The 144,179-nt window shown below is 30.0% G+C and overlaps 10 protein-coding genes across 13 annotated transcripts; 7 read left to right on the top strand and 3 right to left on the bottom strand.

The window, feature by feature from the left end:
* Window positions 1–19,436: 19,436 nt before the first annotated feature.
* LOC118038199 (uncharacterized) lies at window positions 19,437–31,056 on the top strand. 3 transcript variants are annotated; one of them, XM_035044521.2, is made up of 22 exons: window positions 19,439–19,713; window positions 20,048–20,327; window positions 21,103–21,159; window positions 22,014–22,041; window positions 22,119–22,241; window positions 22,434–22,545; window positions 22,675–22,712; window positions 22,901–22,954; window positions 23,754–23,822; window positions 23,957–24,073; window positions 24,185–24,253; window positions 26,121–26,200; window positions 26,505–26,630; window positions 26,705–26,801; window positions 26,904–26,981; window positions 27,398–27,490; window positions 27,575–27,742; window positions 28,140–28,270; window positions 28,371–28,497; window positions 29,284–29,408; window positions 29,520–29,702; window positions 30,727–31,056. In XM_035044521.2, exons 2-22 carry the CDS (start codon window positions 20,233–20,235, stop codon window positions 30,764–30,766), a joined length of 2,010 nt encoding a protein of 669 aa, XP_034900412.1. In that variant the 5' UTR covers window positions 19,439–19,713; window positions 20,048–20,232; the 3' UTR covers window positions 30,767–31,056. The 3 variants fall into 3 exon arrangements, with proteins under 3 accessions (XP_034900411.1, XP_034900410.1, XP_034900412.1); XM_035044520.2 differs by having other exon boundaries at window positions 19,437–19,713; window positions 26,705–26,981; window positions 28,374–28,497; XM_035044519.2 differs by having other exon boundaries at window positions 19,438–19,713; window positions 26,705–26,981.
* Window positions 31,057–51,624: 20,568 nt separating this feature from the next.
* LOC118038215 (putative F-box protein At3g10430) lies at window positions 51,625–53,550 on the top strand. Its single transcript, XM_035044537.1, has 4 exons — window positions 51,625–52,464; window positions 52,675–52,751; window positions 53,254–53,321; window positions 53,405–53,550. The coding sequence occupies exons 1-4, from the start codon at window positions 51,625–51,627 to the stop codon at window positions 53,548–53,550; spliced, it is 1,131 nt and encodes a 376-aa protein (XP_034900428.1).
* An 11,160-nt stretch (window positions 53,551–64,710) lies between these two features.
* LOC118038201 (uncharacterized protein At4g28440) lies at window positions 64,711–66,790 on the bottom strand. Its single transcript, XM_035044522.2, has 2 exons — window positions 66,386–66,790; window positions 64,711–65,073 (listed from the first exon to the last, which is right to left on the bottom strand). Exons 1-2 carry the CDS (start codon window positions 66,654–66,656, stop codon window positions 64,883–64,885), a joined length of 462 nt encoding a protein of 153 aa, XP_034900413.1. The 5' UTR covers window positions 66,657–66,790; the 3' UTR covers window positions 64,711–64,882.
* A 10,177-nt stretch (window positions 66,791–76,967) lies between these two features.
* On the top strand, window positions 76,968–79,888 carry LOC118038202 (protein CUP-SHAPED COTYLEDON 2). Its single transcript, XM_035044523.2, has 3 exons — window positions 76,968–77,805; window positions 77,898–78,181; window positions 79,117–79,888. The coding sequence occupies exons 1-3, from the start codon at window positions 77,625–77,627 to the stop codon at window positions 79,621–79,623; spliced, it is 972 nt and encodes a 323-aa protein (XP_034900414.1). The 5' UTR covers window positions 76,968–77,624; the 3' UTR covers window positions 79,624–79,888.
* Window positions 79,889–92,173: 12,285 nt separating this feature from the next.
* On the top strand, window positions 92,174–99,883 carry LOC118038203 (uncharacterized). Its single transcript, XM_035044525.2, has 17 exons — window positions 92,174–92,370; window positions 92,451–92,514; window positions 92,641–92,749; window positions 92,879–92,941; window positions 93,022–93,122; window positions 93,609–93,675; window positions 93,775–93,846; window positions 94,028–94,189; window positions 95,615–95,688; window positions 95,802–95,902; window positions 96,147–96,257; window positions 96,849–96,946; window positions 97,866–98,006; window positions 98,279–98,326; window positions 98,687–98,801; window positions 99,264–99,364; window positions 99,459–99,883. Exons 1-17 carry the CDS (start codon window positions 92,295–92,297, stop codon window positions 99,546–99,548), a joined length of 1,593 nt encoding a protein of 530 aa, XP_034900416.1. The 5' UTR covers window positions 92,174–92,294; the 3' UTR covers window positions 99,549–99,883.
* A 4,389-nt stretch (window positions 99,884–104,272) lies between these two features.
* On the top strand, window positions 104,273–107,216 carry LOC118038204 (small ribosomal subunit protein bS20c). Its single transcript, XM_035044526.2, has 3 exons — window positions 104,273–104,490; window positions 104,716–104,885; window positions 106,663–107,216. The coding sequence occupies exons 1-3, from the start codon at window positions 104,349–104,351 to the stop codon at window positions 106,897–106,899; spliced, it is 549 nt and encodes a 182-aa protein (XP_034900417.1). The 5' UTR covers window positions 104,273–104,348; the 3' UTR covers window positions 106,900–107,216.
* A 5,083-nt stretch (window positions 107,217–112,299) lies between these two features.
* On the top strand, window positions 112,300–114,496 carry LOC140955389 (uncharacterized). 2 transcript variants are annotated; one of them, XM_073408087.1, is made up of 4 exons: window positions 112,300–112,571; window positions 113,017–113,108; window positions 113,772–113,876; window positions 114,038–114,496. In XM_073408087.1, the coding sequence occupies exons 1-4, from the start codon at window positions 112,421–112,423 to the stop codon at window positions 114,257–114,259; spliced, it is 570 nt and encodes a 189-aa protein (XP_073264188.1). In that variant the 5' UTR covers window positions 112,300–112,420; the 3' UTR covers window positions 114,260–114,496. The 2 variants fall into 2 exon arrangements, with proteins under 2 accessions (XP_073264188.1, XP_073264192.1); XM_073408091.1 differs by lacking the exon at window positions 113,772–113,876.
* A 775-nt stretch (window positions 114,497–115,271) lies between these two features.
* Window positions 115,272–116,456, top strand: LOC118038216 (F-box protein At3g07870). The gene has a single exon (XM_035044538.2). The coding sequence runs from the start codon at window positions 115,272–115,274 to the stop codon at window positions 116,454–116,456; it is 1,185 nt and encodes a 394-aa protein (XP_034900429.1).
* A 1,620-nt stretch (window positions 116,457–118,076) lies between these two features.
* Window positions 118,077–120,159, bottom strand: LOC118038205 (PRA1 family protein H). Its single transcript, XM_035044527.2, has 4 exons — window positions 119,647–120,159; window positions 118,971–119,107; window positions 118,414–118,485; window positions 118,077–118,261 (listed from the first exon to the last, which is right to left on the bottom strand). The coding sequence occupies exons 1-4, from the start codon at window positions 120,069–120,071 to the stop codon at window positions 118,197–118,199; spliced, it is 699 nt and encodes a 232-aa protein (XP_034900418.1). The 5' UTR covers window positions 120,072–120,159; the 3' UTR covers window positions 118,077–118,196.
* Window positions 120,160–128,818: 8,659 nt separating this feature from the next.
* LOC118038206 (uncharacterized) lies at window positions 128,819–129,972 on the bottom strand. Its single transcript, XM_035044528.2, has one exon. The coding sequence runs from the start codon at window positions 129,893–129,895 to the stop codon at window positions 129,056–129,058; it is 840 nt and encodes a 279-aa protein (XP_034900419.1). The 5' UTR covers window positions 129,896–129,972; the 3' UTR covers window positions 128,819–129,055.
* Window positions 129,973–144,179: the final 14,207 nt, after the last annotated feature.

Below are 144,179 nucleotides of genomic sequence, written 5' to 3'. Positions count from 1 at the left end.
TGCAACCCATGTACAAACGTCCCAATGAATGTGTTACCGTTCTTTTTTTTCTTCCTTTTTTCAAATTTGAATTATATGGGCCATTTAGCTCTCTTTTCCAAAGAAATTTGTTCTGTACGACGCCGCTATTCATAATCTGTGATCCACGTGTCTAGAAAGATTAGTCAACAAGCTCGTGTATTATATGATCTCAATATCGACAAATTAAACTAATTACTGATTACATATTAAACACGTTACAATTACGAGCTGGAAAATTAAGAGTGTCCCTCTCGTCAACCCTATACAGATCTCCAAGGTCCATGCTGATGTTTTCAAAAGCTAGCCTGTAGATCTGTTGACGTTTAATGTGATATATAGAACGAACTAGGAGCACGACCAAGCATACTTTTTCCTTCTTTTGATAAACATAGAAACATTTGAATAGATACAAAGGACATGTGAAACACAAGTACAGGACACGAGGAGCAAAACAGCATTCAAAAAACGACCAAGAACATTAGATTTTTTGCCATGCATGGAGTAGCTATGATTATTCATTTAATTTCAACCCTTACTTTTTTATTATTATTATTATTATTATTATTTTATTGATAGCGTGCGGTGCTGAAAATATATATTTGCATGCTATTAGAATTGCCAACATATATCACGTTGAATAAATCAATCTTTACATATTTTCTTCTCGTCGATTGCGTGTTGTGCTGAAAATATAACTATACAAGAGTAATATATAGTTAAGAATGCTCATGTACAGTTTCAGAACCTAATAATTGGTGCTTCTCTAGTTGATTATGCTTACTCATCAATGAAGTCTTCCCGCAGTGCATGAGGTGTCCATAGCACATTATTATACACAGTACCATCCATGAAAATATTGCAGCAAACGGGAGAAACAAATGCTAAATTCATGCATGATGTTTTTCGTACTCCTATATATGTAATATCATTTTTATTTTATTTTAATGGTAAGGTTATCTTCAATCATATCAATTCTTGTACACTAAGAACACTACGAGCACTTGTAAACTAGACTAACTTTCCATATATATATATATATATATATATATATATATATAGAGAGAGAGAGAGAGAGAGAGAGAGAGAGAGAGGACTATACTTTAGAAGCGTTACGAAAAAGGGATTTCATTTCTTGTCATTTGACTAGGATATCTACAGGAGTCATCCTTGGAATTAATTACGTGAAAGGAACTCAAGTAAAACTTCGTTGCCAAGTATCCATGGGAATCGAAAGGTGGCTTGAACCTAGCCACAAGCTGTACGTGATGACTTTAAAGTCACCATTAAGGACCAAAATGACTGAAACAGCAAGCTTTTTGTCCCAAGAACCCACCTGCAGCTGTGTTGTGTGGTTCTCCAAATAGATTTTGGTATTTAATTAGTAAAAATCTTAACGATTAACTTCTATCGAAAACCAAAAATACCTTCCAGCAAAATTAATTAATTTTTCTAACCCACATTCACATATATGCTGTTAATTACTCATTCACTAACTAAATAATTTTGGAAATTAAATTCTAATTTTTGAACTACATTATGATATATTGAATTCCAATCCACGATAATACTATTAAGATAATGATCGGTTATTATTATGAAATTGAAAAAAAATAAAAACAATAAAAAATAAAAAGACAAGACATAAAAGAAGATAAAAATAAAATTATGCTTGGTAGTGATATATAAGAAATAGTAACTATCTCATTATTATGTTTAATCATTGTTGACAAAATAGAATAAAATATAAAAAAGTTTACTTTATTCTTAATATATATTATTGACAAACTTATATATTTTTTAAATAATTAGATATTATTATTATTTTAATTTTTATTTATATTAAGCGTTAAAATTAATATATAATACTATAATAATTCTAATTATAAAACTTGGACTACCTTGAAGGGTTTGACCACGAGTTGGTTTATATTATACGGAGACACATTCCATTTGTTTAATTTTTTTGTTTTAAGTGTATATAAATTTATTCTAAAATTATCTAGATAGATTTATTTTTATATTTTTATCTTTGTTTTTATTTCTATTTCTTTAATTAAATATATTTTTTTATTTTTTTTATTTTAAAATAGTAATCAAACACCAACTAGTCAAGAGAACCACAATATAGACTAGGATGGCGACCTAATACTTTTTTTACCACATTTATCTAGCCTAATTAGAACATTTTCTTCGTAGGGAAATAGGGAAATTCGGCGGGGTAATAGTTTATCAAAAGAAAATAAAAATTCCGTGGCATAACAATTTACAAAAACTGCCTTATAATGGTTTACGTGTAACAATTAACTAGGGATTTTATGGGTTAGATTTACAAACAGAAACGGTACAAGAAATTGTCTAGACAGGTAGCCTAATTTAAAACAATCATAATTCTTTATCTTTAATTTTTTTTAATGCAGATATCTTCATATTTTTTTAAAAGGTAAAATTAATTATATTCAGGGTTTTGGTTGCCTTTTCAATAAATACGTTTCTTGAGAATTAAACTTATATTCTCATCCTCATAATAATATAACAATGTCTTAATTGCTAGACGAAAACTTCATTGCTAATGATAATTGTTTATTACATTGTTGAATCAGTTCTAATTTTACAGGTGAATTCTTGATGCTAAGCTTTTATTCACGCACGAAGCTTGTTTATTGCTTAGATTTGCCAAATTTCACTCTGAAAGCTTTTATAATTGCCTTCAAAGTTTTAGACCTTATTTCTAATATTTGTTTTTTTGTTAATTTTGGATTTTAATTTTATTATTTTTTCAGACCAGGTGTTTCCTAGTTATTGCCGGCCGGATCGATGTTTAATGTATTTAAACCTTTCTTTTAAGATTCTATAAGACTTTGGCTAATTAAAATTATAGACTTTTACAACTTCAATTATTTTTTAAAACTCAAAATCATAATAGCTTTCTCAGGATCAATTGTAATGTTAGGCAATTGTCTTTTCATATATATAAAAAGAAAATCAAAGAGAGCACTTTTCGTCCAATCACGGGTGCCTAATTATTATAAGAGAAGTCAAAATGTATAATCCAATTGTCTATTGCTAGACGTTTTACGTGCCAAAAAATATAATAATTCTTCATAAATACTGTAAAAATTCATTCCCCCATTTCAATCTAGACATCTGAGGGAGCTAGATTGACCAGAGAGGGCTACCATTCTAGATTAGCATGTTTGTTTTTATGAAAAATTTTAAATTTCTTTTTAATTTAAATTAATTTTTTTTTAATTTTTTTAGATCATTTCAATATGAATATATCAAAAATAATTTTTTTAAAAATATATATTTTATTTTGATATATTTTCAAATAAAAATCACTTTAAAAAAAAACAACCCTTACTTTATTTTCAGATACATCATAACCCTTTCCAGGCTTGAATAGTACAATAGCTCTATTAAAAATATATGACAGGAAGGGCTACCATTCTAAATTAGCATGTTTGTCTCTTTTTAAAAGAAAATTAATTTTTTTTATTTTTTAAACTATTTTTAATATGTTGATATTAAAAATAATTTTTTAAAAAATATATATTATTTTGATATATTTTTAAATAAAAATCATTTTATAAAATAATTATTACTGCATTCTTATACAAACTTTACCCTTTCCATGCTTGAACAGTAAAGATATTTTGAATGACAAACATCTTCCAGCTAGTGGTAGAAACTGACAGATGGTGCATTTAAAATAATTGTTGAGACGATTGACAACCCTATTATTCATCAAAGGGCACCAACTAAATCTTGACAAAGCACACAAGGAAATCAGATCTTGCAGATTTCTTGGTCAGCACATACAAAGACGCAATCTACCATATCAAATAATGCTATTTTAAAATAATAATATATACGAGCAATGTCATTGTTGCAGCCATTTGTGCTGCCTTTCGAGTTTTCTTTTTTTTTTAAAAAAAAAAAAAAAAAAAACAAGAAGAAGAAGGCTAACGACAATTGGAATTTGAGATCCCTTCTCCAAGGGAATTGTGCGGATGAAATTATAAAATAACTTTTGTCCTCTTGTTCATGAGGTGGGAGAAATTAATTAACAAAAAAATTCTTGAACACATGCACGAAGATATGATTAAATAGTTCGTGTTTGTTTTTGTATTTTAAAAATATTTTTTTAAAAAATATATTTATTTTATTTTTTCTTTAATTTAAATTGATTTTTTTTAATATTTTTAAATTATTTTGATGCACTGATGTCAAAAATAATTTTTTAAAAATAAAAAAAATATTATTTTAACATATCTTCTAGTAAAAATCATTTTGAAAAGCAACCACACTTAAACATAGTATCAAAAATTATTATAGAAATCCATTCCTTTATCCTTGAGGGACCATTACAAATAAATATTAATCTATTTATTTTCTTGTTTTAAAAATATTTTTAAAAAAATTAATATTATACACTCAAAATTATTTTTTTAAGTCCCCACTTGTTTTAAAAGAAAAGAGAAACGGGTGGGTGCTTTCTCATTGCTGCATCTGAAAACTCATGAATAGTGATCGTCACGTGGTGCTGATGCCATTACTTGTGGACATGATGTCGTTTAAAGAATCTGGACGCATCTGTAAATAAACAAGTTAATTTAGATAGCGTATTAAACGAGTTGGGACAGAGGAGATCTTCCTGTTTTGAACGATACAGATTTACTTTAAAATATATCATATTTATATTTTATTTCTACATCTGACTGGTCTATTCAACCAATTATATTTATATATGTATTTTTTTTATATTCTAAAACAATAACTGGATGCAACCTTAATTAATTATACCCCAACAACATTGCAAGTTGCGTGCAAATTCTACATCATTTTTTATTTTTCTTAATCCATTTGTTTTAAAATATAAAGGCATTTGGTAATACTATCCTAAAAATCATTCATAAGAGGTCATCACAAAGTTATGAAAATGGATGGAGATTTAGAAGAGAAATTCTATCTCCAGATATAGTCAAAGGTCAATAGGTTTTTTTTTTTTTTTTTTAATTATCTTTTAGTATTGAATTTATTATGAATTGGTTTTTTTATTTTTTATCATATAATAAAATAAAATAAAAATAATTCAATGGAGTGAAGCTCATAACCCAATCAGAAGTTTAACATGTTGACTTGGGTAAACCTAGCTTGTTTCTTTTGTTTTTTTTTTCTTTTGATTTTTTTCTTTAAATCTATCCAGTTGACAAAGTCATGTCGGAACAACTCCTATATGATTTAATTTAAAACTTGAGTTAAGTAAAGAGTTGAGTCGAGATTTGTCAAGGTTAAATTTATATACCGAGTTTAATAAAAATGTCAAAAAATTTATGATTGTCTAAATAACAATTTTTTTATCCAAGCCAAGCATGGTCAATAAACTATTATATTAAAAAAAATATACTAAAACTAATCAAAATTTTATATGGACCTCTCATATTCAATGTAGATTCACATGATAAAAATACTATTTTGCCCTTGTATACACAAGTCTTATAACTTGGTGTGATGGGTAAAATAGTATTTTTTCATGTGATTAAATTATCAATTCAAAGTTTATAGGGGTATCTAGGTCATTTTAATAGGGAGTTTTTAGGTGTTGAAAAATTATAGCGGTATTATTTTTCTTTACAAATGTTTCAAATAAAATCACTTATAAATTCATTACCATGATAATTACTTATATTTATAATAATTTTTTTTTATTTTCTACTTTCTTTGAAAACGTTTACAAATTCATAAATAATTTCATCTTTTGATTTTAAAAATAAAACCTATATATATATATATATATATAAACATATATATTATCACTTAAGCTTTTATTTCTAGTTGGTCAAAATAGATCTATGTGTAGCAAGTCTAAAGGTCTTTAGGTAGAACTATGATTTTTGGTTTTAAAAGATGTTTTCACTTGTTTACCCATTTGACAAGCATAACATAACCTTTCATTTTTAAAAGCAATATGAAGAAGACCTTTAACAAGTTCATTTTTGATAAGTTTAAAAAGCACATTCATTGTTATATGAATTAGTATTTTATGCCAAAGAAAACTATCATTAATGCTAGCAACAAAACAACTTTTTATCCTCATGCATGCATCAATCTTTATCTTATAAATATTTCCTTTTTTATTTCCAACAAATATAACTTTTTTTTAAGGATTAATCAACATGCATGGTCAAAAACAATAATATAGCCTTTATCACATAAAGAATGACATGCATAAACCTAATGGCCAATGGCTATACAATAATTGTATGTATGGTTTGGGTTATATGATTGCTTGACTTTAACAAAGTAATTTTTCAAATACTTTTGGTTCTTTTATTGAAAAGACATCTTTGACAAGCAAGTATGGCTTTCAAAATCTTAGAACCTTGCGTGGATTTAGCTAGTGTAGTGTTTAGCTTATCAATCTTTTCTTTTAAAACTTTGTTTTCCTGTTTAAGTTGGTTCATCTTGTTGCATGCTTTCTTTTCTAAAATATCATTCTTAAAAAGCAAACATGCATGACTCATTTTCAAAGAACTATATTTAGATCCTAACATTTTATATTCATCATATAATATTCTAAAAGCATCATGTTCCTTTTCTTCTTTCTTTGAAAGTTTTAGAATTGTCTTGTTATTAATGCAATATCCTTCTCAACTTCATCATCATATTCAACATAATGCACAGTTTTGAATGCCAATTTTTTCTTTGGCTTATCTTCTAGTTCTTGCTCTTTTATGGTTATCTCATGTGTCATCAATGATTCGATGAGTTCATCCAATGAAAGTTTGGTGATATCCTTAACTTCTCAGATCGCCGTCACTTTTGCATCCCAAGTCTTCAGCAAGGACCTAAAATCTTTACTCACGATATCAGCATTAACATTGGAATTTTTCTTGGGAGGGAGGGTTGAATTTAAAGACAGGAAAATGAAGTGAAAAAAAAAAGTGAAATAGGTGGCAATTTTAAAATTTGTATTAAAAGTTTATTTTCATCCCTCATCTTTTTTTGCTCTCAGGTAATAGGTCCTTTTAATTTTTTAAAAATTCAATTTTGAAATCAAACTTCATTTTCCTCATTTTCAGTCATTTTTTAGTGGGAGGAGAAAGAGGGACTCACAAGATTCTAATGTAGAAAGATAAAGTTGTTGTTAGCGACGATTCTAACCATTAAAATGATTGATTTTTTTTCCTAAATAGTTCTACATGTTAACAAGAGTTCAAACTAGGTGTTTTTTTTTTTTTTTTTGAAAGTGACCAAAAAAACATATCTGAGTTCGAGAAGATTTTTTATTCTGGGTTGATTTCAGGTTTTAAAGTGTTTTCTATATTTTTAGGCTATTTATTGGTTTAACAAGGTTTCTAGGGTACTTTCTAGGTGTTTTGGGTCAAAATGTGTTGAAAATGAGTTTTTGAATAAAAAAACATGAACCCTGTTTTTTGCCACCATTGTGGCTGGAATTTAGGAATCCAAACGACGTGTCTTCTATTTTTTTTCATAAGAAATTAGAGCAGATGACATCTCTGACCTTGAAGGCCCATACGTGGGCCATTTCTTGATGGGCCAAGCGTTTGGCTTAGCTTACCAGGCTCAGTAGTGCCTAACATCATTCTTTTTTTTTTCTTTGATTTTTTTAATGAATTCCTTTTTTATATGTCTTTTTTCTTTGAGTTTATATTTTAATTAATACCCATTTTTTATGATTGTTTTTGCTTATTTAGCATTTTTTTTAAAATCATGATAATCTTTTAATTATATTGGTTGTATTTAATTTGTGAGGAGGTTGGTATGATTCATTTATAATTGTTTTTTTTTATATATATTTTATATAGATTTAAACTTTTTTCAAAAACTAAAAATGTTTTATTTTTTATAATATTTTTAATATGTATAGCCTTGCATAATATATTTTTTTCCCTTTTATTTTATTCATTAAATTTAATGTGTGTGTCTATTTATGTTACAAATTGATTTTAATAAAACAAACTTATTTAACACAACCAAGTAAATAATCTGTGAAGTAATGTTAAATATCTTGATCTATATTTGTCTTTTAATTTTTCCAGTTTTATTTTTATTTATCGTCAATTTCTTTTTCTATTGAAATGTCTTGACCTTATGACTTAGGATACATAATAAACATGTAATATGAACATATCTCATGTCCAAGTCATGAGTTTCATGTGTTAGCTCAACTTTACTTGGGGCAATATTTTTTTTATTTGTTGTTGTTCCCTTATTTTTATAGTGTTATTAAATTAATCAAGATTTAACTTGATTATTGAGTTTCTCTTACTCTTTTAAAAACTTAATCGTCTCCTAAAAGTTTTTTTTAGTTATATGTTTTTTAGTTTGGCTCGCTGCATTGTGTGGGCTTTCAATCTAGTTATTAGCTATAATTTGAAGGTTCCTTGAGAAAACTTACATATTGTATATATGGATAGCCATATAAAAGGATGACAACTAGTTTTTATGTATTAATTCTTTGATTGTCTCTCTTTTTTATCCTTTTGTTGTTTTTGAGATGGACTTAAACTCTCATATTATTTGATTCCCTCTTTTTCCTTAATCATTATTAAACTCTCTGTTTTTTTTTTTTTGTTTTTTCAAAAATGTATTTGAAAAATAAAGGGTAAAAAATGGGCTATGACAAGTGCATGGAGTATACGTGTAGCCTTCTCTACACGTGGGTAATCTGTTAGTGCATAAAGGTTAATCATCACTAATATACAATCTTAGTTATAGTAATTTTTTTTTGGTTGACACTGGAAGCTACTGAAAGTCTTTTTTGAACCCTAATGCACTAATTTACTCTAAATAATTTGTAATGTGTTATTGATTTTTATATATGTTATATGATTGTCAAAGTGTTATGGATCTGTATCGTGGTATTGCGACCTTGTGGGTATGAACATCCCTAGGATTTATGAAATCAATACACTAAAATGGTGTTTGGAGGTTTGGATTTTTTTTGTTTATTTGAGGTGTAATGGTTTTGTATCTGTACAAAATTTTTATACATATATGATTGTATTTGTGGTGGTGTGTAAGTTGTGATCTATTTTAAAAGCCTAACTTGGGTTTAAAGGACTTATTTTTAGCTTGTATCATTGGATGTTGACTATCAAGTATTTAAATTGGCAAATATACTTATTTTATTCATTATATGTTTTGTTAGTTATGGTGTGTGAGTTATTACTTATTTTGAGAACTCAAACCAGGATTAAAGGACTCGATCTTCGCTTCTATTCTTGGATGTTGACAATCAAGAATTAAAGAGTACATATTTATGTCATTTATTATGTGATTTTTATGTTTATTTTTATATTTGTTGTATAAGTTATCATTTATCTTGAGAACTTAACCTAGGATTAAAAGACTCATTTCTCGACTTCTATTCTTAGATGTTGACTATAGGGTATTTGAATTGGCAAATACAAGTCTATAATCATGTTGATATGTACTATTTATTTTTATTGAAAATATCTTCCTTATTATTTGTGAGAAAGTTGGGTTGGATCGACATGATTCTATATAGGCCTATTAAGAATGAGTAGTGTCTTTTGAGCTCATTTTAATCCATATAATCCTCCTAGGTTCAATGTTCATCAATAACTCAACATCCTAGTAGGTCAAACTCCTAACTATTTTCGTAATGATGATTAGGTTGTTCTTTAGCTTAAATTCAAAACTACTGTCTTAGTTTAAACTTTATAACAAAAACATGTTTGTTTAGGCAATCTCGAGCATGATGAACACCTTTTTTTTTATCCTTAGCTTCACCGAGTTGTCCCCTGTAACAATATTTTTTTTTTTAAAAAAAATATTCCTATATTTTTTTAAATCAATATTCTAGTACAAACTCTATAACAAGTAAAAATCCACAGATAAAATCACCACATCTATATAAAATTAAATAATTGTATATAAAATCAACACATTAAACCTCTTCCAACTCGTCTTCTTAACTGTAATGTGGGAGAGTGATTCTGTTTTATTGCATCTTAAAAAATAAATCTCCAAAAGCTTCATATTCTTAAGGTTGCCACACAATAACGCATACCTAAATACTTTAAATAAAATCACAATACATATAAAAAAACTCAATACATGTTACAAATTATTCAAATAAATAAAAACTTGTTTAAGATGCAAAAATGACCTTAGAGAGCGAAAGGAAGTAGGACTAACAATGGTGGCTCATGGTTTACATGTGTTAAAGAGTGGACATGTATGTGACACGCGGTTAAACTCGTTGGTGAAAAAAGGGAGGTGTGTGATCTTTTAAATATGGTGTGCCTCCCTTTTCTCTTCCTTCCTACATAAATAGTGTAGTTTATCATTGCTCAAGGTAGGAGATTAAACCCTTACAAGTTTTGGCTAGAGGTGTTGTGTTATTATCGCGGGCAGGAGAGAATAAATGGTTTTTATGGTTTTGATCAACATAGGCTAGAGATGACAATAAGTGATGAAATTGGCTTGGTATAGAGGTTTAGAAATTTCAATAAGGAAGGCTGGTTGCTATGTTAAACAACAAAAGCAAATTGGAGAGAGATCGATAGAGAAAAGGTTAGGTTTTCCAGTCCCTTTTCCTTTCCTTTCCTTTTTTCTTTTCTTTTCTCCTTTTTCGGGTCATTTTTTTTTCTTGGTGAATCTTACTCTCTCAATGTTTCTATCTAGGCTCCTATTTTTTTACCTTTTCAGTCTCCTGGTCAATTTTTCTCTTGTAGTTTTTCTCTTTGTAATCACTTTTTTTATTCTTTCCTCCACTTATAGTTTATTTATAACTCATTTATGTGATTTTTTCATCCCCTTTTATCTTTAAATGTTTTTTTTTTATCTCTTTATCATATTGTTTTCTTTATCCACTTGTCTTTTTATCTTTTTATACCACAATTGGTTCAAGAGGGGCCTAAACATTCATATTTTTCAATTCTTTCCTTTTTTGCTTATCATTTCACTTATTAGTATTACTTTTCATTTTTAATTTTCAATTTTTAACATTTCTCTTTTTTTAAAAAAACATGATTGAAGAATGAGGGGTCAAAATGAGTTATGACAATTATTCACTTTTTACAATACTTATGGGACAAAGATATTGAAAATTTTATTTTTTCTTTAAATCTATATAGTAATTTTGTAAAAAGAAATTAACATCATAAAATGTTTTTTTCCTTTAAAAATAAAGTAAATGAAGAAAAACAATCTTGTTAATAAGTGACTACCCTCATTGAAATAAAGCAAAACAAACAAATAGCCTTATTAAAAGGCGCCAACCCTCAATAAAACAAAACAAATAAATAATCTTATTAAGAAGTAGTTATCCTTAAAGAAAAATATAGCAATCAAACTCTTATTGAAAGTTGACTACCCTTAAAATAAACTAAAACAAACCAATAACTTTATCAAAAAAAAAAAAAAAGTCTTATCGAAAGATGGCTACCTTTATAACAAAACAAAATAGTCTCATTGAAAGATAACTACCTTTAAACCAATATAAATAAAGTAAAACAATCTCTTTGAGAGAGGACTACATTTAAATTAATGTGAAACCCTATCTTGATTATAGAATTTAATTTGACATATATGGCTATGAGATTTGACCAAAGATATCCTAATTACATACCATGCTTGAACTTGTTATCTTCCATTTTCTTGATATTGTCTTATATGCAGCAATTTATTCTAATTTTATCATTAAATGATATTTTCCAAAGCTGAGGGAAAACATAAATTATATATTTTGAAAGTTCAATCTTTCTTTTTTTATGTCATTATATCTTCGAAGATCTTTGACTTTGAAGGTGTCTTTAAATTTGGTCACTTCATACTTGAATTATGTGAGTGACATAAATGGCTTTTAAGATTACTGTCATTTTTTAATATATGTTCTTTTTTTAACCATTGAATATGCATAGCTAGGTCATTATCTTAGTGGGTGTTTGGTATTGTGGCTACGGGTGAGGTTCACCCGCAGCCACAATTTTTTCTGTTTGGTAATCTTTGCACCATAGTTTTTCAATGGTGGACCCCATCATTAACTGTGGTGCAACCACAGGTCTCAAGAAGCAGCTCTCGGCTGCTTCTTGAAATGGAAAAATGGATGAACAGTGGAGCATGGCTCCACTGTTCATCCATTTTTTTCTAAACAGTGGAGCCATGCTCCACTGTTCACATGAACAGTGGAGCATGGCTCCCTGTTAGAAGACGTTTTCTTCTAACAGTGGAGCATGGCTCCACTGTCACCATTTTTTTTTTTTAAATAAGTATAAAAATTTTATTTATTTATTTATTTTTAAAAAATCAGTGAGCAAAGTTTATTTTTTCCTCCAAAAAACCAGTTCAGTTAATCGTAAACAATATATATATATATTTTTAAAAAAATTAGTTTAAGATGAATTAAATTTATTCGTACTGTAATCTCAATTTTATTTATAATAATATTTTATCTAATTTTATTGCACGCTCAAAAAATCATGAAAACTGTAGTTGTCGAATAACTTTTATACGTAATGAAATTGTAATTTTTTTAAAAAAATTGTGTTTTACTCGAAAAACTAGTATTTAATATTATTTAATAACACTACATAAATTAGAAATATATCGCATGATGACATAGTATTTATGGAATTTGATCGCAATTCCAATAATAAATATATCACAATTTTTATTATTTAATAACACTACATAAATTAAAAAATCAGTTTTTGTTGTTGCGCGCTTAAGAAACCATGAAAAATATAGTCTTTATTTGATAGATTTCGTATGTAATAACATTACATATAGTTTAATGAAATAATAAAAAATATTTGATATTAATATTATTTATTTCATGATGTAATAACAGTAGTTAAATCTACAATATTTAAATTAAAAATCATTAATATTAGTATATATATATATATATATATATATATTAATTATTTTATAACCTCAATTTGAAAAGCATTTTTTTAACCAAACACATTAAACTACTTTTTGTCCAACCTCAATTTCAACCACAGTTTTAACCAAACACCTATTTTTCCAACCCAACCTCAACTAAAAGTACTTTTTATAAAAGTACTTTTTTAAAACCACAACCACAACAGCAACCGCAATACCAAACACACCCTTAACTTGGCCTATAAGGATATTATCATTGTCATGAAGAAGTTATTACCTTTACCACTCTTAATTTATTATTGTGTTTTTCCAATCATAATTTGTCTATTGCCATTACTATGGATTCTTTAAAATAGAATTGCCCTCCAGCTAATCTAATTATGTTCATTTTTTCTGGTGGTCATCATAAGGCACATATGCATCATCATCATCATCATTTTTACCAAGAACTTTGCAAAATCAATCAATATATTTTTTTATTCTAAAACATTTTTTCCTTCTTGTTTTAATGAAATTATCTTTTGTGTTTTAGGATCAAACCATAAATTTTAATGATTGTGCTCATGTAAGTCCAATTAATGAAATGAAATAATTGAGATGCAAATTTAAAAGATTTTCATTACAAGAAAATTTAGATTTCTTTGGTCAAAATCACAAAACATGTCATTCAAGTGTTATGGTGTAATTTTTGGTGTTTTTGTCGTTATATGATGAAATGGGTATTGGTTGGGATTGTGAAGAAAATGTCATGAATGAGTATTTGACAAATAAATGACTATTTTAGAAAGAAAAAGGCTGGATTCTAAAATGAGAGTTTTGACTTGTAAAAATGGAAGGCATTTTACTTCACATTGTTTTAAATTCCTATTCATTGATGAAAAACCATGACTAATTGTAATAATAAAATGATATCTTGCACACAAATAGGTCATGATTTTTTTTGAAAAAAAATTCTTCTTTCTAGAGGTTAAATACTTATCAATATAAACAAATTAATTTTATTTATCAATTTTTTTTAAAAAAAACATGTAATGTAGGTTGAGGTTTATAGTTATAAAAACAAAGGAAATACATAAGTTTTAAGAGGTATTTAAGGATATAAAGAAATAACATCACATATTTATATATGGATACCGATAAGCTTTTCACTTTGATTTTGACATTTGAATGATCGATCTCACTACAATCTCAATTCTTCAAGTCTTATCTTGTGTTTTTTCATTGAAATTTTACCTTTAATTATGGAATTTCCATCACTATTAAGAACACTTTAGAGCAAGGTTGTCAATTCCGTTTCGATAAGTGTTTCGTTTTTTTAATTGAAATGGAATGTTTCAGTTTCGGAGTGTTTCGACGTGCCGTTTCGGGATTGTATTGTTTATATATATATATATATTATATATCAACAAAACATAATTCAAATTCAAAATAAATTAATTATAAATTATGCAATACAAACACAATGCCAAACAAATATAATTTCAAAATTTAAAATATTTTTAAATAGTTAAGATTAAATAGATCTTTAACTTAAAGTAATTCAACATAAATAAAATATCAAAATATTATGAAAGTAAAATATTTTAAATATAAAGTTAGGTCAACGTTATCAAGTGGTTAATGGAATCTAAAGCATTTGTTTTTTTTTGCTCAAATTCCTACAAAGTATAAACATGAAAAAAAAATCATGAATATAAACTATATATATATATATATATATATATATATATATATTAGTGATAAATCTAGTTTTAAAAAATTAATGTTATTATTAATGAAAATAGTAATAATAATTTTCAATATTATTATTAATATCATTGCTATTGAAAATAATAATAAAAAAAAGCTTTTTATAATCGGGTGGTTTAATTAATAAAATTGAGCAATATTTAATTTGATTCAATGGCTTTTCAAGAGCGGAACGGAACATGTGGAACGAAACCGGAACGTTTCGGGAAGAATTTAGCCGAAAAATTCAGAACGGGCCGAGATTTAAAATGAGATGAAATTTGTTCCGTTTTTTGAATTGGTATGGAATGTTTCGGCCATTCCAGACAGAACGAAACGAAATTGACAACCTTGCTTTAGAGAGCTTTTTACTTCTTCTTCTTTTATCATTTCCATTTCACTTGTTTCTCATTCCTTTTCTCTGAACACTTTTATCCCTTTTATATTTTTTATATTTAGAGAATTTCATTGATTATCTAAAAACTTGCAAACATGCCTTCAATGTGAGGTTTGATCTTAGTTTGAGTAATTATCCAATAAATATTTAAGGCTTAAAGGAAACAAAAAAAGGATTTATTTTTGTTTATAAATGAGATGTTAAAGATTACATTTCTTTATCTGAAACCCAAATCTGTTCATGTTGATGTATCTTAGCTTTATTCCAAAATCATTATCGATCAAGGAAACCACAAGGTTAACCATAAAAAAGGTGGTGAGATTATGACCTAAATATGAAATATTTATCATCATTTAAGTCATCAAATAATTTTATTCTATTTTAGACATTATTTTAATCAATATTTCCCGCTTTAAGGTTTGTTGGAAGTGAAGAAAAGAATTTTATGTTTAAAAAGAGGGGTTATCAAGACTTTACCTTTTAAAAGTTTATTAGGAAAGGATAACATATTTTGAGATTCAAAGGGAGAAAAAAGTTGGACTCTAGATTTTAATATTTTTTTAATATTTATTGGATTGGAAAAGGAGATTTTAGGATTAAAAAAAAAAAATTTCCCCTAGCATTTGTATGCCATGTCTTAGAATTTGACTGATTTGAAAAATATTTGAATGAACTTGCCTTTATATTGAACCAATCATCGATGAAAATGCCACAAAGTTATAAACATTTCTTGATTTCAAAACAACGAAGAAACAATAACAAATAACATGCTTTGTTACAGGTTTAATTAAACACACTGAAAGATTTTAGATAACTTCTAAATACAAACCAAACTATCTTTCCTTAAAGAGAGGATTAAAAAAAAAAGAATGAAAGAAAGAGTTTCTAATAAATTAAAATATCATCAATTAGTATAATTAAGTGAAATGATTAAGCATCATTATAAAATAAATAGTTTACTAATAAATAAGCACTAGATAATTGCAAACGCTACACTATGGGTTGAATTAATTTTTTTTAAACATAAAAATTATCTAGGTGTTGTTAGTGTGTTTTTAGTAGAAGAGAAAAATAAAACTATACAAGAACTAACTTGATGTGACTTAGTAGACACGACGAGTCCAAAGATAACCTGGATGGCCGATAAAAATGTAGTTTAACTAAAAACAATCAAGACAACATTGTTTTTTCAAGTATTGAAACGATAACATATTATATCAACTCAAATCAACTGAGTTTAACTTGTCAAATTTGCTTTCCAGGTTATGAAACCATGGTAGCCCTATAGAAAATAAATAAATAAAAAATAATTCAACTCAATTCTCAATTAACCCAATGTTGAATGGTAAAATTAAAAATAAAATTCAACTAAAAAAAATAAATTGAGTCAACCCAGGTTAACCTTCCAAACTTGGGTTATGAGACTGAGATAACCCTATAAAAAGCAAATTGAAATAAATTATGAAGCTTAATTCTCAATCAACCCAATGTTAAAGGATGAAAATTACAAAAAAAAAAAAAAAAAACACAAAAAACCACCAAAGTCAACTAAACAAACTCATGACTTAACCCGCGAGACCAAAATAACCTCATTAAATGTAAACTAAAACAAATTATGAAGCCTAACTCACAGTCAATCCAGTACAAATGGATGAGATTGAAAATAATCAACTAAAAAAAAACAAGTCAACTAGCTTAACCTCCGACCTGAGTTATAAGACTGTGATAACTCTATAGCAAAAAAAAAAAAAAAAAGCAAATTATGAAGCTTAACTCCCAATCAACCCACTATTGAAGGGTTAAATTGCAAATAAAATCAAATAAAAAAGGACATAAACAATGACTCGAGTCAGCCTAGGTTAACCTATCAAACCTAGGTGTGGAGACCGAGATAACTCCATTAAAAAGAAATAAAAATAATTATAAAGTCCAATTCTCAATCAATCTAATATTTAAAGATAAAATTTTAAAAAAAAACCGAGTTAACCTGGCTAACCCGCAATACTCGCAACTTGGATCATGAGATCATGATAATCTCATAGAAAGATAATAAAAAAACTAATTATTATTATGAAGTCTAATTCTCATTCAACCCAATGTTGAAAGATAAAGTTGAGAAAAAAAAATGTAAAAAACAAGAAAAAAAACTTGAGTCAAAATGGCTAACTTGTAATACTTGCAATCCAAGTTATGTGACCAAGATAACTCAGTAGAAAGAAAATTAAAATAAATTATGAAATATAATACCCAATACACTTAATGTTAGAAAATGAAATTGAAAAAATAAACATAAGTTAAAAGCTAAGAAAAAAAAGTTCTCAAATTTTTATTTTTATTTTTATTTTTAAGGACTAAAATGCGATTTGCCTTGGCATTTTACAATTCACACTCCTACTATGAAATGCCAAGGAGTTTTAGTATATTACTAGATTGGTGACCCACATTGCTTCATAAACCAGTCAAAGATTTTTGAGCACACAAAAGAGATTCTTAAACAACTACAATATTTATAAAAAAGTAAGAAAAACCTTATACTAACAACCTAATTTAAACTATAAGCAACGATAGCAGATGAATTGTAAAAAATCAATTTTTAACAAAAACCAATTAAAAAAAATAAGCTACTGATATTATATTCAGAAGGAAAATAAAAGAAAAAGATCGTTAGCAACCCATTGTCAAAGCTTGCTGAGATGGTTCAAACCTGACCAAAAATTCTAGATGACAAATAAGAAGATGTTGTGGTGGTCACTAGAGCAACGCCTCATGAAAGCAAATCGAACAACAAAAATGAAGTGAGCTTTCACCTATATTCAATAAATTAATTCTATTTAATTCAAGAATAAAATTTCCTTTAAAAAATAAACTTAACAAGGAATAACAAATAAAAAGACATGAGGTAACTCAATTAAATAAAAAATAAAATAAAAACAAGGTCATAAAAAAGCATGAAAAAACAGAGCTCAATTTCCAATTAAATAAATAATGAACAATGAGATAAAAAAAAACATTAGATTAAAAAAGTAATTAAAAACTAAAGCAATCCTAGGCAAACCTCATGAAGGTAGGTTAATCTCAAAGTTTGTAACCCGTGAAATCTTAGAAACAACCTTAACTAAGCTCAAATCCAAACCAATTAAATATCAAAAAATTAAATCATGTGAAAAAATATAGCTCTTGAAAATTTTGCAAAGCAAAAGAAAAAAGACAATTAAAAGAATGAGAATGAAATCTACCAAGAGAAAAATTATGAAGGATGGGAACGAAAAAAAATTACTCTAAAAATTATCTTAGACTACAAAAAATAGCAATAAGAAAATGAGAATCAATTTTGGCAAAGAAAAAAAAAATTAAATGAGGATGAAATTGAAAAAAATAATCTAATCTAATCTAATTAATTTTTTTTAAAAAAAATTACAACAAAACAAGGACTAATTAAAAAAGAAATAAAAGTATAGGGCTTGACTAGAAAAATTGGGTGGTAGGGCGCAAATATCAAGAAAAAGAGAGGAAAGAAAGAAGAAGAAGAAAAAAAAGAAATGATTGTCTATAACAAACCAAACCTCCAATTGGTGCACATGCTATATATTCAGGGAGAAGACATGATGACATAATTAAAACCACCTCGTAATGGTCTTTTTGACCACTAAATTCAGTTACATAAGCTGTATGAAAACTATAAAGCGGCTGATCGATTGATAGTTGTGCAACACTCATCATTTTTTTTTTAAACTCTTTTTTAATTATTAAAATACTTAAATGACCATACCTCAACCAATCAATTACAAAAAAGGAGCAAAATGACACAAATACCCTTTAACCTAAGAGTTAAATTATTTGACATAAAGAACACCAAGGTCTTTTTACTGTGCAACAATATTGAAAATAATAAAAAGGTCCTTCCTTTGCTCGTTAGATTTTTTTTATTTTACGGGTAAAAAAGTTATTTTTTTGTATATTTTTAATTGAAAAATACAAAACTAATCCCGAGTAGAAGTTCAAAAATTAATTTCTTTTAAGGGTAGTGTTGTAAAGTTACTGTACAATCCACACACAAAAATATATATCTTGCCCCCAATCAAAATTGTTCCAATGCAAAGACTAATTTACCCTTAAACACATGACAGAGGTTTTTTTAAGGCCAAGGAGAAAACACTGTTTCTATCTAGAAGGAACCGTGCCTGAGTGAATAATGTTTTCTCCATCTTTTTTTAATAATATAGTAATAATAAAACACTGTTAGAAAAAAGAGAGAGAAGGAAACCTTTTTTTTTATCCAACTCAAAACGACAGTCGTTCAAGCGCTTCAGATCCTATACAGTACGGACACGAGTTCATTATTAGATAAAATTAATTTACTCTAAAAACAACAATTATTGCTAAAAAAAATAAAAAATTAACACAAATTATTAGCGGAGTAAAAATCAGAAACCTCAGTTAAATCAAGAAAAAATACCTTCATTTCTCTCGATCCCTTCTTTTCTTTGCATCTCTTCTCAAAAGCCTCCCTTCAACGAGGCCCATACGAGAGAGACCTTGGCGCACACAAGAGAGAGGCCGGCCCCAAGTAATTGAATTTTTTTTCTTCATTTTTTTTCAAAATCTTGAAAGAGACTCACACAAGAGAAAAAAAGATCTACAATTGCCTCCAAGTTCAGTTCTTGTCTCGGTTAATCAACAAAAAGGTAACAAATTTGTCAATTTTGATTAAAACCCAATTTGGAGGCTACCTGTTTGCTGTTATTTCGCTATCATTTATAGAATTTTGCTGTTGCCAAATTTCTTTTGTTGGGATGTCATTTTAGAAAAATATCTCGCCTAGTTGTTCACTCTCTTACACCTAACGGAGAAGAAATAAAGAGAAACAAATCACGTGTTACTTTGAATTTCTTTATATGGGTTTTGCTTTGAGTGTAAATTTAGCTTTATTGCATTGTTGAAAGAATTTACTTTTTGGGTTTTTTTTAGATCTTCAATTGTGATAGATTTGTGATGGGTTTGTTATGAATTGTGTTGCAGAGTTGGCTTTTGAGGCTAAGATATGGATTTATAGAGACCCTGTTGAGGGAATTTGATTTTGGAGTGGAGAATTGGAAGTGGGCTTTTTGTTGTTTCAGAGAATGTGGGTGCTGTGGACGTGTTTGTTTTAATTTTGTGTGCTCAAGTGGCTGTAAAGGAAGAGGTTTTTGTTTGATTGCATAGAAATGGCTGATGCAGCTGGGTTAATGGAGGCCGCTGGGGCTAGATTTAGTTCGTTGGAGTTGATTGGGAGAGGATCGTTTGGCGATGTTTATAAAGCGTATGTGTTCATTTCTTGTTTATGTTCTGCAGCAATCACATTGCTATTCTCTTGCTTGTAATAGTTTGAAACTCTATACATTTCTTAGGAAGCCTTGTTAGAAATTTGTACAATATCACTGTAGATTTCATGGGAACATAAGTTGCCAGTACTGCACTTGTGTAACCACATTGGAGCATTAAGGTGGTGGACATCCATTACACCAGGGAAATTCTAGCTCATACCCTGCCATAGTTGAAATCACCTATGAGAATGAAACAAAAAGATGCATAACACACAAAACTCCCAAAATGATTAAGTTATTTTCATGCATGGTTTCTCACAATGAGACAAACTAAGCTATCATCTATGCAAAATGGAAACATAGAAATTAGGATGATAAATTGAAATCTTCCGTGCTTGCCAACTAGAGGAACACGGGATTCTTCGCATCAAGGTATCATGGAATAATATGATCTGTAGAAGAAATTTAATTCCACTTGTTAAGTCATGTCATTCAGATTAGCAGAATTAGTGAAGAATTTTGTAATAAATTTGCACTTTGTGAGGGTCGTTTTGAACATGTTCCACCTTAAGTATGCTTAGTTATGTCATTGAAATTCCTTTACATGCTTAAAGCATTGCAGTATCAGAAGCTAATACACATTATTGTACTTAAAATACTATTGATATTGCATGCTATTTTTATTTCCAAAATGAAGCTTTACCATCACAATAACTATCTGAAGAGTGTACATGCTGTACTTGTTGCCGCTGATGCCTTTCTAATATGCAGGTTTGACAAGGAGCTTAACAAAGAAGTTGCTATCAAAGTTATTGATTTGGAAGAATCGTAAGCACTCAACATTAGTTATTTTGCCTTTTGTATTATGCTCTCTGCTATCAAAATTAGAGGATTAATTGTATCTGATCTTCAGTCTGTCCCAGGGGTGTCTCTCTGTGTACAAGTGAATATTTTCCTGGCCAGAGAGAAACTGAAAGGCACCCCGGTTTTCCATTCTTCCCTGATTCACAATTGTTCTATTACTTTACTGAAGAGATTTATGTGGACGGGCTTCATAAATTCCTCTCAAAGTAAATTGTAGGCGTTAAAGCAGCTGAACCACTTCACTGTGTTAGAAAACATAGACAATGGGGTTGTTTTTGAAAGTATATCCTAGGTGCAAATAGGTGTTATCCTATGGGCACTTAACCATGTGCTGATATTTTATTGGAGACATAACTTTATGCCACTGTTGCTGATATTGATGGTTGGGGAAACAATTGCAACAGTGATATCTAGTGAAATTAAATGTTTCTTTTTTCAGTTTCCCACTTATAATGAAAGGAGATTAGTATTAGAAAAATATTTACAATCAGCAAAAAAAAAAAAAAAAAAAAAAAAAAAAAAAAAGGAAAAGAAAAGAAAAGAAAAAAATACCAAGATGTTTGGGAAACAACAATGGAAACATGTTCTGATATCTGTACTTTCTGACTTCATCTATGATATGTCTTGCCTTATGGTAAAATGCATGTTAGGGGAGATTACTTATTATATGGCCTCTTGGCTCTTATTGAACTAGAAGCTTTTTGTATTGCAAACAGACTGCAATTTTTTTCTCCAAAAACATTTTAGCATGCTAGCTTTATAAACAGTATAATGTGGTTCTCTATTTCCTAAATATTGCTTGGTTTTTTCTTCTGCAGTGAGGATGAAATTGAAGACATTCAAAAGGTATTACCTCTTAATCAGGGTTATCCATTTATTATATGTGATGATTTTGTTCCTCATGTATCTAATTTTTTTGCTAGGAAATTTCTGTTTTGCGACAATGCCGATCTCCATACATCACGGAGTACTATGGATCCTATCTTCACCAGACGAAACTATGGATAATTATGGAGTACATGGCTGGTGGATCTGTTGCTGACCTAGTAGGTTACTTCACTTGTTTCGTTTCTTTGTTACATGAAATTAGTAATTTTGTCTGCGAAAGATTCCTAATAATGGTTATTTGCAATGTTGATGCAGTAATTGTCAATTATTGTTTATTTATAATTGAACCAGATAATTTTCTAGATAATGATTATTCTCTGAAAAGCTAATACATGTTTTTATTTCTGCAGCTGCAGTCAGGTCCTCCACTGGATGAAATGTCAATTGCTTGTATTTTACGGGACTTGCTGCATGCTATTGAATATTTACATAATGAAGGAAAAATTCACAGAGATATTAAAGGTTTTGCAAATTTATTTATTTATTTTTAATTTTCTTTTAATTTCTGTCCTTCCTGTTATTTTTTTTTTTTACCTCAATGCTTGCTTGAATTGCTTGCCCACTGACGTCCTGCCAACTAAATTTTGGCAGCTGCAAACATATTGTTGAGCGAGAATGGTGATGTTAAGGTATTTCCTTTTGTCTTGAATAGGCTTACAAGGCCATAGGCTTATAAGGCCCCCTTGATTATCTGTAGAGTGGTGAATTAGAAGATATGTAAATGTAGTAGGTTTACCATTTTTTTTTTATTTGAGAAAGTGGTGGATTTATGTGCTCACTTTTAGTATTCCAAGTTACTATGGTGACCTTGTGACAGGTTGCAGATTTTGGCGTTTCTGCACAGTTAACCGGAACAATATCGAGGAGAAAGGTACTACAATTTATTCAGCTAAGCTTTGTTCTACAACCAGTAAAGAGTGTATCACATAGTGGAATATGCCTTGTGGATTTTTTGTTTATCATTTATTGTTAGGTCTACTGTTTTAGGACCTATTCCTTGCTAAACTTGTATTATGACATTTGCTTTTTTTGTTTGTTAAACTATTATGAAGGAGTAGCAGATAATTGCTACAGCAAAATAGCAGATCAGCAGAAACTAATGTGGGAACTCATAGAAAATGATATTAGATCATAATTCAATTGTTAAATTAAAATAATTGAAATCTTTGTTCAATTCATTGAAAACTAAAAATAAAGAAAATAATTGAATGAATTCTGTAATTGAAAAAAAAAAAAAAATTTATTGCATTTTGTAGTGGCCTTTTATTTTGGACGAAGGGAGTAACTATTTAGTAGATGGAGACATCACCATTATTTCCTGTTTGAATGAGTGGTGTGGCTCCCCTTCCAATTATTATTCCTAGTTGGCTTATCTGCACTGGCCATTTTGGGCCACAGGCCCCCCTGTTTACTGTCCTTTTGTTTTCCAAGTTTTGTAATTCAAATAGGTAGCATTTGTTGGATTACTGGAATTCATCTTCATTAGATAGTTTTTGTCATCTAACCATTTCTTTCTTCTGATTTGCAATTCAAGTTGGTAGCATTCTTTGGATGACTAGAACCCATCATCTTCTGATAATTATCATTTAAAAATTTCTTACTTTGTTCTGGCATTCAATTTTGAGTGAAAAATCTGTTCAGCAATATGCTAATTTGGTTAACAAATACAGACTTTTGTAGGAACACCATTCTGGATGGCTCCAGAGGTGATTCAGAATTCTGAAGGATATAATGTGAAGGTATCTTTAAAACAGTTCTTAGCTTCTCTTTTGGTTTTTCTGATTTGTTTTGCTAGAGCTGTACATCACTCCTCTCTCCCTCCCTCCATATCAACGTTTGAGTGTGGTCATGCTAAAGCCCTTGCTTGATGCAGGCAGATATTTGGTCTCTAGGGATAACTGCTATTGAGATGGCAAAAGGGGAACCTCCACTTGCTGATCTTCATCCTATGAGGGTTCTCTTTATCATACCTCGAGAAAATCCACCACAGGTTCTCTCTGCATTCTTTAATGTCAAACTGATTAGTGTCTTTACAATTGTAGAATGATGAAATATGTATTTAACATGTGGAAGTACTATTCAACATTTGTTTCTTGTGCAGCTGGATGAACACTTTTCTCGTCCTATGAAGGAGTTTGTCTCGTTCTGTTTAAAGAAAGTTCCTGCCGAGGCTAGTATTTATTTCCTCTGTATTATTTATTTCCTGTTTCCTTGTGAGTATTGGAGATATGATGGGTTTCCTATGAATTGGGTGTTCTTGAGTAATTGCAAGTGGACGAATCAATTTAGAGCTTGGTTAAACAAGTCCAACTTTTCAATGAAATTTCATGACATGCTTGTTGCTTCAAGTTCCCTTATAATGATACGACCATGCATGCATGCTCGCACTCCCAAACACACACATTGAGAGAGGGTGCAACATGTTCTCTTTGAACTGTCAAAGATTGATCTGTACGAACAAATAAGAAAATATAGAGCCATTTATTTCTTCCCTGTTTGTGTGTTTCTTTGCCAGAGGTGCCCCATTTATAAATTAGAAAAAGCTTTATCAGCGTAGCATGTCAGATGGTATAAACAAATGTAGTAACAATATGATAATGATAAATAAACATATCCCTGCACCCTTGCAGAACCTCTGATACTAGTCCCCATATCCATTGTCTTGAAAATATGAAAAGTTGGAGTTTGGATTTGAACTTGATTTGGATTATTATACTGAGTTCATCTAGTGTTGTTCTTAAGAACGAGATCTGCTATGTGGCTTTTGTTTTTCTTTCTATTAGTGGATGTTGAATGAATGTGAAAAGCAAAACTGGTGATGTGCTCAAATTGATTAGCAAGAGCTGCAAAATTTACAACTGAATATCATACCCCTCAGTGTCCACTTATTACATGAGGTGCTGGGGGGGGGGGTTAAATCAAGGGGAGGAGACTAGGGACTCTTCTGTGAATCTAGGATGTTTCCTCAAATACTTGTCACAAAAAAATGAATATTGCCGATATAGTGTTCTCAATTCAGTTAGTTGAGTTTTCAAATCCAATTGTTTGCTGTGATTCTCTATGTTGTTTTGTTGGAGTTTGTTGTTTTTTGAGTGGAGATCCTTTGTTCCACTCAGTAATTTGTTTGAGTGAATTATCTCACCTTCCATCAGAATTTATGCCCCTTGCTGACAAAAAAAGGAGCTTGTGAGAACACTAAATCAAATTGACTCTACCCTTGCTGTAATATGAAGTTTAGGGGCTGTTTGAAAACAGAGCAATACTCCAATTTTCTAGAAAAACCAGAGTTAGAAAACTGAAACTTCCTTTTCAATATAATATTTTTTCATTTAATTTTTTTTTCAGTTTTCCAAATTTGTATTGAGTTTGAAAACAGTTTAGAGGTCCTCCATGGTTTTCCTTCATAATTTTTTCCACTTTTTTTCAAATGAAGAAAAAACATGAACAATGCAATTTTTTTCATTTATATAAAAGCACTGTTTTGCCATATAAAATATAAAAATTATTTTCTTTTCATATTTTTCATATTTATTTGTGCCATAAATTTATTTTTTTATTAAAAATCTAATATAAAGTTTGCATTGGGTTAACAATATAACTTTTTTATGATAATTTTTAATTTGAATGAAAACAAATTAATATTTTATAATTATATTATCATGAATATGAAATATTAAGATGACTATTATAAATTATGGTTTTGATTTTTTATGAAAAATAGTTGTAATCTTAATGTATTTCTTATTTTTTTTTGTGGAAAAATTCCCTTTTGTTCTCAGCAAATGATCGTGTTTTTCAATTTTTCATTGGAAAAGAAAAACTGGAAAATAAAAAGAAAACTGGAAATGGAAAAAGAAAATAATTTTCTATTAGTGAACGAACCCTTATTTTCTCTTGCCGTTTTCTTTTATTTATCAATGTTTCTGAATGTTCTGATACTTGTTAGTTGAAATGGGTGCTGTGTATTTAATATCTATGTTGTTGGCTTAACCATTGTTTGATTTTTACCTTTCAATTTTCCATGTATTAAATTTCAGAGGCCAACTGCTAAGGAACTTCTGAGGCATCGGTTTATTAGAAATGCTAGAAAGAGCCCAAGGCTTTTGGAAAGAATAAGGTGCGATATTTTGCTTTTGTCCATTGCCTTAGGATGCTGCATTCCCACTAAAACAAATATGGTTGCTGAAGCTTTTTTCTTTTTACCTTCCTTTTCTCCTCTCTCTATTTTGTTTTATTTCCTTATGTCAGTATTAAGGATACAAGGTATCATAAGGTAGCTTGAAATGTGCTTAATTTTGTCTCGGGCATTATTTCCTGTAACAGTTCCTGGCGTGTATTTTTGTTAAACAAAATGCGAAACTGGATGCATCTTTGTTACATAAGCAAGCACAATATTTACAATCTTGTTGTCATCTTGATAGAGAGCGTCCAATGTACCAGATAAAGGATGCAGAAACCCCCAGGAATGGTCCTATAGGAATAGGGGAAGGTTTTGATACTGTGAAGGTTGTAAGAGACTTGAGGGCTGATGGAACTGTTCGAGCCAGGTGAATTTCATTTTTTTATTGTTTGTTGTCTGCAAATGTGTTATCTTATTCCAATGGACTGGTTTAATTTGCAGCGGTCAGGGAAAGCCCTTCAAAAATGCTGGATGGGACTTCAGCATTGGTGGATCACAGACTACAGGAACCATTAGAAGTGCTGCAAGACCACCTCAGGTTAGAGAAAAGAAAACAGATATTTCATACAATAAGGATACCCAAAGAAGAGCTTCAGAGAGTGGTAATCATTTGTTGTCTGCATCTGGAAATGCACTTCAGGAATCACTGGAATTATCCTATGGTAAAGATGCTAGGGATCCATATCATGATGATCATCAGGATAATTCCTATGATGATGTAAGTGCTCTCTTTTGAATTATGCATTATATCAAGAATGAAAACTTCACCTGTGTTGTGGGCTAAGAATAGAGGCCAAGATAGTTTTCTAAAAAACAAAAAAAACAAAAAAAAAGAAGTGATGAAACCAGCTGTACTAAATATTTAGATGTTAGCGGCTGCCATCAACATGATTGGTAAAAGTTACATGCCTAAGCACAAGCAATGGCCTTCTCCTGGAATGTTTCCAACAGCGACTCACGCTAGAATTTTACAGAAGTAAATGTCTACATGTTATCCAGTTTTTTTCGAACCTGCTGCTGACTGGTTAGAAATTCAATAGTGTGCTTAATTGATCGGAAATTATAGCAGAAACTGAATAAGCTGGAACTCTCTAGACCAAACTCTTAATATTGGCTGAAGTACTCAATTTCCAGGATGATTTGTCCGTGAGTGGATCAGGAACTGTTGTCATACGGACTCCTAAAGGATATCAGTCATCTGCCTTGTTTCGAGATCAAAACAATGCGGTATGACTTTTGTATTAAGTTGTGCAATACATATTGCTTTCCCTGTGCAACCCATTTATTTTATCAGATTTTTATGTTGTGTAGTCTAGCAGCACATCGACTACTTTTGTAGATGTTTCTACCAGTGGAACAGTTGTTTTCCGTGGCCAACATGATGAATCTGACTCTCCTCGGACTCATAAATCCAGATTAGGAATGCAAGAGAGAACTTCAAGTTCCTCACTGGAGGACAGTGCTCTAAATCTTGCCGAGGTTACTTCTGTGTTTTATTGTTACGTGCTAATTTCACTAGGCAGCTTGTAAATATGGCCATTAATCATCAGATCCTTTTGAATCAGTCTTGAATTGTTATTTAGTGCTTCTCAACTGTACTCATTCCTGAAGCAATGTTAGAACTTGCATTCCATCTTGCTTGTATTTTTTATTGTTTTATTTTCTCATCTAAAGTTGGATTGTCTGCCCCAACCAAACCTGAAGATTTGGTCTCTGGATCTTCCTAAAGCTTTTGCTCAAATCATGTTTTTACCATTTTTGTCAGATTCCTGACCTTTCCTCCTTTTGACAGTTTCATGTTTATAAGGAGATTCTGATCTGGAACCTTTCAGTGTGCTTATGTTGAGAAGATTCTTTGATTGTTGTGTGTATGCAGGCAAGGGCCGCGTTTCAAGGAGGGTTGAGGAAAGGAAATGCTAGGGAAAGGCTTGTACCAAGCAATAATAATAGATATGGGCTGGAGAACAGAAGAAGAGAGCAATTGACAAACAGCTCTGATTCTTCCAGGTACATTATACTTAAACATGTGGATAATCATTTTGCCTGCACAAAAAAGAAAAAAAGAAAGTTTTTTACAAATTTCATAAGGGCAACACTTCTACCTCAGAAGTTCTCGTGAATACTTCGATGCACCAAAAGCTTTTCCAAAATCACAGCAAGCCAGCTATGTTGAAGAAAGTGCAAGAATAGCATCAGCATCCTTGTCAGTTTTGCTTATCCCATCCTTAAAAGAGGTGAGTAGCCAAATGATGCTGTGTATCAGTTTTCAGATTTGCATGACAGAGGTATTGTAGTGTTGTTATTTCATAAATTATAATCTAATTTCCAAGGTGACAAGTCAGTTATGAAGTTCCTTTCTGTCAACAAAATGAATTTTGGCAATAGAGCAGGTGGATGTAGTATTTCTCATCAATTCACATCTCTTTAGCTTCTGACAAACCATTGCAAAGATTGGTACTAGCTATGCAGCAAATTTGGCCCATCAGATCATTTATTATATGCGCCTAGGGTTATATGAAACATGGAATATTTTGGTTTGCTTTTCTTCAACTAATTTTCTATGACGAAATTGATCAGGTTGCTTTACAAGTTAGTTCATAAGCTTATCAAGAAATAAAAGAAGTCGGTTCATAAAATGATTTTGGGCTACTAAATCTTTAGATCGCTGTAGTCAACTGCATTTAATAATGAAATATTTACCTTGTTATTTCCCATGTTTACTAGACTTGTGCTATCGTTTCTTTTCTTTTCTTTTTCTCTTGTTCATTTATGCCTTTTAGAAATTGTGGAAATATGCTGTGTTTTTCTTTTCTTTTTGTCGCATTGGAGTGCTATTGCACACAATTTCTTGTATTTTCTAGTGATTAAAAATTGTGAGCGTGTTAGGTCCCTGCCAACAGTTTAGGTATCTTTGATTTAAGTTCTATGCGCAATCTGATGGCTCCACATGTTCTTTTCAAGTTTGTGTCAATTTCATCTTCACCTGTTTCATTTCTAATAGCTTGATATGTATGATATAGGCTGTTGCTGATGATTCAGAAAGAGCACTTTTTCAAGGAGTCACAAATTCGCTTGTAAATATGGAGCGGGTAAAGCCTGGATCTTGTGATATCTTTGTCAGAAGTTTGCTTCAGCAGTTGGCAAGGTTCAAAATTCTCACATTAACTGTCTAAGAAAATTAGGTTAAAGTGATAGTATTTGCCAACATAGTGGCAATTGTTAGTTCAAATTACTGAAGTAAAAGCGGTTTCTGCAGTTCGAAAGAATCTTCACTGAGAGATCTGCAGGAGCTTGAAGCTCGCCTATTAAGCAAGGACAAGACAACCCCTGAAGAAACACAAAATGGAAATACAGATGCTGATAGCAGGAAAAAGCAACCGACCAAGGAATTTAATTCAAATGCGAATTTAAGTCCTCTTGCGAGATTTCTGCTCTCAAGGTTGGTTTAAGTGATTTTTGTACCATTAATGAATTTTTTACTATTTGAAAATAGGGAAATCTTGCATCTGACTTGAGTATCTTTGGCTATTAAATACTTAGTTATTAAACCCGGCCCGGGCTGGGTTCCGGGTTTCATGAGTCAACCCAAAAAAATTAAGAAAAAATCCATGTAAATATAAGTTATACATGTAAATAGTGAAGTTTAAAAGAATATTTTAAAAAGATATTATGTTATGCTTTTAAGTTGAAATATTTAAATCAAAAAAGTTTTTTATCTCATATTAAAAAATAACATTTTTCTTGGGAACATAGAGTATATATATACTAATGGATTTCAAATTTCATATTGAAAAAATAAACATACTATATATATATGAACAAGTTTCAAATCTCACATTGAAAAGATATTATGTTATTATTTTCAGTTGAATTATTTAAACTAAATTTTTTTATCCCACAATGAAAAAATATAATTTTTTTATTGGGAACATAGAGTATATATACGAAATGGTTTCAAATTCCATATTAAAAAATTAATTTTTTTTCTTGGGAACATAGAGTATATATATATACTAAAGGGCTTTAAATTATATATTGAAAAAATAAAATATTTTTCTAATATTTATATAGTGAACTTTAAAGTGTTAATAACCAACTAAAAAAATATAAAAAAAGAGGGGTATAGGAGAAAAATCATATTTGAAAGAGAAAAAAAAAACAAGACACTGGGTCTTGTCCGGGTTCGCCCGAGTCATGGGGCAACCCGCTAGTCGACTGGGTTTTGCCAGGTTGTTGCCCTGACTGGTTTTTTATTTGTTCTTTTACGGTTTATATTGAAAATATAAAATATTTTTCTAATATTTACGGGTTCGACTGGGTTGACCAGGATTAAAGTTTTTGATCTTTTTTATGTATTTCTAAATAGTAAATAATGATTTTTCTGATTCTTTTTATTTGTTCTCATATAGTAGTGCTTTTTATGGATACGGTATTAAAGATTTTGATCCTTTTTTCTCATGCAGATGGCAAGGCCAAGTTTCACGAGATGTCAATCCAACTTGAAGAGCTTGGAGGGAGGCTGAGTACATCTTCTATCTTTTTGTAGTGTGGTACCTGTTTATGCATTCTTTCAGATTTGATGTACATATCATTGTAAGAAACTGTGCATCTATAATATTTCTATTATGATCATTTGCCCTTTTCATGGTCTATTAATCGTAGCAGCAGAATTGGTGTATAATTAGGGTGAGTTTTGCTTTTGCTATATTAATTAATCAGTGTAATTTTAGAAACCTTAGTTGTATTTATCATCATACTCTAGTCTAAATTTTGTCCCAAATGTTTGAATCAAAGTTTTAGTGTCGTTCCAATTCCATTTAGCATGCTTCGGTTGGCCGGATATTGCATACCTTGCCTTCTCTCGAAATCAATATTTGCAGATTCATCTTTACGTGAATCTGTTCTTCAAAGGGAATGATCCTGGATTGCTCAAATACTCAAAAGGATACAAGAAAACAACCAATACACATCAACAGGTAGTATTGTTAAATTCTGGAAACAACTTCTGTGTAACAGGATTGATTTTGTCGAATATTGGAATGCCTTACCCGTATCATATAATGTTCATCAACACATTTCTTCAGACCTTACAAGAAACAGTGGATATTTATAGTGAAAATGACGTGATTTTGTTTCTAGTATCTTCTGGTTCTAAAGTACATTTTTTGCTCATATTCCGAGTTACAATCATGGAATCCCTCGTGATCAGATGCCTGTATTTCTGAATGCAGAAGCAATGACAAATGAAATTATTATTATGTGCTTCACATTTCCTTGAGAATAGATATTTGGTTCCGGTAAACAACTTGAGCTCATTCAGAAGAATCATATACTTGTATTGATTAAGATGGGAATTGGCTTAGGCTTTGTTCTTTGAGAGGGTTTAGCTTTAGGTATTGACAAATTCAATATAGACAAAACAGGCCATTCATTTTGTGAAAGCATTTTATTCCCAATGCGCTGGCTTAGCTTGCTCTTGGCTCTTTGACCGATCTGCTTAAAGAAACAAATATTTTGAAATGCAGAAATAAACAGGCTGATTTGCTACAGCTTGCTTTTCATTGATGGAGCTGAATACCGATTAATTCTCAGGTGTCCGCAGTCGAAATGGCGGTCCTAACCAGTCAGGCTACTTATCCAGCATCAAGAGATCACCTGCTATGGAATGGATAGTTTGAGTGAGGCATGTTCTTTAAAAGAAAACATATCCAAGGACTGACTGGCTGCGAGTTTTACTTGAGGATATTGTTGATGTAATCTGACTTGTAGTCATCTTCTCTATTGACCTTGAATAACAAGAAGTAAAAAAAGAAGAGAGAAGCAAATTCAAGCCACTGGAAGAACTATTCAGGGGAAAATTTCTGTATTATCCCAAATTATAACCTGCAACTAGATGGGATGGATTATTCGAAGGATAAAGTCCTCTTGACTTGCTGTTGGTACCCTTCAACCATGGACAGAAGGACAATCTAATAGCATTTACTAAACTTTTTTAGAGCTAGATGGAAACAGGTTTGCCCTTAATAACTCAGAATTTACAATCTAACATCCTCTGTTTGTATCCATCCTCTCAACTAAACTTCTACTGTACATAATTGTAAAACCCATGCAGGAGTTAATTTGACGCAAGATCTGGATCACAAGTTAGAAAAGTCGATTTGTATTAAGCCTGCAAATTTTTTTCTTTTAAAATGAAGAAAACAATGTTATTTTTACCAAAATAATCTTTTTTTTAATTAAAAAAAAATCAAAAAGCTAAAATATCGTTTTCTGATCGGGTCAGGTTTGGATAATTAGATCAATTAGGGTTTTTGATAGGGTGAACTATCTTTTTTTCTTCAACTAAAATCATTCAACGCCTCTGATCAATCTATCGATTAGTCCAAATTTCATTACTATGCTACTGTCATGATATTATCACAAAAAAAAAAAACCCAATTAACAGCTACAAACATGAATTGATAAATTGATTAGTTTTCTCTACAAAAAATGAAAATAAAAAGGCTACAACACTAAAGAAATCTCCAAGTGCGGCTTCCTTGGATGTCATCAGCCAGCTCTCCTTTTGAGGAAAAAGAAGAAGCAATAACGCTCCATTTGCATGTAATGTAGGATTTGCTTCTAGCAGCATTCGTGAAAATGAAGCTGATCAATTGGTAAGGCTGGAATCCGAGACTCCATGTCCTATCAACACCATCAGGAGTGAAGGGTTCATCCAGAGTTGGTGTAGCCTGAAGCCAATAAGAGCTAGCCTCTACTGCATGAGTTGCTGGAACCACATCTGCCTCGTCATAGCCACCGCTCAAATCTAGCAGCCGGAGAATCTCTCGATGAAAATCATCACCCCCTGTAGCGGCTGCTGTCTAAAAATTCACAAAAATCAATAAATTAGACAAGCAAAATTTTTTTATTTAGTTTATAATCATGCCAACATATAATAACATCATGATAATCATTCATTCATTATAAAAAGCTATTATGTATACTAAACAAATATATAAATTTGTAAAAAATATTTAGTATAAGATTTTGTTGTTGTCAAAGAGTAATCATAGTCTTTAAAGCTTTATTGCTCTTTACTTGATGCAAATATATAAACTAGTGCGTACGGGTATTTAGTTTATCATAACAAGAGTATACAAAACATAAAAAATTGTTCAAGATAATTCTAAAATCCATACAATTTTAAATCTATAAACATGCAAAATAAAATTCAAGACAAACAAGCTTTTCAACATAAATATAATAAAAAGAATACTAACATTCGTACTAAACATATATTCAAACTTGTAATATACATAAGATCAAAGTCCTAGTATACATAATAATAATAAAAATAATAATGCTTAAATTAAAATAAAAAAAGGTATTTACTTGTTGAAACACTTTAAAAATATGAAACTTTTGTTATTGTCAAAGATAAATCCATTGTCCTTAAAACTTTATTACTCCTTATTTATTCATCTAGGAAGTTTACAATATACCTTCCAAGATTCTAATACCACCACCTTACTTTATATGCACTTTTAAATATGGTGTTTGAACAAAAAAAAAAAAAAAAAACTTAAATATCTCTCAACAAAATATGAACTTAAACTCTAGATTTAAGAGAAAACAATCAAAGCATAAAAGAGAATAAAAACACAAAAAATAAGGTGAGAAAGAGAGTGAAAAAAATAAAAAATATTCAAATTAGAAACTCTTCCTTAGTCCCTAATTTTAGAAACTAAAATGTTAAAGAATTAATAAAAATTAATTCTCACTATATTCAATCTTTGATTAGCCATAATAAATTAATAATTAAATCTAGAAAAACTAAGGGTTCTTTTAGATTAATTTTTAATTCACCCATAATTTATTTAAATCTTATTATTTAAACATATTTTCAATGTTTTTCACCACAAACCATAAAAGGTGATCCTCACTACTGAAGTAGTACTTGCTAAACCATAAAAGGTGATCCTCACTACTGAAGTAGTACTTGCTGAAGCAACATTAATTCACACAATTAAATCTTGAGTAGAAGACATGATATATATATATATAGCCGATAATATTTATAAATAAATATTCCAGCTCCACAACAAGCAAGTAATAAAAAAACTTGTAATAAAACAATTTAATTAATAAAAATATTTAAATTATGCAAGATAAAATCAATAGTTATTCTCTTTCTTGGATTACTAAGTTGAGCCCTATTTTGTTCACCATGATTATCACTATTTCACATGCAAACTGTATTGTAAAAAATATTATCATTTGAATAATATTTTCACTAAGTATATTCTCATGAAAGATTAGAGAGGTCACAAACAGTCCTGTTTAAAAACTAATTTCTTTAGATAAAAATTCATTGATTGTATCTATTCACTGTATTAATTATTTGTATATGTGAACAATAACATATATGAGAATAGTAACGATCATAGAATTGCTGAAGTGTGAAAAATAATTTTAGAACATAAATTATAACAAAAAAAAAAAAGATATACAACAACCTCATACAACTTAAAAGAAGAAAAATGGGAGAAATTATAACAAACCAAAAGGTTATACATTAAAGCATATAGAATTAAAATCAAATCTATATGTGAGAATATAGCAAATTCAAGAAAGTTAAATTATAACTTAAGTTTTGAACATGTTAAAATCCTTTTTCAAAATTAATTATTATTATTATTATTATTATTATTATTATTCCCACAAGCTAAACTAAACAAAGTCAAATATAAAAAATTAAAGTCTTAAGATTGTTGTTAGAATATGTTGTATGACATTAGACTATTGAGCAAAAAATATTTAGTTTATTATAATAAGAGCATTCAAAGCACAAAAGATTGTTTAACATAAGTCTAGAGTGCATTTAATTTTAAATCTATAAATATACAAAATAAAATTTAAGAGAAATATGCTTTCAATATAAATATAATAAAAAGAATACTAGCATGCATCTAAGCATATATTCAAACTTGCAATGTATATAAGATCAAAGTTCTAGCATGCGTACTAATAATAAAAATAACAATGCTTAAATCAGAACAAACAAGGGTACTTGTTGAAATACTTTAAATGCATGAAACTTTTTTTATTGTCTAAGAGGAATCCTTTGTTTTTAAGGCTTTATTGCTCATCACTTGTACAATTAGAATTTTTGTAATAAACCTTCCAAGATTCTAATAATACCACCTTAGTTTAGATGCACTTCTAAATAAGGTCTTTGAACGAAAATATGAACCTAAGCTCTAGATTTGAGAGAAAAAAAACCAAAGCATAAAGAGAATGAAAACACTAAAAATGAGGTGAAGCAGAGTGAAATTTTTTTAAAAATTCAAGTTAGAAACTCTTTCTTCACCCCTTTTTTTTAGTGAGTTTTGGAAGCTAAAATGTTAAAGAATGAATAAGAATCAATTCCTACCATTATCAACCTTTGATTAACCACCATAAATCAAGAATCAAATCTAGGAAAACTAAGAGTTTTTTTAGATTAATTTCTCATTCACCCATAATTTTTTAAAATTATATTGATTAAACAAATTTCCAACAACTTCTTATTTAGGTGCACTCTTAAATAAGGTACAATGAACTCAAATGAACAACACTCAATATCTTTGCATAAAGACTGAACCTAAGCTTTAGAGTAGAAAGAAAAAATGGAAGAACAAGTCTTTAGAAAAACTAACAAGAAAGAGGGGTGAGAACTCAAGAGAATTTTTAATCCCTTTCCACTCATCCAATACACCTATTTATAGGACATGAAAATCAAAACATTAATACTCATAATTCATGAATCTTTGTAATTCATGGATGCTTTATTAATTATGATGAATATTCATAGTTCATGGATTACTCATAATTCATGAATGTTTAAAGTTCATGAATTATTCATAGTTTATGAATTACTCTTAATAACATTTATTCTTATCACATAATTTATGTATTGGTTCATGTATTTAAACATTTTAGGGACTAAAAATAAATTACTGATCAAACATGACTTAATAGAAAATGTATTTTTCATTAATCAAATCTAAACCCAAACTTATAAGCCTACAAGATCATAGCTTAATCCATCAAAATTATTTTGGGTTTGAAATTTTTGTTATCCAAAGGTTCGTTGAGAACAATCTCTCATTCACCTTTAATTAAATTTTAAAATATGTTAATATTTCATGTTAAAGTACTTATGTTAGATCACAAAATCCAACATGGTATGAGTGGACCTCACATATAATTTAGTCTTAAAAAGGCTCATTACATGTTTTATAAAACCAGTCCCAATAATAACAACATCCATATCATTGTCAATTGGTTGCAAGTTCTCTGTAGAATTTAACATTGGAACAATTGGTGTTGCAACATTGATAATGGATGAAATATATGATTCAACAACCATCAAATCATTTTTGAAGTTCTGCAAAGTTGGTGATTCATAATAAAAAAGACTTTAAATTATCATATTGCAACCCATTATCAAAGAGTATTGGTTCAAGCTTTAAGTGTTATTGATGGTTTTCCACTTAAAAAACACTTTTTAATACCTTATTGCAACCCATGATTTGTTATTGATCATCTTCTTCAACATTGGGCCTTTGAAGTATGGTGTTTGTTGTTAAATTAAAAGTAGGGCCCGTTTACTGTTAGAGTTAAAACTTTTTTAAAAAATATTCTTTAACAAAATTCTTTTAAAATGGAACATGAACATAATTAAATCAAATTATAGAAAAATGAGAGATTAATTTAAAAAACCTCTGGTTGAAATTTTTTGTAAAACACAAAAAACTTTAACAAAAAGTACAAGATTTTTTTATAGTTTATATGGTGAAAAGTTGAAGAGCGATAAATAAGCCTAAATAAAGTGGGATTTGAGTTTAATCCATACCCATGCTGTTAGCACAAGCAAGACCTTTAATCCTAGCTTGGGTTTAGACTTAGGCTTAGGTTTGTTATAAAATAATTTTTTGGATTATAAACAATTATTTTTTCTAACCTATTTTGGGCTTGGGCTTGTGATGCAAACCTCGTAATCACGCAACCCATAATTAAGATTGAAATCCAATCCTGAAAAGCCAAAAGAGGTTTGAAATGAGTGTGACACAATATAAACCTATCTCAAGGCATCAATATTATTCGAATGAAGTCGAATGATGCTACGAATCCAGTTGATTTTTGATAAGTCAAATTCAGTTTGTTAAAGAACAAAAAAAATACAAGAATCTCTCTCGCTTGTTAAACTAAAAAGTTTAGAAGTGTTATTATCAAAAAAAATTTGAAACTTAAGCTTACGAGGTTTAAGTACTTCTGAAAAATTAACCTTAATTGATATATCCTTGTGGGCTGAATTGACCCCCTTACAAATTGACCCAAAACCTATACTAATAAGCTCAAACCTTGATCCAAACAGGTCTTGGATCCTAGTTGAAAACATAGTATTAGTTAGACTCAAACAAGCTTTGGTTAATAGTTGAAATAATAAAAATAAAACTCATATGTTAATTCTCTATGCTGCTATAAGAAGAGAAGAAGAAAAGAAAATAATACAAGTGTGACATAAGGTTTATTTATAGCCTATAATGCTACCTAATTATCCTATAAATCAATCTGTCATTAAATACCACTAGCTTTTCTTTCCTCATGTAGTTAGGATGAATAAGGAATCCTTGTAAGAAAAGAATTTTGGAACATTAATGAATCCTTGTCACATTTGAAAATTATGTTGCAACCCATTAAAGATCCTTGTAGAACTAGAAAATTTTCAATACAAGCTGTCAAATCTTTATAGAAAAAGGATCCTTGCGAAATTAAAAGTTCACAAGTCAAAAGAAAGTAAATAACAAAATCCATACAACTTGTTTTGACCTATATTACAAGTCCTTCCCAAACATCAATTTACCTGACATTTCACCCTAACATAAAAACATATCTTTAGAATCTTCTGGTAAAGTTTCAGTTGATACAACGGTCTAATTTGAAGTTATGCTCAATAGTGCAAAACAATACAATATGAAATTTAATGCCAAAATCCAAATATGATCTTGCTTGGATCATATCATTCCCTGTCTCTTCAATATGATTCATCCTTAAATCACTAATAGGTTTAATGGACAATTCCTTAGCCTTTTATTGAAGTCTTTAGAGTTCTCTTCATTCACACACTTGCCTCCGACAACATTATATGAAAATAATAGCTTATAATAATTTCAAATAAGAATGTCTTGCCATCAACTTGCATATATTTTTTTGAATGATAACCATAGTTTTCCTCATTTTTTTATCTTTTTGGTGCTGAACAGATGCTCTTCATTTTTCACGTTCTTTATTAGTTTCCTTATAAATTTGCAAGTCGTTCATCCTTGTGCTCTTTATCTAACCTTATAGAAGCATTATGATCATAAATATTTGAAACTTATAACCTCTATTTCTCTTCCTTACTCATATTAAATCTCCTCCGATCAGCCCCACTATTTTTTTGCTTCATCGAATCCATATCATCTTTCAACTCCTTTATCACCCTAGCTAGCAGCTCAAGTTGTTTGGTGAAAGCTTGCATCTGAAAGGTGTTATCCACTTTCAGTGTCGCGGAGTCGTTATTTTTAGACATCTATGAATCTGTAAAAATTGATTAATGCCAAGAAAAATATATCCTTACTATCATCTTTCACACAATTCAAGGCTTTTCACTAAGTTTTTCTCACTACGCCTTTTACCTTTTGGCTCACCTTTTTGCAGTTCTTTCAAAATTGAATTAATGAACTAAAGCCAATGGCTTTTGCAATGCAATCCAATTATAAATATAGACTTAAGAATCAATAAATATACTAAAAACAAACAAAACAAAACTACGATTATGATTTCACAAGTACCAATGTACATTCGTAAGCCCAAAAAACTCAGGCTATAAATATACCTTATATCAGACCTGTTTTGTTTTCTTCTTCTCTTCTCACAATAGCATAAGGAATGAACTTATGAATTTTATTTTTATTATTTTAGTTATAACTCAATTATCTCAGAAATCAATCTGTTATTAAATATCACTAGCCTTTTTTTCCTTGTGTACCTAGGATGAATAAGGAATTCTTATAATAAAAGGATTATAGAACATTAATGAATCCTTGCTACACTTGGAATGTAAACCCCAGGAAAAATAAATAAATAGTAATATAATAGAGATTATGGTGTAATGAAATAAAATATTAAATGAAAAGAAAAAAACAATATGAAGATTAAAAAAAAAAAGAGTTTTTGGCTGAAAATGTAAATTTTTTTCGGTAGAAAAAAACAGTTTAGCCATTTTGAGAAACAACTAGACTGATCTACATAAATCAGTCAGACCATTTTGACTACTATCATTGGTATGACCTAACAGGTGCAATAAAAGAGAAAACAATAATTTCACCTTTTCTTCCTTTCTTTCATCTTGTAAGGCTAGAGATTAAGGTTTCAAAGTGAAAAGAGATGGTTTTGAGAGGGAAAACACATCCATACTAGAAATTAATAAATATCATAGAGAGAAAGAGGGGGGGATTGAGTACGAGAAAGAAGGTGAAGAAAGACGAGGAAAAAAAGGAGGAACGCAGAAAGTTTTGATTCGTTGAGATTCGAAGACTAGATTATTATTCGATAAGAAGTTTGTATGAAATGAATCACAATTGAAGTTGAATTTAGGAAATTTAGGGGAAGTGCAAATTGACCACAAATTGAGTTAGATTAAGTTGTGTTAAGTGATGAAATTGGTTGAAATAATGAAGAAAATCATGAGGTTCTTAAAGGGCTAATGACTGATCAATGAGGGACTAAATTTTATGTAATAGAATTGTGCTTAGTTAAGTGATATTGTGATAGATTAATGTATAATTTTATGAAGGAAATGGTTTTAAATGAGTTTATTTAAGTTACATAGATTGATTTAAATGTTTACATTGTTAAAAATTTGGAAATTGAGGGAGGATATTGAACCTAAAGATGAATGTTATTGTGAATGTATTTGACTTCTCATGAAAGGGAAGAGTTAATGGAAAGAATTTTAAAATAAATCACAGTATAATAAGAAGTTAAGGTGTCAACTAAGGTTGTCAAAAATGTTTTTTTAACACGACACGAAATATAAAATATAAACTTGGATCGTAAACTCGAATTCTAAAATCATAAAATCATAAATAAAATATTTTAATTAGTATATATTGGCAATTTTAATCAAATAATAAATAATAATAAAACACAACTAAAATAAAAAGTAAAATAAATTCATTATTCCTACGAAACAGAGAGAGTTTAGTTGCTGCATTAAGAACATTATCATAGCTTGCTACAAAAAATTTAGTATTCCTACAAAAGTAAATATCAGTTGTGGTGGAGATTTTTAAGAAATCACCATAGCTTATTCATATCATCATAGCTCAAACAAGCCCACATGGAACACCATGGAAGATAACATCAGAGTCATTTGCTCAAAATAAAAGCCTTTTGAGACTCCATGAAATCTGAAAATGAAGATTTACTGTTCACATGAACTGAAAATGTGCCATTTAATTGCTTCCTTTTCAAATTGTTACTACTATTATTTCAACTCCCAAGACAACAACTCCCATTAGCCCCAAACAAAAGGATTGAAATAACATACTCTAAAGAATGGTTAGATGGAGTTGGCTGAGATTTTTAAGAAATCACCATAGCTTATTCATTATGTAGATTATATGAAAAAGGAAATTATCAAAGCTTGCTAGATTTGAATCATGGAACTGCAGAGCTTGGAAATCAACCTAGAAACTCAAAAGTTAAAACCATTAACTAATCAACCAAGAAAGGTCGGATGAGTTAAACCTAAAAATTCAAATGAATTGAAAACTAAAATTAACCTAGAAAATAAAGATGAAGGAATGGTGAGATTCAAAAGTCAATTTAGCAATAGATCTAGTAGAATAACTAGTACTAAAATGAAAGCAATTATAGGAACAAGGAAAATTAAGGGCAGAGTAAACTTGCTGGAGAAAGAAATTGGCAAGAATGGTGTTGATCGATCATTGTAGAGAAAAAGAAGCAAAAACTTGTACACGAGGAAGAGGAGTAAATATTACATTATTACTTGAGAGTACTGATCCTTATTTCATAAAGGGAGTCAATTAATTTTTTTGCTTTTCTCAGACTCATAAACTCGGTCTGAGTTTACTAAGTTTGACCGAGTTTACTAGTTTTCGAGTTTATATATATATATATATATATATATATATATATATATATATATATTGATATTGATATAATTTTACTCAACTCATGATTTTGACAACCTTGGTGTCAACCAAAGAAAGAATCAATAAATAAAAATCAATGCAAATACGATATTGTTTGTGTGATATAATGCATGTATGAACATGATCATACAATATGAAATTGTTATTGAGTTTTGTTAGAACTTCTTGTGTGTGTAAGGAGAATGGGTAAGAGTTAGTGAATTTTTAATATTCCATTGTTTGCTTTCTAAATAGATGGTACATACTTTTTTAAATACTTTCTAATTGTCATACATGTGCAACATTATAGTGATCATCCTTTGGGATTAGGATCTTCAAGTGTGGGTGAAAAGAACAAGAAATTATTGTCCTTTATTAGTAAAATAGGTTTGGAGTCACCACCTAGTATTCTTATCAATATGAACCTTAAGTAGTCTTAAGAGTCTGGATAAAGTTACTGATTATACATAGAGAAAACAATATCACCTCTAGTATATACCCTACCTAAGATAAGTTATATTGTTTATTTGTCTAATTACTAAGACATTGTTATGTTTTTCTAACCATTGACTTGTCTATTGATCAAAGTAAGTTCACTCAAGTAGAGTGGATCATTGCTTTATAGGTCGTGCCTAGTCATTCTAAAGCTCAAGCTTTTTTTTTTTCTATTAATATTTGGGAATTCATCTTACATATAAGTTCATACTCCTTGGTATTAAAATAAACAAATTGATTTTTTTATGTTTTTTAAAAGTATGTCAAGTTCTGATGAATTTAATAAACTTGTTATTAAATCCAAAAATACGTTCAAAGATATATAAAACTACTTTTCTTGAATTTTGGAATTTTAGAAATGCTAAATCTTGCCATGTATTTTTTTTTTTATTATTCAAATATGATTTTTATTTGAGAGACCAATTCATATGCAAATTTAAAATATTTTAAATAAAGGAAGATTTTATTGTTTTGTGAAAGAAACAGATTTATTTAATATAAAAAAAGCACATTGCGTGTAGGTCACAACTCCAAGTACTAAATAATGAAAGAGCAAAATAAAAGAGCCATAAAAAGAATTATTGCAAATAGGTCCATTGAAAGCATAAAATTGAATTAATTAAAAAATAAGGGTTGTGTTTAGCAAACACTAATAAAAAGGAACACATTGCTGGAAATTAGTAGGATATGTTTGTCAAACACATCCTCAGCTAAAAGTCAAAGGCTTAAAAATTGCCTTAAGGTCACATTTGACAAACACATGTCTTACGAAAAAAAAAAATACAATTTTTCCTTTCAAAAATGGTTGGCATACTAAACACGCCCATAACCCTGATGGACTTAGCCTAGCCATGGGGGTAGGCTTCCTAGTCCAAGCTCAGAAGCCTAAAAACATGACCTATAAGGAGAAAATCTTCCTTTAAAATATTTTAAATAAAGAAAGATTTTATTGTTTTGTGAAAGAAACAGATTTATTTAATATAAAAAAAGCACATTGCGTGTAGGTCACAACTCCAAGTACTAAATAATGAAAGAGCAAAATAAGAGAGCCATAAAAAGAATTATTGCAAATAGGTCCATTGAAAGCATAAAATTGAATTAATTAAAAAATAAGGGTTGTGTTTAGCAAACACTAATAAAAAGGAACACATTGCTGGAAATTAGTAGAATATGTTTGTCAAACACATCCTTAGCTAAAAGTCAAAGGCTTAAAAATTGCCTTAAGGTCACATTTGACAAACACATGTCTTACGGAAAAAAAAAATACAATTTTTCCTTTCAAAAATGGTTGGCATACTAAACACGCTCATAACCCTGATGGACTTAGCCTAGCCATGGGGGTAGGCTTCCTAGTCCAAGCTCATAAGTCTAAAAACATGACCTATAAGGAGAAAAGAAAGAAATAAGATCCAAATGGATTTTCATTTGAACTTTTTCAAGAACATAAAGAACATTCAAAGCAACCCAGAAATTGAATAAATGATAAAAACTAAATAACACTAAATAAAGGGCACAAAGAGATAAGATATGGAGCATTAAACCATAATGATACATAAAATGAAAATAAACAAACCATAAATTGCATGAATCGTACCTGGCAGCCTTTAACCCTAACATAGGCATTTAAAAACTAAAAAGGGTCGATTGATCTAAGATAGGTAATTAATGGGGAAGTAAATGGAATAAATAAATTATATATAGGTCCTTTCTTTGATCGAAATACATAAAAGAAGTTGAAGCATCAATTGGTGGGAAATCAAAACATGCAACTATAAATGTTTAAAAGAAAACCCAAAATGTGCCTTAAACCCATAATTTGGCCTAAACCTCGTAAACAAAACATGAACCTATCCTAACTTGACCTTTTTAAACCATAAAGAATTCAAGGAAACAAGAAAAGAGGATAAAATAATAGTTAGACCAAATCAAACCCCATAATTTCAACAATACATTTCCTTTATCATAAACATCGTTACATCAATTTTAACATTGTTTTTCATCATCCTTAACAAGTACAAAGCTGGACTAAACCTCACATCATGTCGAAGAGAAAAGTAAAAATATAATCTAAAAAAATCAAACATCAATGCATTAAATCAAAACAAAATGAAGTGGTCAACCTAAACTTTAAAATTGTCATTCAAATATGCTAATTACATATCTTTAACAATAAAAAAAAACATCACGTTATATACTCAAAATTGTTTTGAACTTGCTTTTCTTAATAAAAGCATATTAAATATAAGAACAATAATATACTAAACATAGCTTCTAAACTAAAATGAAATCGACAAAATCAATGATAAAGAAACAAAATACAAACATGGAAGACATTAAAGGAGAGGTGTGTTGATTGGGCTGCATCATCCCACCAAAGCTTTAGGTATACCTTTTTTAATAATACAACTTTCTTTTCCTGGGTTTTGTTGCTTCTTCCCTTTGTTCTCAGCTTGTAATCTTTAGCTTATATGAACTCTTTTTTTTTTTTTTGTTCTCATTTCTTCCTTTAAATTTTTGCATGATTCTCTTATCTTTTTCTCTCTATTTACTCAAGAATTCTTCTATGTTTTCTCTATACTTTCTTCTCTAAATAGACCTCCTCTCTTTTTGGTCAAGAGCATCAGCTTTTTTATAAGCAAACCAAAAAAATAAGTTGTAAAACCATGGTGGTTTTGCCAAGAGATTGTATAGAAGATTCTTATTCTTTTTTTTTTTTCCAAAACCTTCCTCCCTAAAATTGATGGTGTTTGGTTTCCTTTTTTTCTTCTTGTAAATTGTAATCAAGCATGAGAAAATAACCTTGGAGTCTTTTCTGCCATAGTGAGTTTATTCTTCAGTCATAGATGATTAGGTTGGGTACTTTGTCAAGATCATTGTGGAGATTGTGACGTATCATTGATAGACCTAAATCTTGTAAAAGGTATGTAGATCTACCATTAGGAATAAACCACACTTAATTTAGAGTTCTAGAACTCTACATTCATTGATTGGAAGGTTAACCCTCAATTAGCTTAAATATATCAATGCATGTATGGTTGACTAGGGACATAAAGTTTTTAAGCTCATCGAACCAAATGAGGTAGAAACATTTAATGAAGATATCTTATCCTTATAAAAGATAATATGAATAGGTGGTGAGTGATGAGGTGATATTGAAAAGAAAAAATAAACGATGGTGATCATAAAGCCTATCGCACGTGTGCGGCGGCGCGGCGATCGTCCACCCTCAAGGAAAAATCAGAAATATTTATTCCTGGAAAATAGTCAGAGAGACAAGGAATTCTTGTCTCTATAAGTGAAAATATGGACTGGGAGTCGCCACCTAGTATTCTGGTTACTAGGAACCCTAACTGGTCTCAGAGATGGGGTACGGAGACTGGTTGCGTAAAGGGAAGGTATTAGCACCCCAACTACGCCCTACCTAAGGTAAGCTGCATTGTTTTGTCTGATAAAATCTAAAGTCATGTTATGGTTTGTAATTGTTTGGAATACGCATTACATGTAATGTCATACCCCAGGTTCGATTGTCCGGAAAAAAGAATTAAATATCCGGAATATGTATTACGTATAATGTCATACCCCGGATACTAAGAGACAAACAAAATAAAATTTTTGTTGTTTTTGAAATTTTGGCCAATATTCTCTTGACTTTAATAAACTGGTTATTAAAGCCAAAATGCATGCTAAAACATTGTTTTTTTGGTGTATGAAAAATACAATATACGTTTTTAGCTTTGAGACACTTGGCCGTATGCACAAAAACATTTTTTTAAATTTTTTTGTATTTTTGGAAGTTTGTGACAAAAACCGGGTATTTTAATACCCGATTTGTATTTTTACGACATAAAAATACTACCTGATATTAATAAAAATAACATAAATAAAAAATGGGAACATCATAAATATTTTTTAAAACAATAATATTTTTTCTTTTTTTCTTTTTTTTTATGGGCCGGATCAGGCCCAATTGCATGGGCTGGGCCAAACCTGGCCCAAATGCATGGGCTGGTCACTGTGCACACAGTAACCAGAGAATTAATTAGCGTGCATAGTAACCGGGGTTACTGTGCACACAGTAACCCGTGAATTAATTTGCCAAGTTACTGTGCACATGCACAGTAACCGGGGTAATTAATTCTTGCATGCAGAACGTGCACAGTGCACGTTCTGCAAGCAAGAAGATGAATAGTAAAACGAGATAAGGGGTTGAGGGTTGACCTGTGGTGGCTGTCGTCGATGGCGGAGCTGCTGGTGGCGACAGGAAGTGGCGCCGACAGTGGGGTGGCCGGCGGTGGCTCTGCGTTTTCCTTCTCTCTCTCCTCTGTTTTCTTCTCTGCCTTCTCTCCTCTCTTCTCCCTCTCTTTGCTCTCCCTTCTCTTCTCTTCCCCCTCTCTTGGTCTTCTCTTTTTCTTTTCTTTTTTCTTTCAGCAGTCCTCCCCTGTATTTATAGGAAAACAGGGGAGGGAGAACGTGTTGGGGCGGCTACTGTTGGCCGCCCCCTCCACTACCTTCAACGGATAACAACGCCAGGCAAGTGGGTGAATTGTGGGCGTCTTATTGCGCCAAAGCCGGGAAAGAAATTAGGCGAAAAGAGAAGAAAAAAAATGATTCTTCTCCCCTGTTCTCTGCGTGTCCAGGGGAAGAAGACGATGGTGCCGTTTCCAAACGACACCGTTTTGCGTTTTTTTTTATAATATATTTTTTTTGAATTGTTTTTTATTATTATTTATGTGGGGACCCAAAAATGGGTTACAACAAAGCCCTCTAACAAAGAGAAAGAAGAGGAAATAATGTATCTCACTTCAAATCACATCACTATTAAAAAGGATCATAATGATGAGATTCTCGTCGAAGAAGATGTTGAGGAGGCTTCACTCACCTTTGAATAAGAAAATAAGCTTACAGTGGATGAACTTAAAGAGGTTAACTTAGGCATCGTTAAACACCTATGCCCAAACTTCATCAATGCAAACTTATCACCTAAAAAAGAAGGGAATTACATGGAACTTTTGATGGTGTATCTAGATATCTTTCATGGTCCTACGATGAAACGCCAAGTTTAGACCAGAGGGTTGTTATTCATTAGTTAGTAGTAAAAAATAGGCTAAATCTATAAAACCAAGCTAAGTGTCGCTTTCATCCTGAACTCATCTCATATATTGAGGTCGAAGTCAATAAAATTATTCAAGTGGGCTTCATTTATGAGGTCAAATATCATCTCAATAAAAAAAAATGGACAAGCCTGTGTTTATGTGGATTTTTAAGACCTTAAACAATGTTTGTCTCAAAAATAACTTTCCACTTCCAATCATCAAGATCATGGTAGATGCTACCATAAGCCATGAGAGATTAACCTTTATGGATGGTTTATTTAGTTGTAATCAGATTTGAATGGCACCCGTATATATGGAGACTTCAAAAGAGATATATTGTTATAAAGTCATGCATTTTGGCTTGAAAAATATAGGTATCACTTATCAAAAAGTGATGCAAAAGATTTTTGATGATATGTTTAACCAAAATATTGAATGCTACTTTGATGACCTTGTGGTGAAGTCAAAGGAAAAAGGAAATCATTTGCAAGATCTTTGAGTATTTGAACGATTACGCTGATTAAGATGAACCCATTAAAATGTGTAATTAATGTGTTCTCGACCAAATTTTTAGGATTTATAGCTCGACATTGAGGAATTGAGATTGATCAGTCTAAGATCGATGTCATCATAAAAATGCTAGAGCCAAAAAAAATCCATGAGTTGAAGAGTTTCTAGGGAAAGTTGGCTTATATATGGAGGTTCATTTCTAACTTTAAAGGTCAATGTCAATCATTCACTCATTTGATGAAGAAGGACACATCATTTTATTAGGATAAATCTTGTATTAATACTTTCAATAAGATTAAAAAGTATTTGCTTAATCTACCTATCCTACAAGCACTAGTATTGGAACACCCGTTTATCATCTATATTATAGCTCAAATAGATTTCTTAGGAGTGTTGTTGGTACAACAAAATGATGAAGGAAAAAAAATGCTCTTTACTACCTTAACATGACATTAAAGGAGGCTAAATTGAATTATTCTCCAATAAAGAAGACATGTCTATCATTAATGTTTATAATAAAGAAAATAAGGCATTATCTCCAAGCGAGTACGACTAATCTCTTGAGCTAACCCTTTAAAGTGCATCATCTCAAGGCATGTACTCTCGGGAAGATTGGTAAAATGGGCTTTATTACTTCAAGAATTTAAAATTGTCTACGTCTCATAAAAGGGCAAGCACTAAATGATTTTCTTGTTAATCATCCTATTCCCAATAAATGAAAGTTTTATGAAGACTTGCCTAATGAGGATGTCTTGTTCATTGAAATTTCAAAACCATGGAAAATGTTATTTGATAATATATTTTGACAAAATAGAGCCAGAGTTGGAGTAATCTTTATCATATATGAAGGATAGGTATTGTCGTTTGCCTTCTCACTTAATGAATGTTGCTCCATTAAGGTGGCCGAATATCAAGCTTTGATTCTTGAGCTATAGATGGTGGTAAATATAAATATGCCTTACTTTAAAGTTTTTGAAAATTTTCAGTTAGCCATCATGCAACTCCTCTCACTTTATGAAGTCAAGAACCCAAATCACAAGTACGTGCTAAAACTGATGACATCACTTGATTGCATCACTTTGGAGCATGTACCATAAAAAGTTGATCCTTTTGATTACAAGCCTATTGTTATCACAATGGTAAGTTTGTTCTAAAGTTATATGGATACAACATATATCAATGAAGTAAGTTTAAGGTTTGCAATTCATTACTTTAAAAGCCATTAAAAAAAAAAAAGAATTTGTCAATTGATATTTTTTATGCAAAATTTAACGTGAAATGATTGAAGTTAATATACAAAATTATTATACACTTTAAACAAAGAAAGAAAAGTGGTTAGTGAGTCTTTATTGGACATTCATAAGATCAAGACAAAAATAATTTGAACATGATAATGAGTTCCTTCCAATCTAGAGAGACTGATGCAGGAGGATTTTTAGAGAAAGTTATTTATTTACTTAGTTATATTTATCCCTATTTAGTTTAGAAAAAATAATGTTTTTTATAGTGTTTTATTCTTCCTATTCATTTTAATAATTTTTATTATTATTCAATTTAAGCCAAGAATTAGCATAAATAGAGTTGTTTAATTTGTATATAAGTAGCCTACTTAAAGAAAAATATTCAGTGACAAATTTTTAAATTATAGTTTTTTTATTTTTTTTATTCTTGTGTTGTTTTCTTCTGCATTAGTACCACAAACAACAACAATGATGAGCATCTGTTATTGGACACCGATGACCTGTTGTGTGAATCTGAAGATTAGTTCAACATTGATACTATTAATGTTGCTAAAAATACCCTCTTCCGATGCATTCTCATTTGCAAAACTTGACTTCACCTAGTTTTAGAGCCTTGTCAACCTCTATATTTCAACCAATTGACTATTGGGTTTTTTGAAACATATGCACACAGTGAAAATGATGAATTAAAAAAAAAACATTTAAGTCTCAAATATCCTGTTAGACAGATCTAGAGTTGTTTAGGGTTTATACAAAGATTACCTAAAGATTTGAACTTATTTTCAGCATTGAATATATGTTTCAAGGCTAGGTTATCGCAAACCACAAGACATCTAATTATCCGATCTCTAATAGTAATCCACACAAACCACCAGTGAGAAATATCATAAACCTTTTTTGAAGAGAAGGATTGTTATACTTTAGAGTGCTAGCTCTCTTTTTTTTGTGTTTAGGTGTTACTTATTGTACTCTTCTCACCTTAAAGCTTTTAGGAAATAAGAAACATAGCATTCTATTTATAGGAAAACCTAAAAACCTTATAAATGGATTTTCTCCTTAAATAATATCACATATATTATTTTAGGCTAATTTTAGAAATTTATTCAACCAAGTCCCTACCTGATTTTCTATGTCTAGAATTATAATTTCATGTATAATTTACACTTTAGTCCTCTATTTCTTAAACATATTTATAATTAAATCATACTTGATTAATCATCCTATTTTAATTTTTGACCAATGGTTCTTATGTGTGTGACTCTTTAGGTTCCCTAATAAGTTGACCCAAATATAAGTCATGATCCTAATAAAATAGGATTTAATAAATTAAACAAATTAATTTATTATCAATTCAATAATTGATTGATTTGTATTTGAAGATCAAGTGCAATGTCTAGCAACTTATTATGATCCCCTAAATATTAGAAAAGTCATAAGTAGTTTGTCTTAACCTTTTAGTAACGAGTTTCTCAATGTAATTATTGTCCTTTCATCAACAATATTTCAATTTAGATATTATAGCATGGAGTGTGTCTACTATGTCAAATCATATGTGTTCTCAACATCATTGTCATTAATTTTTTGAATAAGATTTTAGACTCTTTACAAATTTCATTTCACCTTACATAAGGATTTACAATCAATACTATTTGAGAATAGATGTAATATTTTCCTTAATTCATCTAAGGTAATGAATTCTCTCTTGATTACTTAAATATCTTCATATAGTTTATATTATACTAAATATCTGCTCGTTCGTTACCCTTGATTAGGCCGTGTAGCAAGATCAAGACATAACACTCCATAGATAAGATAACTTTGTAATCTCAAGTCTAAGAATCACCTACACAGTTGTCACTTGAGCTTTTCCATAAACACAAATGATCTCTCTATATTGAATTATGATGCGAGTCAATTCAGTAAACATGTAATCTGACAAACACTTACATATTAATTCTAAGTATCTCTCATACCTCAGCTTATGAGAACAGTTGTTTCCTTTCATAAAAATAAAAACATAATATGTATTAGTCTTAACAGCTCTAATTAATAACCAATCTTAATAGAGCATTGACCATAATATTTTAGAAATAATGTTTTGATGCAATAAGAATATCATAATTATAACTTTATAATTTTCTTTGCAAAGTTTTTTTTTCAAGGATTTTATCTTTATTCTAGATTTATTAATTAAATATTTGATGAATATTAAAAATAAATAAGTCTTTATTAATAAATTAAATATATTTACATGAACATAATCAATATTATATATAACCAATTAATTAATTACGGGATATATACATTAATAATCTCTCACTTGCACTAAAATCAATTATTTATATATCAAATATCATATTGTTTTACTTGACAATAATATTTTTACAGGTACAATGATTTAACAAGATACTCGTCGGTAAATACTCGTTATATCTTTTCTTTTCTTTTCAGAAAGTTGATCCGCTTGCATGGTCTGTATAAATCAAGAGCTTGCTCTGATTACACCTCTAATTTCAACTTCATTATGATTTTTCAATAAAATAAATACTAATAAAAGACCCAGTTAGACCCTACCTATGCCATTGCTAGATAAAAATAACTCAATCTATAAACCAAATCTCAAGCCCAAGAGTTTGGCACTATGAAATCCTCTCAAACCTTGAATATGCTCAATCTGATCCACCTTCTTGAATCAAATTCTCTGCTAGAAAACTTTTCTTGAAGACCAAAAACCCTCTTCTTGAAACAAAGTTTACCTTATCTTGTCCCTTTATACAAGAAAACTTTACGTGTCCATGGATGATACGAAAGAAGAAGTGCCAAACACCATAGTCACCAAGCTCTCAGCGGATGTGATGATTGACATACTATCAAGATTTCACTGGAAGACAGTCTTGAGCTTCAGGTGCGTTTGCAAGACTTGGCTTCGCTTAATTTCAGATAAAGACTTTGCCGACTCCTACCTCTCAAGATCTCTCCCTGGAATCTTGATCAAAGCCTTGCCTGAAGGAGGCATATCGAGTTTATTCCATTTATTCCAGATTCATGAGGAAACTGATAGAACTTTCAAGGTTGGGGGAATGGAGCTTGTTCCTGAAACCAACTTACCAGCCACAGCAAATATTGAGTTGATGAATTCTTGTAATGGACTGCTTTGCTTATCAGGAGGTGAACTCCGCAATGTTATTCATGTTTGCAATCCAATTTTATGTGAGTACATCGAAATCCATGTGGATGATCATAAAACATGTTTGTATGGCAACTACTTTGCTCTTGGATGTAGTGCCACTGGCAATCAATACAAAGTGCTGAGGACTTTTTATCAAAATGATCAGCATAGGTGCCCTAAGGCTGAAATATACACAATTAAGACAGGACATTGGAGAAGCGTAGGAAATGGTTTCAGCATTGGAAGACTGGATTTTAATACCTCTCTGCATGGTTGCATCCACTGGGCCCGTTATGAAACAAGTTTGGAGTGTATCTGCTCTTTTGACTTTGAAAGTGAGCAGTTCAAGAGATTGCCGGCACCTCCTATCTGTGATGGAAATTTGGATGGATTCACAAGGTTGGGGGTTTTAAGAGATTGTTTGTCTGTGACTGTACGTAAGTGGGATGCTCCTTATGAAATTCACGTATGGGTTATGAACGAGTATGGTGTCCAAGAGTCTTGGTCCAAACAGATTCTGTTTAAACCCGATTATCACCATTTTATTTCTTATGAACCGTTAATTCTCTTGCGAAGAGGGAAAATCTTAATTTTACTCGATGGAGAATCAGTGGAATGTTACAACATATATAACAATGGGTCTTGGGGGCGTGTTATCACATATGAAAATATGCAGGATACCCATGCGATTGCATACAATCCAAGTTTCGTTTCACTCCACCATATTGCTGCAGGAGAAGAACAAGTGCTGAGGTAATCCTTTGCGAATTCTAGTCAAAACAGTGACTTAAATTTACTGTTTGTTAAAATTGATGCACTCTAGGCAAGTTTAGACATTTTGCTTTCTTCCAAAATGTTGAGTCCCATAATTCCTTGCTCAGGTTTGACTTCCCACTCAAGGTACTTGAGAGTTTCTTACTTTCAGATTAGTGATCCGAGACTACTGTTAATATCAAATTCTATTGTTATTCGCATCTTGAGACAAGAATATATGATTAAAACTCATTCACCCTGTCAAATCCAAGGTGGTGGTAATACTTTCATCACCTGAGAATCATAGTTTTGGCATATGATTTAAGTTTCTGTCATTATGCTTGCAAGTTTACTCCAGTCATGGCCACATTTCTAGACCACCTTAAAAGTAGAAAGTTTTGCAGGAGTTACTGGTCTTGGCAGAGTAAATTTCCTTGCCTTACCTTTATTAATCATTTCCATGTTTATTGCTATTTCATGACGATGAACAACTTGTCAACAGGACCAATACGGGCTTAACTGAGATTCCACTGTCTTTGACGAGAGGTTCGGAAGACCCAACAGAAAAGGGTGACTGAATCAATCATTACAGTAGTTCAAGAGGTCAAGTCTGTTTCTTTAAAAGATCTAACACTTTTCTGAAGTTTATGAAGGTTATTGTGATGAAAATGCCAGTTCAATCAAGTACAGTCTTGAATTTGTTAAAGGATGTTCTTATGCTAGAAGGCGTGGTTTGCCCATGACCAGTCACTGTAGTGGGCATTCTGTCATTGAAAGAGAAATGGCGATCCTGAAGTGATCAAACTTTTGATTGAAGTCTTTTTTTATCATGTCTTTGCACTTACTTTGGTTGATCTTTTATAGTATTTAATCCCGTTTATACTTCTTTTCGGAAATGTTTTTTCGCGGCACTGATACATCTTTAACTCGTATGCATGTCGTGTCTCATGAAGCAAAGGAAAACTGAGAACTGCTTATCTGTATTACCTCAAAGCTTTGGTTTTCTTTCAACATGGGAAGTGAGTCCAAGACAACTTCAAATTTTTCAACATTTTCTGTTGGCTTTGCAACGTGTATGAACTTGAGGAAGAACTCAGGATTGAGTTAATAACTTGTTCAATGGTAGAGAATGACTACCTTGATGTGAATCTGATACCTGGGCTTAATTTTATGGGTGCTCATCGGTGTCCGCGAGCGCCCTTTTTTTTCTTTTTTTCTTTTTCTGGGGAATCGATAAAATTTATTAATATTGAAAGAGATTGTCACCACCAAGAAAGTTGAGGGCAAAGTGCAGAAAAATTGACAGCAAAGATGAAAGTAGCAGCAATCATAGCCAAGCTATAAACTCCCCTGCTCTATCTATACCTGGAGTAGGCTTCGCCCACGATGTTGTAGCTCTGATCTTCTGGATTAGTCCACTTTTAATCTATGGGTCCAGGCGATAGAACAGCACGCAAAAGGCCTTCCACGGATGAAACAAGAGGTCAACAGAGTTCGGTGTTATCCAAAGACATCCCGACCAAGAACTTATATACGAGACCGAACATCCACTCCTGGTGGCTCCCAAAGAAAAGATGCCGAATTGTCAACGCACACGCTATCATTACACAAAGGAAACGTATTTTGAGCCGCATTGATGATCCCTCAGTCTTTGGAAGAGATCCCTCCATGTGATTTCAAATAAGAAATTTGAAATAACAGGATTTTCGCCGGCTAACAAGATTGAATCCTCCATGTGACTTTACTGAGAAATAACCACGAGAATCAGGCCTCCATCATCGATGAATTTACTTTCACTGTGAAATACGAGCGGGAACATGAAGAAAAATAATCATCCATTGAATTTTGCAGCTGAAACTAAATAAATGGGAACTTGCGATGATATTTGTTGTGTTTTTTTAGTATTGTCAGGAATTCTGACTCTGGGGCAGACCCAGAATCCCAAAGATCCAGATGCAGTTTGCTTGGAAAAATGCTAAGAGATGGTTAAGGGCTCAAAGGGTTCTTAAACAACATGTCCCAAAACAGAGGATTATCCTAACTAATGACAAGTTCAAAAGCAAAACTGTATTGATTCCCAGCAAACCACATAACAAATCATATAACAGTAGAAAGATAAATGTTTCTTGTCTCTACCGCTTCAAACGGTTGCATGAATTGGAGATTCCTAGAGAGAGCTATGGTTTACTCTCAAGTGTGCAGGCTGTCAGGAAATCCGAAATCTCTCCCCAGCATTAACTTCAAGCTTTTGGCGTTGTTATTTGAAGGTCACATGCATGTGGAAGCGCCTCCATAGTCAACGAAGTAGCTTCGATTTTTCCTGATACAATATCCACAACTTTGACTAGGTGCAAATGGAGAAGGATTTTATGTTGAAAAATCTGCTACCTTGAAGATTCTATCACCTACTGGAAGCTAGCTAGTTTAAACTTCGTCTTTAGACATAGGAGTGTAGGTTTTGTTGTTTTCCTTGCTTGGAGGGATTGTTCCAAGTACAAATAAGAGCGTTTCATCATTGTAGATACTGGAGAATTTGTTGAAGTTAAAATCAAGTTAGACTTGATAAGCTTGTTTCTGCTTCTTCTTTATCTCTTCTGTGGATTCCATTGAGTGATGAACTAGTTACATGACCCGCGCGATGTCGCGGGTTAATATTTTTTATATAAAAAATATAAATAAAAGTTAAGATTTTAAAAGTGTTAGGTTTTTTTATAAAATTATACCTAAAAGTCTTGAATTTAACTACAACGCCTAACCCAATAGTAATATTTATAATATTAATAATAACATTAAATTTGTCTGACTCAAGTTTAAGTGGGTTTGACTTTAATTCCAGACTCAGTAGTCTTGGATGTAAGTATGGTTGCAAGGTTGAGTCATAAAAGTGTGATAATTAAATAAATTAATTAAAAAAGAAAAAAAAAACAAAGAAAAAAACCAACATGAAGAAAAAAAACTAATGAAGAAAAAGAAAAAAATATATGAATTAACTGGGTTAACCTTTCAAACCAGCTTAACCTGTTAAACCTTGGATTCGTATCGTGAAAGTTTAATAACTAAATATAAAAAAAATTGACAGGTTGACCCAGAATTAACTGGAATGACCCATCAAACCAGGTTAACCCGTCAAATTTGGAATCCGTGTCATGAAAATTTGATAACTAAATAGAAAAAAAAAAATTGAATATTAACAAACTAAATTAAACAAAAAAATTAATTAAAAAGAAAAAAAAACAAACAAAAGGCTTCAGCCTTTTCACTGTAGACTGCAATGTCCACAATCAAAGGCATAAAAACAACAAAAAGACAAAAAGAAAAAAAAACTAAAGGCATCAACCGATAACTAAATAGAAAAAAATTAATATTGATGAACTAAATTAAATAAAAATAAAAAAAAACTTATAAGAAGAAAAAAGACTAATAAAGAAAAAGGAAAAAAAATCTAAATTAATTGGGTTTAACTCGTCAAACTTGAGATCCATGTCCTGAAAGTATGATAACTAAATAGAAAAAAATTTAATATCACCAAAGTAAATAAAAAAATTAATTTTTTTTTAAAAAAAAGACATCAGCCTTTTCACCGTGGACTGCATTGTGCAATCCATAGTGAAAGGCATAAAAAGAAAATAAAAAGGCATAAGCTTTTTAACTGTGGATTGCATACAATATTAAAAAATGAAATCAAAAGAACAAAACTAATGAGGAAAAAAAAAACAAAATCTGAATCAATTGGGTTAACTCGTCAAATCAGGTTAACCCGTCAAACTTGGGAGTCGTGTCATAAAAGTGTGTTAATTAAATAGAAAAAATATTTAATATTAATGAATTAAATTAAATAAAAAAATATTAATTAAAAAGGAAAAAGCAAAGAAAAAAAAAACCTACATGAAGAAAAAAACTAATGAAAAAAAGAAAAAAAAATCTAAATAACTGTGTTAACCTATCAAACCTGGGATCTGTGTCATGAAAGTGTGATAATTAAATAGAAAAAATTTAATATTAAGAAACTAAATTAAAAAAAATAATTAAAAAACAAAAAAAAAACTAAGACTACACTATGCAGTCCACAATAAAAGGCTTAAAAAAAAAAGAAAAAAAATAAAAAGGCATACGTAATGGGTTAATGTTTTTTTTTTTTCTTGCATAAAAAATATATATAAAAAAAAAGACTAAGATCTAAGAGTGTTAGGTCTTTCTGCAAAGATATACCCAAGAATCTTTGGTCTAGTTGCAACGCTTCACCCAAGAGTATTATTTATAATATTAATAATATTATTAAACTTGCATGACTCAAGTTTAAGTGAGTCTGGTTGCAACACCGAATCCAAGAGCCTTAGATGTGGGCCTGGTTGTAAGGACGTGCTATAAAAGTGTGATAATTAAATAGATTAATTAAAAAAACAAAAAAAAAACATTAGGAAAAAAAACAAATGAAGAAAAAGAAAAAAATTAAATTAACTGGGTTAACCCTTTAAACTAGGTTAACTTGTCAAACATGGGATTGACGTCATGAAAGTTTGATAATAAAATAGAAAAAATAATGACGGGTTAACCCTGAATTGACTGGGTTAACCCGTCAAGCCCGGGATACGTGTAATGAAAGTTTGATAATTAAATAGAAATCAATTTAACATTAACAAATTAAACTAAACGAAAAAAAAAACTAATTAAAAAGGAAAAAAAAATTATAGGTTAACTCGTTCAAACCCCGGGATTCATGTCATGAAATTCTAATAACTAAATAAAAAAAGTAATATTAACAAATTAAATTAAACAAAAAAAATCATGAAAAGAAAAAAACACAAAAAAAACCCATAAAGGCATAAAAACAAAAAAAAAAATAAAAACATGAATAAATAAATAAAAACAGGAAAAAATTAAAAAAAAATTAAAAACTAAAAAATATATAGCTCAACGTTTCACCGTGAACTGCACTATGCAATGCACAGTAAAACACAGAGCAGTTTTAGTATATATTATAATAAATACAATCTAGTTTTTCATAATATTAAGAAAATAAAAATATTTTTATTTCCTTTAAATTAATGAAAATTTATGTTTTACAAATAAATACAATCTAGTTTTTCTTATATTTAATATTAAGAAAATAAAAATATTTTTATTTCCTTTAGATTCTTTTTGTATCTTCCATTGTTGTTGCTCGAAAATGAAACTCATATTTTTAGAAGGTTCAAATACTAAAGATTTAAAGCTATAATGATATATATGTACGCATATCATGAATCCCCTTAAACAATTGTTTTTTAATATATATATATATATATATATATATATATATATATATATATATATATATATATATATATATATATATATATATATAGCTGCAGCCAGCCCCTCCAAATAGCAATTAATCACATCAACTCACTAAAACTTGAAGCTTCGATCAAGTTGCAAGTGCAGAGTAGAAAGCCAATGAGAGCATCAAATCACGCGAGAAGAAAGGAGAGAATAACGAGATTATAACAAAAAATACTGTTTGAATCCACAATGAATTCACTCACATGTTACAGTGTTTCCTAGCCGTTTTAGTTTTTTTTTTTTAATTATATCCTAAACTCTCATCCTTTATATTGTGCCACTATAAATTGAGATATGTGAGTTTAAACAATTAATCATGAAAAAAAGGATTTTATGTATATTATGCGACTTTAATTTAAATAATGAGCGGTAAATTTTCTTTTTGTAAAATATGTAGACGGAGATATGATTTATTATTTTGAGTTAATCTGTGTTAAATCATCGGACATTTAATTTAGGTTATAATTAAAAAAATAATTTTATAAAAAATAAAAATTTCAAAACTCAATTTTTTTTTTTTATAGAATTTGTGTTTATGTTTTTTTGTTAGAATGAATGATTTATTTTTTTATATAAAAAGCTAAATATTATCCTTTTAGAATTTCATAGTAATCTTGAATGTTAGATGATAAAATGTGTTTCAATTTGTTTATATGTTAATATGATCAAATTATTTTTTAGATGTTAGTTTAAAATTTTGAACTTTTGAAGTAAAGAAACATAATACCCTACCTTATCCATTAATCCCCTTTTTTAAAATAAAACATATCCAATTTCATCACCAAAACTATTTTGAGATTTTGGTAAATGTAGAGCAGGGAGGCTACCAAGTATATGTCATTGTTCAGGGCATGTTTGAAAATATAACTGTGATTGTTTTTTTTAAAGTACTTTTCATGCTGAAATGCATTAAAATAATATTTTTTTTATTTTTTTAAAATTATTTTTAAGATCAGCGTATCAAAACAATCTAAAACATTAAAAAAAATTAGCAAAAACAAAATAAATTTTTTTAAAAATACAGTACAACCACATTTCCAAACGCTCTTTAACCATCAATTATAGAGTTTGTGCTATTTAAATTATATTAGTACATGACTTTATATATGACTTATATGTTGTTGTTATTTTTTATAAAAAGAAAAAACTTTGTTTAGGACTATATTTAAATTGGAAAAAACAAATTGAACAAGCAAATTATTAATTAAATATATTATAAAATGATTAATTTATATTATTTCTTGACATTAAAAGCATCATTTAAAAAAAAATACTTGTGTAATTATTTTAATTTCTAGTCAAATGTTAATATTAATTTGTCTAACTTTGATATTTTATCAACTAAAATAACCCACTTGACAACACTAGGATTAAAGAAAATGCTTAGAAGATTGTCTTAGGATTCTTTTAAAAAAACACTTTGAATTTCAAAGTTGAACACTATAAATAAATCATTCAATGAAGTTCTACAATTTAACCAGTAATTCCAGAGTATAAGCAAACTATAATTATAACACTTAAATATTAATAATAAAGGATACCCGAAATTTAGGATCAAAGAAGTTGATCATAAAAAAACTTAGATTCCCCTAGTTATTTATCTTTTTTTATGTGAAAATGTTCGGGTTAGTTTAAAACATTTCGACTAATCCCACGGATCTAAAATCATATATTTATTCTTGATGTAATTACAACCATGTGTTTAAAAACCCATTACAAAAGAATATAAATTAATATTTTTTATTATTTTTTATAAAAATTATTGTCTATTAACTACAAGCCTCCGATTATTCTTTGTGAAATGAAAGAACCATTTGGGAAAGTAATAATAACTTATCTAACTATGGTTATTCTTCTAGATTTATTATATGATTAAACTAATTAATTATTCTCTTATTCAACATGACTATAAAGCAAAAGGTTCATATTGAGCAGACGAGTTATTCTTCTAGATTAGTGTAATTTTTTGAGATGACGTTATTGGAATCTTCAAAGATTATTTGCATTGAAATTATTTATATTCAAGTGGTGACATGTAATCTAGTATTAGTATAAAAGATACAATCCTTCACAAGAACGATTTTTATTTTTCTAGGATATTAATTAAAAGCCATAAACACTTTTGACTGAAAATAATTAATATATACATAGAAAAATACAAATTACTTTTTAACTCTCCCTCTTAACTTGTAATTTTTATAAACTTCTTGAATTGCTGAAATGTTTTTGAAGATATAGTTTTGATGAAAACATTTCTTGGTTGATCACCTGTATTGATGAAGTCCACATAAAGCTCCTTCTTATTAATCATTTCATGAATAAAATGATAATGCAATTCAATATTCTTTGAACTTGCATGAAAAATCAAGTTCTTAGTCATGGCTATGGTTAACATATTATCACATAAAATGACCCTAGATTTTAAAGGTTTCTAGTTCAAATAAGTAAGAATCCTTCTTAACTAAATTGTTGTATAAACAACTTCATTAGCTACAACATTTGGTCATCATTTTTTTATAATACTTTTTTTTTAGTTTTTTGTCCAATTGATTTATTTTCAATTTTGTTTCTTATAACCTTAGGTTAGTTAATTAGGAATTGAGGGTTGTTGTTTTTTCCAGTTGGATTACACCGAACTTATCATTGAGTTCATAGATTTGAAAGGTTAAATTAAATGATACTGGTTTTCTTTTTCTTCTTTTTTTACATTGATTTTTTATAAAAAAATTATACCCTCGACACTTTACATTTTATCTTTTTTTTTTCTAGTTTCTTTTAAAAATTATCATGGCCTCATGAACATGTTTCATGTTCGGCAAGTGCACTTGGATTTACTTGTGTCATTTTTATTTTCTTTTCTTCATGCATCGTTCAATTAGATCAAAAGTATCTTTAATGTTTTTTTTTTCTTATAATGAGCACTCTTTTTTATTTCTTCATTAGATACATATAATATCGTTAGATAAGACGAGCTTATTTAATTCAGTATAACCTGAAATCATGAGTTTTTATAATGTTTTTGAAACACATTTATGATCTTTTGACAATCCTTTTTATTACTAAGATTTTGTTCTAGGTCCTCAACATAGCAAGCCACTAGACTAGTTTGTACTAGAACTAAAATTATGGTAAGGGAATGGTTGGTTAGGATAAAGGTTTGAAAACCTAACCATTATATCTAGAACAATTTTTCTCTATTAGGCTTTCATACTTTTATTTATTTATCCAAACTAAACTGTTGATAAAGAGCATTTGTACAAGGATAGAGTCTAACGTAGACAAAAAACAAAGGGTAGGGGTTTATTATAAGTCAAAATTCTAAAAAAATAAGAACACTATAAATATAGAAAGACTCTCCAAATACTTAATTTTATTCATTCATGTATCCATTTGCTAAAAGGCTAAGACAATCTTTAGTATACAAAAAAAAAAAAAAAAAAAAAAAAAAAACTAGAAAACCCCAATAGTATTGAATAGGAAAATTAAACTATAAAATAAATATTTTATTAAAATAGGATAAAAAAAAACTAGAAAAGCTTTATAATGAAGAATACAAAAAAAAAAAAACAAAGAAATAAAATTAACTGATAAATTTTTTTTTTTCTAAAAAGCTCATGCATTAGTCTTTGCAATGATTAGGATTTTATTCATATTTCTAACATGAAAATAATTATTATTTATGTGTTGAGCATAATAAAATTAAAGTTAAGAACATGAAATATTTATAATATATGTTAAATATTTTTTGTATGGGTATTATATTTACAATTTTAAATTTATGTTATGAATGATTTGTTTGAATAACTAGAGTGTTTCAAATCCTTAAGACAAATAAGTTTTTGACTTGTATCAATGTTTTTTCATTTTTTAAATTTACCCATTATTTTCAATGCTTATATAAATATCATGATGATGTTGTTTATTTATGGTAAATTGAAGTTCATAGCTATAAGACATTTCATACTCAATTATTAATTAGTTGTTTTGTGATTAATGAGCATAATTGTTGGTAATTAAAATGTGCTTTTAGTTTTTTTCATATCCAAAGATTGTAAATGCATCAAATTAATGCATATATAATTTCCAAATTAAATCATTTTTTTTTTATTATTGTTGTTGTTGTTGTTATATTGTTGCATTGCTCAAAGGAAGATCATCGATTTACATTCAATGTTTATTTGAATTATTTTTATGAATTTATATTATATATTTAAGTTTTGAATTGAATATATTAACACAATTCTTATAATTGTTGATTCAAAACATTTGTTGATTTTGTTGAAAGGATGGGTATCTTTTTGGATTTTAGCAAATTAAATCTTACAATGAAAATGAAAAACAGACAAAAGTATAGAGGTTTTTTGTAATTATCCCAAAAAAATATCCAAAAAAATATCATTTTAATATATTTTTAATTGAAAAATATTTGACCAAAGTATCATGTTACAGTATTACCAAACACATATTTCAATATCTGATTGTGATTTATGAGTTAGAATGTCTATAATATTTTTATTTATTTATTATGGATAAAAGCTAAGATTTCCCTTGAGTGAATATCTAGAACATTTTTTATCTCCATCTTTTCTTTCATTTTTGCTGTTTTTGGAAATATTCAATAAACAAGATTAACATTATTAATTATGAATGCATTTGTAAACTTTTTGTGTTTAGGCTTTTGGCTCGTTTAAGAAAATAAATTCAAGCAAACTAAATAAATTTGATCCAAACAATATGCTTCGAGCAGCAAGATAAGAGGACATTGTCGCCTTTGAAAGAAAGAAAGAAAGAAATGTTGTAATTTAAGCAGCAAGTGGATAGATAATTAGAGTGTAGCAGTGATAGGTAAAATAGAATTCAATTTTATTTGACAATGGGAATTATTTTCCACAAAATACATCTTTTTATTTCTTTCTAAAAACCCTAACGTACTTCGATAGTTAATTGGATCAAAAAATAGTGGTTATGCATCGACTGATGATTTTGGGTTCAAACTTCAAAATGACTGTTAAGAATTAGATTTGATCTTAATATTATAAGGTATTGTTAACTTGTTTATGGTTTTACAAAGATGTTTTTATATCAAATCTTTCATTACCTGGAATCTGAGATGGCAAGAAAGCCAACATGCATTCATACTATAAATTAAAATAAAAGATTGGGCCAAAATATGTGTTGTTTAAAAATCATAATGTAAATTAAAGTTGCACGAATTTGTTTGATTGACCACTATTTAAGATTACTTAGTTGGCTTCCCTCTTGCTAAAGTCTATAGGTACTTTTAATTGAAAAAATAATGATATATATATATATATTGAATGATGAAATTAAAAAAAATAATTTTTTTTTTTTAAAAAAAAAAACATATATCAACCCACTTCACTTTTCAAACTCATGATCTCAGTCATTAGACTATAAACACCATACTTTGTAAACCAACACAAAATCTAAATCCAACTAATCAAATATTAAAAGATAAAATTGAAAAAAAATCAATTATAAAAAAAATTTCAAAATTAAAAATAGCAATTAAAAAAATAATGATAAAAAATAAAGAACAACTACAAATCTTTTATTGAAATGAGAAATTAAAAAGAAGAATCAATTTATCAAAAGGACTAAAAGGAGCAATAAAAAAAAAGTAAGGACCAAATTGGAAAAAAAATTAAAAATTGGGATTGAAGAATGAAGAAAAGAGGGAGAGAAAAAAAACATCAACGACAAACAATGTTATTCTGTCACCACATGCCACCCAACAAGAACTGAACACTGTAAAGATTCCAAACAAGATAAAAGGGAGTTTTTTTTTATTGATATGAGGGGTCGTACTCACCACTAAAAAGATATGGGCGTCTTCCATGCATTGACGTGTGCATCCCACGAGCAAATAAAAAACTAAATTGTTCTTAATCAACTTCATAATAACAAAAAAAACATAATAAAAAAATAAAAATATCTTGGACACAAGCTTTAAAAAAATTTATTGTAAGGATAATAAAGTAATTTTACCATACAAAATAAAATGAAATGGCTAAAAATACCTTTAATGTCATTTCTTAAAATTTTACTTTTAAAGATAAATGTATAATTTTGTTGTGTTGTAAAAAGTAAAAAGATAATTATATATCTGATCAATTGGATAACATCTAATGAACCTTATGAAAAGATTAAAATACCTTGCCATTGAAATTTTTTAAGAAATACAAAACAATAATTATACAGTAAATAGTAAAACACGTCTATATATAAAACATTTTAGTTTCTTCTTATGCGGTCTCATTGTGAGCCATAATATGGGGAAAAAAATTGGAGTTAAAACTTATTTCCATTTCCTTGTTATTCTGTCCACGCCAACAACTAATAAAAACTTCAAGTTGTTTGTTTTTATATTTCAAATTGCATTTGAATATATTTAATTTTAAATACATTAAATTAATATTTTTTTAATAATTTTAATATATTAATATAAAATAATATATATTTTAAAAAAAATTATTGAATATTCTATACACAATACTCTAAACACGCAACTCATAGGTAATTGAGGTCATCTTTAGGGACAAGAAAGCATTGCTTCGGTTTTCGTCATGCCTATGAACCATTTTCAAGCTAGATACACCATCCACACACAAAAAACTGAAACCACATAAGAATATTACTCAAAATTAGAAAAGCGCCACCATAATTTTTAGATTTCCGAAGCTGCTCTCACCACATAAGAATATTACTCGGAATTAGAAAAGTGCCACCATAATTTTTAGATTTCTGAAGCTACTCTGTATCACAATATATTGGCCAAGAGATCCCTATCACTCTTCTGTAACATTCACAAGCTCATATTCAACAAGAGAGAGATTGTTGTCTTCCTTGACTACAAATTCTGCAGGCTCAGTGACTTCAACACGACCCCATTTGTCAACTGCTAGCCTCATAGATCCCTTGAACATGTCAATCTTTGCATTGCGGATGATTACAGTTGCCCCTGGCTTCATCAAATCAACTGAGAAAAAGAAAGAAAGAAAAAGTTGTTATAACAATAATGCAGCCATTCATTGGGACATTTGTAAGGTTAAAACAAATAAACTTTAAATCACAGAGAATCCACATTTTTATCCATATATAGCTTGTTCCACAATTTCCAAAACCATTAGAATTCGAAGACAATTATGAAGATTGTAGTGACAGTTTAGAAGACTATAATCATGACCAGTAATATAAATCCCCTAAGCAGAGTGCATCTAGATATTAAATGATCTTGGTCAGACCATCCACAAAGCCAATTAGACATAAATTGCAAAACCATTTCCATCAATTACAACTTATTTACAGAGCAGAGCCTGAATGCATGATGTAAGCAGTAACCAACGATGTGGAGAACACCAGCTCTGATGCAGAACATCAGATTCAGCCCATCAAGTTAAAAATAGCCCCCTCTATTGAACAAAACAAATCTAGCACTCATCCACATCTATTGCATAAAAATAATAACCATATTCACAACAAGATCACATGCACGCACATATAGATTGATTTATATTTTGTAGCTATTAATACTGCAACCATTCCTAGCTAAGTAGGCAGTTGAATTAAGAGAAAACCACTATACATCAATATTCTATAGATTCACAGATAATTCAACCTTTGCCATTGGAGAACATGCTTTTTATTTCTTAGTAGCACAAGTTAAAATGGGAGTTGCTAAGCGTAATTTGCTACCTTTTGCCAGTCATGTTGAGGAGAAAGCCTATAGACCGCTAATATTAACTTGGCTACAGTTCCCCATCCAGACCTAATAGACATCATTTCGCTTCATATAGTCGCAGATCATACTTGTTAAACCAGGACTACGGTTTATATAGTGATTGGCATCATACTCTAGGGAATCTTCTATCATCATACTCTAAAATGCAAACGTAAATTTTAATGACATTTCAAAACATTTTTCTAATCTCAAAAGGAACTAAATTCAACACAAAGATGCAACGATAATTTCAGTTATTGGAACAAAAACAATTCCAAATCCTAAACTTTCATCTCTTTTCCTAAGCGTAAAGGGTGAGAAAGAAAAATTCATCATGAATCCTAAGATTCTTATGCAAAGGAAGAGAGCCCAAAAATGTCTTACATCAAGGCATATAATCCATTGAAACATTCATACATAAATTTAAGCACCATTTATCCTTCACACTCAACAAAAAAGCAGAAAATATTAAATTTTTAAAAAATAAACAAATCATATACCAAATTAAAAAAAAAAAAACGTGCAGATACATCTTCTTCAGAAATAAATGAGAGAGAAAGAAAAAGGGAACCTTGTTCGTTTCTTGCGGTGAAGATGATGGAACCAGTGTCATCCCCAATAAGACATTCAGCGATTCGCGACTGACGGTGATGGTGAGAGACCGATCGGCCCTTTGGAAGGACAGCAATGGAATTAAGGACCTTGACAGTCAAGGTATGACCTCCAGTTCCAGGCTTGAGCAGGTCCACTTTGGTGAAGACAGGCTTTCTAAGTCCAGGTTTCCCACCCGCATTGCTGCTCTCTTCTTGGTGTTCCTTTCCTGTGTTTGTTGGTGTTTCCATTCTTTTGATTTACCTCAAGTTCGTTAACCCTAATTTTTATTTTATTTTATTTTGCGATCAAAATGGAATTTTTATTTTAGTATTTGTTCTCCGCGTTAACGTTAGGCGATTCTATTCGTTTGCTTTATCTTTACATGTTAGGAGAAGATGCTTTAAATAAATAAAGTTTGGATGGTGAGTTTTGGCGACTCTTCTAGGGTGTTTGGGAGTGTGGTAGCTGTTGCTTTTCAAATAGCTTTTCGTGCTGAAAAGTATGCCAATAATGTTTTTTTATTTTTTAAAAATTATTTTTGATATCAGCACATCAAAACGATCCAGAAAGTACAAACCGAACTCAATTTTAGCAAAAAAAAAAAAAAAAAATTGAAATTGGGCAAAAAGCCGTTTGGACCGCAGTACCAAACGGCCCTTCGCTATTTTTGGGTGTCCGCTGCCACGTACCTCCTAGAGCCAGAAAAGAAAAACATAGAGTGAGAGAATAGTGATGATAGTTAAAAAATATTTTTGGTTTAAAAATATATTAAAATAAAAAATTATTTTTAAAAAAAATTATTTTTAACATCAATATATCAAAACTATCTAAAAATATATAAAAAAATTATTTTAAATAAAAAAATTAAAATTTTAAAAAAATATAATTTACTTACATCGTGTTTAAAATTTAAAAAAAAAATTATCTAAAAAAATAAAAAATAGACTAAAATTTAAAAAAATATGTAAAAAAATATTACACATGAAACTTACATGCATAGCATGAAAATTGGGAATGGATTATTAATTTAATCATTCCTTCTATCATTTTATTTTAAAAAAATTTATTTTTAATATTAACATATGTAAACATAAAAAAATTAATTTAAAAAAAATGCAAAAATTATTATAATCTTTTGATTAACTCTTGCACTCTGCGTTAAAACTTCTTGACCCTATATTTTATGGGCTAAGTACGGGCCTAATTTGATAACAATTTTTCTCAGGTTCAGGACTGAACTAGCAGCCTAAACGAAGACCAGAGACATCCACACTTTAATTTCATTTCTCAATTTAGGCCCGTTTGTCTTAGCTTTTCAACTTGGACAAAAGGTGGATTAAAAAGCTAAGACAAAAGTCACTTACAAACCTCCAATTATAGAAGAAGAGTTCATATTCTAGCAGGGAACTCTGATACAATAAATAATATAAAGGAAAAATAAATAAAATGAAGATTATAGAGAGTTCGTGATTGAATAAATTGTTGTTAAATCTATAAATGAGTTTGAATGGCTTTTATATTTTACCTGATGACTATTGTTATATATAGATTCTAGTCACATCAGCTTGTAGAGCATAAAGATTGGTGTTGCAAATATCTTATAGTGTATAGAGTTACAAAAATCTCGTGGGAGTTGACCCAGCTGACCTGGGTAAACTTGACTAAAATCCAGCCTTTTATATATATATATATATATATATATATATATATATATATATATATAGACGCCAAACGATGAAGATGAACAATGCAGAATTGCTGGAATTGCAAACAAAGAAAACCTAATTAAAAAAAAAAAAAAAAATTTCAATTGCAAAGAATAGAGGAGGAGAAGATTCTTGGTCACTGTTACAAATCTGCCAATAAAGTTAGACTATTGTTTTTCTTAACAAATCTCTTTTTTTCACTCTCTTTTTCTTTATTCTTTGTTTTTTTTTTTTTTAACTCACATTCTTGAATTTACAACGATTCATTCGCAGTTCACTTCCACATGTATGTTTCTCTGTTATTTTCTTGATCTCTGCCTCATTTTTCTTGATTCAACAAGCACGTTCTCTTTTCTTCGTAAGCTGCATATTAGAAACTCCTCAGTACCGCTTCATAGTTTAATGAAGCAATGAAGACGTGTAGAAAATGGATTAGGAAGTATGAAGAAACTGGCAAACAACTACGAGAACGTGCTTGTTGTGAGAAATTAGAAACTTCTCAGTACTGCTTCATCGATTTTTCTTGATTTAAATTTGTTTTATGATATTTCTCTGTTTCTGCATTTCTTTAAATATGTTTATAGTTCTTTCTTAGGTCAATCCGAGACCCGGCTACAATAATTACTTCAACAAATGAGGAAGCAGAAACAGTAATTTTTTGCGCCAAAGTAAATTCATAAAACTGAAATCCATACAAACAATCAAGATTTGACTCCAGAATTAAAGTTAATTGAGCAATAACTCTAAAGAAATCCAGAATTTACAAAATCATTCTATACCAACGAACATCATGCAACTCGTTCCTAGTGAAAGAACAGAAAAGGAATGAAACCCAGTCCCTATGAACATCTGCGTGTGACAAATTCATTCAACTGCAGAGCCAAAAAAGTAGAGAAAATTACTAAATTTTTACCTTCTTGTTTGAGGAAGGCCTACTGTAGGTGCATAACCATTGAAATTATGAGATTGAAGAGCATCAACAACAGCTTCTTGAGCAACATGTGTGGTGTGAAAGCAAGAATGAGCAGTAGGGTCACCAAAGGTTGTCAATTTCGTTCTGTTCCGTCCGGAATGGCTGAAATATTCCATACCAATTCAAAAAATAAAACCAAACGGAACAAATTTCATCTTATTTTAAATCTCGGTCCGTTCCGGATTTTTCAGCTAAATTCCGCCCGAAACGTTCCGGTTTCATTCCACATGTTCCGTTCCGCTCTTAAAAAGCCATTGAATCAAATTGAACCTTACTTAATTTCATTAATTAAACCACCTGATTATAAAAAAAACTATTTTTCATTATTATTTTCAATAGCAATGATATTAATAATAATATTGAAAATTATTATTACTATTTTCATTAACAATAATATTAATTTTTTAAAATTAGATTTATCACTAATATATATGGTTTATATTCATGTTGTTTTTTTTCATGTTTATATTTTGTAGGAATTTGAGCAAAACAAGGGATGTTTTAGATTTCATTAGCCACTTGATAACATTAATCTAACTTTATATTTAAAATATTTTTGTTAAAATATTTTACTTTCATAATATTTTGATATTTTGTTTAAGTTGAATTACTTTAAGTTAAAGATCTATTTAATCTTGACTATCTAAAAAATATTTGACACGACCAAAAGCTTGATGTCTTTTCCCAAGTGCAGGAGTGTCGAAGTAATAAATAACCCGGCAAGACCGGGGTCGAACCACAGAGAGGTTAATTGTATAAATTATAAATAACAACACAACAATAACAATAACAATAATAATAACAATAGTAATACTGGTAATAGTAATAATAATAATAATACTCAATACGTGGCGTTGTTATACCTGAGAATGATCTAAAAGATCGGGTCACAGGTTTCCAGCCTATATACTGAGTTTATGAACAAATAATAATAATAATAATAATAATAATAATAATAATAACAATAACAATAACAATAACAACAATAATAATAAAGAAGAGAAGGAAGAAATTAATGAGAACTTTGAGTTGAAAGATTAATGTAAGGATTAAACAACGATAAAAATAAATGTCAAGGTTAGAGGATCCACTAATGGTACTTCAAACAAGTATAGTATAAACTCTTATTACTCAATTGGAAACCACACATAAAAGAGGTTCCAATCAGATTATAAATTGTTAACATGATTACATTAGTTATCTTATTCGAATAAAGCTAATACTTGTAAATGTTGGCAGGCATTCATGATTATAACTTATGTTAACAACAAATCAAGTCCCTTTCATAGCTCAGGTGTCGGTTATACCATACAGTATGGGCTATGAAAGTACCAAGTATTTGTTGTACCAAGTGTTATACAACATAAATCTAGATTAACCATTTAACAAGCAAAGTATTAAAAGTGAACAAGATAACAAATATAAAACATGTTAGTATCCAACGTTAAGGTCCATATTAAGTTTATATTATACTTATTCTTACACCATTAGTGTACCCTTTTCACCTTGACATAATTAACTTAACTAAACATAATGAAAGAAAGAAACATAAATAAACAAGATAAGAACATAAATGAGAAAGAAGTTAACTAAGTAAAAGAAAGGAAATGAAGTGCATAAACTTGATATTAATGAAAGCAAGACATAAGCAATACAAAGAGAGAAAGCAAGAGCATGATCTTGATCTGGAAACCAAGATGCCTCAATACATGGTAAGTGCCTCCTTTTATAGGCCAAAATTTGGAACTATTGATTTGTTGACTAATTGATGAGTGGGTGGCCACATCTTGACTAGATAACAATCCTTATCTTCTTGTCTGATCAAGACGTCATTGCTAACATCATAATTTGCCCAGAATCCTTAAGAATGTTCTAGTAAATTGTCTCAGCTTTCCAACAAAAAAAAGATGAGATCATTTGGACTTCTAAAACTCAAGATATGGGCTGAACACTAAATAGTGTTTGGGCTGCAGGACAGCTTCGGACTTCTTCGTTGTTCCTTCAATTTGGACTTCAAAACGACCTTTTCAAATCTTGGGCTCCCATGAAAGTTGTAGGCTTTTGTCTTGCCTTTCCATCCATATAAAGTGGACCTAAATCCGAAATCTAGAGCTCCAGATATGATCCAATTACCGAGCAATGTTCCGGTTTGGACTGCACCGACATCTCTTTTCTAAGTTTGGCCATCTCTTTGTCCTTTAACTTTCAATGCTTAAACTCATCAATCAATCCTTTTATTTATGTGATAGTCCTGCATTTAAAATGAGCATTTACCATAAATTAAGGTATCTTATAATATCAAACTTGTTATTATAAAACATACTTTAGTTAAGGAGTTATTGATACTTCAAGTGCAAAATGATGATATAAAACATTGATAAACATGCACTTTTAAGTACTAATCAATATTCTAAATTTTTGAAATTATATTTATTTGGTATTGTGTTTGTATTGCATAATTTATAATTAATTTATCTTGAATTTGAATATATATATATATATATATATATAGTAAATAGTACATACCCCGAAAACACTCTGAAACTGAAACATTTCATTCAATTGAAAAAATAAAAACACCTTTAAGTCTTATGATATCATCAATGCTTTCCATTAACAAACTTAGAATTCCTTTGATGGTAATGTTTCTAGGTGTCTCCATTTCATAACCATTCACTACTCCATTCTCCATGCTTCAATTAATTCTTTTAGTTTCCTGTTGTTGTACCTTTTAGTTCTTGCTTCTTTAAACTGTTTGTTTCTTTTTTAATTTATCTGTGTGAAAATAGAGAAAATGAGTTAAGTTAGATGGAGGAGGGGGTGAAAGTGAGTGCATGCATACCGCACGTTTTCCCCAACTCGCCAGTTTCTGAATGAGAACAAATTTGGTGGCTGTTTTGGACAGAGTTTTGGTACAAAACCAAGAAAACATCTAACAAAATAGTTTTAGGCTATGTTTGTTTTTTATTTTAAAAAAATATTTTTATTTTAAAAAAAAAAATTATATGATTTTACATTGTTTTATTGTGTTGATATTAAAAAAAATAAAAAAATAAAAAAATTATTTTGATATATTTCTAAATAAAAAGCATTTTATTTAATCATTAGGATAGTATTTATTTTCAAGATTCAATTAATTTATTAAATTGTTTTTTAGAATTATTATAAAAAAAATTAAATTAAATTTTTATTTTTTTAATGATTTTAATATATTAAATTTAAAAATAAAAATAAAAACTTAAAATTTTTATTTTAATATATTTTTAATTTAAAAATACTTTTATAAAAACATCTTACCCAAACATATAATTTCTCTGTTTTTCCTTCTTATAAAAGATTTTGAATTCAAATCTTTTTTTCATGTAAAACAAAATTACAAGTAGTTAGTTGATTTATAAATAAGTAATATCACTCCACACAATAATTCTGACGTAACAACATATTAATTGAATTTTTTAAAATTATATTTATTTTCATCATATAACAATGTTAACTAATATTTTTTTTAATCCTATTGCATATTTATTTTGAGAAAACCTAGCTGGCAAAATTCATCATCTATACCCACAATCTCAATTAGTTTCTTGACTAATTGCTCTGAAAACCTTTTTCCAATATATTTTTTTCATATTTATCAAGGTTCATCAAGTGTAAGAAATTGCAAGATTACTATACAAAATTAAAAAGATTAAGGTGTTAAAAGACTACATGGTGTCTAACCTCCAGATGTGACACCATGTTGTTGTCATGCTAGTACAATCTCTCTTGTATCAATAAATACAAACATTATCAATAAGTTTCATGAAGAATAAAAATATCATTTTAATTCTAATTCATTCCAAATTTTAACTCACTAACTAAGATTTTTAAACTTTGATACATCTACACAATGCTTCATTTGTCATAATTTTTATAGTGCTAAGTTACAAGCAAAGGTTGGCAATTAATTATTTTTGTCACTTTAGCTTAAACTCCTCATAACACTATTTATTGTTTTAATCATAACCATAGTTATAGAATTCAGTTTTAAGCGTGGTTTGTTTATTTAGAAAAATAAGACATAAAGCTACAATTTTTATAAGGGTGATGAACTCAAATCTATCATTTATATATTCAAAATTTATCATGATAATAACATGTAGAACTATCCAGTAAATTCCAAGTTACATCTTTCATCATTTTTTAGCCTGATTTTGGAGTTTTGTACCTCCCAATTACACAAAACCAGATGTATTTGAAAACTAACACTTATACCTACAACTTTCATAAAGATAACAATTTCAACACGTCTCATAGCACATTTTTATCCAATCCAAGCAACTTGGATGAAGTTTTTACCTTTGTTGGATGATGAATCAAGAGACAAATACAAGGATATAATTAAGTAATCTTCACTTTTTCTTTTCTCCCTTCACTTCCTCTACAATTCTCACCTACAACCTATATTCTCTAACATTCCTTGATTTTTTGTTTTTGTGGTTTTGATCTCCGAAATCCCTTAAATATATATATTTCTCTTAGAATTTACTAAGAAATTTGTAAGAAATTGTGAGGCTTCCTCTTCTCTCCCTAACATGCAAGGCCGGTTGGAAATTGGCTTTCTTTTGAAGTCAAGTTTTCTATTTATACCTCATAAATCTTTTATTTATTTATTAGTCCCTCATAGTTTCTTTATATCCACATTAGCCCTTTATTTTTTTGTTATTTACTCATTAACCCTATATTTTCCTCTCATTTTCACTTTGACCCCAATATTTTTTTCCTTACATTGGCCCACTAAACTCTTCCTTTCTAATAATGCTACATCATTTCTTTTCTCATTCTTTTTTTTATCCTTTTCTTTTAATTAGAGTTTTCTTTTGATTTAATCATTTCTCTCTAAGTTAAATTATCCCAAAATCCACCATTAGTTTATTCTAAATTGAGGCTGAGTTATTGCAAATTTTCATTGAATATATGTTAGTATATTTTTCTCACATAAATATTTTATTCCAAATTCCCAAAGCTATCATCTTACCCAAGCAGTAAGTTTTTTTCTATTCATTTAACATATTAGATTTTTTTTACTATCTATGTATATTCTATTTAAGGATCTACAATTATGAAGCTTCATTTCAAACATATCTAATGTTGACAATTGAAATTGAGAAAGAAAACAAAATAAAAATATGTGAAACCAGTATATAACCAACAAAAAGTAAGTATAAAAAAAATGACGAAGCACATTTTTTAAAACAAACTAATATTGAATAATAAAATTGAAAAAAAAACTAGAGAGAGAGAGAAGGGGATTGGGTTAATGAAGGGTAAAATTGAAAATCACATAAAAAAGCTAACAAAAGAAAAACAAAATCACTATTTCAATAAATGGTGTTTTATGGTTGTAGCTATAATTATTTAGCCATATTTTTTGTAGGGGTGTTCACGATCCGATTCAGACTTAAAAATCTAACCCAATTGAAAGTTAGTATTCCTTAATAACATGACTAGGACCATACCGAAAATAAGTTCAAACCAAACCAATTTGGTTCAGGTTAGTTTTTTTGGTGTTATAAAACAAGAAAAATGGAGAAGCAAAATTGATCATATTGTTCATCCAAGCTGACTCCATAGCAACATCCAGTCGAATCAAAGTTCATAACAAATAAATTATGAGGGATGTAGCTTAACTGGTCAGACTCTAGATTTGTTCCTCGGAGATCACCAGTTCGAGTGCTATAAACCCTAGGGTCATTAGAGATTTACCTGGTCATTAACTTTAAGGTCTTAAAGAATTAGTCAAAATACATGTAAGATAACTCAAACATCCACGTTAAAAAAAATAAAATTCATAACAAACAAAAAGAATAGTTGCAAAGCACTCTCTCTTTCTATGCACCAGCATTAAACAACATCATTAATTTCAGATCTTCTAATTTGACCAAACAATCCAGCACAACAAGATTTTCTCACATGTGGAAAGTGGACACAAACAGGGCATGGAAAGTGGAAACCTCGGCTACATCTTGATGCAAGATATGATCATTAATTACTTTCTTATACTCTGCTTATTTTTTTAGATAGATTCTAGTTTCAGTTTCAGCTTTCTGAAACAGAAAAGACTGGGTGATTTTTCTAATTTTTAGATCAATTATTTATATTTTCTCTCTCGATTTGGTTTTCCAGTTATTTTTTTATGGTTTGCCTGGTTTAATCACATGCATGGTTGAATTTCTTAGAGAAAACCCTACCCTCGGGTGTTTTTGTAAATATTTTAAAGCATGACGTGGCCTTGCGAGCGTGAAAATCCACTGCATGCCCCTTTAAATAAGATTTCTTAAGAGGGTAGATAGTAGATACGAGGGTTGGATTCTTCAGTCCCTTTTACCCGCAATTATAATATATTTCTCGCCCATTAATTTTCAAAGGTAGATTATGATTACGATGGGCCTTGTTTTCAATATCGAGACTAAGTAACTTTTGCTGTTTTTGTTATGATCCATGAAAAGGATGGACTGATGAACATCATGCGTGATTTGTTGTAATACGAGGAATTTGTAAGATCTTCCATCTGAAACAACAGTTTGAACAGTTAACTGGATCAATCAAATGACTAAGATGGATATTAAAGATTCCTGCACTCTCTCAATCTCAGCATCTGCTATTCTAAAAGTAAATCATTGATGCTTTCACAGTTCAAGACTAGAGGAGGCACTTGTTCCCTGTCTCGAAGATCGACTTTCATGGTGACATATATATGGCAAACAAGTAAAACTACAACGTGATCTGGAGGGATTCCGAGTTTCTCACTGCTGATAAATTCTCAACATCAACACTAGAAGGATACTCAAATTTCAACATTTCCTGGGATTTCAATTTGAATAAACAAAACCACTTCAAATATTACATCACCTGAAGAAGCCAACTGTTTAACAGCTGCAAAACCCTAAATGCAGCAAGAGGGAGGTTAGGGGTGGGAAAAGCTCCCTTGCCACCTTGCTTTCAGCTATTCCCTTGGGAAATCTTTCTGTACAGCGTATCGAACTGTGATTGCACCTTCTTACCATAAAAATGTTAATGGTGTCAAGTGTAAGGAGCAAAAAAGCTGAACTGTGGGCAGTGAATCCACATCATTAGAAGTAAGTTTTTTGCAACTTTGCAGACAGAGCCTATAAACATTTGCATCCTTTTTATTTGGGGCTCAATGAGATCAACAAAAACTCAGCATCAAAAGCATAAAAAAGAAAAAAAAAAAAAAAGTTCCCAAAAACAGATATAAACATTCAGCAGTGAATAAAAATAATAAAAGAGATTGGAGGAGGAGAGATATGGCGTGTAATAACAATGTCTCTGACAAGACTAATAATTTAATCTTTGTACTATGCTAACAGAGGAGATATGAAGCAGCTTTATCGATTCATGCAAAAAAAAGTTTGTTTTTTTTAACATGTTCCTCAATTGAGGGAAAAAAAACGAATTTTTTCTTAATAATATTTTTTTTCGTATGGAATTGTATTTTAAATAATATTTTTAAAAGAGTTAAAAATTTTTATTTAAAATTATTTTTTTAATATTGTTATTAATCAATTTTGATATGTTAAAATAAAAATATATATTATTTTAATATATTTTCAAGTAAAAAACAAATATTATTATACTTTCAAACACTCTTTAATAATAATTTTTATTTTTATTTTTTTTAAAGAATTATATGATTACACAAGTCATTAAATAAAAATGTTAAATTAATAAGGGATTACGCAACTAGAACAAGAGTAATCCATTCAATAAAAATTTTATAATTTGTGCTACTCTTAGAAATACAATCCAATGGTTTTTTTTCCTTAAATTCGTGGAGGATTGAGCTATATTCAATACGCAAACCCTAAAATTATTATTTTTAAGTGTAATAGTTTGTTAAAAAAAGTATGGATGTATTTGGTTTTTACCAAAGGACCTCTCTCAAGAAAACAATTTACGTTCCCTCCCCTTCACTTTCTTCACTGACAGGGAATACCTGCACACTTTCTCACGCACACACGCATACTCCAAAACAGAACCCCTCTCTTCAGACACATACATCACCCCCTCCCTCTCTCCCATGGGCCATATCATATCCATAGCTCCTATAGACAGAAAGAGAGAGAAACAGGATAGGACAGAGCAGGGAAAACACAGAGATTTTCCAAACCAGCCAGATCATGTCTTCTCTCTCACCATTATTGATTTATTTCCCCTTTTTCTACCCTGCCTCCCCATAACCGCCCGCCCCCTTAAAACCACACACGCTTTCACTCACTCTCTCTGGCCTTATAATTACTAGCCAAGGTGATCTCATACATTAGACAGCAAAGTAACAAAACCTCTCAATATCTTGAAGAAACACAGTCTGGCATTGTTTCTTGGCTTTGTTTAGACGTTTTGCAGGGTGGGTTTTGATGGGTTTTTGAAGAAGTTTGGAACTTAAGCAATTTCTTTGGCTTTCTTTAACCTTTTCTCGAGCTTGACTTTCTTTTGTCAATTTATTGAAGTGGGTTTTTTTCTTCTGTTTCTTTTCAATGGAGAGCTACCACCACTTTGGCGATGGTGATGCCCATTTGCCTCCTGGCTTTAGGTTTCACCCAACTGATGAGGAGCTTATCACCTACTATCTCCTCAAGAAGGTTCTTGACAGAAACTTCACTGGTAGGGCCATTGCTGAAGTTGACCTTAACAAATGTGAGCCATGGGAACTTCCAGGTAATTCATTAAGATACATTCTCTTCACTTAAACTTTCATTTTCACACAAACAGTTGCTAACTTCTGGTTTCCATATGATTTATGTTGACAGGGAAAGCTAAGATGGTAGAGAAAGAGTGGTACTTCTTTAGTTTGAGAGATAGAAAGTACCCGACTGGGCTGAGAACTAATAGAGCCACTGAAGCTGGTTATTGGAAGGCTACAGGGAAAGACAGGGAGATTCATAGCTCAAAGACTGGTGCACTTGTGGGAATGAAGAAGACTCTGGTGTTCTACAGAGGGAGAGCCCCTGAAGGAGGTAAAAGTAACTGGGTTATGCACGAGTATCGCCTTGAAGGAAAATTTGCTTACCATTACCTCTCCGGGTGCTCTAAGGTATAGTGTGCTCATTTGTGTTTTGGGTCACCTTGTTCTCTCTTTCAAGTCATGCAAGAAAAAACATGTTTTCTAGGGTTCAATACTCGTTTCCCTGTCAAACCTTGTTTGTCATCTCAGTCCACGCCGTGTTATTATCTGGATACCGCTTGCTGACCTTACACTGAGGTGCCATCTTTCATGATTAGGGTTGTGGTACTGCATCGAAGAAAGAGATTAGGTTTTTTCGTTTCTATACAGTGGCATGGCGATGATATAGGGCTAGTACTGTGTGTGTGTTTTTTCTTTTGCTCTTAGATTCTTTTTGGAAAAGCAATAATTCAAGCATTTCTGAAGCAAATAATTCCATGGTAGTTATGGTCTCAACAATAAATGAATCTGCAGCTGTTATTCATTAAGGGGCTGAAAAAGACATGCCATTATTTTTTGTTAGGGTATCCTCTCGAAGAAAGTACTTAATATTCACCATCTTTATTGGGATTTAGACTGATCACAGCACTTCAGCATCATTAATATTCTTGCCATTCTTCCAGAGGCTACTGATTAATAGTTTCAGTCTCTTGATTGCACAGTTCCTCTTACCTCTTACATGCTTGCTTGTGCCACTGCCCTTTTAATTAACTAGTTTTTGTAAAGCAGAAGGATCTTTTTTCGAGTCTCATCAGATTTGAATGATCTTCTAGTAACCAAGTGTTCTCGTTCACCTTTTGAAGACTCCATTCCTTCAAAGAAAATCATGGGTCTTGGATATTATGTCCTTTAAGTAATGTTATTGTATCTTGGCTAATTAACAAATGATGTAATTCCAAGTGCTGTCTTTTATTTTTAGACCTGTTGCAATGTAATCACACCAATCTTTGCAATCTGTTTGCAATATTTAACCTTCACATATATTATAGCATTTTACGTTTTAAACCTTCAATGATTATGATCAGGACGAGTGGGTAATCTCCCGAGTCTTTCAGAAGAGCTGCGGTGGAGCTGCTGCGAGCAGTGGAAACATTACCAAGAAAAACCGCTTCGACACCACTAGCAATCTCTACACAGAAGCCAACTCCCCATCTTCAGTCTCTCTCCCTCCCCTCCTTGATGCTACCACTACTATTACCACCACAACTCTCAATGACCGTGACAGCTGCTCTTACGACAACCACACTCAGCATGAGCACGTGTCCTGTTTCTCCACCATTGCAGCTGCTGCTTATGCCGCTGCTAATAACAACACTAACTTTGATATTGCTCAACTGCCTCCACCTCCAATGACTGATCCATTCTCAACATTCCCAGGAAACACTGGTGTCAACTGCTTCCCAAGTTTGAGGTCCATTCAGGAAAATCTTCAGCTTCCCTTCCTTTTTGCCTCCCCAGCCTCTGCTGTGGCTGTACCACCGTTTCATGGCGGTGGTGCCGCCACCACCATGAATTGGATGGTAAACCCCTGAGGAGGGGCCGGGAGGGTTGGTGGTGCTGGTTGCTTGTGGACTTCTCGAGTTTCCAAAGCCAGAGATGAACACTTGTTATGTGTTGACTACTAAAATTGTCTACATATTTTTCTTTAATGATTTCTGTATTATTTGTACTAATTAAGTGGACTGATAATAGCTAGGGCAGGATTTGGTAATCGATCTTGCTGTTAGATGTCAGTATCAGTAGGAATTACTGGTTTCTGTGTGATGATTATCTTTTAATTTGGAAAGTGACGTTGTGTTTTCCCATTATCTTTAATGTTACGTTCTCTATAAAAGTTTTTTAGGGTTTTCTTTTGGATCAATAACTTGTTTAGTTTTGCCACGTAACCTTGGTTTTGAAAAATTTCTTAGCTTCATATTAATTTTTTTTGTTTTTAATGTTTTTAAATTGTGTTGATGCAGTGATATTAAAAATTTATTTTAAAAATTTAAAAATATAAATTATTTTAATATATTTTTAAATAAAAAAATATTTTAAAATTAATATTTATTGTATTTTTAAGTAGGCTTCAATTATATAATATAGTAGTTATATTTTTGTAGTGAAAATCAATGAAGTTATTTTTTAAATTTTTTTTTGTTTGGAAATGCATTAAAATAATATATTTTTTATTTTTAAAATTTTATTTTTGACATCAACACATTAAAATAATTTAAAAAAATTTAAAAACTATTATAAAATTTAAAAAAAATCAAATTTAAACTAAAAGCAAATTTAATCTTAATATCTAATGAGAACTAAAATGTTTCACACGGTGATGCACGATACAGATATAGAGGATCACTCATTGTATTAAAGCTAATATTAGGTTGCTAATGTGATTAATTACAAAACTATGGAATGTTTTATGAGAAAATTGGATACTTGATTAAGTTAATATTAAGATTTTATTAAGTTAATATAAATACCCCTCTTTTTTATATTTCTCAGTTGATTTTATTTTTTCAATGTAAAATTTAAAACCTTTTAATATATATATTCTATGTTTACAAGAAAAAATTATGTTTTTTCAATGTTTTATAAAAAAATATGTTTGATCTAAATAACTAAACTTAAAAGAATAAGATAATATCTTTTTTAATATGGAATAATTTTTTTTTTTTTAAATAATCTTTTAAACTTCATTATTTATAGTATGTATGACATATATTCACATGAATTGTTTCTTAATTTGTTTATATGAAATATTAAAATCTCAAATATATTTTTATAAATTATTTTGTATTGACCCAAATTAACCTATGTAATCTAAGACCTAATTTCTTGGTCAAGTCAACTCTCGAACCAGGTATGATAATTATGAGAAAAACCCTAACTAGATAATGACAGATTTTATTGTTATTTTCTTGCAATGAATGAAATAGAAGAAAGTACATTAATTGAGCTAATTATATTTTTTTGTTGATTTATTTAAATTTTTATTTAAGTGCACCAACTTTTATTTTGTGTATTTTTTATTTTATTTTATTTTTCAAATCAAGTGTCTTAGTGTATGTACGTATTTGTTTTTTTTTATCTATTTGAACGTACCCATTTTTATTCCTTCTATTCAAGTGATTGGACTTCTAAGAAATCTCAATGCTTTTAAATTTTACGTTCTTGTATAGGTCATATTTGAACAAGTAAAAAAAAATATAAAATATAAAATAGTGATAATGATTTTTTAAAATTAAAAGAAAATAAGAATTAAAAGTGACTTGTTCAAATAATAACTTCTTCCACTTTTTCACAGTTCTCTGCCTCTAATTTTTTAATGTTAACATCAACTTAACAGCCATGTGTAATGTATTTAACATAAACACATGATTGGAAACAAATTAAAAATTTTACATGTTTGAAATATAGTCATGGTTATTTTTTATTTGAAAATATATTAAAAATAATATTTTTTATATTTTTTTAAAATTATTTTTAATATTAATACATTAAAATAATCTAAAAATATGAAATAATAATAATTTAAAGTAAAAAATAAAAAAAAATAAAGTTTTTTAAAATATTTTTAAAATATAAATAAACTATCTAGATGGGTAATTGAATTTGGTGGCGATTGGTGGGGGGGTTTTGGAAACTTGGAGCTCACCTTTCACACATGGTCCAGGTCTAGGAAGGGACTTGGAGAATATGGATGCCCCATCCCTACTTGTAGAAGGGACACATTTAATGCTCCTTTGACATTGTTTCCCTTCTGTGTCAGCGCAGGCAAGGACCAGTCTATCCGACCTGCTTGCATCCTGAGCTTTAAGAGTGTGTTTGGTATTGCGGTAGCGGTTGCGGTTGTGGTTTAAAAAAAGTTGTTTTATAAAAAGTACTTTTAATTGAGGTTGGTTTGAAAAAAATAGGTGTTTGGTTAAAACTGTGGTTGAAATTGAGATTTAAAAAAAAGTAGTTTTAATGTGTTTGGTTAAGAATGCTTTTGAAATTGAGGTTATAAAATAATTTTAAAAAATATATATTAATATTAATGGTTTTTAATTTAAATATTATGGATTTAACTATTGCTATTACATCATGAAATAAATGACACTTTATATATAAAAAAATTATTTTAATAAAAAACTATCTACAATTTCATTACGTACAAAATAAATATATTAAAAAACTATCTACAAGTAGGCTTCACTGAACAGTGGATGCATGCCTTCACTGTAATAAATAAATATATTAAAAAAAAAAAAAAAACTGTTTTGTGAACAGTGGATCGTGATCCACTGTTCACAACAGTAGCATAACTTTGGACGCGCAAAAAGCAGGCAGGAGCTGCTTCTTCTTTTCTCGCGTTTTAAACGCATCTGCACGTGGGACCCAGTGAATAGTAATATGCGTTTATTAATTACCAAACGGTTTATTATTTGAAATCGCAGGAAACGTGGAAGCCACCACGTTACCAAACGGGCTCTTAGTAAATGGTACTTCCTCTAGCTGACGAGTTATACTGCTGGCATGACTGTGCTCCTCCTTTGTTCTACTGTGTTGTAAGATTTCATGTATTTTTCTTAAAAAATATACTTTTAAAAACAATGTTACTGCAATTCTAAACGAAACTTGAAAGAAAAGAGAGAAGGAGAAGCCAGCTGAAATTATGCTGATAAACTTCAATCTGTCACCACAATCGTTCATCTGAGAGAGTTCTTCATCTTAAAGGAATTAGGTTAATTTCTTTGCAAGAAAGTTATTTTTTTAAAAAAATAAATTTTAAGAAAAATGAATTTATGAAAAGTGAATTATTTTTTAATATATAGTAGTGTTATGAAAAATGAATTGTAAAAACACTTTCCAGTATTTGATTATGTTATGAAAAATAAACTGGAAAATAATTTATTAATGAATTAATTTTTTTTCAAGTTTATCTAATATATATAAAATATTTAATATAATATTTAATTCACTTATAATAAAAAAATGAAATTTAAAAAGTATAATGATGAATTTTTTTATTATATCCTATATTCATAAATAGCTTATTTTATAAAATATAACTATATATGTCACATTATATTATAGAGAAATAACATTGTGAAATATTTCTTAAGTAAAATCTATTAATATATATTTTTTAATTTTAAAAGCTTAAAATAAATTTTTTTTTTCATATGAAGAAAGCCAAATTAGTTTATAGTAAGGGTTAGATATTTGAGTTTTTTTTTTTTTTGTATGAAGATTTTTTTAAAAGATAAATAAATACAAAATATTTTGATGGATTTTTTGGATAAAGATTTTTTTTTTTTACAGGTATAGGCAATTATCCCTTTAATATCCTTTTAATATATATCAAATAAGCATCAAGAAATAAATATAAATATCTAACATCAAATATAGTCATGCATAAATATTAAATTTCGATGTCATATACATACATATTAGTTCAAATTAACAAATATAAACATGCTAGACCGAATTAAACAAGTAAATATACTTGTCAAATAACAAACATATAGTTTCTTATCATAGTCAAATCATCTTAGCAAGCAGGTTTGTAGTAGTGCTGATTCACAAAATTCTGAACCCAAATTTTTTTCTCAAATTAGCATTTTTTTGCCATAAATGCTTTTGCCAACATTTCATTTTAGACTAAGTGATCAAATGCATCCTCGAGAGTGATCTCATCAAAACCTTTAATTTTCATCACTTTCGTATACAACACATTAACATCAAGTTGATTTTTGTTGAGGCTTTGAATTGCAAATGCTACATCTCCAATCTGTTTAGACAACTTTTTAACATCATCTTCATAAATGCGATTTCTTTTTCTATGTTTTCTCTTTTGTGTACTAGAGGAAGATGTCTCTTTTCCCTTAGAAGTTTTTTCATATTCCCCTCCATTTTCAATTGAAATTGATTGATCTTCGGTGTTCTCTTCCAAGTTGACATCAACATATGATTTGGCATAATTTCCATTTACCATGTCTTTTTCAACAACAATTGTCATTGCCTCGTACATATCAAGTTTTTTGTTGAGATACTTGTCATGATTGGGATGTATATGTTCATAAAGTTTATAATATGCAATTTTCTAGTTCATTGTATAACATTTTAGAAACAAAAGTAAATATAAAAATTACAAAAGTATAATATTTATCATAATTTTACTTCTTCATCATATACATCTTTTGAAACTATAATCATCTTCAAACAATCATCCCAGCCAAAGCTACTTTTATTTTTAAGTTTGGTTATTATTCCCCATTCTTTTTTCATAGTCTTGAGATGATTATCCACATGCTTAGGCTCGCATTGCACGTTGAACTTTTGACTGATTTATGTAGCCCCCTTAACAAAAGATTCTGCTTTAAAGGTGAAAGAAGATTTGCTTCCTTTAAGTGCCTCCTCAGCTAATATCTCGAAGTAATATGTGAGACATAGGCTTAGACCATGTGAAGTGCTTGCCCTTGTATTTTTCATTCTGTGTGGAACTCATTTCTACAAAAAAAAGAAATTATAAATTTATACAAAATAAAATCATATAATATTTAGATTTAATAAATTTCATATAAAAACTATAATTAATATTTAAAAGAGAATACATAAAATATATAAGAAATTATAATAAAGTCAACATCTACTCCAAATATATAACAAAGATAATACAAACTCAAACAAGACATAATAAAAACAAACACATATAATTAACACTCAATTACTAGTTTCTTTAAGTGTTATAATCATTCCACATGGTTGATGCAATTATTTCTCTTTTTGTTATTCACTTCCTATTTTCTTTCATTTCCTCTCGTTGACTTAAGTTGATTGTTTGTCTAATTGATTTACTTTCCGAAACATATTTATTCCATAAGAAAGTCATAAAGATCAACTCACTTTATGTGATTATGAATAATACAACATGCAAGCACAACATTTACTTGTGTTTCATAAGACCAAAAAGATTTTCTATCAATTTATCTAAAACGACTCTTCAAAATACCAAACCCTCGCTAAATAATGGTTCTCAATGAAGAGTGTTGAAGATTAAATAGCTCCTTTTCATTTTCTGGTGAACGTTTTATAAACTCATTCAAGTGATATCGAACTCCATGAAAAGGAGAAATGATTCCTTTTCGAATACCGTAACCAGTATAACCAAGATAATATTTCCCTACAAATTAAAAAAAAACTATTACTATCTTTATGTAATAAGACATTTTATATGTTTATTGCATATAATACATACTTTATTATATACCTCTTGGAATTTTTAGACCATTAAGCCTTGATAATGCATCACCTAAAACCCATGAATCATGTGCATTTCCTTCCCAACTAGCGAAAACATATATAAACTTCAAATCAAAAGTTATAGTTGCTAAAACATTTTGTGTTGTTCCTTCTTTTCGATCTTGAAACTTTCCTTGAATCTCAACAGGAACATTTGCAGGAACATGGGTACCATCAATTACTCCTATACAATCCTATATAAACATGAAAAAATAATTTATAACCTTTTCTTCTAGATGTAATTAATTAATGTATAAAAATATTAGTATTGCTCTCATACCTTAAAATAAGGATAGAATCTTCAATTATTCATTATCTCTGCTGGAATTGTATCCTCTGGATCTTTAATAAGGTGTTTGTATAACTTAAGAACTATTTTTAAAACACTTCTAAAGTAATGATGGATAGTTTCAACAGACCTATAGTATACACCACTAATAACACAAAATCTTTGGTTTGGCCTATAATTTGTAAGAACACAATTACTTACTCTCTAATAGACACATTTTGAGTTGATCATAACAGGTCACGACTTGTGAGAACATCACACAATCTATATAAAACAACATGCTTCATACAAATTTGTTCAACGCAATGTTTATCACCTTGATTCAAAATGTTGTCAATATAGAATTCTCGTTGAGCAATTGCATTTATATGTGGTTCTCTTGGTATATAAATTTTATTTCTTTCTTGTTCAATAATAGCTATCCCTGTAGCTATCACAATTGCAGTTGCTCTCATACATGCTGCATGAATTATCTTACTATCCATAACATGAAAGTGAAGTTTTCTGATAACAAAACCTAAAAATTTGGGAAAATAAATTATAAAAAAAGCATATAAAATACTTACACGATCAATACAATAAATTATGCTCAAAGAAGTTGACAATGTATAATAGTTATGGCAATGATATCTGATTCCCTAAACAAACAAGGTCTTAAAATATATTATTTAAGACCATAAAATTCAATTTCTAGATGATAAAACCCTTTTGAAAATTATATAATTCATAAGTTCACAACAATCAATAGACATTGCCCAATGAAATCCATATAATTACTGACATGGTCCCACAAATTCATTCATATATAACAAATATAATCAAACACTAATCATGAATTAATCAAAGCAAAATAAAATAAGCACATTTATAAATATAGAAAAATAAAGCAATAACTGTGGCAAAAATCATGATTTTTCTATGGTGCAGGTGTTATCCATGTTTTTTATGTTTTTTGTTCATTCCCCTTAAACATCCTCTCGGTCTCAGTCAGTTTCCCCTTATTCTCTAATTCCCCTGTTTTTTCTGTTCTCTCTTGTCATTCCCTGTTCGTTCGCTAAAGTCCTTAACTTTCTCTCTTGGTTGTTCTCTCTCGGTTCTCTCTTGCCATTCCCTTGTTCTCTAAAGAAGCAGGACAAAGATTAAAGATTCAAGGGGCAGGAGGGCTAGACCTCAAGGACCTGCTCCTCTTTTCTAATTCTCATCCCTCTCTCCCCTGACTACATGCACTAATAACGCTGGGAAAGTGAATTAAAAAGAGAGCAAACAACAGATTCACTGATTCTCCCCCTTTTACTTTGCATCTCTCTCTTTGTGCTTCCACCCAAGCATAATCCTTTGGTTATGTTATGGAAATAGGAGTTTTTTTTTTAGAGGGGAGTGGATATAGTGGCTGGATCCGGGGACGGGGAAACAGGGTAGGGATTGGATGGGGAATTTTGGGGATTTTTATTTCTCTGTGTTTTTATGGTTCGTTTAGTTACAAACATGAGTTGCCGAATGTGCAGGAAAAAATGTTCTTTTTATGGCTTGCTTGTGATGAATTGGGTTGGTTTTTTCTGTGAACTTGTTTGAACATGACGAGATAAGATGAAGAAGAAAATTGAGTATAAGAAAAAATTTAACAGGCAGAAGATAAACCATGATGGTTTGTTTGAACAGCAAATACAAAAACAAAGAAATAATAGTTTTTTTTTTAAACAGACACAATAAATTAAACAAGATCAAATAATTTTTTGCTATAATTCTTACAGATCTAAACGAAGAAGATAAAAATATAAAGGAAATAATATAGAGAAATTTGAGGGAAAAAATACCTAAAATAGAGTGGAATATCCGATTGTTCCAGAGATATGCTTTCAATTCTTCCTGCTTCGACTATTTTCGGAAAGAGACACGGAAAGGGGATTTGAGATGTGTTTTATGTAAAGATAGAAAAGTGATTTTTTTTTGACAAAAAAAGGAAAAACACTTTCCTGTGATGAAAGTTATTTTTTTTTTTCTTACCGGAATTAACTTTTTTTTTAACTAGCTTTCTAGATGGTTACTAAATATAAAAAAATAAAAAAAATTTATTTTAAAAATTTATTTTTCTAGAAACAAACAGTTTAAACAAGCTATTCTCCAATTCATGGATCCCTGGCTGCCAGTGCTTTGCATGATCGATTGCTTCTTTGAAAACATGCTGCCGATAATATAGTTTATAGGACCTATCATCTATGAAATGCAGCACTATTTTAGACTGTGACCAATTATCACGACCAACAACAGCTGTTCATATTAGTCTACCATCTGTCTCTCCAGCCTCTAGCACTATTTGTGGGAGACCATTGCAGAAGACTAGTGGGGTAGTAATGTAAGGAAGCGTGGAGTAGCAAGTCAAATTGAGCAGGAGAAACCAGATTTCTCAGAGTTTCTTCCAGTCAAATTGGTAATTAATACCTTTCCCGGGTTGGTCTCACCTACACAAAGGGTTTTCCAGTACTCTGCACAAAGATGTACCACTCAAAACTTGTTTTCCGGTCACCAGACCTTACAATTTCTGTGACAGAAAACGTACTAGACTACCACCGGCGTCCATCTTCAGAAGGATTTCATGGCATGCCTTGTCTCACGGGTCACAGACTGAACAAGGACACTAGGTCACTGTGTTTGAAGAAAGCTGCACACAGTTACAAACGCGACATAGCTTTGAGGGTCAAATTTGTTTGGGACCCATCGAGTGCACAAAAGAACTCTGAAGTAATGATGGATGGGCTGTGAATTGTGATGATGAAGATGGCCAGCATCTTTTTGTGTATTAAGGTAGAAATAGGGCACATGATCTGTTCATGATGGGCAATGCATTCAGTGGCATAACATTTTGGGCTGCGTTGGGACCAGTGGAGTCGGGTCTAGTTGTGCATGGAGATGGTAGAGTACGCCAGCACCTCACTAGATATATGTAATTATGGTTTGAAAAAAAATAAAATTTAAAAAATTATTTTTAGTTATAATTGTTTTGATTAAAATATATATTTTATTAAAATTATGGTTGGAGTTATTTTTTAATAAAAAATATGTTCAAAATATTTAGTTAAAACTATAATTGAAATTGATGTTGGTAATAAAATGATCTAAAAATACATGTATTAATTTTTTATTTTGTAATTATATTAACATGTATTTTATTATTAATACATTTTAAAAAAAAAACAATCATGTGAATTACAACACTGATTTTACTGTTCCTTTAAACTTATTGCAATATCATCACAAGTATAATCCATATGAAAAAGCCTCTAATTTTAATGGGATTATGAACATGAAACCACATCAATTACAAAAATTCTCATGAACAAAATCAAGATGGGGATCAAATCATATATTGGTGAGAATATATATATATATATATATATATATATATATATATATATATACCCAGCATTAATTTTTTGTTATTTAGGTTTGGGTAGCAAATTAACAATAATAAAACAAAACTTAATGAAAAGCAGAGAAAAAACTTAGCAAAAGCATGTAGAAATTGTTTTTAAACTAAGTTCAAAACTCATTTATTAGTGGAGCTCATTTATAAAAATTATTTTTTGTTTTATAACCGAACAAGATAAAATCACAATTAAATAAAAAAAACTCTCACAAACACATAGCCAAACGGAATGTTAATACGCTGCAGATTTTTAATTTTTTAATTTTGGTTTCTGAGTTTCATTATTTGCTTTCAAATGGGATGACAATATGGTGCGAAATGGTATGGAGTGTGCCTTTAATTTCATTCAAGATGATTTTACTTATCCACTCTTAGGATAATCTAATAAAAAAAAATATAACAAAGGTGAAGGGCTAATAATTTAATGTTAAATTATAAAATTAAAAAAAAATCAATGTAAAAAAACAAAATTGAGGAAAAAACCTAAGTCAACATTGGTTAACTCGACTAATCTACCACCAACAACATGTGATCGAAAAAAAAATAAAATGAGACTTCTAAAAGAAGAACCTAGCAAAAAACCAAATTTAAATTAAAAAATATATATTAAAAAAGAAAGCTCAAGCTAACTCGGGCTACCTTGACTACCTCACACTTAGTATGATCCAGTAGAAAGAAAACTGAAAAAAATCACAAAGCTCAAGAGTAAATAATTTAATGTTAAATGATGAAATTGAAAAAAAAAATTCAAGTAAACTTGGATTAACTCGACTAATCTGTTACTCGGGATATAAAATCAAAATAACTCAACAAAGAAAAATGGAACAAACAATGAAGTGAATGGCCTAATAATCAAATATCGAATAATGAATTTGAAAAAAAAAATAAACAACCCAAAAAAAGGTCAAATTTAATTGGGCTCGGGTCATAAGATAAGGATTACCCCGTAGAAAGACAATCATGAAAGAATATGATAAAAAAAACAAAATGAAATATAATTGAATGAACCAACTATAAAATAATTTCAAACTCAAAAATATGGACCAAATATGATATAAAAATAAAATAAAAGAAAATAATTAGGGGCTGAAAAATAAAACAAATTAAAAAAAGGATAAAAAATATAATTGAAAGAATGATAACCAAAATTAAAAAAAAAAAATAGAACAACATAAAATGTTGAGGAAAAAAGGGTAAATCAAGAAAAGAATGAAGAAAATAGCAATAAAAAGAATGAAGACCAAAATTAGATTAAAAAACAAATGCAATAAAATGGTAATGGATAAAATTGAAAAAAAAAAGTATATAAAACACAAAACAAGAGTAATCAAAATTAAGTAGGAGGACCAACTTGGATATATAATTAAATGGAATAAAATACTCATGGATGAAATTAAAACAAAAAAAGAAACAAAACTTCAAAAGCATGAAAACCAAAATAAATAGTAATTAAAATAATAAAAATCAAAATTAATAAAATTACAAAGTAGAGGACATAATTTGTTTTTTGGAAGGGTTATCACGAATTTTCAGGGCATGAGAGAGAAAAGAAAGATGAAAGAAAAAAATTTTCATTGCAATTCAACCAAATCTCAGCCACGAGCACATACTGCATTTCTGAAAGAAGATGACTGATCGTTGCCAAAGCCACCACGGATGAAGGATTTTAGCAACCGTATGGCTTTACACACACCACCCAAAAGGCACGAGAACTATCATACTAACACAAGTTTTTTTAACAATATTTAATTACTTTGAATTACAAAACAACCACAGGAAAGAAAAGACTAAAACGCCATTGAAACCAACCTTAGTTTTTTAATTCAAGGGTAATTTTGTAATTTAACTATTTCAAAAAATAGAAAAGAAAAGGACTCCTTGTGCATGTTTATTTTTTTTCTTTCTCAAAAGGGTATGTTCGTAACTTTACTATGCTGTATTTTTTGAAAAGATAAAAGAGTTCATGGCTAAAAGCTTAATATTTTTATTTTAGTTTTGTTTTTAAAGGTAAAATAATTATTTTAGTGTGATAAAAAAAGTGTCATGACCAATTTATTCCTGATAAATTTGCAATGACTAATGGATCTCCCGTAAAAACAATTATATCCCAAATTACAAGCTTATTAAGTTTTTTTGTTTAAGGATATAAGTGTCGTTTCACTATTTTATTTTAATAAGTATTGAAATGTGTTTTATGAGTAACATGTTTACCAATGGCTTTTAGATTTTTCTTGTCATTTTTACTATTCTAATAAACAGTGAAATATGTATATGGCTTAATGTTTTACTGATGATTTTTAGTTTTTTTTTAATGAATGGTATTGTGATAGTGTGCATGCTTGATTAATTTTTTTTTATTAAAATTTCATTTTTTTTGCAAAATATTAATTATTTTTTTTCAAATAAAAGAAAGAAAGATCTGACATATAATTTCAAGAATATAAAAGACTTTTTTTTGTGCGGAATATATACATTATATTTTGTTTTCTTTTATTTGATAAAACTTATTAGATATTTTTGCAAACAATAAAGTTAACTTTATCTATATATCGTGATAGGATTCAATCATTAATTTTGATCACCGTCAATGTACGAATAGTAGATATTAATAAAAATTTTGATATAAAAGCTTGTTTAAGAATATAATAAATATTATTTTTTAAAATAATTTTTACTTAAAAATATATTTTTTATTTATTTTAAAATTTATTTTTAATATAAATATATTGTTAAAATGATAAAAAATAAAAAAATATTTAAAAAACACAGTTAAATAAAATGTCAAACAGATTATAAACTTTAAAGGGGTATTTAAGAATGCGATTACAATTATTTTTTAAAATATTTTTTTTTATATATATGTTAAAATAATATTTTTTATACTAACACATTTAAAATAATCTAAAACTAATAAAAAATAATAATTTAAAATAAAAAAATTTAAAGTTTTTTTAAAATAAACATGTTTAAGAAAATATTGTTTAATAGTAAAGGACAAGGAAAGCCTATCCTTTATCCAAAAGATGCGATGTTATCACTTGACAACAACCTTATCCCGGGTATTCGGATTCTCAAATCTCAACCCGACACGAAGCAAATAAATCAGCCACGTGCCATTTAATATAAACCTCGCTCTCTCAATTTCCTTTTCGTCGTCGTCTTCTTCACTGTCGGAGCTTCAACTTTCGCTGCAAGCAAAGCAAAAGAAAACATCAGTGATGGACGGAGAAGAATTTTCAATGGAAGACCCTTCACAGTTACTCCAATCAGCCTCCGATTTTGCTAACTATCCAGGTCACTCCTCCTTCTTTATTTTTTATTTTATTTTCTCTTTTTGAGCTTATTTTTAACATCTGCTGCCTTTAAAAATCCAGGCGTTCCAAATGACGTCGCAGCCAAGGAATTTCTTGATCGTTTTCCGCTTCCAGTCATCATCAAGTAAGTTACTAGTATTTTTATAGCTACCTATTTATTATTCACGAATGTTGTTTTTTCTTTCTTTAAGAAAAAAACTGCTTATTTTTCTTAATTAGGTTGTATTAATTAATTTAATTGAAATTGCAGTGCTCTGCAAACAAAATCAGAAGTGCCTGGGTTAGAAGCTACTTTAGCGGCTTGTTTAGAAAGAATCTTTAAAACTAAGTATGGTGCATCGCTTATTCCACTCTATATGGTATGTAATATGGGTGTTTTGCTTCTTTTTATTATTATTATTATTATTATTATTATTATTATTATTATTATTATTATAAATTGAATTAATGATGGGTTATTGTTTTGTGGTTGTGTGTTTTCATTTCAGCCTTTTGTGCAAGTAGGTCTGACGGCGGATTCTCAATTAGTCAGGTGTTTAGCTTGCAAAACGGTATGGATTTATTTAAATACTTGAAATTTGTTATGTTTTCAATTTTGATAATAATTTGCTAGGTCAAATGTTATTGGCAGGCCTCTTGTCTTTTGGAGAATATTGATGAAACCATATCAGCTGCACAGCTGATTATTGACAATGGTGTATATCCGCTTTTGCTTGATTGTCTCATCAATGGGTAAGAAGCAAAATATCAGTTGCTTTATTTTATTTTTGAAAATATTAGAAAAATCATATTGATCTTGACACACCTGTCTCAAGGGGAAACATGCAGTCTATCTTGACTCTTGATGGATTAATTTCCTTCAAAGATGTTGATACACTAAGGCTGATTTCTATGCTGGTTAGATGTTTCCTCCATGCTGTCTAAATTTCTCAAACTACCAACAGGCTAACACTGCCACTTGTTTCATCTGGCGTCAATATGTTAATAACAGATTAAGATTGGCTGTCTGATGACTGGATAAACCTAATATATGATTTAGGGTCTACATGTGCTGAGACCACTTTGTGTAGCTCGTCTTCTTGAAAGGCTTTATTTCCTCGCACTGTAATGTTGATGGGTGTGTGTAGTGCATATATTCAAAGCTTATACTGAGGTCATGCTGTCTGAAACCTACTGTTGACGTGATGCTACCTGTGAAATGTATTTCTATTTCTGCAGAAATGAACAAGTGGCAACTGCATCAATTGAGGCAATTGAGAAATTAGCTGGCTCTAAAAAAGGCATGGTAAAGACTGATCAGTGTGCCACTAGTCTGGAAATCAAGCTAGTTATTATTTAATCTATTTGGACTGATGATTGTCAATTGTTTGCAAAATGTATGCAGGAAATTGTCTTCCCTGCAAATAACAGCGATGATATGCACCTAGGAAACTTATCAGCCCGATGTTCATCACTGGTATGCTTGTTGGGGAGTGGATTTCTTAAAACTGATGTTTTTCTTCATGATATCTTTTCTTGATTTTACAGTTCCATCTTCCATATTGCAATACAGTAGCTAAGCTGGTTTAGATGACATGTGTTCTTTATAAATCGATTTTTTTGGCTAATTTGTTATACATGGCAAAAAATTCTTTCAGGGACGTGTCCGGGTATTATCTTTAATAGTGAAATTATTCTCTGTTTCTAGAGATGTGGCGTCAGCAGTTTACAACTCAAATCTGCTGAGTTTATTGGAGGAAAAAATCAGAAATACAGATGATACTCTTGTATCTTTAAGTGTTTTTGAGCTCTTTTATGAGGTTGGTGCTATTTATCTACTTTTTTCTTAATCTCTCCTTTCCTTCTTAACTGCTTTTGAAATGATCTATCCTTTCAATCCTGCCTCTACCCCCCCCCCCTATATGCATGGCAATATCGGAAGACCAAAGCAAGCATTCTAATCATTTGATAATTAGTAGCAGCTAATTAGTGCCAAGTACCATTATATCATCCTTTCGAAGCATGCATCAATTATAAGTCTTTTGTTCCATTCCTCAACTTCAATAATTAGCTTGTCATTGGAGTTTCAGTATGCAAAAGACCATAGAAAATGTGACCCCATAACATGCAGAACATAAGAAAGAGGATTTGCGTACCCTATCATTTTTCCCGCTGCCTTTTTCACCTTTTATTGAACTTGTTTTTAAGGCAGTGTCAATCAGTTTCTAAATGGTTGACTGGTTCATCTTTGTTCATAACTTTACCAGTCAAGTGTCAAACAAACCACTCAAAAATTCACACACAAGGTGAAAACTACAATTTTTCTTTAATAGCATGGATTATAGAGTTTCATGGATACGACGGCATTAGATTGGTTGGCAGACAGGAGCAGGCTCAGGGAAGAATGAGGCAATTCTAGGTACAAATTGGGCTTTTGGTATTGCAGGTCAAAGGAAGTTAAGAATTCTAGTTGAAAAATCCATGGAGGTTGTGAAAAGTGGGTAGAAACAAGGTTTAGGGGATGTGATAATGGTTAAAAATCTAGCTGTTTAGATACTGGAAATGGAAAAATTAGATTGAGTTTATGGAGTTTGAAGAATTAGGAGATGCTCCTACAAATGTAACAGAACCATAGTTATGAGTTCAGTTTTGAAGGGAAGAGATACTGAGGTTGTCCTCTTTCAATGGAGATGCCACCTTGTCTGCTAACAAGAAGGATTTCTGAAACGGTTGAACCAATGAGAAGGATTGAATTGTTACAAGTTTCTTTTTCTATGGACAAAGATCTCGTGCTCCTCAAAGACCGAAGAAGAAATAGGAAGTTGATATCCTAATAAAATGTTTTCTTTTGGATGCATAACAGGAACTCAGAAAATGTTAAACACCAGCAATAAGTGGAACAATATGGTAGAGCATCATAATCTAATGATAGATCATCATAATTATATATAAAAAAACAAGAGAATATTATTAGTGTGTCCAAAGAAACCATGTTCCATGTATCATGGTAAAGCCATGTAATGGACAAATCATGGCTCATATGGTTTAACGCACCTGGGTTGCTAATAGGAGGTATATGTGATCTCATACCAAGCAAGATTGAGGCAATACTTCTGAATGATATTGTTTCCCTGAATAATGTTTTACTTTCTGGCCTCATTTCATTTTTCATTTTCTGTTTTCCTTTATTTGTTATCTTGTGTGCATTTTGATCTTTCCTTATTATGCATGGTGAGTGAATCAAGCTAGCAGAAGTAAAACATGCCACAGAATTCTTATCAAAGACCACTCTTGTCCAACTGCTCTCTTCTACAATCAGGTAGTCGTTTAAGTAATATTGTCTGCGACTATTTCCATAGCTTTTGATCCTCTCTGCTTTTGATATTATGTTCCTCTTCTTATGTGTTTTGTTTCTACCCCTTTATTTTGAAGCAACATGTCAAAAGAAGCTATATTAAGATCAAGAGCAATGATGATAAGTGGAAGACTTCTTTCTAATGACAACAACATATACAATTTCATTGATGAATCCAGTAAGACTTACACTGAAGTTCTTGAGCTTATAGATTTTCATAAGGATATTTATTTGAAGAAATTGCATTTCAGTTCACCAAAAGTGCTTCATTTTATTTCTGTTCACATTGAGTGCAACTGGTCTATAAATAAGGCATCATGCATCTTGGACAACTGTGAGATTTGCATTTTCTGAGTCAAGTAACAACCACTTATTTTTATCTTAATATTGAGAAGCTTGTAAATGTACTGTTTTCCTTTCAGATTTAGGTGTTAAAACCATTATATCAGCCATCGATGGAAGACTTCTGTTAGAAATTGAAGATTTGAATGAATGTGAATCTGCCCTTGAAGCATTGGGCCAAATAGGATCATGTAAGTACTAAGCACATGACAAATTGCTGTAAGCAAGTGATACGGTTGCCATAACTTGAAGCAGCTTCAGTTCATTGATGGTGTTTTTTATGGATGTACATTGACATTAAGTCTTTATATTTGTTAACATGGTTTTGGTGGAGCTCTTCAGTTACTGACTGCATCAATAATAGCATGTTTGAGACTTTTGACTTGTTTGACATGGGCCCACTTCGAACTTGTTTGGAATCTTAAAGTAGTGTCATATCGATTTCTTTGATGTTTATTGATAAATCTATTATTATTATTATTATTATTATTATCATTGACAAATGATAACTCAAAACACACCAGAGTGCAAACTCAAAATAATGTATGCTCTCAATGTAGAACTTCATGTCCTAGATGAGATGTCTGTCTGACTGTTTGTTTGGAGGGTTCAATCTACATTGCATAGAGTTTAAAAGACATCATTAGGTCTTATTTTATATGTTCTATCTTAAAATGATTTACAAGTTCTCACTTTAATCTGCTTGCGAAATTCCTGAAACTCTTTTCATTTGTCATCTCTGATGAAACTGAAAGCTGTCTATTATTTTCATATGCTCTTAGCAAGCCAAGGAGCAACACTGCTACTCACATTTTCACCTCCTGCTGCTAGACATGTTATTGATGCGGCCTTTGATAAACATGCACGTGGCAAACAATTGGTGAGTGCTTCAGATCATTCTATTCTACCTTTTGCATTTGTTGGCGCGCGATGAACCATGGGAAGCTTCCCTTTAGTCAATAGTTTTAACTAAAAAAAGGGTTGATAGAAATATGCATACAAGTCTAGTAGGTAGGATATGAAGGCATAGTACACTAGTAAAATTCACCCGTCAAAAATGTTGACTGCAGAAATAATGCAACTATAACGCTAAATTGATGCATTTTAAATCATTCTATTCTACCCTACTTCAGTATCTGAGTCAGCATTAATTTTTGATACATACAGAATGTAAACATAAAATATGATAAGCTGTTGCAAGTGTCCTAGTTTGTAGATCAAGTGATACAGCATTAATCATTTCTGAAGATCAGAAGGAATTTCTCATTCACTTCCCATGCTCATCTGAAGTATGCTGTATGCTGTCTCCAGTATGAGAGCCTTCTTTCCTATGTATCAGGAGCCTAAGAGAAGTACTGCTAGATCTCTGGGAGGACATCACATAATCAAATATATTAAACGTGTTGAAGATGTGTGCGAGTTAAAAAGATATCCAATATTGATGTGCAAAATTCTGCCACGCTGCTTAACATCTCTTCTCAGTCTCTGTATATTCTTCTGCATTTGTGTTTATGAGCTTTACCCAATTAGCATGTTTTAGAAGTAACTGAATTCTTTTAACTATAATTGAACTTTCTCCTTATTAAAGGAATTAGTATTGCATCTATGCTTTATCCATACTCCAGCTCTGCAACTTCATCCCAAGTAATAGCCAGTGTTTTTAGTTTGCAAGTCTTCTCGCTATGAAAATGTAATGAGTGATCTTCTATCAAGAGAATTCAGAATAAAAGAAATATCATATGTGACATTCTATATGTTCCTTTTAAAAACCTGAGATGGTTTTTTAATGTTAAATGCAGGCTTCATTGCACTCTCTTGCAAACATCTCGGGTGAAACTCGATCTGATAGCAACATCATACTGAATGGTGGTGCAGAAGCAAGCCTCCGGCTCTTGATCTATGATGCAGCAGCATCCAAGAGCTCAAAGCTGACACCATCAGTGAGCATTTTTTGATATAATTTCTTGATTCTTTGCATGTTCTGTCACAGCATGGTCTTGTTTCTCATAAAGTTCTGTGATTCACATTGCTACAAGTGACTTTAAGTAAATAATACATCACATAAGCGCCAGCAACAAGCAGGTTGCCATATCATGGGTCCTGTGTAAGACCTGCATTTTTTGTTTCAGCTAGGGGAGAATAGTTCCGTTTCTTCTTGTTGTACGCACCTTTCAATTTTTCATAATTGAAATTAAGTTGGTTCAATTGGCAGGGACTTTTCCTATCAGTTCTTCAACAAGATTCAGAAGTTCGACTAGCAGTAAGAATTTATCTCCCCAATTTTTCTCTCATTTACTTGGTGCATGACGTGAAATTTTAAATACATCTCAAATTATTATAAGTAAAGTTGAGTGGTTCGCTTAAGCCCTTTTTCTTGACTTCTTGTGATTTTGCATTTCATTTTTTTCCTCTTTGCAAGCCTGGTTCATAGTGAAAGTAATAAACATCTGGAAAAGCAGTTTTAAAGCATGTCAAAAGTATGCTTTTCAAAAGATCTAGCCTTTGGCTGAGTCGAACTAACATTATTTGAGTCTAGCTATATCTTGGTGCTTACAATTGCTGGATACAGATTATTATATCAATGATATGTAATATGACATCCTTGTGTGATTATTTTCAGGCTTACCGAGTGTTAACTGGGTTGGTGGCTCGGCCATGGTGCCTAATGGAAATTTGCTCAAAGCAAGAGATAATAAATATAGTGACTGGTCCAAAAACTGAAACAACAAAAATAGGTTTATATTGTCTCTTATTCTTTGTTTTAATTTGAAATGATTGCATGCTTAAAACTATCATGCATTTTTTTTGTGCTGCAATGATCGCATTGCATGATTAAAACTGCTGTATTTGCTATTATGTGTGTGCTTGACTTTCTCTACTAGGAGCAGTCTTAGCTACAGTTACAGTTATTATTGTGTTCTTTGTATACAAATTCTTGCTTCCTTTTTTCCTTTCTCAATTTATTTTTAGCTCTTCAATTTCCTCACCGAAGAAGCTTGTTTGTAGGAGGACAGTCTTAAAGAGTGGAACTTAAAGAGCATATAACTTTTGTAATAAAATGTCTTCTCCTGGATTATTTGATCCGAGAATGTGGAATTTGGTTTTGTTATTATGCCCTTTCCTCATTTAGTTTATTTAATTCTTCGAGTCTACAAGAGTTATTGCTTTTTAAAAATCCTTTTAATGGAAAATCTCAGGTATGGAAGCTAGATATAAATGCTGCGTAGCAATCCACAGAGCTTTCATGTCCTCCAGTAAACTTACTGGCAACCCTGCTCTTGCTCCAATAGCTGCCAAGGTGAGATTGTTGCCTTGCTATCTCCAAAACTGACTGATGAAATTTGCTGAACCTCCTCTTTCTAACCCGTTGGTTTTCATTGATCTGGTTACAGCTGCAGGAAGCTGTTAGTCGAGGTCCATATCTTGCAGACAAGATTTATCGTGAAGCACAACCTATGGTAGTGACAGCTGATAGATTCTAACTTGCTCAGGCAAGATGAGATATAACTTTCCCATCTGTTGTTATGTACTCCGTACCACTTCCATATGGTTTCACATCTAAGGCTAACACCAGACTATAGGACAGAGTTGCTCTTTTTGCCATGCGATTCAGGATTTGTAGACTTGTGGGCTGTGCTCGGGCCACGAGACGAGGTGGTGGCGTATGCAAAATGTTAAGTATGGCATGCTATATCTACAGGTACAAATGATAGCATTGTGATGTCAATAAATTTCTGAATTGTGTAGAATTGTGAGGGTTTTTATTTTTATTTTTTCCTGTGGGAAAGAATATAAATAAAAAGGAAGTTACAATCAATGAGGTGCTGAGCGTATTCGCACATGTAAAATTGGTCTAAGAAGCTATGGACTTGAAAAGAATTCTCAAAATGTATTTGTAAAGAGGTTTTTAGTTAGAGGGAAGAGATTTTCCCTAAAATCATCCGACATGAGACAGAAGCACGGACTAGGGATATATAATTAAAATTACACTTTCAATACATAAATACAAGTTGACACTTTTCCAAATCTATTTTTATGGCAATTGGATATTTCTAAGAAGGAAGCCATGCCATGTCATTCATTTTATTTTTGAATTTTGAATAAATTGGATAATACATCTTTGCATGGGTAGATAACATGTTTTTTATTTAATTTTTTACCATCTTGTGATCGGAAAGTTGTAGTTCATGTTTTTGGAGCTCAAAAACCTGAATTTAAACTTTTATTTTAATCTTAAAATACCTTAAAAACCTCTATAAATCATTTTTAAATTAAAATACTATTAAATGAGTTTAAAAATCGGAATTAAAATAAAATTTAATGAGTCAAATCTTTTTTCATGCTTGAAGAACAAAATCATTTCCATTTTTTTTGTCTAAAATGAATCAATTGCACTAAAATCAGATATTTTAGTGTTTGAAATGTATTCAACTAATCACTCCTTTTCTTTTCCCAATTATTTTCTCTTTATTCTCTCAACAATCTAGAATTGAAATGTGATAAAAATAAAGTTTTGGGTTGAAATGTAAAAACTTTTTAAAATAAGGGATCGAACTAAAGTTTTTAATGCCCTTTGAATAGTAAAACAAAAAAGACTTTTTTGCTATTAGTTTTAGTTCTTGTTTTTTCAATTTTTTAAACTGTAAACTAAAATTTTATTTTATAATATAAATATTTAATTTAATATCAGAATATTTTATAATACCTTAAATACATTAGAGTATGTAAATAAAATAAATCATAAAATATAAAACTTGGACATCATAGTATAAAATGATAAAATTAAAAAAAAAAAATTGATCACGTATTGTTGGATTTTTTAAAGGACAAAAAAAGAAGAGATAACATGCATTTTATAATACCAATGCATTTGTAAGATGATGGATAATAACTGCAATAGTAAAACTACATCTTTTGGTTCATTTTGTAAGTGTATTTTGTAATATATTGATTTTATTGTTTTTAAAAACATATAAATGGTGATGTTTTTTAGATTTTTAAATAAAGATAACAAAATGAGTAATTAGTTTAAAGGAAGCTAATAGTAACGGATTTCAGGTTACCAAGTTAATTTTATTCATTATATTCATTAATATCATGTCTTATGAAATATCCTTAATATTTTATATAATATCATTTTAGATATATATAAAAATAACTAATAAAATACTAAGTTCTTGTTTGGTACAATAAAAACAATATTGGCTAATTGTAATTATAATTATAATTATAAGAAATACTAAATAATTATAATTATAAGAATATTAAAACACGTGGAAAGAATATTGTAGATCATCCACATTTTTTCTATTTTGACCCTCTCAAAACCACTCAATTCAATAGCATTTGGGGTATTTTTTAATTTCCCATGGATTCATTTGTCGTCACCACATTATAAAAGACATGTCTATGTTTTACATGTATTATGTATAGTAAAATAACTTCACTATCCTTGGATCAAATTTCTTAAAGCTGGGCCTAAGGACATTTTCATCCTTTTGATTTTATAAACACAAAAATATCTAAATTACTCCTAAAAAAAACTAGGTCTTATTCTAATGGCAAGGGGTGTTTTAGTATTTTCACCATACTTTTTTTTAATAATAGGTTGGTGTAGGGGCTTTATTGAACAATTTTTAATACATAGTAAAGTTACTTAACTACTCTTAGGATAAAAAAAAAAAGCTTCCTTTCGAAGGATTTTTCATCTTTTCATATTGGTTTTTGTGTTATTTCTATAAGAGCAAAGATGCACTTTGATCTTTTAGTAAATATACAATATTAATAAAATAAAAAAGTTATTAGCACATGTCAGTAAGTAAATGTTGTCCATGCCTTTCAGGTGGTGCCTGCAACAATACCATGAGTTCAAACAACACCTTTAAAGGTGATGTTGGAAGTGCACCAATCTCTTCTACATGGTGGTGCGACAAAGCTCCGATTGAGTCTTGATAAAAAAATTTCTTCTCCTCTCTCTTTTATCTCTTTTTTCCTTGTCGAAGTATGAGTGTGTCCTATCATTCATTTTTAATATTCAATTTAGTTTTTATTCTTTTGATCACCATATGTTTTTTATATATATTATGTTGATTATTTTTTTTTAAAATTTTGTTCTGTCATTTAATTTAATTTGATTTTCATGTCAAATTTGATCCTTATTTATTTATCTTTTTTTTCCCTTTGGCTAACTATTTTTTTTTCAATTTTATCCATAAGAATTTGGTTTTAATTTATTTTTTATGTCAAATTTGATCTTCATTCTTTTTACTACTTATTTTGTTTTAAATGTTTTATTTTATTGCATTATTTTTCAATTTAATTCCTTAACATTTATTTTGTTGAAAATTTTTCTTCATATTTTTTCCTTTCTATGGGGCTAGTCTTGGTCTCATGGTTAGGGTCAAGGATCTTGAATGTTAACACAAGTTGACTTTGATTTTTTTAGATTTTTTTATAGAACTGATTTATTTTTAATTTTATCTTTTAATATTTAATTTTTTTTTAATTGGTCTTCATGCTTTTTTTTTATCACTTTCTTTTATATTGGGCTATCTCAATCCCAGGTTGACTTGAGTTTTTTTTCATTTAAAAAAAAATATTTTATTTTTTAGTTTTATCGCTAAGCATTATTTTTATTCAGAATTTTGCTTTGTTGTTCTTTGGATTTGCCTTCTATTGATCAGTTTCAACCTCATGATCTTGATAACGGGTTTCAAAAGTTAGTAGTGGGTTAACTTGTTTTTTTTTTTTCCTTTTTTAAAATTTATATATATATATTTTAATTTTATCCCTTAATATATATATTTTATTTATTTTCATTTTTTTTTTTTTTACTTTACTCTCTTTGGGCCTATTCTAATCTTGTATTCATGGTCGTGAGGTTAGTGAATTAATCTAGGGTGGCCCAATTTTCTTTTCATTCAATATTGAGTTGATTGATAGTTGGGTTTCATAGTTTTATTCAATTTGCTTTTGTTGATGAATTGTTTTTTTTACCTTTTATTGGTACGGAGAATTGTTTGATTAAACAAAAAAAATTTCTAAGAAACAAAGTTACTAGATACAATTAAGTGCATGGACCATGTTGCGATATCAATTATCTTAATCCTAATAATCTCTTGATTAAATATTAATTTATTTGATTATATATATGTATAAGCATTTCAGTTTGTGATTGAAATTTTTATATTTAAAAACATGTTAGAAAAACTTGTGTATTATTTTTATTTTTATTTTTAAATAACTTATTCAACCTAGATGAAGCGCCAATCACATAGGTAACTATTCACTATGACATGTTAACATATTTTTAATATAATTAATTATTAGTTGGTTAAATTCTATTGTTGTGATTTTGAGATATAAAATGATTTTTTTTTAACATACTACAAATAATTAAAAAAATAAACATTCCATTTTATATTAAATAATTACAACTTAATCTTATATGTTACAAGTGTGTTTATTTTATTAGAGTAATTATTAAGTTAAAAAACTACAAAAAAGAGTTAAATTGGTTGATAATATATACATACATCCACATTTTATTTCAACAAAAAAACTCTTAATAAAATCAATAACATAAAAAAATGATTTTGACATAGAGTTGCATAAAACAGTTGTATCTATGGAATGTGTTTTTTTTTTTTATATATAAAAAAATTAATAGAAAAAATTGTATTTTTTAACTAGAAAAAATGAATTTTATAATAAGCAACTATTTTTTTTAATTACTATTAAAAATAAGGTACCCTGCTTTGTTTAAATTTGCTTTACTTTAAAAGTAAAACAAGTATTAACCAAAATTTTATTATATATATATATATAAAAAGTAGTTAAAGCAATTTTACTTCAATCATTTGAATCAAGATTAAAGAAATAGAGGTGAATTATTAGAGAATTAATTATTATAAGAGCAATTTTTAAGAATACAAAAGTTGATTTTTAAGAATGTTTAATGTATCAATAAATTAAAGGGCTAAATAATTAAATAATTAATGATTAAAAATTAATTTGGCATGTATTCTGGGACCAAAAAAACAAAAAAAAAAAAAAGAAGAAGAAGAAGAAGAAGAAGAAAAGGAGCTGGACAATTGATCAATACAACCATGATTAGGAAATCCTTACCCTGGCCCAAGTTTTATAATATACCGCTACCCAAACACTCTCCCTAACTAGCGATAACAAAACGGAGAAGCTATTGCATAGCCATCCTATCCACTTCACAGTCCTCAACATCTCTCATAAGCCAAAAAACCCACAGCCTGCTCAGAGTGAAAAATATGGCGACTTCCCTTCTGTCTCCTTGCTTAGGCCTCCCTCCCAAACTCAAAAACCTCTCCCTTAATTCCACAACATGCTCTACGTCCACCCTCAGCTCCCTCAGTTTCTCCTCTTCCCTCTCTCACAGTATCTTCAACAAAGGTAATTTCATTTTCATTACCCTAAAATAAGCATCCTTTTCAACCACATCTTCAAAGTTTTCATCTTTTTGTTAGACAATGCTAGAATTTTTATTTTGAGAACCCAGAAAAGAAAAAATGAGGACTTTTTTAGACCCATTTGTATGTTTTTCAAGAAAGTTTCAATCTTTTTGTTAAATATTTTTGAGTTTTTTTTTTTTTTCAAATGGTGATGTGGGTGTTGTAGGGTGTTTGTCAATGAGGACAACTCAAAGATCAATTCACAATTTCTCTATTGTTTGTGAGTCGACTCCAAAGAAAAAGGCTGATTCAGCTGAAAAGAGAACTCGTCAAGCTGAGAAAAGAAGAGTTTATAATAAAGCTCGCAAGTCTGAAGTTAAAACCCGCATGAAGAAGGTAACTCTCCTCCTTTTATTGCTTTTTTTCTTTTTATGTATGCATTCATGGGCTTTGCTTTCTTTCTTTTTACAGGTGAAATGGGTATGTTTTCATTGTTATGTGGTCAAGTGTTTGTTTCCAGAATGTTAGGAAATTGAAGCGATGTGAAGATTGTTTATACTTTTGTTAAATTGATGGGTTAAGAGTGATGTGTTGTGCTCGTGAATTTTTACTTATTTTGCTTCTTAATTTTGTGCGCGCGAAATATCTGTGCTTCCTTTCGTGTCCCATGTTTGTATATTCTATATGTTTTGATTTTAAGAATGCTGATAATGGTTGCTTTTGAAAAAACAAAAAAGCGTAGCTGGGAGTTTGGATCTTTGGGTTTTTGTTCCTACATCAGTTCTGTAGCTTTGAGCCGTGACAGAAATAGGTTGCTATTTGTTGTTTAAACGACCGGAGAGCGAGAGAGAGTCATGTTATGAGTCTAGGGAACATGAGGAGTTTTAAGTTTCATCGTGGGAAAATTTCACCATAACTTTCATTAGACGATGCGCTCATATGGTGTTCTGAATGTTGTGTTTTGTGCCTCAATTGTCATGTGTTAAGATGGTAGTTGGTGACCTTGTGCATTTGGTTTTTATATGCATATATCCTCTTTCTACAGAAACTAGCTTTGAGTAGAAATTTCCAAATTTTAACCACTTAAATTGGCATGGAAGGTTTCAGAGTAGGATCAAAGGAACTCACTGATTATTCATGCAATTGCAATTTGACAGTTGATTTAGGTGAATAAATTGGTTTCATTTGCTTCTTGAGATTTCGAGGTGACTGTATTTGGTCTCTCAATTCAACTAATCATGTGAGGGATGGAAGACATGGAAATGCCCTATTGTGAAAAATTTGTAGGAAGGTTGCTGTACTTCTGCAAAAGAATTCCTGCTTATGTTGTGTTTCTTGGATGTTATATAGTGTGCTGAAGCACTCCAATCATTAGAGAAAAGCTCGAAGGCATGATGCCAGTTTCAGTCAAGGCTTGTTTTGTTGCTTACAACAAAGACTGGTAGATGTGGCTTAAATTTCTGTGTAACCACCATCCCTTGCACTTACTGAATCATTGTCTTTGACCAGCCTTAGAAGAAGAAGCTCACAAGTGATATATACAATTTCTAAGTGCTATTTTAGAGTTTTGGATAGATAACACGCAAAAAATAAGCTTCCGCAGAACTTGATAGTTCTCCCAAGTTTGTTTATATTCGTGTAGAAATCTTAACTATCAATGCACAGTATACACTAGATTTAATGCTTTTTTTGAACTTGCCATTTTGGGTGTATGATGTGAATGCTATCTCCACACTGGATTCTTAATTTGTACGAGACAGGAATACTAGAACTACATGCCATGAAGTTAGCTTGTGTAGGAATATTAGAATCACACATGTATGAAGTTAGTGTGGGTAGTTTTGCAATGTTGCAGGACTTTGGTACAAAAAGGGCTCTGGGCGTGAATCTTTGCATGATAAATGACTAGTACTGCTGTCTTGGATGATCTGGTGCTCTCAAATTGGCCAATTACTGTTTAAATTTAGTGTTCGGGAGTCAATTCAGTTGAGACTAATGGAAATTGGGCTGAATAACTAATTATAATTGCATAACGCTGCTGTGAAAATTTAGGAGTTCTGTGCACTGAATACTAGTAATGGGAAAAATAGAAATTACTAAGCTTTCCCCTACCCCTTTCTGCTTTGCAGTGATGAGAATCTCATGGATCTCAGAATGGTAATTTTTATTGCAGGTCTTGGAAGCACTGGATGATCTGAAAAAGAAACCTGAAGCACAATTTGAGGAGGTCCTTCCTATTGAAAAGCTAATAGCAGAGGCATACTCGGTGATTGATAAAGCTATAAAAGTGGGAACCTTGCATAGAAACACTGGCGCACGCAGAAAGTCAAGGCTTGCCCGGAGAAAAAAGGCTGTGGAGATTCACCATGGCTGGTATACTCCAGCTCCTGCAGCAGCAACTGCAAGTTAGGACACCTTGGTTTACCTTACGTAAAGGAGCATAGAAGAGGGGAATTTTTCTTTGTATTTGGAGGATGATGCTCTCTTTTTTCTTACAGATGTGTAATTCCTTTTGGTGCATATAATAGACATCTATCTGTTCTGTCACCAAATTATGACAATATATGTCGTCAGTGTGTCAATTCTTAGCAGTGAACATGCTCAAGAAAGCTAGTTTCTGTGGCGATGACTTGTGAATGAATTGCTTGGGTGGATGGGCTGTGAAAGGCCATGCCCCTTGCATATTGCTTGGAGATGGTTAAAGAGGTTAATGTGGGTGGTGTTCAACGATGAGTAAATGATCTTTTTACGGTGATTTGCCCTATGGAAACCTTACTTTTAGTGGACCAGTTGCCATATGAAATCACCATTTTTACTTTCTTGAAGAAAGAAAGAAAGAAGAAGAAAATCACCAATGCGACCTGTAAAATAATTCCCTTAACGTTCAAACACCCATCAGAGACCAAGGACCAAACTGGAAAAGATGTGGAAATATGGGGTTTGAATTGAAGTTCGACAAGGTGAAATTAAACAAAATTGAAAGTTTGAGGCCACTCAGGGGTGTAATTAGAGATAAATCACAAATTAAGGGACTAAACTGTAATTGACAGAAAAATTACTATTCATTATCTTCTTCAGAGAGGCTGCCCGAGGGGCCTCCTTCCCAAGGCTTTTAACGTCTCGTTTCTTCCTCAAATTAAATGAAACCTGGATGAAAACGATACCCTAACAACTGACTACAGCCTAGTATAAATAGTTTTGGCTGATCGAGGTTGTAAAGGCGGTGGCATCGCCCAAAAGTGGCCATCCCGACCAACCATTTTCCTGCACAAAACTAGCAGTTCATCATTGATTCTTTAAAGTAGTGGTTGAAGTGTTTTCAGGTCAAACCAAGGGCTGAAACTTGGCACTAGAAGAGACGAAGTGTTCCTCTTCCACCGCTTATAAATAGATGTGATTTTCATGCTTCAACGAGGAAGAAATTTGGGTCCAAAGACAGTCAAAAAACCAGCCTCCCTAACCTGGTTTCTGTTGCCAGCAGAACCTACCTCTCTCTCTCTCCACCGCGGCATTCAGCCGGCAACATAGTCACCACCGGCTTGAAAACCTCCATCACCATCACAAGCAACCGCCCGAACACCTCATATAGTGAGCTCGCTGCCGAGCCTCTCTCCTCTGCAACTTTTCTTCTTCCTTCACCAGTAACCGACACCGGCCACCATTCCTTCCACCGAAGCCTGCTGAGCCACCGGCAAAGCCTCCTCGTCGCAGCCAAGCTTCCACTGCAAGTTAGCTTTCTTCCCCTTCCCTTCTTCTTCTTCTTCCTCGGTGGTCTCTACTATTCACGTTGCACGTGAACACTTGAGAGTAATTCACTGTTCATTTTTTTAAAAAATTTAAAATTCCAAAAAATATTTTCTTAAAAAATTTATGATTTTCTCGTGTATTTTTCTATCTATTTTTTGTAATATTGGTTTTCATTTTTATACCGTAAAGAAACAAATCTGGTATTAAAATACATGGTTTTCGTCAAAACATTGCAAAAAAAATTAGAAAACCAAACAAAAAAAATATTTTGTTTTCATGCATACGGCCTAGTCTCTCCAAAATTAAAAAAAAAATAAAATCATCACATCATATTTTCATGCAACAAAGGAAATTTCAAAAAAATATATATATTAGCATGCATTTTGGCTTTAACAAAAAGTTTGTTAGAGCCAAGAGAACTAGGCTAATATTTTAAAAGTTCTAAATTTTTTTTTGTCTTCTTTTAGTATTTAGAATTATGAATTTATACGTAAAACGTATTCCTGATATAAAAAATATAGTTTTTATATAGACGTTAGGACAGTTAGGTTTTTACCTGATAGGATAAGGACCTCCTTATTAAGGAGGATTTTTCTTGAACTGTAGACAAACCAACAATTAGAAAAACAATAACACCTTAGCTTTTATCAGACAATCAAACAATACAGCTTACCTTAGGTAAGCATATTTGGGGTGCTAATATCTTCCCTTTACACAATCAGTCCCCATACCTAATCTCTGAGACCAATTAGGGTTCCTAGTGACCAAAATACTAGGTGGCGACTCCCATTTCATTTTTCACTGATAAGCGACAAGAATTTCTTGTCTCTCCATATTTGCCAGATAGATATTTACATTTTAGATTTAAAGTGGAATAATTTTCACCGCGACGCCGCACACGTGCGATAGTCTGTGCGAAAAAAACTAACCACTAGAAATTGGAATTCTGTCAATCCATGGAAGAAAAATCAGAAACCTTACGGTAATAATAACTCAAAAACTAGGAAAAAATAGTTATTTGACATGTGTTTTGTTGCGATTTAGATAATATCTTTTTAGCAAAAACAAACTTGAACATGCAAGCTTTTACAATGCACTTTTTGATATAAAACAAATCCTAAATATAAAAAAAAAAATTTATACATGTATTTAATTAAATATATCGAGAATTATTTGTGTTAATAAATGCAAAAAAATTATTAACGGTAACTAAAACTAAATTAAAAAAATCAAGAGACAAATATAGGTCCCAATTATATTTAATAACTTTATTATTATAATCAATTTTTTTTTTTATTTAATCCAATGATAATAGAAATAAACACACACATGGACCATAGACTGGATTGTATTTAATAACATTATTTATCAGAACCAATATTTTATTTAATAAAAAAATAATAAAAAACACAAATAGGAAAGTGATTTAATAAAATTAAAGAGAAAAAAAAATAAGTAGGGTTGCACAGAAATAATGCCTTCTATGATCAATTTTTTTTTTGAAAGCGTATTCATAAACTAATTAAAAACTAAATCATATTTTATATAAAAAAGCATTATAAAAAAATTATTGTTGAATGATGAAAATAAAAATAAAAAATAGAACAAAAAATCCCAATGGAAAAAAAAAGAAGCCTAGACACACGGGCTAGGCGATGCATCTCCTGCTGTCTAGTTTCAAGTGACCAAAAGGTCACTGGAAATTCAGGCTAAGGAATTTTTTACTAAAAAACTTAATTTTCAACATGTTTTAACCCAAAACATCTAAAAAACACTTTATACATGTCCACTGACAAACTATCAATGACCATAAAGAGCACAAAATCCAAATTAACTTAAAATCAAACACCTTCATGAGCTCATATTCAATGAAGGAAGCTTTTTGACATTAAAATTGATCTTTTATCATTAGAATCTAATTACTTTCTCTCTCCTCCCTCAAACTTGGGACTAAAAAAATAAGAAAAATAAAATTTTAGATTGAAATTGGTTTTTTTGAAATATTAAGGGACTAGAAGTTTATCATTTGAAAAGTAGAAGGATCAAGTGAACTTTTCGATCCAATTTTTAAACTACCACCTATTTTTTTTTTAATCTTTTTTCACTTTGATCCTTTTTCTTTCAATCTTGCCCTTCCTTAATAAATATAAAGAGATTGGCCTTTTATTAGGTCTAAAAAAGAATGAAATTGCCAAAATAAAAGTTAGATAATCAAAATGATAAAAAAAACAAGATAGTGGATCCATAATGGATTATTATAGGGTTACACTGTTTTAGTCCATAATGATTATGCCACATTGTTTAGGTTTTTTTTATTAGCTATTTAACTTGTGCTTTGCTATGGGTCGGATAATTAATTTTTCAGCTAAAAAATGAATATACTAGCTTTTTAAACATGCTTTTTTGATAAAGAAATGTGAATCATCAATAGAAATGCTTATGCATGCATTTAATTAAATAAATCAAGAACTATTCATGCAATAAATACAAGATCTTTATAATTAAATAAAAAAGAAAAGGAGCCTATCAACACTATAGGTTTATGTTCGTTGTGAATTAGAATAATAAATTTATAATTTTGCTTCCAAGCCATAAACAATTAGGTTGGCTAATGGAGATATTAAGATTTTTTTAATTTTTTCATGAACAATAAAAAAAATAAAAATACTCGGGCAAAAAATATTAGGCATGGCACATTAGGGTATTTATGTCTTTTCACCTTTAAATGCATTTTGATTTTACTTCACTGCCCTTGAAGTAAAAAAAAATTAACTTTGGTCAGAGTCATTCATCTTTTTTTTTTTTTATTATTATTCTCTTAACTAGGGGTAAGGGGTATATTTATCGTTTTACATTTAAATAATATTAAAAACATAATTGGTGTGTGCATCACACATGGCAGTGTGTGAAGGAATGTTGTGATCTTCAAGTGGACAAACGATGGCTTCCACATCATCTCAGCAGACCCTCTATCCTTGGTCGGTGCGTGTCTTGAATGGATCTTAGGTTTGGCTGTAATAACCTTTTTTTTTTCCTTTATTCTCTCTCTTGTCCTCAGATTTTATATTGACCCTGTAAATTTTTAAAGCTCTCACTCACTCAATTTGTTTTGCCTTTGGATTTGATCCTTCTATTTCAATTTGTCATGTGTTGTTTTTTCATTTTGGTCTTTATTTTTTTTGTTTCTGATTTTTTTTCTAACCCTTTTATTCAGTTTTTACTGGTTTTCAATCCTTTAATCCAAATTTATGGTACATTAATTTTTTAATTTAATCCTTATTCTTTTGATTTTTTTTTGTCTTTTTATTATAGCTATTTTTCTTCTCAATTTCACTATTCAATCGAAAATTTATGGGTGCCTCTATTTTTTTTTTTTATTTTTATCTTCATTCTTCTAATTGCTATTTTTTGGATCCTTTTATATGATTGATTTTTTCCCCACAATTTCATCCTTCAATGTTTGAATCATTGAGGATTGAGTTTTGTTTTTTGTTTTTCATTTATGGTGCTTCTAGTCTATTGATTTGGGTAACGAGTTTGAAAAATTAATGCGGATTGACATCCTTTTATTTGGTTCATTTTCTTTTCTAATTTCATTGTTTGATATTATTTTTTTTTTAAAAAAATTGGTTTTATGGTTTTCTTTTTTAAAAAATTTATATTGGTTTATCTCGATCTCATGAACTTGAGCTATGAATTTTACAGGTTAATCTGGGTTGATTTGCCTCATATTACTCAGGTTATATGTCTATCATGTTATCAAATTGATCCAAATTATTTTTTTATTCAATTTTATAGTTTCAAAGTTTATTTTTCCAAGTTTTCATCATCTTTTATTTATTTATTTTTTAGTATTATTATTTTTTTATCATTTATTAAAATAAAATTAACTTATTAAATCTAATAAGAGCTATAGCCGAAGACACAAGTAAAACTTAATAAAAAAAAACCATTGAAAAAAAGCATGTTGGTTCTTTTATTATTAAATTATTAATGCTAACTTGAGTTAACAAGTAGACGTCGGAACTCTCCACTTGTTAAAAAACTAGTTAAATTAAACAAGTACCTAATTACCTTCTTTTCTACAGTGTGGGTTTGATTCTTCTAGTGCCCAGTAGTGAAAGCCAATTCCATTTGATTCAAATTGTGATCTCAAAATTTCCCGCGACACGGAGACAAAGAAGATGATGATGACATCTGCAATTCACTGCTTGACTCTTCCTTGCATGCCAAGGAATCCATCTCTCACCACCAACCTTTCTCTCTCTTCTCATCTAAAGCTTGCAACTTCCAGGCCTCTCTCTAAGCTCCTTTCTCATGGTCTCTTCTCCAAAGGTATATTACAAGCCTCTTTCTCTTGCAAATTACATTTTCTATGCGAATCAAGATAACCCATTTGCTTAAAGTAATTGCTTGGTGGCCAGAAAGCAAAATTTTGGGTCTTTGATGTCAAAGGTTGTTGCTTTTTTGGGAAACCAAAATACCCATCTCCGTTTTTGTAAGTGCGTTATCAATCACATTCGAGTTTAAATTTTGTTCTTACTTCGATTATTTGTAACCAAACAGAGAAAATGTATTTTTTTTTTTTTGCATTTAATAAGTACTCAGGTTTTCTCAAATTTAAGGGGTGTTGATCTGTGATCGTCTATATTTTTTTTTTTAAATAACTGTTTCTTTCTACTTCTTTCACTAGTGCCTTTCATTTTCTAGGTACCAAACAGAGCAAAATGCGTATGGGAGACTTTTTTTCCTTAAGTAAAGGGCTTTTGTCAATTCTCAGGTTTGCTGTCAATAAACACTATTGAGAGGTCAATTCGTCAGTCTGTTGTTTGCATGGCTAGAAGATATGGTGCCAATACTAGGAAGAGAAAGGTACCTCCTTTCAAATTCATGCCAGTTTCACTAAAATCTGCCTAAACACCATATTAAGTATAAGGGCTTTTTCCTTCCTATTGTTGTCTGTGCCATTTTAGAAACATGACTAATTGTGTTGAGAAGCATGCCTTCTGTTTTACTGATAGATTCTAGATAAGTTGGTCCTTTGCAATCGTGAATTTAAATGTGAAAGCTATGGAGAATTTTTAAGTTATGGATGATGAATGTTGGTTTGGAGTTAGTGGTATTTTACTAGATTTTGAAAAGATAGCGAAATGTGAAATATGAATTCCTCAACACGGTGGAGAAAGTGGACAGCATTTTCAATGATGGTACGGAGAACTTAAATTTTTTATTTGTTTTTGTTTTTGCATATTAAAAATATTTAAAAAAAAAATGAAATTTGCATGTGTACTTTAGATCATTTTGTGATGAAATCAACTTATTCATGCATCCATGTACTTTCTTAAAAATATGAACGTCAATTTGCAATGTTTTAGGGACAGGAAGTTGTTGACATATTGTGGCAGTTTGTTTGTTTTCCAACATTTTGGTGTATCTTCTGTGAGACAAGATTATATAGTTTTTCAGGACAGGCATTTATCTTTGCATTTGATTTGGGATAAAAAATAGTGCTCTATTACAGAGTTTTTTGTTCAGGTGCTTTCTTGGACGATTGCAGAGTTAGTTTCCAGTTTCTTATTTCTCCTGTTCTTAAGAAGCTGCCTCTTCTCTTTTATGTACATTATTCTTCTCTCTATCACGGTAAACTTTTTTTTTTTTTTTCCCTTTCAAAAGAAGATTTATTTTCTTATCAAAAGCATTTTTTGTATTTTGATTTTATGCCATCATTAATTTGAAAATGAAAATCAATTTTTGAAAGGGCTTAGAGTGTCTCTCTCAAACCTTTCGGGTTCTGCCTGCAGATACAGAGCAGAAGAAAGGGTGGTGACCGAGAGAAGAAGAAGAAGCGTAGAAGGAAGGCAGCCAGGAAGAATAAGGATAGCTTCAAAATCATCCGACTTGTCTCAGCTGCAGGAACTGGATATGTCTATGCCAAGAGAAAAGGAAAGAAGAGTGAGAAGCTTGAGATTAAGAAATATGATCCTGTTGTCAAGTATCATGTTTTCTTTAAAGAATCAAAATGAAGACAGTGAGAAGCTTGTGCATAGCCTTTTTATTCTCTTAGACTTTTGCTGAATCATGTACTCCTAACACTGTTTCTTGTGGACAAGTTTTGATGTAGCAGTGCCAAACACAGGACATGGTTAGCTGGTTGAACTTTTTGTAGGCTATTTACTCTTACGAGAAGAAAATTTGTGAATAATTTACTTATATTTTGATTTTTTGGGCTGTTCTTCCTCATCGTTATAAAAAGCTTGGGTGCTTATCTGAAGATGGATGTGGTTCTCTTTTAGCATCATAGAGAAGGAGTTCACTTTGTTCAAGAAAGCTGCTAATTGACTCGTGCATTTGTTGGGATCCTCTCCGAGGGTTGTCCTTAAGATCGAGACCTAGATAAAATCATGTGCTTTCTTCCGAATAAATAGTCCCTTGCCATTGCTGGGCAAACGGGATTTTCAATATAAAACCCTCGCAACAAATTCGGAGACCACCATCTCCCAAACCAGTAAAGTAGACGACGACTTCTTGAATCAGATTCTCTGTTCTTGAAGAGAGCCTTAAAACCGAAGAATCTCTCTCTCTTCCTCTTCTCTTTTATACAGACATTGGGCGATTCGACCATATTTGTCGCATCTCTTTCCCAGTTTCTTTCGTGATTCGACCATATTTGTCGCATCTCTTTCCCAGTTTCTTTCGTTCTCCTGCTTCGTTTTCCTCATATACCCAATCTGCCTACAGTTAATTACATCAAGTTACAAGTATCACCATAATTTATCTTGCATCCATTTCTCTCCAAAACCCCACGAGTTTCCTCATGCTTCTTTATCGACTTGAAGCAAATAATTGAAAGTTATATCATCTGGCATACAGCAACTCTTTTGGTTCTCTTGCATATCTTCTCTGAATCTTGCCCAAATTAAGAACGACATTTCCTTGCAAACTGCCAAAGCTTTCAAGAACCCCTCTTCTTGAAGCGAAGTTCACCTTATATATTCACTCATCCTGTCTCTCTAAACAAGAAACCTTTACGCCTCCATGGATCATAGAAGGAAGAAAGAAACAAAAACCGAAACCACCGACCTCCCGGATTGTTTGCTGGAAGAGATATTATCAAGATTGCCCAAGAGGTCACCTGCCCTAGGGCAATGCAGGTTGGTTTGCAAAACTTGGCTTCACTTGATTTCAGAGACTTTCTTTTCCAAACTAAAGCTTGAATCACACCCTCGCATGTTGGTGAAAACCATACCCAAAACGTACCAATCAAGAGAAATCATTTCAGTTCGGATAGCGGAAGGAGTTAATGGTAGAACTTTCCAGGTTGAGAGGTTAGAGAAGCTTGTTCCGAACAAGGACTTGCCCACTTCAAATTTTGAGTTAGTGAATTCTTGTTATGGTTTGGTTTGCATATCAGAAGGCAAATCGCGCAATGTTATTCATGTTTGCAATCCAGTTTTTCGTGAGCATATAACAATCTCGGTGAATAGACCCCTGCCGTTTTATCACAATAGCTTTTGTCTTGGACTTGGCATCACCAATGTCAGATATGAGTTCAAAGTGTTGCGAACTTTTTGTCTTAAGACCAATAGAAGAGCTCCAGATTACCCTAGGGCTGAGATATACACAATTGGCACGAAAAAATGGAGACGAATAGGAAATCCCCTTTCTTGCATTGAAAAACTGGATTTTGATACTTCTGTGCATGGTTATATCCACTGGATTCCTGATCAAAAACTTTTGCAGTTCATTTGTTCTTTTAACTTTGGAAAAGAGCAGTTTGGGCAATTGCCATTACCTCCTACATATGATGGAAATGATGTCAGGGTAAAGTTGGGAGTTTTGAAAGATTGTCTATGTGTGAGTGTTCCTGAGAAGGTTGGCAATGTTGATAAATTTGGCATATGGGTTATGAAGAATTATGGCAGCAAGCAGTCCTGGATCCAACAGTACGTGATCGAAAACCTCTATCCAGACGTTGGCCGCTTGAAATTTTATGAACCCTTAATTTTCTTGAGCACTGGCGAAATCTTGATGTCATTCAATGGTGAATTCTTAGCCTGCTACAACACAACACTGAAAAAACTTGCGAAGAAAAGTACAATAACTCAAAGTAAGGGAGGTATCCATGCGATTGCATTTAATCCAAGTTTAGTTTCACTCAACGTTGTTGCAAGAGGAGAGGAAGTGCGGTCACTGCCAGAGCCAGAGGTAACTCTTTGCTAATCCTTGAAATAATAATACTGTTTATTTTGCTAATTTCATTGTTCTACTTCTCCCTAAAAAAACTTGATTGGTCTTCCAGATTAGAATTCTTGATTCTCTCTGGATCTTGAAACCAAAATATAATCTAGCATAGTGCCAAAGAGTTTGTTCAGATTCCGAACTTTTGATACAGATATGCATGTGCATAAGCAAAACAAGCGTTGTCAATTTTGATGCAGACGCCCAGATTATGGAAATTTGCCTTCTTTCAATGTGTTAATGTCAAAAAATTCCTTGCTCAAAGTTGACTTGTTTACTTATTCATGGAAGGTTAGGTAATGTGCTAGTTTCTTTACAGATTTTGATCGGAGAGTATATTTCATGTAGTTTTTATGGAAATAGAAACTTGTTTGGTCTTCCAAGATTTTAGTCATTTTTGGCATGATTTAAGTTTCAGTAATTATGGTTACAATTTTACACCTTTCTAAGAGCATCTTATCCTAGCTAATTTCTGGAAGCATGAATTACTGGAACAGCAACTGAAAGGTTTACCAGACGCAAAGAATCCTGAGATTGTCGAATATTAACTGAAATGTCGAATATCCTTCCAAACTTACTTTTTCATATACCTTGCCTCCTCTACACTACCATGCATCCATCTTCATCAGCTTGCTTACTTTTATTCTTGCCTGTGTCTTGAGATGCAAATATACACAGGAATCACAGCTTTATCCAAAATAAAAAGTAAAAATATGGAGCACATGATTTTTTTGTTAAATTTCCCTGCCATCATGTGTATTTTTCTTTGATTTCCAAAAATTCCCAGATTGCTGAAGAGCATCGCATCAATCACAACAAATAAATAAATTCAAAACGAAGATTGAATACAGCCATTTAAACATTCAAACACAGAAGATTATAATAAAAGCACGCAAAACAAGCAACTCGACCTTCTGTAGCTCCAAGCCACTGATATTGCGGAACTCCACAGCATTGCACGCCAAAACCTAAAATAAACCTGCAATCATCGGAGTCTGAAGGCCTTTTTTGGACATTGGTGCTTAAATTAACTCTAGCGATACGTTGCAGGTGAGGATGCTGATGCCTTGATTACATCTCTCTGCGGAAAGGAGTTCCATTGTCAAAATTGTCCGTTGGCCTGGGACATTTGAATAGCCTTTTCTTTTATGCATAGAAGCGGACAGTAACTAATAGGCATAGAATATTCACGCTCTTTAAAGAACTCTTCTCTCAAAGCAGTTGCTGTGGTATTTAGTAGTTTTACTGGCTTGCTCATGGTGCTAATCCAGCAGGGCTTTTGAAGGAGTCGTCAGCAGGAATTGAAGGCCTTCTTGGACCTTCTTTTTTAATTTTTGAGTTTTGGCAATAGAGACAACAGAACCTTCTAATTACCAAAGTTTTTCAGTTAAAATTGAAGTAATTGCAAAACATAATGTACGTTGGATCTCATTTTCTTCAAACTGATATCAAACATCAAATGCCCACGTATCAGGCAATTAACAGCAATAAAGTAGTCTCATGGACACCTTATAACTTTTTTACTTAGATGACAGAGCTGACAAGTGCAAAGACTGCAAAATGAATAAACAAAAGACTTACCTCGCCCACCAAAAGACTACATTATTAGAGATGACCTTTTTTCACATCCAACCAATCTGCAGAACCAGTCCATCAATTTCAGCAAAGCAGAATCAAAATTGATGCCTCTTGTTTTGCAGCTTAGTTTTCAAATTTCCCACTTCATCTACTGCGAGCAGATTGTTTTGCAGGAGTCAGCTTTCGAAATGCAGCATGCAAGACCATAACTGCAATAGGATGAGGAAATAGCAGCTCAGATGAGGGGCAAGGAACATTACTGAATGAGAAAGGTGGACCATGAGGGTTTCCCTCAACATACAAGAAAAAAGGAACATGACTAAAAAGAAGAAGAAAAGGAAAATAACATAAAATTTTTTACCTGTATAACTAATGCCAACTGCACAAAAGAAAGCCATTTGAACGTTTAAACATATCAGAACAACTGCAGTTACTGCAATGACAGTTTGATATGAAGAAGTCAGGTCCAGAAAATAATTTTCATCATCCACAATTTGCTTTGCTATACTCATAAGCTTAGAAGAAAGAACAAAAAAGTCAAATAGGAACGAGCAAATGTAAGTCAAGTAATAAGAAAACATGATGCTTGAAGAATCTCAACCTGTCCAATTCTACCATTTGTTTAGAGGTGCAAACACAGGATTAAAATGGAAGAGCAATCTATTTCCAATTGATTTCACGATCATTCAGTTAGGGCATCATTAGCCCCAATTCTACCTTAAATGCAGGACGTTGCTCAGTTCTTAGATGAAAACAAATGCTTGAGAAAGAGGCAAAAGAAAATTCCAGTGGCCATGTTTTTATCCCAACAGTCTGCTCTATCCCCAATATTCTTGAAAGTACCAACCATGTTTTTAGTTACAGAGCAGGGCTGTTTAACGATATATGATAACAAAAGGAAATGACTCGATCACTTACCACATTGGGCTGTCCGTACCATAACTTGCCGAAGTACAGGATATCGATCCCATCCCCACCTATCGCTACAGAACTTGAAAACATCCCAAAGTGCCAAACTTGATATCAATCCAATAAGAGCAAGTGGCATTTGATACCTACAACCCCAATGACATACAAAGAGTTAATTACCAGATAAGAAAATTAAGAGCACAAAAATAATAACAACATCGGAAAATTACTTATGCCACAAGCATCCTATCGCCATTCTTTGAAAAATACAAAACCATAAAGGTCAGATCAAGATGATCCAGGTTCAATGTATGTCTTCCACACTGACTGAAGATTGAATTTCTACAGTATTCCAATTTCTATAGCAACTTAACAAATCACTATAGAACCATGCATCATTTGCTGAACAGTCCTAATATAAAAACCTTATGCAAAAGGATAGTAGGCTACAAGCAACACCATTTACATACTTGAAACACCAAAAACTAACATAAAACAATAACACCATCAAAACCCAAAATTCGTTTTTCCCTTTCTTTTCAGTCCCTCCAATTTTCTCAGCAACCAAACGCACCCAGAAAAAAATTTCAATCTTTCTAAATTTTCCGCAAACAAAATAAAAAATTGAAAACAACCCAAATCAAATAGACATAAATGAACAGAAAGAAAGACGGAAAACGCTTACAAAGTACAAGCAAAGAAGAGAATGAAAAGGGAGGCATAATTTCGCGCATAACGTTTAACATTCTCGTTAACCCGGAGCCTAGCCTGTTCCGACCCGGATGGAAACGAGTAGGACCCACAGTCAGCGAAAAATGACCCGGTCCAAGATGGGGTTTGACCCGAGAAGTCATCGGTGGTGAGTTTAGAAAAGGGGTTGAGAGTGAAGAGAGAAAGGAGTGTTAGAATATGGGAAAAGAATGAAATGAAGAGGCCAGTGGCTGTTGCTGTGGTGGTAGTTGACGTGATGGTTGAGGTAGTGGCGGGGGCGGCGGTAGCGGAGGAGGACGAGTGTTGGTCGAGAATTTCGAGGTAGCCGGAGTCGCGGAGCCATGCGTCGAAGGTGGTGTCAGGGACGCTAAGTGATAAAGGGTTTGATGAGAAAACCATACTTCGAGAAGAGTGTTGTTCCTTTTGTTTTGGTTTTGGGTTTTGGGGGGTTATCCCGCAATTTCTTTTCTTTTCTTGTCTCTTTTCAAAGATTTTTCTTTTTCTTAAAGCAAAATTCTCTTGCAAACCATGCTTGTTTTCTGAGTTTTAAAAATATTTTTAAAATAATTTTTTTTTATTTTTGAATTATTTTAATACATTAATATTAAAAATAAATTTAAAAAATATAAAAAAATTTATTTTAATATATTTTTAAACAAAAAAATACTTTAGAAAAAGAAAAGAAAAGAAAAACATGGATACTGTCGAGGAAACCTGAGATTTCATACTTATCAAAGCAAAGGCCGAGTGTCGAATGGCCATTGCCTTTTCTGTTCCTAACTCATTAACTCTTCAATTCATCTGGCGAACAACATGGGTATGGATGATTATTTTTAATTACATTCGGTTTTTATCGTAAATAAAGTAATTAAATTTTTTTTATAAAAAAAATCAAAATCAAAATCAAATTGTCGGTTTAAAGTGACCGTTTTTGGTTCAGTTCAATTTGTTTTTTTAAAACAAAAACTAATTCAAACCGGTTTAACTTGGTTATTTTCGATTTGGCTCAGTATTTTTTGTTTTGACTCAGTTTTTTCAATTTGGCTTAGTTTTAGCTTGAATTGGCTCGGTTTTTTCGGTTTGGCTCGATTTAGGTTTGGTTCGGTTTTTTCAGTTTTAGGCTTATAAAACCGAATCAAAGCGATCAGTTTTTTTAAAAATTTTAATTGGTTATTTTCACGATTCGGTTTTTTCGGTTATTTATTTTCTGATTTTTTCGGTTTAATCAGGTTTTTAAATTTTTTTCCTTATTCCTAATGGGGTCCACTGTCCAAAAATGTGATTGGATGAAAATGGTATAAAGAGAAACCCAGAATCTTTATTATGATTTTATTTATTTATTATTTAGTTTTGTAGGTCTGCATTGATTCCACATTTCCTGAATGTGAAGATGTGCCTTTCACAAGCAGCTGATTCCATTGGCTTAAAAGAGATATCACTTGTGAGGTTACAATTAGCACTGCTCATCTTGCTTCTTTGCATTCTTTCTCCTTTTCGGAATTCTATAGTAAATGGTTAATGTGAAAGCTAGTGGTGATTTAGTGTTAGGTGAACCTTTTTTTTTTTTAATTGGTTCAATCTCAATTAAACTGATTTACTCAAATAATTTTAAATTTATATTACAAAATTATGCGAGTATGAAGTCTCATTAATTATATATTAATTGCCGATAACCTCCCATTTTTCAGGGCTCTTTTCTCTATTTCATATCCATAAAAGTTTTTGCTTCTTTTTAATTATATGGCCTATTACATCTATTTATAGAGCTAAACATGTGACAAGCTAGATATCAAGCATGAGAGGGCGAGGAGGATATTGTTCTAAACCTTTAACATGTTAGATGTCAAGTATGATGGGTGAGGAATCAGATAGTTTAAGAAGACTAGTATCACGAGACTCTTTTGAAGACCATATTCACCTTTTCAGTCACTAAAGAGTTTCATAAAACTTCTTCCTCATTTTCAGTCATGTGGATTTATAATGTTAAGTTCCTTTCATTGCGCTTCTCTTTATCTAGATTACTAAAGTTCTCGGAATTTGGTTCATACACTAATACATAATAGTTTTCTTTATCATCTATTTCCTTATATTCTTTAATGACTAAGGGTGTAGAGGTACAATTAAAGAATATATATCTGAAACCTTGACATTTAGCACATTGAACCTTTGAACTCAACCTAGACATTTCATTAACGACTTATTTGCCATTATCTTCTTTATAAATCTTAGCACTATCAGGATTGGGTCTACAAGGTGGAGTGCCTAATAAAGAATCATTATTTCTAAATTGAGATCTAAAAGGGATCCTAAAAGGGTCTTAATGTTTTATCCATCGACTCTTTATAAGCAATTCATAATCTTTCACTATAGTATAGAATTGGTCAGGAATGAAATCGCCTATGAGCCTAACCTCTTTTCTAAAATCATCCTTCAGACCTTTACAAAATCTATGCAAAGTCATGACTTCATTTTCCTTTATGACACATCTCATCATGTAATTATTAAACTGTGTTATATGCTCATTGATAGACTTGTTCCCTTGTCTTATATTGTTTCATTGGTCTAAGAGTTTATTCTTATAAGATTGGGGTAGATGCTTTTCCTATATTTTTTGTTTCATATTGGTCCAATTAGTTATAAGAGGCATACTTCTCATTTCTAAACAATCTTCAACATCTCTCCAATAAAGTTTGGTTTCACCAATGAGCATCATCTTAACAAATATAACTTTTCTATTATCAAACAAGTTGTGTCATTTAAAGAATTGATTCAAGTCATGAATCCACATATCAAAGATCCAAAGGTCATGATGACTATTAAAAGTGGGGGCTTTTATTTTGTTAGGGCTCAAGACTTGCTCATTAAGGTCATTGTATTTAGAGTAACCTAAATGATAGTCATCCTGGTGGCACTTAGAGTGAACTTGTCCATAATGATTACTTTTGTAATATTTATTGGTCTTTGAGTGCCTTATTTGAAAACTCTATTGGGACTCAATTCTTTTAAACTTGTTGATGATCTAAGTTTGTAGTTCCCTTTAAATAGTCATAAAAGTATTACTAAAGGTTGGGTCTATGGTAAATGTAAACTTAAGCTTGTACATTAAATAATCATAACACAAATGCATGTAACACTAACTTATGAATGGAATTGAGATCATAAATGGTTCTTGCAAGTGAAATTATAATACAAAAATACAAATATTTTTTTAATGCGGAGATTAATCAAGAACAAAATACACCAATAAAATTTTAAGCATGCAATGCTAGATCTTTAAGTGTAAATGATTAATCAAACATAATGTCATAAGCAAGAACTCATAATTACCAAATAGAACAAGATACTAGATATCAATGACAAAAAAGGTTGACGAATAGAAATTAACAAATAAAAAAAAATACAGTGTGGGATTTTTTTAATGATTTTTTCTATACACAAAAGTAATATTAATATCAATTTTAAATAACAAGTGTAAAACAGAAAAAATAAAATTTAACAAATCAAAAGGGATAGTGATTCACTAACTACTAGGAGGAAGCTGAAATTTGTTGTCGCTGGCATGGCAGACTAAATGACTTGCCTGCTGACATAGTAGATATGGTGGCAAATAGTGATGACGTGGCAATTGAGATGGCAATAAAAAAGCAAATAAAAATAAGAATGAGTATCGGAAATCTGCAAATCTCCAATATTTTTATTAATCATAAAATTTTTTATAACATTTAGAAAAATAAAAATAAAAACTAAAATTCTAATTAGAACAAGCAATTAATAAGCTTATGACCCACTAAATAAAATATCAAACAATAATTAAATCAAACCCAATAAATAAAGCCTAATTAATAAACCTCAACTAAAAATTTATATAAATTAAACTAAAACATAAGTTAAAGTCTAATCTCTCAATGATTTGAGTTATCGGTGTCCCCACCATCCTCCCGCCATTATTAATTATATTTATTTTTATCATTTGAAAACATTTACATTATACTTAATTTATGATACCTTGATCAGAAATGCTACTTATTTTTTTTTATAAATTATTTTTAGAATTCCAAAACTTTTATACTATTATTCAAGTATCATAAACAGAAATGCTAATCCACCTGCCACCAAAAATAAGAAAAACCAAAACTTTCGATTACTGCAATAACCTTGATGCATACACAAATAAAAATTATATGCCAATTTTCACAGCTTATAATATCACAAAAACTAATTTAACGTGCCTAGGACAGGTTCAAACACTAACCTGTACCATTTCCCCACCACGCGTTACAGACGTTGTCTTCTCTTCCAATTGTGAGCCTTCCTTGTCTTCATCAAGCGATTTATTCAAGGTAGTATCTCCTGCTAAAGATGTAATGCAGGCTGAAGGCTCGGCAGGAGTAGAAACAGAGGCATCATTGCCATTGACTATGGGAGATGTGGGAGTGTGAGCACCATTAGTGGCATTCTTTGTTGGGATATTGTTATTAATAAGTAATAACATGTGCACATGCCCTAAGAATTAAGGTTATTATTGTCAAAAGGTTACAATAAAAAATTATACCAATCATTTAACAAAAATGGTGCCATCATTTATGCCATAAATTATGGTCAAGTTGCCTTACCATTCATGCCTATAAATAGAAACATTATTTGAGAACAAAATGAGAGAGAAAGTAGAGCCAAAGATGTGAGAAAAGAGAGTAAGAGAGAAAAAGAAGTTGCTGCCAAGGACAGTAGCCTACTGCCATATGCAACAGTGTGTAAGAACAATAGGAGTTAAGTTTGAGTGAAGTGATCCTCTTATTCTATGTGTATTGCAATCTTTTATCTATATTTCTAATAATATTGACTCTTTTTCCATGAATGCAAGCAGTTTACCAAACTACATGAAATATTATATCAATATGCTTAACTTTCAATAAATAACTATCAATACATCACCAGTCTATTAGTACATCACACCTGTCGGATTGCCTATCATTCTTACCTACATTACTCCCACTCCCTAACTTTGCCTAATTGGCTTCCAGTGGGACAGGTGCTTATTTCAAGGTGGCACTCTTGCCTAAGCTAGTCTCAGTTGCCAACATTGAGGTTCAACTTTGCCTAATTGAGTGCAACCGTGTTTTGTTTTTACCAGAACTAGAAACTGTACTAACCTTTCTCTGCCAGGAATAGCCACCTGGTCAGGTGGACGAACATTATTCTTAGCAGAGCTAGATTCACTGCCACAAATCCCTCCATCAGGAATCTTCTCATTTTGCAAAGAATGAGCAAAGTCTTCTCTCGCCATTGTAGTAAGATTACTCTTTGAGGATTTAATTTGGCCGAGTTCAGGCATCACAAGAGACAGCGCCTCCACCGCACCATCATGCTTACCTTTATGAATCACAGCACTCTTTGCAGCTGTTTTGAACTATCCAAGTCCACTTCGAAAACTTTTTATATTTTCCAAAGCCTTTTGTACTCAAATTGTCTTCAAATCATCGCCACTCATGCTTTTAATAATATCCATTAAAGATATAATTTAATTGGTTAGGTTTTATATTTATTTTTTAAAATTTATTAGTTTGAATCTTATAAATCTCAGAATTATTAAAAATTTACATAGTTATTAATTTTAAAATATATAAAATTAATTAAAATACGAGTAAACAGAACCAAACACGAATATTAATATAAGTTAATAATAACCCGTGAAACCTCATTCTTCTCCGTTTTTTAGCATATCATTTATTCCACCCTGGTCAATGTCACAGCCAGGCTTATTTCTAGGAAGTTGACCCACTCCAACCTTGTCACTTTCTGTGATTTCATTAGCTTCAATATTGGAAGCAGCATAATATTCTCTGTTCTCATCCTCTGTGGGCCTTTTCTCCATGTTATTTAGCCCGTCATTACTATCATTGCTTGTAGAAGAAGGGTAATCATCATGATCATATGTCATCTCCTCTTTATGCTCATCTTTGTCCACTTCTCTCGTCTCATTATCCTCCCCAGGAAGAACAATAACGCTGTGTTTGACATAAAAATGTCACTGCCTCCATCATATCTACTGCATGATGAACTTCCTGACCAATATCTCCTCCTTTCGTCTTCATTTCTAATATTCTCTGGTTTTCTTCTTTCATCCTCTCTTTTTTCAGGCCTGCCCTTGCGCCTCTCATATTCACTCTCATCACTCGGAGTACTACTCTGACAAGTTGAACAGCTCCGTGACTGTTCTAGTAGAACTAACATGAATCTCTCCTACCCTTCCTTTTCCTCCTCTTCTTCTCGTGCGTCTTCTTCCTCTCGTCATTTCTTTTTAAACCCTTTTCGCTTTCTCACATGAGGAGACTCCTCGCTACTCTCAAGCACGCCCTCCTTTTAGTCCCCTTCACATCCTTTCTAGTGCGAAAGACCTAGACCTTCTGCTTCTTCTGTAACTATTCTCAGAATCAAAAGACGAGGCAGACGGTGAACTTCTCGAATCATCATCGATCTAAGACTGCGAATCATCTCGACGCCATAAGCTTCTTTGATTTACTTCTCCAAGTATCTTTTCTCTTCCTTGTACGACCCTAAAGGCGCAGCATACATTACAGACGTATAAACAAACGGGATTAAAACAAAAACCCATTTACACCAAATCAGCAGCCTCTAAAAACTCAAACCTAAACGTTAGGAATGCACGTGAAATCCCAAACAGGAAAAACCCCAATTGTCTAACGTTAATGAACATCCTAATAATGGACAAATCTTTCAACAATCAATTGAATTTGCAAAACACAAAAAGAAATCGAAGAAAGCACAGAAAATAAGAAAACCCTTGATAGCAAAGAAGAATTGGGTACCGCATTAAGAGAATAATACCTGAGAGGAATATTTGGAGCGTTTCTTTTGTTTATAGAAGATCAAGAAGAATATTTCCCCAAAATAACCACCTACAAGAAACAAAATTGGAACCCATAAAAAGAAAATAATAAAAAAGAAAAAGATGTTTATTAACAAAAATTGAAGATGGAATTATTATTGAATTGAATTTGAAATAATAATAATAAAGGGGAGGGGAGGAATTGTAATTTAATTTTCTAAAATAAAAAGTTGTGCTAGTTAGTTATATTTCATTTTATTGGTAAAGAAGAAAGATAAAGCTAAGTGTTTGAGAGTTCTGTAAATTTTATTTTTTATTGTGTTTTAAGAGTATGTTTTATATGAAAGGAAATAGTATTTTTAATGTTTTTTTTATAGTTTTCATGTGTTAAAGTTAAAATTTAAAAAAATATTTTTAATATATTTTTAAATAAAAAATACTTTTAAAAAATATTTTACATATCAAATACATAAATTAATATATATTTATGTTGTTGAAGATGACTAATTGTTTATTGCTATTACAGTTTCAATTTCATTCTATTGTCTTGTTTGTGATGTTTCATAAGTTTATATATAGCTTTTGATTTGATTTTAAAATTCAATAGAGGTTTATTTAATAAAATATAATTTAAATTTGTAGCGTAAAAACATTAAAAAAAAATCAAGCTAAAATATAGAAACAACGTAGTTTTTTCTCAAATTAGATTGAAAAAGTATATTTTTATACATATATTCTTTGTAAACTCCTTTTTTTATCCATTTAGTTTTAGGATTTTAAATTTGATTAAAATCTTCATTTTAATCATGTTTTGATCTATAAGTTTAAGAAAAAATAAAAAAGATCATTGGAAAATGAGGGAAGAAAAAGAAAGTGATTGATTGACTACATTACAACCATACAAGATGATCTTAATATCAATAAGTTTTATTTGACAAAAGAAGTATCATTGAAGTAATTTTAATTATTATTCTTGCCAAAAAAAAAAAGTATATTGGAGCTCATTAACATTTTTTTATTTAGGTTTTTTTTTAAATTTTTTAAAATTTATTAAGATTTTTAAAGAATTTTTTAAGATATTTTCTGCTAAAAAAAAAAAAAAGTTGAAATGAGTTTTCTGGATCAAAGGAGTTAGGGCAAAACTTTCTAGTTATCTGAGGTGGTCAAAGTTCCACTAGTAAATGATGTATCGTTTAGCATTGCAAACAATGCGTCATTTTCTTTGTTTTTATATATTAAAAAATGATGGCTAAGCACATACGCCTAGCTTTCTATGTTATGTGTTAAGCATCTTGTTTTTTTTATAAAAGTATTTATGATATATTTTTTTTATCTTTACTTAAATTTTAATTAAATCTCATGAAAAATAATAATTTAAAATATATTTAGGAGTTGTTTTATTAAATATTATAACATTGTTTTTATAACATTAGCAAACAATCTTATTGTACATATCTTCAAGATTTTTTTTTTTTTTAAATCTTATTAATTTTTTTCATGCAAATATTTATTTTCATTATCATTTAATTAAATAATAAATCAATTCTAAAATATTTTCCTCAGCAATGCACGAGTAGTATATTAGCTTTATATTTATTTTAATATATTCATTTTAAAACTATCAAAATATTATTATTATTTTTAATTAAAACTTGCTTCTATAACTGTGATAAGTTATTAAAAAAAAAACTAGTGAAAAGTGGTAAAACAAAAGGAGTGCATTAATAAAAAAATAGATTTTAATTAAAGATATTTTTTTATCTAGTCTTTATCAAATAATGAATATAGTTCAAAAAATCTTTTTTGTTGTTGAAAATAATATATTAATAAGAAAAGGATCAATTATACTAGAAAACTATTTTATTTTAATGGAATTTGAATGATCTCTTATCCTAAGAAAAACAATTTTACTGCCATATAAACTAATTATTAAAATGGACAAGACATTAGCTTGTAATTTACGTAGCTATGTCTTGAGGGGACCCATTTCGAGTGTCTGAAAGCTGAAGACACTGCTTGCTTTTGCAGAAGCGAAAGAACCACTGAGCCATCGAACTACTAATGAGACTTTCACAAGAAATTATGAAAGTACGTTTGATTCGAAAAAAAATATTATATAGATATTTTTTAATAGTTTTTAATTAATTATTTTGATGTGTTGATGTAAAAAATAAATAATATTTTAATATATTTTAAAATAAAAAATACTTTAAAAAATATAATATGCCAAAATATTAAATACACATAAGACAGAATTATATCTCTAAGTAGCTTTAATAAATTTTTATTTCCACGCCCAGTCCTAAACCAAAACATATAGTAACTAAAAAAACCTCAGCTGTTTTTTGTACTAATAAACTAAAGAATTCACTTCACTAAACAAAATCGATCCACCAATCCAACCTGCTAGGGATTTTAGTTTAAAAAAGCTAAATTAAAGAGAAAAATGCTAAAATCTAATTTTATTGAAGGATAAAAGCTGGAAAAAAAATTCAGGAGCTCCTGCCCGGCAAACCTCTCCTAGTTCCGGCCCTGGTCAGCAAGTCAATTGATCCATGGACTTATTCATCCTGACCCTTTTCCTTTTAATTGATGTGGTGACACCTGGCAATCTCCTCCAGTTGATCACAAAGCAAAGCTTTTCTGTATCTAGCCTTCGAAACATCCACAGAGTAACAAAGTCTTGGTCTTTCCTCAACCGATGCTCATGGAAGAATGCTTTCCACCCTCCAATGAGGACATGAATCTTGGACACCCAGATCTTGAATACCATCTCGAATTCCTTGCCATTAGGGTCATAAGCGGTCACGTTGATTCCTTCAGCAAGATTCTCATCTTCATTCAGCAATGGGTAGAGGTACTTTTGTGCATCTGCTTTGTTAATTGACAGCCTGCTCTGATCATCCCTCAAATCACTCTCTGTCAACTGCTTTTCAAAAGGCTTGCTGCATCTTCCAATTATCCCATTTAAACCTGGAATTGAGGGGACTTCATGGGGAACGTAGTTTTCAATGAGCCTGAGAGCTGCTTCTAGGCTTCGTATTGGTGGCTCTTCCGGCAAGTTTCTAGCAGCAGCATTGCTGTTGTCTTCACCTTGTTGATCATCAAAATGGCTTCTTCTGACCGCAGCTCCAGGATTTTGAGTTGGCGAAACTCTTGGACTGCTTCTGCTGGAGTTTGAATTCTGGCTCCTCTTTCCACCACCAAGGATATTGCTTTTCACTTTATCCAAAGCCAAAGCAGTTTTGCAGCTAAGCCTTGTGTGCAGTAGACAGGACAGCAGTAGAGCTGCTGCTCCTTGCTCTCTGAGTTCTTCAGGGTAGTCATCCTTGTCCATTTTTTCAAGCTTCATCAACTTCGTATCTTCCTTTTCCATGATAATGTTTTTGAGAGAAATCAATTGATTTCTTGGAGAGACTAACCAACAGTAACTATTTGGCTATCTAAAAGATACAAAGGGAAAAGGGAAAGGAAATAATGTTAGTTGAACAATTTCCCTTCCATTATTTGGAAGTCTCACAATAAAATCAAAAGGGAATTGAATTTTCTTTACTCGCCTGCCCTCATCGGCTCTCCCCTTACTAGAAATATCTCGTTCTAGCAAGACTTTATTAATTTCATATTAGCTAAACTAATATAAACTGTCAAGAGATTCTGGACTTGTTAACAAGAACAAAACTGTCAAGCAATAAGTAACCACAGTTTTGTTCCGAAATTACAAGAGGTGATGATAATAATATAGTTTTTCCTGAGAAAAAGTTAATTATTTCTATATAATAATCACGAATGTGGGTTGCAGTAAATCCTATATGAGATTGTTATAATCCTTCATCAAATAAAAATCAATGCAGTGTTCAGGCAAGAACGAACAAATAAATAAAGGAGATAGCAAAAGATCACATTCAAAAGATTGGAGAACTAAATTCAGTGTCAAATAATACAGAGCTCATGAACCAAAAAACAAAATACTGATACACGGAGATCGCTGGCGCCATACCTGTAGAAGAGGAGTCTACAGCTTCTGGCATGGGGAAGAAACGGCCAGCTCTTAGGCGACAATTATTATATATAGAGAGAGAGAGAGAGGGTTCAGGGTAAATTAGATTACTAAATAGGTTTAGAAAATATTAGAAATAATTTATGAAATTTGAGTTTTTTTGGGTTGTTCTATTTAAGTACAGCACTACTTTCCCTATTTCGTTCTTTCTTGCGGAACAAGAAAGAAGTTGGAGTCTTTTTCGTATGGACGGAAATAGCGATGCGGTGAGTTACAAATTAGTCCCTTTAGTTTTGTAAAGTAAATTGAATGGTTAAAAATTAATTAATTAATTAGCTCTTTGATCAATGGGTAAAAATTAATTTAGTTTTAATATTAATACATTAAAGATGTTAAAAAAATCTAATTTCTTAAAAAATTGTTAATATTAATTAAATATTAAAATAATAAAAAGCTTAATCTTTCTAGTAAAAAATAAAATAGATGTACAGATATAAATATCTTATCTAAGCTATCTTTTTTATTTTATTTATTTTAATTTAGAGGTTAATTGATGTTACTAATAATAAAGGATTTATATTTTTATAAATATGCAATAAAAAAGCAACTAATTAAATAAAATATAATAGGAAACAAATTGGAGACAAATTATACTAATCCCCTTGAAGTATTATAAAAGTTAAAAAAAAAAAAACATGAAAATATATAAATCGTTATTTAAAAATAAATTAAAATTAAAATTTAAAAAAAAAATAAGAGAGAGGAGATCAATATTTAATTTTTTTTAAAAAAAAAAGTTCATGTAAAGGGAAAAAATAAAAATAAAAAAAGCCACGCCTAAACAACTGGCTTCACAACCAAAAGCCCAAGTCACGTGCCTGGCAGGGCTTTTCATTTTAATTAGCGAGTTGTTCGCTCCAAGCCTTTTTATATAACTTAGCGACAGGGTACCTGCTAGTTAGTTTTTTTTAATTACTTCAATGATGGAAAAATTAAGTTCTAAGTTTTAGATTCCTAAAAACTATTTTCAGCTTGTTTTTATTTGAAATAAATTTAAAACATTATATAAATCTTGATAAATCTACTACCAATTATAAAATATCCAAAATCCCTACAAAAATAAAATTCAAACGAATTAAAAAACTAAACGAACGTCGATGATTCAAATCATGGATTTGAAAAATTAGCTCAAGTTAATTTTAGTATTTATTTTCAGGTAGTTTTTAAAATTAATTTTTTTTAAAAAAAAAAATTTCTTCATTCAACATTGGATTGGTTGGATATTGGGTTTTGTGATTTTTTCCCACTTTTCTCTCTATGGAGTTATCATAATATCATGTCTTGGATCACAAACTTGGCAGGTTAACCTAAATTGATTTGAATTTTTTTTTTTTGTTATTTTTTTAGTTTTTTTTTTAATATACGGTTGGCTTGAGAATTGTTCTTAGTTTTATTTCATTTGTTTTGTATGGGATTATCTTGATCTCACGGTCAGGTCATGAATTTGGCTGATTAACTCGAGTGGATTTGAGTTGAGTTTCTTTTACTTTTTTTAATTTAATTTTTTTTAGTTTTATTTTTCAACATTTTATTTGTTGAGAATTGAAACTTAAATTCTTTTTTCTTTTTACTTTCTATGAGATTATCTTATTTTTATTTAACTTTTTTTTTGTAATCAATACAATTATTAAGATCTTTTAAGAATATCAGGGTATATATTTTCATAATATTGACAAGCATTTTTGTTGTAATTAACATTGTCAATTTTTTTAGTTCTTTTTTATTGTTGTTCCTATTATTTAATTATATTGTTAAATTAATTAAGCTTATGGAACTAGTTGAGTCAATACTCAATTCTTCATTTTTTTTTACTTCTTTAAAAATACTAGCATCACTTGAGTATCCTATTTTATATTAGGGAAAATTTCACCCAGCTCGTGACATAGCATCGAACCAAGTTAAATTTTTTCATAAATATTCCTTTAAATATTTTATAATTTCAATATATTTTTTCTTTTAAAATTTTCAAATATGTTATAACATAACATGTCTATATGTATATATCATATTTTAATTTTTAAAAATACTTTCTTAGAAATGTAATTGTATTAAAAGTTTATTTTTAAAAACAATTTTTCAAATCAATTGCTTAAATTAAACAATAAATTATTTTACAAAATTTAATAATTTGTAGCAAATTAAAAAATGAATGAATTAAAGTAAATTCATGTTTTTATGAATTGAGAAAATTTAATTAACTAAAGATTGATTTTTATTATAAAGAATAAGAAGAGCTGTTTTTTTTCATCAAATGAGTGAGTTTTTTTAACATTATAAAAGAAAATGAATGTCATTATTAAATAAAATTATATAATAATTAAAACACGCATAATATAGATAAATTAAGATTGATCATGTTCTTAAAGAAGGATTTAATGATGAAAATATGAGGGTTGAATGGTAAAAAAGAAATATGCATTTGTGAAGAGAATATTTATTGCATGTCCAACTATGTTAGATTTTAACTTTGTATTGGTGAAAATATTTTACTTAACATATGATTAATTATTTGTTTTATTATTAAATATATTTAGAGAAATTATTTAATGATTGAGTAACTCATTATGTAGTTATATTACTAGATTTTGTTGCTTGCGCTATGCTGTTGGTCGACTAAATTTTTTTCTAAAGTAAAAAAAAATATTCAGATAATGATAACGTAAGTAACTTAACAAACATATGAGATATGAGATCAAAATACCTGATAGAATGGAAAGTAAGAGAAAAACATAAAGCTCAAACTCCAATAACCTAATCTCAAATGATGAAATTGAAAAAAAAATCAATTAAAAAAAACCATTGAAGAAAAAAACCTGAGTTAAACCAAGTTCACTCTACTAACCCGCCACACGTGACATGAGATCAAGATTGAAAAATTAATATTTTTTAAATGACTTAGAAAAAAGGATCGATTTTAAATAAATAAATAAAACATTGAAAAAAAAACTTAAATCACCACAAGTTAACTTAACTAACCCGTAACCCGAGATAACCTGACTAACCCTCAACCTGAGATGACCCTATAAAAAAATGCATAAAAAATCAAAAATCTCAAGACCTAATAATCGAATATCAAAGGATGAAATAAAAAAAAACTAAAAAAAAAAACATTGAAAGAAAATCTAAAACAATCCGAGATAACTTGACTAACTCATGACCCGGGATAATCCCATAAAATAAGAAAAGGTTAAAAAATAATTAAAAGAATGAAGAATTAAATTGGATAAAAAAAATTAAATGAAAAAAAATATTGAGGGACACATTTGAAAAAAATATTAAAAATTAAAACAAAAGGAGCAATTAAGAGAATAGAGACAAGAATTGAATAAAAAATAAATGAAATAAATTATTGAGCGGTAAAACAAAAAAAATCAAGAAAATGATTGAAAAAACAACAATCAAAAGAATGAATATCATATTTAATATAAAATTTAAATAAAAACAAATGGAAATGTATGAAATTGAAAGAAAAAAAAAAACAAAAATCCAAAACAAATAAAGACCAATAAAAAAAAGGAGAACCGCAATTGAAAGAAAAAATAAATTGGAGGACAACTCTGGATTTTAACTAATTCGACGTGAATTTCAAGGAGAGAAAAGAAAAAATAAAGAGAAGGAGAAAAAAAAATCTCACAGCTGTGAATTTCCCTAGAACCATTGCCTCATCAGTTGCCCGCCACTAAACGCTTTAAAAAACATGGCGATCAGATCTTTTTGGCTATCAAAAGACGTAGCACGTGTCACCTTAAGGATACCGGCAGCTATGCTGGTGCTTGCTACTCATGCCCTAACAACTTTTTTTATTATTATTTATATGTTAAAAGACTCATTTGCCCCTAATTCAAATATATTATAACAGAAAAAACATTATGTAAATACTAAAATACCCATATACCCCTTCTTTATTTTTTTTTTTTACTTGAAAGGCAATGAAGTAATTTTCTTATTTTTAAAAATTGAAATGGCAAAAAGCCCCTCTTATCCTTTAATTTTTCGTTTCTTTTTAAGGGTATTTATATAATTTAAATGTGCAAAAATAGTTAATAGACCATTATACCTTGGATTAATTTCATGAAACCAAATGAATCTCCTAAAAGGATCATTTTACCCCATAAAAAAGCCATTCGTATTTTCTAATAAAAATCAAGAACGTCATTACAATCCACAACACAGTGTGTTTAGCTCTAAAGTAAAAGATGGATGGAGTTTATTTAAAAAACAATCTTATCAATGAATTATCTTTTTAACAATGATTGCAAATTCTTTTTTTCCTGATTTTGATGAGTGAAGAAATAATCATTTTAAGTTAGTTCAAAAAACATTAATGCTCATTATAAATTAAAGTGGAAATAATGACCTCAATTGATTGTTACAAGCACTATAAGTTTGATGATATCATGGGTAAAATAATTTTTCTATGATCTGTTCTATTTTATTTCTCACCAGCTAAAAGAATATATATATATATATATGCCACTACTAAAAACGGCTCTTTTTCTGTCTCCTATTCTATCATGCCTTCTCTGTCCCAAGTATCTCAATTTTCTTCTTAACATGAGATTATAAATAAATATTAGAGATGGCATGCTCGTGCATTTTCGTGGGTTTATAAAATAAATATACTTGATATTATTATAATTATGAACCAACAATAAATAAGTAATAAAAACTAAAAATATGATGGAGTCAATAATTCATAACGGAAAAAAAAGTTGTGTTGGTGATCAAAAACTTAGAGACTGAACAAAATAATTTATAGTAATTCACAGTGTTTTGTGAAGAAAAATATAATATTTTTGCCACATGATTTAACTTTTCTGTTAATAAAAAGCAAAAAAAAATATAAAGTTAAATTCTCTATCAACTTAATATTAAAAAAAAACCAACAAAGATAATTTTAGAATGAAAAAAAAAAACCTATGAGGAAAAAAGTTATAGCAATTGACAATATTTTGTCAGGAAAACTACAGTGCTTTCCTCAATAAAATAAAATAAAAAAACCATCGAGAGAAATACTGTACTAATCCATAGTATTCATGTGAGAAAAACTACAATGCTTTCCCATATGATTAAGCTTTATTGTAATTATAATTCTTAACTACAATATTAAAAAAAATCAACAAAGATAATTTTGAAAAAAAATCATATGGAAAAACACTGCAACAATTCATAGTATTTTAAAGAAAAAAATCTTAATTAGCTCAATATTAAAAATATCAAATCAACAGAGATAATTTAAAAAAAAAAAAAAACAAAAAACAACACCAAAAAAAAGAGGGAAAAACAACCATGTTGAAAACACTATAGCAATTCACAGTGTTTTGTGATAAAAGCTACAGTTCTTCCTCACATGATTTAGCCTTATTTATAATGACTTGTAATTATAATTCTCAGCCAGCTCAATATTAAAAAAAATATAATTGACAAATATAATTTTAAAAAAATCATCAGAAAAAAAAAATAACTATGTCGAAAGACACTGTAGCAATCCACAATGTTTTGTGAGGAAAGTTACAGTGCTTTTCCCGTATGATTAAGCTTTATTACAAAGTTAATTTCTAACAAACTCAATATTTAAAAAATAAAATCGACAAAGATAATTTTGAAAAAAAATATTACAAAAAAATAAAACACAAAAGAAACTGGAAAAAAAAACCATGTGAGGAAAAACTATATCAATCCATATTGTTTTGTGAGGAAAAACTTGAATTTATTTATAATTGCAATTCTTAACTAGCTCAATATTTAAAAAAATAAAATTGATAGGAAAAACATAACAAGACAGAAAAAAAAACCATGTGGAAAAAAACACTGTAGCAATACATAGTAATTTGCAAGGAAAGTTACAGTACTTTCCTCACATATTGAAACGGTAATTTTTAACCAACTCGATATTAAAAAATAAAATAAAATAAGATAATTTCAGAGAAAATCATAAAAGAACAAAAAAAAATATGCAGAGAAACATTGTAGCAAATCAACAATGTTTTAAAGAAAAAAATTACAAAACTAAATTCTCAATTAGCTCAATATAAAAAAAAAATTGACAAATATAATTTTAAAAAATAAAAAATAAAATAGAAAAACTATATGGGAAAACATCGTAGCAATCCACAGTATTTTAAAGGAAAAAAATACAAAGCAAAATTTTTATCCAACTCAATATTTAAAAAGTAAAATAAACAATAATAATTTTAAAAAAATAAATACAAAAAAGGAAAAGTTAGAGAAAAAAAATCTATTGTAATTCACCTCGGCATTAGTCTGCATAAACAGTAATATCACCACATGATTTAGTTTCTTTGTTAATGTTAATGTTAATGCAAAGAATATGGCTGGAAAGCCCTCCTTCATTTATTTTGGTGTTCGGTGTACCACACCGTGGGTACAATCGAAGTATCATAATCCAAAGAAAAGAAAGAAGAGAATGGGCGCTAAGATCAAAGCCTACATGCTTAACACGTGCATGCGAGTCGTATGAAAGAGAAAGACAAGAACTCTACTGGTCTACTTTTTAATGCATGTTTATAGGGAAAAAAAACTATTATCATCAAAAAAATTTTATTAAAAAAAACACTTCAATATTAAGATTAACTATTTTTATTGTAAAAATACGACAATTGGATAACTTTCTCTTTTATTTATTATTTTTATTAATTTTTTTTTTAAATTCAAGAACGGAAAAATAAATAAAATAAACTTTTGAGAAAAATGAAATTTTTAAAACTTCAAGATTTGCCACACATTTTTTTGTGTTATATTCTGTGTTCTCTGTATTTTAATTTAATATTTGTACTACAATTTAAAATCTTATCTCATGAAATTAGACCATAAAAGGATTAAATAAAAAAGTAGTTTTATGATAAGATTTCAAAAAAAAAAAGAATAAAAAAAATAGGTGTTTCATAATTGAAAAAATTATATAATTGAGTTTTTTTTCATTAAAATTAAAATAATTTAATAATAAATATTGGCAAAACTCATTATGTGTAGCTTCTATATTATTGATTCATTGAAATAAACTCGATTGCTTCAGTCGATTGAACTCTTATATTTTTAATTTTAGTTAATTATATATGATTTCTTAAGATTGAACATTTATATCGACTAATTAATTAAGTAATCAATCTTTTTCAGTTTTTGAGTATGATATTTTCAATATCATCACTTTTATTATCACCTTTCTTATTGAGTAATATGTTTTTTATTCATATATTATATTTAATTGTTTGGAACTAAAAATACATGAATTTAATTAATAGAGATTATTTCTATCACATCATCATCTTAAAAAAAATTAAAGCATCTCATTAACCCAAAAATATAAATATCTCATAGTTTTTAGTAGCCATGACATTTTAATGGCTAACCTTTTCCTCCACCCTAATCTTTCACTTCATTAACTTAAAAAATTTAAAAATATCATATTATTTAATGATTATGTTAAATTTAATCCTTAAATTTTTAATTGCTATATATTTTGTTTTAATTTTTTTTTAATTCATCCCTTAAAATTTGATTTTTATATTAACTTTAATTCTTATTTTTATGATTGTTATTTACTTTTCTCTTATCATTATTTAAATTGAAATTTTTTATGTATCAAATTTGGTCTTCATTCTTTTGATTGTTACTTATTTTATTTAAAATAATTTATAAAATTATTATTGTTATTATTATTTTAATTTCATCATCTTTCAATTTTTTTTATCTGTTAGATTTTATCTCTATTATTTTGATTATTATTTATTTTATTTGAGATAATTTATGAAATTATATTTTTTTTCAATTTTATTTTCATTCAACTTTTTAATTTATAAGATTTGTTTTTTATTATTTTAATAAACTTGACAAAAAATAAAATATTAATAAGATATTTTAACGATTCATTTTCTACAACATAACCAAACATTTGACAATATTTTCTAACTTACTTTTTATGACATTACCAAATATTAAAAAATAATTTATTTTTTTAGAATTCATTTTCCAAAAACATCACTTAAAAAAACTAATTTCCTGCAAACAAACGGGCTTGAGGCTTCAATAAACCTCACAAAAAGATTGTACTCTTATTTACTTGTAATAGAAAAATTGCGACTCATGCAATCTTGTTGTTCAACAACATGGGAGACAAATGTTGCTGTAGCAAGGTGTAAATTAGAATTCAAGAGCAATCTTTTGCACAAAGCATGATGAAATTTAAAATTGCTCCAAAAGTTTTCGACAGCAACATTATTTTAAGGAAATCACAACTAAACAATGAATCTCTTTAACTTTTAATTGATCCATGCTATATATATATATATATATATATATAGACAGGTTATTATTGAATACTATTAAGAACACATGGATAATTAATAAGATTATGGGGATGAATTTAATATTCGTGTTGACCAAATTATTTTTGGGGATAGAAAAAAAAAATTCCATTGATCAGCTCTATGTTGGATTGTGATTTGTTTAGCCTTGCTATGCTTACGAGGAGAGCATATTTTAGCTAGTTATAAAAGAAATATAAGGCTTTGAAAAGTGAATTTCTTTTGGAAAGTGAATTTCGGGGAAAGTTTTCCCTGGAAAACACTGTGTTTGGTTATAAGCTGGAAAATAACTTACTATATTTTATTTTTCTCAAGTTTATTAAAATAATGAGGAACAAATCTTACAAATTAAAAAGTTAAATGAGAATGAAATTGAAAAAAAAATATAATTTCGAAAATCTAAAAAATTTTAAAAAAAATGTGTATATTGAGATTGAGGATTGAGATTGAGATTCAAAGATAAAATTGATAAATAAAATAAAAATTTTAAAAAAAATTTTAAAATAAAAATTAGAAATAAAAAAAAATAAGGAAAAGTTAAAAAAATATTAATAAACAAAGAGAGTTTGGAAAATTTTAATTTTTTTTGGAGAGAAAAAATGGAAAATAAAGTGAAAAGAACTCATCGGTGACAAACCAAACCACCAATACCAACACACGCTATTCCAAAAAAAAAGAGGATATGGCGGCGCTTCTAGTTACATGGATGAAAAGCATTTTTAGATGTCAAAAGGCACCACTTGCGTGGCATGAAGTGCCCGGACACCTCCTGGTGTCGTACACGGCATGCTTTTTTTTATTTTTTTACTTAGCTAAATACCAAATTATCCTAAAATGATTTAATAATAATAGAAAAATTATTATGAAAAAAAGCTCTAGAACACTAGTTTTAAAATTTTTATTTTTAATGATTGTTTTACTGTACATTTTAATTGCTTATTATTTTTATATTTGATTAAATTACAAATTGCATCTCGAATATTATAATAACAAAAAAATCATCATGCAAATACTAAAATGCTTCTTGAGGCTAGATTTAATTTATTTACTTTCAATAATATTTTTGATAATGACAATCAGTCCTGTACAAAAAACTTTAATCTCTTTAATAGTCAGTGCTAAGGTTTTTAGGTGAAGAGTCAAAACCATAATTGTATTATTCCAATATATATTATTTTTTAATGCAGAACTACAATGTATTTTTAAGGTTTTTTAACTTTTTTTAATTCTTCAAATCACAATATAAATACGGGGATTATTGAATGATTTCACTAAAGGAGTAACTTATGATTTTTTTCTCTCTCTCTCTTTTCTCCTTTTTTTTTTCTTTTATTATTGAAATCAAATTTTGGAGTGGGGTCATTTAATTATTGAGTGGGGATCCTTAGTTGACAACAAGGTAGTGTTATAATATGAAGTTCTGCGGGAAGAAAAGGAAGGACCTTTTTAGCGCCTTATCTTCGAGAATAATATATAGGGGTAATTATTTTGGATTTGGTTTTTATCATATATATATATATATATTAAATTTTTTTTATTTTAAAAAATCAAAACCTAACCAAAACTGGTTCCAACCGGCCAGTTTCGGTTCAATTATTTTAAGACAAAAACCGGTTCAAACTAGTTTGACTCAGTTTTTTCTGGTTTGACTCGGTTTGGTTCGGTTTGATTTTTTTAGTTTCAGGCTTATAAAACCAAAACCGAACCGGTTGGTCTTTTTAAAATTTTAATTGGTTTTTTTTCACAATTTATTTTTTCAATTATTTTTTTTTCTAATTTTCTCAATTTTTAATGTTTTTACTCACCCCTAACAATATATACATCTAGTCAAAATAATCGCAGAATTTTAGTGAAAAGGTATTTCAATAAGATAAAAAACATTTGTTCTCTTAGGTTTCTTTTGTAAGAAAATTCAGTTTTTTTTTATCAAATTAATGTTATTTTGAGTTTTTTTAATAAAAATAAAACTCTTAAATTAATATTATTTCATGTATTTTTATCAAAGAAATATTATTTTTTATTCACCAAAAAATTTAAAACTTTGAATAAATTTATTTAATTTATTATCGAAATCTTAGATACTGGAGTCCAATCTTATAATAACATAGAACTTATTTGTTTTTTTATTTTAAAAATATTTTAAAAAAATAAAAAATTATTTTATTTTTACTTCAAATTAATTTATTTTTAGTATTTCTGTATAGTTTTGGTTTACTAATATCAAAAATATTTTTTAAAATAAAAAAAATTATTTTAATATATTTTAAAAAAACAAAATTTAATTCAAAAAATTCCAAAACAAGCAGCCGCCCACACCTTAACTAACCCCTCATTTTCTTGCTGCTTTATAATCCTGTCTTTATTATCTCTCTTCTGACACAGCTCCCCAAGTGTCAAGCAACCAGGTATCCCTTCCGTCACCCACAGGTCCCACCCTTAATTCCCCCCTACACGCCGGTTTCAACTGTCTGTCACCTTCCCACACAGCATCACCACTCACGTTGCTTTCTCTGAGAATCCGTACATGTATTCACGTGATTATGTCCACGTGTCATGTGGCTACCGGATAGTACCTACTTTATTATGACAATAAAGATGAGATCTTTGAAAATGGATTCAGAAGACGAATGGAGAAAATGCGGACCCCCACCATAAGCGGCCGCCGCGCCTCCTTTTACCTGACTGTTTCACACGTGTACTCTTTGTCTACGTGACAATTGCAAAATGTTAAAACAGTAGTGGCATGAATCTCTCTCCAATAGATTTTTTAGCGTACGTGCCCAATTATACTACTCCATAAACCCGTCCCTACCAAATAAATAAATAAATGTATTATTTTTAATTTATTTTTATTATGAACATATTCAAATTTATGCCAAAAAAACAGCAACCAAACACACGATGGACCAATTATTTATATGATCATAGGTTCGTGTGCTGGGGGTTCTGGAGTTGCGGGAAAAGAAAAAAAACATGTTTTTATAGGGTTTTCATTTTCCACTAGAATCTCTCCTTCCTGATAATTCTTCCAAGATGAAATTTGATCTCTGACGGTAACTTGTGGGGGGCCTCAACTTTTTCTTCCCTTTGTTTTTCATGCCTCGTTTTTTTTTTATGAATTATTGGTGATTTCCCTTAGAAATCAACCTCTTTGTCTCTTTATTGAGAGCGTAACATTTTTTTTTTTTTGTCCTTTCTCTTACCTTTACGTAAAAGATAATATTTCTATGGACTGCGCTAACCAACATCTCTTTTCATGGGCAATGGATTGTCAAAACTTCTACTCAGATTGTACTCAAATCAATATAATTAAAGGGTATTTGAAAGTGTAATAGTAAATATTTTTAAAGTAATTTTTATTAGAAAATATATTAAAATATTTTTTTAATTTTTTAAAAATTATATTTTATATCAACACATTAAAATAATCTAAAAGTATATATAAAAAAATTAATTTGAAATGAGAAAAAAATTTATAATTTCAAAAAAATTTAAAAAGTATTATTAAAATATAAAAAACATAATTCTAAGGCTCCGTTTTTTTGCTGGAAAGTAGTTTTTTTTTGGAAAGTGAATTTCCAGGAAAGTAAATTCCAAGAAAGTATTTTCCGATGTTTGGTAGTGTAATGAAAAATAAGTTGAAAAACATTTTCCAGTGTTTGGTTATGTCATGGAAAATGAAGCTGAAAAATAACTTATTAATATTTTATTTTTCTCAAGTTTATTAAAATAATGAGGAACAAATCTTACAAATTAAAAAGTTGAATGAGAATGAAATTGAAAAAAAATATATAATTTCATAAATTATCTCAAATAAAATAAATAATAATCAAAATAATAGAGATCAAATCTAAAAAATTAAAAAAAAATGAAAGATGAAGAAATTAAAATAATAATAATCAACATTTCATAAATTATTTCAAATAAAATAAGTAACAATCAAAAGAATGAGAATCAAATTTGATAGATAAAAAATTTCAATAAAAATATGATAAAGAAAAAGTAAATAGCAATTATAAAAATAAGAACCAAAGTTAATATAAAAATAAAATTTTAAGAGATGAAATTGAAAAATAAATATTCAAAACAAAATATATATAGCAATCAAAATTTTGATCAAATTTGATATAATCAGCAAATAATGACATTTCTAAATTTTTCACAACTTTCGGAAAAGTGTTTTCCCCTTAAATTTTTCAAGAAAACACTTTCCTGAAAACCAAGACAAATTTTTCTTTTACTGGAAAGTGTTTTCCATTGACCAACTTTTCTACTGTCAAACAAACGCAAGAAAGTTTGGAAAGTGATTTTCCGGAAAACATTTTCCGAAAAACAAACACAGCTAAAGGGAAAACACTTTCCTGAAAACTAAGTTAAATTTTTTTTTGACTGAAATTGACTGGAAAATATTTTTTGTTGATTAGAAAGTATTTTCTGTTGACCAACTTTTTTAATGACAATAAACAAACACAAAAAAATTTAAAAAACTACTTTTTAAAAAACAAACATGATCTAAGTATGTGTTTGGATGGAAAGTGTCGTGGTTTTTTCGAAAAGCATATATGTTTTACTTTTAAAAAATATAGAAACGCAAGCGTTTTGGCAGATATATATATATATATATATAGACACACACACACTTTTAAAATTATCGGACGGTGGATGTCCACGTGACGACAACCCGAATCCAGACATGCACCCCGTCAACACGGAATTACTCTTCCTGGTCCCCACCTCCCTCTCCCATGGACCCCGCTTCTTGCCTCTTGACTCGGTCTATCCCTTTGATCTGCAACGAAACTGTGGTTCTGCCGCCTGTAATAATAATATAGCCCAAAGCGCGCGCAAAAAAAAAAAAACATTAAAACAACCTGCAAGAAACGCGTACACGCCCGCATTGGACCCACTCACGTTTGATTTTTTGAAGACACTCTCGATATCTGTACCGAAAATGACAAACAAGTACACGAATCACGAGGAGCATTTTTAGAGAGAAGAAAGAAAGACAGGCCACGTTTCTCATCATGAAGGCTGCATTTTCCAATCTTCATTTATTAATAAATAAATAAACTCCGATTTTCTTACTGTTCATTACTGTAGTAGCTTTTATTTTCAAAAACTATTTTGCTGAAAAAATATTATAGGAAAATTTTTAAGTATTTTAATATGTTAATGTTAATTTTTTTTTTTTAAATAAATATATTTTTAATTAAAATTATTTTTAAACACTTTGTTTTACGTTCCCATTCTCCTTTCTTGATATGTTAAGAGCGTGTTCA

This window comes from Populus alba, chromosome 1, assembly GCF_005239225.2.
Source record: "Populus alba chromosome 1, ASM523922v2, whole genome shotgun sequence".
NCBI classification, from domain to species: domain Eukaryota; kingdom Viridiplantae; phylum Streptophyta; class Magnoliopsida; order Malpighiales; family Salicaceae; genus Populus; species Populus alba.
Note: the sequence above shows the minus strand (reverse complement) of the source record. Positions and strands in the feature narration are given on the sequence as shown.

Excerpts from the sequence above, each read along its gene's own strand:
- LOC118038202 (XM_035044523.2), top strand. The coding sequence starts at position 77,625 with ATGGAGAGCTACCACCACTTTGGCGATGGTGATGCCCATTTGCCTCCT. Across the intron at positions 77,806-77,897 it reads TGAGCCATGGGAACTTCCAG|GGAAAGCTAAGATGGTAGAG; the intron begins GTAATTCATTAA and ends TTATGTTGACAG. Across the intron at positions 78,182-79,116 it reads ACCTCTCCGGGTGCTCTAAG|GACGAGTGGGTAATCTCCCG; the intron begins GTATAGTGTGCT and ends GATTATGATCAG.
- LOC118038215 (XM_035044537.1), top strand. The coding sequence starts at position 51,625 with ATGGATGATACGAAAGAAGAAGTGCCAAACACCATAGTCACCAAGCTC. Across the intron at positions 52,465-52,674 it reads ATGCTCCTTATGAAATTCAC|GATACCCATGCGATTGCATA; the intron begins GTATGGGTTATG and ends GAAAATATGCAG. Across the intron at positions 53,322-53,404 it reads GGAAGACCCAACAGAAAAGG|GTTATTGTGATGAAAATGCC; the intron begins GTGACTGAATCA and ends AAGTTTATGAAG.
- LOC118038206 (XM_035044528.2), bottom strand. The coding sequence starts at position 129,895 with ATGGAAAAGGAAGATACGAAGTTGATGAAGCTTGAAAAAATGGACAAG.
- LOC118038199 (XM_035044519.2), top strand. The coding sequence starts at position 20,233 with ATGGCTGATGCAGCTGGGTTAATGGAGGCCGCTGGGGCTAGATTTAGT. Across the intron at positions 27,491-27,574 it reads TTCGAGATCAAAACAATGCG|TCTAGCAGCACATCGACTAC; the intron begins GTATGACTTTTG and ends TATGTTGTGTAG. Across the intron at positions 29,409-29,519 it reads TTGCTTCAGCAGTTGGCAAG|TTCGAAAGAATCTTCACTGA; the intron begins GTTCAAAATTCT and ends CGGTTTCTGCAG.
- LOC118038216 (XM_035044538.2), top strand. The coding sequence starts at position 115,272 with ATGGATCATAGAAGGAAGAAAGAAACAAAAACCGAAACCACCGACCTC.
- LOC140955389 (XM_073408087.1), top strand. The coding sequence starts at position 112,421 with ATGATGATGACATCTGCAATTCACTGCTTGACTCTTCCTTGCATGCCA. Across the intron at positions 112,572-113,016 it reads TCATGGTCTCTTCTCCAAAG|GTTTGCTGTCAATAAACACT; the intron begins GTATATTACAAG and ends GTCAATTCTCAG. Across the intron at positions 113,109-113,771 it reads CCAATACTAGGAAGAGAAAG|GTGCTTTCTTGGACGATTGC; the intron begins GTACCTCCTTTC and ends TTTTTTGTTCAG.
- LOC118038201 (XM_035044522.2), bottom strand. The coding sequence starts at position 66,656 with ATGGAAACACCAACAAACACAGGAAAGGAACACCAAGAAGAGAGCAGC. Across the intron at positions 65,074-66,385 it reads CACCGCAAGAAACGAACAAG|TTGATTTGATGAAGCCAGGG; the intron begins GTTCCCTTTTTC and ends TCTTTTTCTCAG.
- LOC118038203 (XM_035044525.2), top strand. The coding sequence starts at position 92,295 with ATGGACGGAGAAGAATTTTCAATGGAAGACCCTTCACAGTTACTCCAA. Across the intron at positions 92,371-92,450 it reads CGATTTTGCTAACTATCCAG|GCGTTCCAAATGACGTCGCA; the intron begins GTCACTCCTCCT and ends TTAAAAATCCAG. Across the intron at positions 96,258-96,848 it reads ATTGGGCCAAATAGGATCAT|CAAGCCAAGGAGCAACACTG; the intron begins GTAAGTACTAAG and ends ATATGCTCTTAG.
- LOC118038204 (XM_035044526.2), top strand. The coding sequence starts at position 104,349 with ATGGCGACTTCCCTTCTGTCTCCTTGCTTAGGCCTCCCTCCCAAACTC. Across the intron at positions 104,491-104,715 it reads TCACAGTATCTTCAACAAAG|GGTGTTTGTCAATGAGGACA; the intron begins GTAATTTCATTT and ends TGGGTGTTGTAG. Across the intron at positions 104,886-106,662 it reads TTAAAACCCGCATGAAGAAG|GTCTTGGAAGCACTGGATGA; the intron begins GTAACTCTCCTC and ends TTTTTATTGCAG.
- LOC118038205 (XM_035044527.2), bottom strand. The coding sequence starts at position 120,071 with ATGGTTTTCTCATCAAACCCTTTATCACTTAGCGTCCCTGACACCACC. Across the intron at positions 118,486-118,970 it reads GGTACGGACAGCCCAATGTG|TAACTGCAGTTGTTCTGATA; the intron begins GTAAGTGATCGA and ends CTGTCATTGCAG. Across the intron at positions 118,262-118,413 it reads AGTTGGCATTAGTTATACAG|TTATGGTCTTGCATGCTGCA; the intron begins GTAAAAAATTTT and ends ATCCTATTGCAG.